Source organism: Electrophorus electricus, chromosome 12 (assembly GCF_041902795.1).
Source record: "Electrophorus electricus isolate QZ-2024a chromosome 12, ASM4190279v1, whole genome shotgun sequence".
NCBI lineage: Eukaryota > Metazoa > Chordata > Actinopteri > Gymnotiformes > Gymnotidae > Electrophorus > Electrophorus electricus.
The window spans coordinates 22,467,501-22,570,000 of record NC_137508.1 but is presented as its reverse complement, the minus strand read 5'-3'; the positions used below and the strand labels follow the sequence as shown (position 1 = coordinate 22,570,000).

Genomic DNA, 102,500 nt, shown 5'->3' with positions numbered 1-102,500 from the left:
GCTCTCTTCAGCTTCTTTACTCCTCAACATGTTGGCTGACATTTTATCATCAGTTGAAATATGGCCCATTTAATCGCTGCTTTGCTGAGGCAAGGAACGCATCCTGTGTGTTTGTCTGTGTGAAGCCGTCCACAGACATTGTATGTTCTGCAGACGCTCTAAAAACAGTCACAATAAGTCCTAAATGTAGATGATATACAGATGAAAGCGGAAGAAAAGCGATATATAGAACCAAAGAGAAAAGTGCAAAGCCCTCTTTTGTGTCTTTTGTTGTCTGACACACGCACATAAACACACACACGCACACACTTAAAGGTCAGACTGCTACACACACATGCTCCTCTGTCTCTTATCCTCTGCTCTGTCTTTAGCCAGTTTACTCCACAATTCTCCTTTATCCTCCCTGTCTCATTCCATACCCCCTCCCCTTGACTTCAGGCTCCTCCCCTTGACTTCAGGCCCCTCCCCCTGACTTCAGGCTCCTCCCCCAGCACGCTACCTCACTGGTGGAGAATTCCTGCTGCATTTAGAGGAACACAAGCGCTTGTTCTAGGCAGAACGTGGATGGCAGGGGCATCTTTCTGCCATGTCTGTTATGCAGGTTTGAAGTGCTCTATTCATTCTATGAAGTCTAACTGCTCCCTTCGGAGTGGGTGCGTGGAGGAGACTCCAGTGATCTTCAGCGGTCTGTCGTCTCTTTTTAGTCCCTCGGTCTCCCTTGTTCTTTCCTTGTCTTCGTCTCCACCTTCTCATCCCTCATCTGCCCCTTCTCCTTGTCGTCCCCTCCCATCCTCCTCTCACGCGGTGCTATTTGTCATCCTCCTGCCACATCTGCCTCCGGACTCTAACGCTCCGATGTCCAGCTATCGATACGGCAGAGCCTGCACCGAGCTCCCTCCTTCACTCCCACCTTCATGCGCTGTCCATCCGCATCATAGCTCCATTTCAGCCCTTTGATCCATGCTTTATAAAACACAGCAATGGGCTTGAGCTGTCTGACTGAGGGGCTCGCCCAGGCAGCCGTCAATAAGGCTAAGCCATGTTGACATGCATGAAGGAAGCTTCTCCTCTGCCTGGTCAATATATGATCAATCATGAAAGGGTCGATCGTCTAAAGGCCAGCTACCATTACGCTACCTGGGAATGACTATTCTAACTGAAAAGGTTTCTAATGCAAACAGTCCACAGTCCTTAACGAGCTCAGGTAATGAGGAACAGACTCATCCAACATCGGCTTGTCTAATATTTCAGTTTTTCCCAATTGCTTGCATGCATTTCTTGAAACAGTAATCCCATTCTCAGCACACAGTAAAATCATTTCTCACGACACTATCACCTGTGCACAAGAACCTTATATACTCCAAACATTAGCTACTTACATCAAAACACACAGTCAGTCATTACAACCTCTACAACACTGTCACCAAACAGAGTGGATTCTTTGATCATTGTGCAGATACACATATCATAAATGTTAAATATATGTATCAGAATTGGACTGACTACATAGTGTTGCTCACCATAACACACAAATATTAAAATATATCTGGCAATAATAATGAAGAATAAGAATTCTTCAGTACACTTGAGGAATGGTGAATACAGAGGTAGGATCTCCACTCACAATCATGGCTGGGTATCAAACCAGTCCCTGACAAGATTAGAGTAGTGAAACCTGACATTGTTCCAAATTAGCACGTGGTTTTGGAAAGTGAGGTCTCCTCTTTCATCCTCAGCTATGACGGCAGACGGTGGTTGGAACATGATGGATGGCACCATTCTCTGAGACATCAGCACACTCTGCTATGTTGCAACGCATTGGTCTGGCACGTCTGCCATGACTCATTGACCTGTGATGTTCCTGCCATGACTTCTGACGTTTGGTCACACTGAATGCTGCCTCATCCACAAACTCAAATGTGTGTGGGATCTCACACACCTCTGTCTCCATCAGTCTCTGCAAAAAAGTTCACATCAAGTAGTGGAGACAGTTCACACCATGTAGTGGAGGATTCTTCTAACATCAACAGTCTACAAAGTACATTCAGACATTGAGAGGAACGATGTTAGTGTAAACCTTTACCTACACATACAAGAGTCTCAGGTCTTTCACTCTTTCATTCAAAAGGAACTCTGTACTGTTGTTTCACTGATATTGTGGTTAAGACGCTCATGGAGGTGATGTTATGTCATCTTGCACTATAGCTCTCTGAATCACTCAAAGTGTAATGGCCTGGTTTTCTCTTAGCATATTGATTATTTCAGTATCCTGTTCTGATGTGAAAACTGGGCTCTAACCACCAGTAGTATCTAAAAAGTGAAGCATGTGTGTACAGTTCAGTTTTAGAGTACAGTTTGTACAGCATGTGAGTACAGTCTGTATAGTGTGAGAATACAGTCTGTACAGTACAGTGTGAGAGTACAATCTGCACTGCCTGTACTATAGTCTGAGAGTACAGTGTACAGTACAGTCTGAGAGTTCATATCATGCTGTGATGATGTTTACATGGATTCACTGTAGTATGTGTGGTACTCACACACCTGTTTTCATTACCGGACATTTGTATTATTGATGTCTCAGAAGACCGACTGACGTGAGCCATCCTTATGCCACGGTTAACACCATTCATCAGCCGTACTCTCTCTCCTGCATGACCAGATACTTGCCTCAGTCTTTAACCTGATCCCTGCTCCATTCTCAGCAACACTGTACACTGGAACCATTTAATGTTTATAAACATTTGTGGCTATATTTTAATACCTGACACCTGTGGGCTGGGGCCTTACTGGTACCTGACTGGAGACGTCAGTCCTAGGACTCTCCTGGAACTTGCTGGCCTTTTTCTCTGCTACAAAAACAATCATTGCTGTATGTAGTATTTAGCATGACAGGATTTATGCAATGAATCACTGTGCCAACAAGCGTGCGAAATGTACACAGCTTAATGACTAGACTGACATTTCACAGTCATTGTATTGCAAAAAGTATTTTCACATGTCAGTTTTGTATGAAAACAATGAAATGATGAGAAATGAGAAATTAAATCATGCGTGAAATGAACTGAAATGAAATATTGCATTAATGTTGGGTTTTGCAGTACAGTTTCTGGAATGGGGTTAAAGTTCTGGGACGTGCATCTAAACAATTGAGGAAAACTGTAATTTACTGTAATTTCTTTGCTCTGTCAATTTTTCTATTTCAGAAACTTTCCAATTATAATGCATTAATGTTGTGGGGGTTTGCAGTACAGTTTTGAGACTGGGGTTACAATTCTGGGACATGCATCTAAACAACTAAGGAAAACTGTCCAATTGACTGTCATTTCCTTGCTTTTTTGAAATTATTTCTATTTCAAAAACTGTCCAATTACTGTAGTTGAATAATATAACATTCAGACATTACTTACTTTGGATTCTGATTTCCTGTATTTCTATCTTTCTGCAAACATGGAATAAAATAAAAAGTTGGGAAGTGCAGGTAAATGTGTGTCATGTAACGATAAATATTAAAAACAAAAATCGATTTTCCCTTGAATCAGATCACCTACAGTAGCTTCATGGGCATCCTTTATAGAGATTTGATTTGTTAGACGGATGAGTTGTCTCAATGTAATGTCTTCATCCTCCGTTCCTGCCTGTTTTGTGAAGGGGTGGGTGGGAGGAGGGGTGCCCACCCCTTCACAATAAGGCGTGGGGGCTGAAACTGGGTCACACACGCATGCAAGCAAAACAGAAACCGCTACAGAACACCATGGCAACCTGACAGCACTGATGGCAATAACAGATGGGAAGAAAATGGAACAGAATCACGAGATAAAAAGACAGTCTCTCTCTTTCTCTCTCTCTCTCTCTTTCTCTCTCTCTCTTTCTCTCTCTCTCGCTCGCTCTTCAATTTATTTCTTTGCCTCTTGCAAGGACAGAGCTGTTCCAGTTACAAGGGCAAACCATGTTTTGTGTGTGTGTGTGTGTGTGTGTGAGAGAGAGAGAGAAAGAGAGAGAAAGAGAGAGAGAGAGAGAGAGAGACATTAGATGTTTCTTGAATATACTATTCCTACTTGTTTGCATTCTCTCTCACACACACACACACACACATACAAATACACTCACAGCTACCAGATAACTAGACATACATTGACTATTACCAAAATTTCAGCCTACTAAATGTATACACAAACGTCACTTTCCCCCTCTCTCTGAAAATGTGCGTACGGAGTTAGGAAAAACAGAATAACAGAAAAAGAGAGAAAGATGAGACAGAAAGAGAAAGATGGAGAAAATAGAAAAAGTAAGAGAAAGGAGGATAGAGCCAAAAAGATAGATAGATAGATAGATAGATAGATAGATAGATAGATAGATAGATAGATAGATAGATAGATAGATAGATAGATAGATAGATAGATAGATAGATCTATGAGAGAGAGAGAGAGAGAGAGAGAGAGAGAGAGAGAGAGAGAGAGAGAGAGAGCGAGAGAGAGAGAGACGTGTATGACGTGACTGTGCGGAATTGATGCTGCAGTTGGCACACTGACCCACTAACAACAGCTATACAATTCCAGACACACTCATCTGCTCTACTCTTCTCACACACACACACACACACGCACACACATACACACACACACACACACACACACACACACACAATTCTCTGGTGCAAGAATACATTTGACCTTAAAAATATATAAAGTGATTCCTTTTCCTGATCCCTAAACACAGAGGGAGAGACTGACACCCAGTAGGAAAAACACCAGGCTCCAGAAAGTCCCTTTACACACAGCAATGACCTTGGACTCAAAAAGAAACTAATATTTTAAATAACTAATCCAAATAGCATTAAGCGGGGACTCCCCAAGACCATGGACATAACAAATAACATTAAACATTGCTCCCAAAGTTAACATAAACTACTGTTTTCAACATAGTGTAGGAAGGTATGATACATTATCATCGTAATTTGAATTGCATGCCCAGTGTTACTTTTAAGGTGTTGTCAAACGTGTGCACATACCAGAGTAGAGCATTTTTATAATCAGTGTGTGACCACTATATTTCAGAATATACACAGTGGCCATGTCTATGTCTGGGGGAAGACGGAGGTGCGGAATGTGGGTGGTGAGACCCTGGGCTGTAGGTCCCAGCAGAGCAGAAGCCATGGCTCTGCAGTGTCTGGGAGCAGGCGTGGGTTCAGCAACCGCACACTGTTCCTGGGAAGGTGGCGCTGGTGGTATATAGCAGTTAAACACCAGGTATGTGGAAGGAGATTTTAAGGTTCTCATTGCTGAGAAGGAGAAAGGAAGTCATAGAGGCCTGTTGTTATATGACCGCAGCTTCTTCAGAAACCCTCAACATAAGAAACGCACTTTTAAATACAAAAAAACCCATTTACTGTTGCTATGCTGAGAAAAGCACTTCACAAGAGTATCATCTGCTATGATCCTGCCAAATAATACGTAAGAATGTTTCAGATGGATTTCACACAAATGACGTCATATCAGAAGTCCTGGCAGCTGCTTGCCCTAACTTTAACCTTTCATCACCTTTTTTTCTAAATCCCTACACATTTGCAGTCATCAAACACCCACTCAGGCAGCTAAGGTACCACAAATTTGCAGTCATGAAACGGAGACACACCTAAGTGCGATTTGTTTTTTTTGTTTTTTTGGTTTGTTCTTCTGCTGCGACCGGAAGGCCTGTGTCTCCTTATTCTGTCTTCTAGCTTCACTCTTCAACAGATCCATTTTTCCCCTCCAGCCCCAGCGTCCCTTCCTCTCGGCCCCTCCCTGGATGGGCCTGCAGCGAGGTTGAGGGGTCAGATAGGGCTGAGGTCCTGCTCCTCCGCTGGCCGCTCAGCACCACAGAGGAGCGGAAACGTAGACCTCCGGGTGGCCCACACATTCCTGGCATACCACAGCTGCCAGTGGCTTGTGGGGCTGCATTTCTGCTGTGGCCTGCAATTAGTGGGGTGATGTGGGGTGGGTTGATGTGGTGTGAGGTGGTGTGGGGTGATGTGGGGTGGGTTGGGGTGATGTGGGGTAAGGTGGGGTGATGTGGGGTAGTGTGGCGTGATGTGAGGTGATGTGGCATGATGTGGAGTGGTGTGGGGTGATGTGGTGTGGAGTGATGTGGGGTGATGTGGGGTAGTGTGGAGTGATGTGGGGTGGTGTGGGGAGATGTGCGGTAGTGTGAAGTGATATGGGGTGATGTGGATTGAGCAGCATTATGGGTGTGTGGGGTTCACTGCTTGCGCTTCACACATCTGCTTGTTAAATGTACAGCCCTTACTGTACACTAAGGCCAACATAAAACACTGAATCGAATCAAATTGAATTGACCTGAATTGAAGTGAACTAAACTGAACTGGGCAAATAATATGAAACCTTGGTGATACTCTTGGAAAATTACAAACAGACAGTGGCATTAAGTCTGATTTTCTTCCTACTGAGACAAATGCCTGCATTAGCCCTACTACTGCAGCGTGCTATGAGCTAAGGCATTTTAAATGGATTTTTCATGAGTTACTGCATACAGTGTTATCTAGTATGGCCACTGATAAACTAAACAGCAGCACCTATTAACAAAAATAACAAAAGGGGGATATACATTGTTTAGCAAAATGAGTCAGGATTCCTGCCTTTTGCAGGATTTATATTAAGTTTCCTAATGCCCTGTGCTCATAATTATCTCAGAATTGTCTCGATTATCCTTGCCTCATCTGGTGATGGTCATAATTTAACACAAACCTTTGACTAAACATTCTAAGTGTGAGCATGTTCTTCCTAAAACATGTTAAACTACCAGCGCAGTTCACTGATGGTGAATAACCACTTCTGGCAGTTTGTAAACAAACAAACAAACAAACAAACATTTCTAAATAAAGTAGTTACACGATACATGAAACTCTATTTTTATATATACTTTACATTTATAAATGTACAGTGACCCTTAGCTGGTTATGCAGCAGTCTGAATGAAGATTTAACAAGCAGGTACAACCACAGGTGAAAGATGTCAGATTGGTGTGGCCAACCGGAGGATTTCACCGGCGTTGTCACTGTGAAAAGGAAACCAGATGACTCAGGCGTACCCGTCAGAAAGCTCTTTTGTAAAAGCTGTGTTTTAAAATGAGAGTGGCAACGCTTTTCGCCTCAGGGATCGTCACTCGTTTGGATCAAAATACAGTGGCAAAGGAAACCCACGGTGTTCAGAGACCCTCTCCACTGTGAAGTCGTCACGCAGCGAACAGGACCGTTTCACGCCGTCATAGGTTAATGAGCGGGTGGAATTTTGGAAATAATTTCTCTATTAATAACCAGGCACGCTGACATTTTGTAGACGCCTCTGTGGTTTTAGCTGTTCACCGACCTTTTATGGCAGTATCAGGTGTTGGTTGAGTCCAACACACTGTTTACCCCTGGCTTATAATGCTTCTCAGTGTTTGGTGCCTGTGTCACGTCTTTATTGCCTCGTACACCCGTCCTCGCAGAACAAGGTGGCTTTAAACCGTGGCCGTGGGGAACCCCTGACTGTGTGACGACAGCGCCGCGGGGTTTTGTGGCGTCACGGGCTGTGGCAGAACTCGCCAGAGACGCGAAGAAATGCGAAATATTTTTAATCACTCCTGATTTAGGCTAAGGCTCGCTGCACCCCCGCGTTAGACATTTCAGGCAAAATACATGAAGAAAGTAGGAAGGAGACAGTTCGGGTGGATAATAGATGCGATTTAAAACTGTTAATGAACTAGGCCGATAATTCTATTATTTTGATAACGCAGATCGTGTGTCGTCAGTCTATTTTTTTTTCTTTCCATTTCTTTTATTAGCCGTACATAGTAACCCAATCATTCTAGTTTTGTAGACTAGAATGATAAAACAGGACTATAAGAGAGCGAAGCGCCAACCCGCTGCTAGAGATTGGGTGGGGGGCGGCGCTACGCCCATGGGTGGAGTCTTGCGTGATATTTGAGGGTTCACAAACGCACACGCCAGTATCTTCGCCAGACTCACATCCTTCGCTCCGCGGGAACGTGTGGATGTGACACTTTGAATTTTTCTCATTTTTTTCCCCAACTCCTAGTGATCAAAGGGGGCCGAATCTGCGACGCCACTGAATTTTTGGTCTGGACTCTTTCGTTTGGGGTTTCAATAAGTTAGGTTTGAGTAGGTATAGTTTTTCCCCTTTTCGCAGATTTAATTTTAAGAAGTAAACAAACGAAGATGGGTGCACAATTGTCCAAGAGTGGAGTTACCGAGGTTGACCCTGCAGCCGCTAAGGCGAACGGCCAGGTGAGGTTTTGCCATCTACGAGTTCTCCCGTTCTCTGTGGTAGTTGGCTAACGTTAGACTCTTGTTGCTCGGTTTGTCCGTGTCGTGCCACCTCACCTCCACGTTTGCTTGGGTGTCTGGGTAGCTTTCTCTTGGTAGCATTTGTAGGCTTACAGATGATTTTGTTTTTCAATCAAAGCTGCTGTCTGTGTTTGTTTGTTTTTGTTTGTTTGTTTAATTATTTACCCCGATTCCTCGAGTCGCGGTTTTTTTTGGGGGGGGTGGTAACGTTGGGGTCAGATTGGTTCTACTAACGAATCGTAATGTAACATGCCAGCGATGGCCACTTACCGCTAACGATAAACTGGTTTTCTTGATTAGAAAACTGGGCAAAAAATTCGAAATGTATTTCTTTTACTTTACTTTAACAAATGTTATGAATTGTCGAGCAAATATTACTTCCCCCCCGTTTCGTAAAGGTTATTGTGTTGTGTGGGCGCTGAAACCAGCAACCCCTCTTGTGGAACAAAAGGGTGCAAAGTATGCAAATGAGGGCTTGCGTGGGGCACATTCTGTTGCGCCGCAGACAAAGCGCGCAGCCAGCCATGGGGGAGGGAGCGGAGTGGCTGCGCTCCTTACGCTTTTTCATCGCTCACGTTTGGCACCAGTCATTTTGGCTCTCATTAACACAGCAACGCGGTCTGACTGCTTAATGATGTGCCCACGGTTTATTTTGGGCGCACGGCAACGGTTTGATTCTGGCGGAGTTTAGACGGCAGGGAATTTAAAGGTAGCCGTGACACTTTTTTTTTTTTTTTTTTCTCCCCTCCTTCTCAGCCAGGGGGGACCGACGTAAACGCGTGAAGTGTAGGTGACTGGTTATTTCACGAACAACTGACGCGTGGACTCTGCTTAACGGTTTACCTTTTGTCAGTCTCGCTAAAATTACCGTTAGTTTAGTGGTATCAAAGTGCGACAGATGAATGGGTTGCGGCGTTTAATTTTTTTTAATGGGCGGTAGGGCGTCTGTTGAAGTCGTTCGCTCTCGGTGGGTTTGGAGGATTGCCGAACATTAAACGACCCGTGTCGTTGTCCTGTTCTTTCTTTGTTTCATCACGTCCGCCACGGATCAACACTGCCCCCTTGTGTTTAGGTCGAGTACTCGCGTAATATACCCTTATTTCCCCATAAGGAAATGGGAGGGGAAATAGCGCCACAGCTGTCCGGAAAATGCCAAATAAATACCCAGAGGCTTGAAAGCTGCTCAGTATCTGACACTTTGACCGGCACTTAATGACGCTACTTCCTTACTTGGTCATTACTTGCTGTCCCCTACCCCTCAGAGGCCATGTCATGATATAGCAGTTTTGCTACATATTAATCTGGGACAATGTCATGTGAGCATAACTGTTTTATAATAATTTATTGAGTATGAAAATTAGATATGATTTAAATACCTGTTATAGCATTTTCCAAACAAATGCAAAAAACATTTTCATGAGGGGAAACGTAGCTGCCCACCGACTATCACCACTGTAGGCCTTCTGAAAAGTTATGAGCGGCCCGAGACTGCTGTCGTCTTTCCTTTAAACAGTCATTTAAAATGCGTCACCCTGCCTAAAATTAACTTGACCACTGATGTATTTGCTTACTAGCATGAATGTCGGTCATGAATATAGCTCATCTAAAGTTCCTTCTCTGACTTCCACCTCAGGAGAATGGCCACGTGAAAACTAACGGTGATGTGTCGACCAAGCCCGAGGGCGAGGCAGCAGCAACAGCCGACGGCAACGGAACTGCCGAGATCACCAAGGAGACGCCGGAGGCTAGCGATGCCATTGAGGCGGCGCCTGCCACGGAGGGAGACCCTGCCAAGGTGGATGGTGAGGCGCCAAAGGAGACCAAGAAGAAGAAGAGGTTCTCCCTGAAGAACTCGTTCAAGTTCAGGGGCTTCTCCCTGAAGAAGACCAAGAAGGGTGGCGAGGACACGGCCGAAGAACCTGCCGCCGCTCCCGAGGAGAATGGCCACGCTTCTAAGGAAACCAAAGAGGAGGAGCCTGTAGCCACGGAGACCAGTGAGGAGCCAGCAGCAGCACCGGCCCCAGAGGTGGCAGAGGAGTCCAAAGTGGAAGAGCCTGCTCCTGCAGCAGAAGCCACACCCACAGAAGAGACGGCCAAACCCGAGGAGACCCCCGTCCCCGCTGAGGCTGCACCTACCGAGACCACCGAATCAACAGCGGCTGCCGAGTGACCACACCTCGCCACCACACCTGGACTGTTTGCTTTCTTTAATTTCTTCCCTCCTTTTTTCTTTTTTTTTTCTTTTTTTTTTTTTTTTTTTTTGAAAGATTGAAATATATGAAAAATATATGAGACTTGTGCCACGTTGTAGAAGTTACAGCAGTACTACAGAGAAGATGAGCTAACAAAATGCGTCACCTCTGGCCAAAACAGCCACTCCTTCTCTGCCTGTTGTCCCTTTCCCCATTTCTTATCCGGCAGACTCTCCCCGGGCTCGGTGGGGGACACGGATCGGCCCAAGCACTGCAGGAAAGATCTGGGTGGTGGGGAAAGTGTTTTCTGAATGGATTGGGAATACAGGAATACTTTCTGGAGGAAGCACCATCTAACACTTAAAAGAAGGAAGCATTCTCTAACACTCCAGTAGCCCTTAAACATTTTTTTGTTTTTGTATTATTTTTTTTTTGTTTGTTTGTTTCCTATATCAGCAGCAGTCATGCAAATCGACAAATCGTCGTTCATAAATTTAATGACGGTTAAAGGACAATGTGAAGCCTCATAAAATAGCTTTCTAGTGTTAAAGATATACATTCCTTTTTTTTAACCCTTGAACACGTGAGCAAGAAGTCAGTGCTGGGCAGAGGTGAGACTCGGTGGGTGGGGTTTAGTCTGGTATTAGGTTTTGACTGGCATTTACCTCAGCCAAAGCCGTGATGGCACTCGCATCCACATTTCCCAGTATGACGTAGCGGAGTACGATACCACTGCTTTTATCAGCTTTTTTTTGTGTGTGCGTGTGTGCGCGAGCGTGTGTGTGGTATGTATGTATGTATATATTTCTTTTTTTTTGCTAACATTTTAAAAATGTCGGTGATTTTATTGTAATATCAAGGGCAAATAAATGTTGGAAGACCTCATTTTGTTTTGGTCTTTTAGATTTTTTTATTTTTTTTTAAATTTTTTTTTTCCCTTACCTCCCCCTCGCCACACATGCACAACCAAAAGTAGGTTTACACTTTAAAAAAAAAAGTTGGTTTTATGGCTTTCAAGATTTCTAAAATATATTTTAAACCGGTATAAGGGTTTTATATTGCCTTCTGCTGCTCAGAAAATGAACTGGCAGCTTCCGTAGTTTAACATCGTTTAAAAAACAGTACGGACGAACAAATAACGTTAGTTGTATCAAAAGAAAGGAAATGAGGGCGCAGTGATGAAGGTTTTATGTATTTCTGTAGGGAACCTAAGACGCTTAATTCACGCACTGATTAGTTAAAATGCGTAATGCATGATTAGGTAAGTCGCTTGACCGATTTGTAACCCTGCAGTAATGACCTTTTTATTAGAGCTCACCCCTCACGAGTTACCATTTTCTCCCGACGCACCTCTTCTGGCTTCATATCCTTCCGTTAATGGTCTAGCACCGGCAGTGCCCACCGTACGATCTGCGTCTTCAGACGTGCTGGGGACGGAATGGCGTAAACGACCGCTTCCACAGCGGACCTCGTTCCGTTTTGCGACGGCAGGATCGTGGCATATCGGGTTTTTAAAAATACGAGACAAACAGACAAATGGCTGTGGGCACAAATGAGGTAAGTCGAAAGACAGCCAACAGCCGTTATGCTTTAGGCAGGGATGAGGGACCATATTTACGAAGGGCTGCAGTAGCTGGAGGCTTTCATTCCAGTCATGCAGAAACACGTGATTCTGTGTTGTGTAATGAATTTTGTCTACACACATCGAGTGTGTAGTTGTATAAGGTGTGCTCCTGTTTGTAATGAAAAGGTCCGGTTATTTCGGTCCTTTGGAAATAACATTCTCTACCCCTGGTCCGTGGATGCTATGTTAAAAGCAGTGATGGTAAATAGCTGTTATGCTTAAGGTTGTTTCTTGTCTCAAATGTTGAATATTTCATTCTCAAAGGCCAGCACCGGGATATTCACAGAAAGGAACAACTGCTTCATAGTTATAATGACTTCTGTTATATTTTAAATGGCTATTACAAGTGTATGCATATGTATGCATTTAGATGTTAACAGTTAGATGGTATATATACATTTATGTGTAAAGCCATAACCACATATAGCCAGCAGGCACAATAAATCAGCCGAGAGAAAAAACGAAGCTGCCAAGGTCGAGACCAGAAAGTTCACAGTGCACGGGGCACTCTCAGGACCCAACAGCTGTACACCAGCTGGAGCATGGGGATAAGTGGCCTACAATGTGTACGGTCCACCATCCAGGGTGAGACACAGTATCCAGGAATGCGTTCCAGAGCCACTGGCTGGATTATATTTCAGATTCGGCACAAGAACTGCACACCTGATTGTAGGCTATCTTTAATGTCTAAGTTCTAAGGCACGTACATATGACTATTCAGCAAATGAATGAGCGAGTAAGAGACATCGATTCAGGAATTTATTTGCATGTTAGCAATACACCACCACCATAAAACTGATTATGTACTTATTAGTAGTTTCTGCCATAATGTTAATGCTAGCAATAAGAAATAATGATTAGTTGTTGTAGGCAATTTAATGTTAATGGTTAGCATTAGTGACGTATATAGCAGCAATGACGTGGAACTCCATGGAATGAAAGTTATGTTGTAAACATCTAACATAACTGGTTTCACCACCTAGAGCATTAAAAGCATTTTGCGTGCTGAAAGAACTGTGTCCGAAATATCCTGTTTCTCTGGAGACCTTTTGTTTATCAATGTATAGGCTAATTTCTATTAACAACACGGTGACGCATGCCATTTTAACGTGACTCTGACGACCGAAAAGAACCTTACCATGTGTTTCTTCCTTACTTTAACGTTAAGTCTATGTAATCCCTGGAGCACGAAAATAGATCACCTTTCTTGCTGTCATATCGGTTCTGAGGTCTACCTATCAAAATGAGAAGTAAGTGGTTAGTCTCGATAGTCCATAGTGGCTATTTTTGAGTTTAGGTATTATGACTTCTTAAGTACAGTCAGTAGAATGAAGATTTTAAGGCCATATATTAGATTATAAAACGTATCTTCAGACCCACAAAAGTGGACCAATTATGAAACACCCCAGATAACACCGGTTCTTTTTTTATTCTTTCATTTTTAGATAAGCGCTGCGCGGCTGCAGCAGGGACAGGTAAGTGTTAAGAGTCTGTTAAAAATTTAACCACATAGTATTTTGACCAAGCAATCTACACTGTTCACTTCAAGCCGTGCAAGTGGGTTGAAGTAGTGGCATTTCAGCATTCTCCACGATCTGCGCTGTGCTTTTTCGGTTTTGTTTTGCAGCTGGCACTCTGGCGTTGGCCCATGGGACCCTGCTCACGCGGGGCTTCACTTCAGCAGGCATTGCCGCAAGTTCCGCGGGTGCCGGTATGATGTCATCAGCCGCCATAGCCAATGGCGGGGGAGTTGCTGCGAGCGGTCTGGTGGCTCTTCTTCAATCAGCAGGTGGGCCACTCTAGCATCCCAGAAAAAACAGTAAACAATCCAACCAGAATTCTGGTTAATCAAACGTTAATTTTGACTTTAAACTCTGACTTGACTTAACTCGGCCCGTCATGCTGAAGAGTTCTAGAACAATGTTGGAATTTCAGTGTTCGAACTGAGTCGACACTGAGCAGATTTAACTGAGGAGATTTCATGGTTAAATTAAAACAGTTCAAACAACAGAATTCAAAATGGATGCAAATGACAATAAAGTGTAAACTTCTTATTCCACGCTCTCAGAAATTGAAATTACAGCAACAGCGTTCATGAAGAAATGACACTTGACGTTCCAGAAAAGATGACTCTCCACCAAAGTGCAAAACTGTATAAAGCCTATTAGCCTACTTATTCAACACACATCAGATTAAACTAATACTTAATCATCTATGTTGCTGGTTGTGATGGTTTGCATTTTTAACATAGCCTGTGTAATCAAAGTATAATTAAATAAGGTTCACAACCAGGAAAATTAATTTTTTATATAAAGCAAAGTAAGAATGGTAAGATTTTTTTACTCGTAACTACTTCATTTCTGCAGTGCTATGCTCACAGTGGTAGTTATTGTTGAGCTTCAATCTGTATCTTGCAGGAAGAAGAATTTCCATAGGTTTCACTTGATGATGATGTCAATGTACATTTCCTAGTTATATTGGTATTGTATATTGGTTCCTTAACATATATGGTATTTCATAATAAAACATTTATATAGATCTGTATGTTCAAAATTGTAAGTGCATGAAACAAAGCATATATGAAAAATGTTACTGTATATATACGGTATATGTAAGACTATGTATAAAGTCATGATCATATAAAGTTATTACAGACTTTGAAAATGAACAGGGAGATCAAAACATATATTTGCCTGTTGTTTACAGTAAGTAAAGAAACAAATTTGGAAAACCTTTTCCTTTCAGTAAAGAGTCTTCACTGACTACTGGGGATAGTAATGGTTTTGAGCAGATTTGTGTTCAGAGCACAGAACAAAACTTCAGACAATTGCAGGAATACTGTGTAAGGTGCATGCAATTGATCAACATAGCACTGCAAAAAGATTATGGTCATGCCCAAGTTATGTTCATCACTCCAACTTATGTACGTTGGTCTTTTAAAGAAAAAAAAGTCGATGCATAAAACATGTCATTGAACCGAGAGCGAATCCACATTCCCATCCACCATCGTGTGTGGCGGTAAAGAATGTTCAAAAGCTCAATTAAGTTAAAAACAATCATCAAAATGTACAAGCGAGGACTAATCACTCCTTGTAATCAATAATATGAGCCACAAGATCAGTGGTCCTCTAGGAAGCATTTTAGAAATGTTTAGCTAGCATTTTGAAGATTGAGTCCAGTCCAGCAAACCTGCTACAGAGCAGGCTAGTTTCCCAGTGTGTATCGCTGCTTCTGACATCCACTTATTCTGAGTGCATTTTTTGGAACTGAAAGCTAGAGTTTTCAGCAAACTTCAAATTAATAGATCTATGTTAATTTATAAATCTGCTTTCTGCAATACCTCTCAGGGCTCTTTTAAAATTCCTCAACCAAGCACGAACCAGGACAATTTCCTTTTTCTGTGAAATTAAAGCTTTTTGCTTTTTGCTTTCTGCTCTAAAGGTGCTGCAGGCTTGTCCACAAGTATAAAGATGACTGTGGCGTTTGCAGGTGGGGTGATGGGTACATGGCTTGCTAGGTTTTGTAGGCCACATAAGTTCCCTCTCCAGTGGCCTGCCTTACCACACAAGTCCACCAAATCCTGATACCGCAAGTTTACCAGTACATGATGTTCTTGAGATCTTAGACAGAAGATGATTGCCAAGAACTTCTGGGCATTCCCTCCAAGCAAAAGTGATGTTTGTGCCTGTAGTGCTTCACAATAATTTGTTTGCATGCCCCTCTATAAATCAATAATCAATAAAATCCTACAACCTCAAAGCTTATTAATTTGTAGTATATTTTGGAGGCATACATTTGTTTGGGTGTCCCATTATTATTATTATTGTTGTTGTTACGTTTCTTAACCTTGTCCTGACCCTTGATAACGCATGCCCTCAGGGACAATGTTTTCTTTTTTTAGCATAACAGAAATGTGACTTTCAGTTTCGTTTCTCTGGAAGAGCACCGCCCTTCACTTATATAAAGAAGTCAGACGAATACTCGAGGAATACCCAACGGGAACAGTACGGAAGATGGGTCTATGTAAGTAACTCACTTATTTTTGTCTAAAACATATTTGGTGTTTTTATGCAGTTGGCTTATGATATTTTGGTGACCTATCAAGCTTATTTATGCTTTCTCTTTACCAGTAACAATAGCAGCAGTCGCAGCCGGAGCAGGTAGGTGTAGCCACACATTAGATTAAAAAACTTAGCAACTGTGGGGAATTTTAAATGTTCATACATTATGAATTTATAGTAGCCTACGGCTTATTTTGAATTGCCGCATTACAAGAAAAATCTACATCAGACACTCCCTATATTAAAAGAAGCTACTGGACGCAGCTAAGTATTTAGTGGTCGATGTCGTCTATGGTGTGTTTATTTAAAACTGCGTGCTTTGGAGAAGTGCTGCAGAGATGTGCTGGCGGCTCGGCTCGCTGATCAAGATTGGGGAATATAACTTTCCACGTTGGTTGTGTGTGCTTTCTTGGGATTAGCTATTTGTAATACACAACACAACTAGAACATTTTGAGCAATTTAATATAAAACATGGATATCAAGCCTACACTAAATTCATTTACTCCGAAATTTGGCTACAACACTTGCTTATTGTTGTTGGGTTTTTTTTTGCCAGTGTTGCTCTTATTCCAATTTAAATATTATATTGATGCATAAAACATAATAAAAATAAATATCTAAAAATGCGGTGCTCAAATTATGTCAGTGAGCGTCAAGCAATGCACAAATAAACTTGTTACCGAATGAACATTCGACGATATCCTAAATCCTTTCCTTCGGTTTTTGGTCTTCCAGCTGGTTCAGTAGCTTTAGCTCCAGTTGTGCTAACGGCAGTAGGATTCACGGCTGGCGGTATAGCGGCAGGATCTTATGCCGCTGCGATGATGTCATCTGCAGCGGTGGCGAATGGCGGAGCGGTAGCGGCCGGTAGTGCGGTGGCAGTACTTCAGTCTGTCGGTAAGATATTTAATCACAAGACCTAAACAGTTAAGTTGACTGTATGCATGTGAGTGTCTGGCGTCTAACATGAGTGACCTTTATTGACTTTTGTATTCCGTGTTTATATATTTCTGGCACTTTGTGATGTTTTGCCAAAAAGAGAGATGATGAAAATAGTGTCTGTAGCTGGGATTGCAAAAAAATATGTGGCTTTGGGCGCAACGGCTATTTGTCAAAGTTTTTTTTTTACTTTGGTTTAATCAGCAGTAGACCTAGTGCGCTGGAGCTGAAAACGCTTCAACCTGAAAACTCCTCAAATTAAAAGGGAGGTGGGATTTATTAGCCTACTTTAACAGCAACATCAGGTAACAATAAACATCGTTAAAGAACCCTTGGAAGCTCCATAGGCTAGTTAATGTTAATTTAGCTTCAGTAAAAGTTACACTTTATTGTGCATTACTGAGTGACTGAGTGGCTGAGAATGTGAGAGTAACCTAGCCTATTGAAAGTGCAGTCGGATTGTTTTGTTTCATGAAAAAACACTGTAACGTCTTTTTTTATAGGCCTATCCATATTTCGGTTAGGTGTCTATTAACCAGTTACATCATTGCAGCTGTGACCTTCGAATGGGCTCATCACCTATAAACCACAGCGCATGAAGACGTTCTGACACATTTTCAGAGCGCTCTCAAAGCATTAACGCCCAATGTGACACATTTTAATGTGATCAGCACAATACACAAGATAGCATTCTGTGGACTGCGCCGGCCTTTCACAAGATTTTTGTTCTTTGTTACTTAGGAGCAGCTGGTTTGGCCGGTACCGGGACTGCCGCAGTGGCAGGTGTAGGAGGTACTGTAGGAGGATTGGTGGCGCTTCTAGTGTAACAACACCTTCCACAGCCAGTTCTGACTCAGCACGGAAATCGCCGTACAATGAAGTCAATGAAGTCTTGTTTATCAACATTTATTGTTACTTTAGTCTAAACTCTGGAATGTAGTTTCTCATTTTTGAGTCAATCTCCTGTTGTCACCTCAAATTAGCCTGTCTTGTGTTATGGTTGCTATGACTTACTCAATAAACAAATTCAATAATAAATAAATAATGTGGAAAAATACACAAGAGTCTGGATGACTGTGAACTGTTTTACAAGAACAATTATCATGACTTAGTATTTCACAGAATAGAACTGAACTGAACTAAACTCAGCAGCATTTTTCAAAAGTGTATCATTTCAGTTCTTGTAAAAGAGGTGGCGCTGCCTTAATCCAATATTGTTACATTTTTGCAGAGCTGTCAGCTACATTATGAAAAGTTCACAGGTATTGGAATAATCATTGGAAAACGTGCAACCACTAGTTAAACTAGCAGTATTAGCATGGTTGCCATGGAATTAATGCATTCAAAACACATATGTTTATTACATACATCGATGAACTCCCAGCTGAATATATGTATTGTGCAGTGGTCCATATATTCCATACTACACATCGGTCTGAATGTGGGTTAAATATATGTTCAGTTTGTATTATGTTTGCATTCTGTGAAATATTCTGTTTATGGTTAATTATATCTCTTTGGAGGTTTTACTATCTTTACATCTTTATGATGCAATAAAAATTGCAGTGTAGTACACAAGGTGTCCCAAGAAATAGGATGTTTTGGACAGAGGAAGAACTGGAAACTACTGACATCCAGACTAAAACATTTTTCACAATGCATGGAGCAATGCATACACCACTGGGAGGAGGGAAAAGGACCTTCAGAGTGTCCAGGGTGAGACACGAAACATCCATAAATACATCTGAGCAGTGGCCCCAAAGATGAGCTGATGAGGGACTGACTCAGTCAGATGGGAGATATTGTCACCAAGGAAGCAGAGGAGATTCCATGGCAGGATAACACCCTCCCATGGAATGTACTACTGACAGATAGCAGAGGTGACTGGCAAGAAAGTCCTACCAATGGCTGGAAAAAAACAAGATGGAAGGGCAGCACAGTCACATGCTACAACTGATCCAGAAAACTTCAGCATATCTGATCTTCATTACTCCATTCCATCCACTTCACTGGCTTCCTGTAGATGCTCGTATGAGGTTTAAAACTCTGATGTTCACCTGCAAGGCCAAAAACAGACCTGCTCCCTCCTATTTGATGTCCAACAGTCAAAGCCCGATCTGTACCTCGAGCCCCTCAAGATTCAAGTGCAGTCACGCTTGTCACAGTATCTTTCAAGATTCATGGAAAACAACCATCAAGACTCTACTCTGTTCGAGCACTCTAGCATCCCAGACAAACAATAAACTATCCAAGAATTCTGGATTATCAAATTAAACTCTGTGTTGACTTAACTCGACCCATCATATTGAAGAGTTCTAGAACAACATTGCAATTTGAGTGTTTAAACTGAATAGACTCTGAGTCAAGTCTTAGTAGACTTAACTGAAGATATTTCATGGTTAAATTAAAACAATTCAAATAACAGGATGCAAAATGGATGCGAATGACAGTAAAGTGTTTCTTATATTATAGTATATAAATATGAGCCACAAGATCGGTGGTCCTCTAGGAAACATTTTAGAAATGTTCAGCCAGTATTTTATGATTAACTCCACTTTATGTCTAGCAAACCTACTATAGAGCAGGTTAGTTTCACAGCATATATTGCTGCTTCTGACATCCACTTATTCTGAGTGCATTTTTTTGGAACTGAAAGCTAGAGTTTTTGCAAACATGTAAACAAAAAAACCAAGAGTATTCTCAGAAGTTTTCAGACATGTATAAAACTTTGAGAGTGTCTGTCTTTCTTTACTGTGGAACTGGAGCTTTGTGGTCTCTTCTCCCAAGGTGCCGCTGGCTTGTCAGCAGGCATGACTGTAGCTGTGGTATCTGTAGGTGGGGTGATGGGAGAAGTGATGGGAGGGGCACTATCTGACCTTCGCGGCGGGCCAGCTAATGCCGCCAGTCCATCACTGTATACTTCCAGCCCAGCAAAGGGCGATACCACCACTGCACCAGTGCTTGAGACTGGATTTTCATCAGAAGAAGAGGATGAAGGGGAGAAACCTTTAAACGACGAACCCCCTTCTAACCCCCTTGGAATAAAAATGCTTTCAATAGAACAATAATTTATTTAAAAGCAATTCATTTTCACTCTTTCTTTTGGCACATTTCCAGAGACACTGTTGATTTTCCCACTGCTGCCGTTTTTATGCTTAATGTAACCCGTCTGTTTTGCCTACTGTATACAATCCTGCTTTGTGTTCAGGTGATGTTCAAATGGGTCTCTGGTCCTGTACTGTGATGTCGTACAAACATATGAAAGCTGTCTAGGCCGGGAGGCCGTAACATGGGGCTTGAGTGTAACAGCGGTAATAATGAATAATGGAATGCAAACCAGACAAACAGGTTGATAGCAAAGGTCAAGTGTATTTACAAGTTTTGGTGTTCAGATACATACAAGAAACTGATGCAATATTGTCCGGAGTGGAGCAGGCCAACAAAACAACAAAAACCAAAACCAACAAACAAAGCCCTAAGCTGAGCCGTCCTAAGCTTTTTTGTTTTGGAACTCTAATTCCAGCACTTATTGTAGGGTATTGTTTGTTATTGCACTTATCCTTGTCTGAGATGGAGCTTATATGTGTTTTGCATCAGCATTGAACCCTGTATTTCAGCAGTGTTGTAGTTCAATGGTATCTTGAACTCAAACCTGCTGTACTGGCTAGAATACATTCTCTGAGTAAAAGACAAAGCACTCTGGAAAAAAATGTGTGCTAAATGCCAAATGTAAATGTAACTTACTATAGCATACAGTATTATACTATTTAGGATGAAAAGTGACATAAATAAAACCAAAATAGTTGTGCAACATAAAAACAAACAAATGATACATATTTATTGGACATAAAAGTAAATAAATATGTCATAAAATAGTCAAATGTAAACATGGCATAGAAATGCATAAATAATAAATGTGTACTTATGTGCAGAAATACCGAAATAAATAAATAATTTCTGCTTGTATTTATTTTTATATTAATTTGTTTATGGATTTCTTCCTCCATGGTATAGAGGATGAAAGGTAACAAATAATCTATTAATAAAATGTATTAATACGACCATAAATAAATTCATTCAAAATTACCACATCAGGATGGTTTCTGATTCTCTTGTTTACAAACAGTGCTGATGGCTCGAGAGGGTTCGAGGCTCTGGATACGAGCGTCTGCTAAATACCGTAAATGTAAAACGTAAAATGTAAATAAACGGTCACCATTAGCTCGATGACCTAAACCTGCCTGCTGCGTCCGTAGGTTTCGTTTCTGAGTTTCTGATTTTGCGTCGAAGCTCCGCCCTTTTTTTGGTAGCATTGCATGATGGACTGGGGTACGTAAGTAGTCTACTTTTTAATACATATATGGGCCTGATCTCGGACAACAATGAGAGGGCCTACCTGGAGGAGATTAAACACCTGGAAAACTGGTGCCAGGAAAATAATCTCCTCCTAAACGTCAGCAAGACAAAGGAGCTCATTGTGGACTGCAGCAAGTAGCAGGAGTGGCACTACCAACCTGTGAGGATCAATGGAACCACGGTGGAGAGAGTAGACAGTTTCAGGTACCCTGGAGTTCACATCTCGCAGGACCTGTCCTGGTCCCGCCACACCAACTCCCTGTCAGGCTCGTCAGTGTCTTTACCACCTCAGACGCCTAAGATACTTCAGAATGCCCTCCAAGGTACTGCGGGACTTCTACACCTGCACTATCGAGAGCATCCTCACGGGGAACATCACAGTCTGGTTTGGGAACAGCACCAAGCAGGACAGACAAGCACTCCAAAGAGCGCATCACTCATACGGAACTTCCTCACCTGCAGACCATCTATTACAAGCGGTGCCAGACCAAGGCCAGGAGGATTGTGAAGGACCCCACCCATCTCAACAATAGGCTCTTCTCTCTGTTGAGGTCAGGGAAGCGCTTTCGCTCCCTGAAGACCAATAGAGAGAGACAGAAGAGGAGCTTCTTCCCACAGGCCATTCAGGCCCTGAATCAGAGAAACTGATTAACTGTGGGGACCACCAGCACCATGTGACTCTAAATCTGTAAATTTGTAAGATGGAATTGTACATTGTGTACATACACACACATCCATATATTCATTGTACATTGTGTATATATACATATATTGTACATACATTGTTAATATATTTTTGTGTATATATATATATATATATATTTCCTTATGCACTCCCTTTTTTTTCCCCTGTTTGGACAGAGCACTCTCAAATCATTTCACTGCAAGTTATACCGTATATGACTATGTACGTGACAAATAAACCAAACTCAAAACTTGAAACTTGAAACTTGAAAATATGTATACAGGTGCATCTCAATAAATTAGAATATCATCGAAAAGTTAATTTATGTCAGTAATTCAATTCAAAAAGTGAAACTTGTATATTACATAGATTCATTACACACAGAGTGATCTATTTCAAGCATTTATTTCATGTATTGTTCATTATTATGGCCTACAGCCAATGATAACCCAAAAGTCAGTTAACTTTTTGATTATATATATTATATATTTATATTTATTTATATTTATTTATTTATTTTGACAATGACAATCGGACTGGGAGCAGGTATGTTTTTTTTTTTTTTTTAAATAATGCTCTATACTTGATCCTTAGTGTTATACGCTTTACACTGCGTTGCATTTTTTAATATAATTTTTGCAGGTTTTTATCTTTGACCTGTTTTGCTTAGTAAGTCCTCTCGAATTGTGTTATATTCTCTGATCGTAGCTCTCATTCGAGTTTTCAGCGCTGACCCTTGTTTCTTGCAGTCTCTCGGTTAAGGGCATAAATAAATTAGCTTAGTATTTGTTTAACTTTTGGACTCAAGGTTATTTGCTCTGGATATGAGCGTCTGCTAAATGATATAAATGTAGTTGTAAATGTAAATAAAGTAAATGTAAGAACGCCCCCAATTTTAGCCTGTGGTTATGTCTACGTTTTTGCATAGAAAGGGGTGGTAACATTAAAAAGCAAGCAAAACTGTACCAGCAGCAAACGATAGCAAGAAATAGCTTTAAACTTGTGGATTTGGTCAATCAACATATTGTGCAAGTGTACCTTGAATAGCTCGAAAATACATCTTGTTCACAGTTCAAATGAATTCCATTTCACAGAAACAGCTGGCAACCACGACAGTGCTACATTTACCTGCTGCTTTTATCCAAAGCAACTTATGAATGAATACAACTTGAGCTATTGAGGGTTAAAGACCTCTGATCAGGGGCCCAACAGGGGTAATTTGGTGGTGGTGGGGATTGAACTGGCAACCTTCTAACTACTACACAAGAACCTTAACCACTGAGCATTGCTGTGACACTTAAACTTGAAACATCTTGACTCAATAATATGATTTTAAGATCCAGCCCAGGGTCTCTGCTGCTGTACAGTTTCAGATTTGTCCTGCTCCAGTTCATCAAGTAATGATCAAGCACTTCATGCTATGCTTAGATTAGGCTAAGGAGCACTGACCTGTCTAACCACCTTTCTTCCAGCCGGTGCCGTGGGTGCTGTGGCTTAGGCTCCAGTTGTGCTAACTGAAGCGGGCTTCACTGCTGCCGGTATAGCGGCAGGATCTTATGCCGCCGGGATGATGTCATCTGCAGCGGTGGCGAATGGCGGAGCGGTGGCGGGCGGTAGTGCGGTGGCAGTACTGCAGTCTGTCGGTAAGACACTGGATCAGAATGTTCCATGTGTGGAACGTTCAGCTGTCACTGGAAGTACTGACTGCAGTGTGTATGCGGGGCTTGGATTTTGATGTTTAAAAGTAAAGTAGTCCAGTATAGGAAGACTTAAATAAAGGCTATCACAAATGCAGCCAGTAACCTGCAATATATGTCTCTCCCATGTGAGTATTTGACTCATGGACAATTTTGTCATCGTTTTGGAGCAGCGGGGATGTCTGCGGGTGCGACGGCTGTAGTGACCTCGGTGGGTGTGGCTGGGGGTGGGGCTGTAAGAGGGGCCTCCTCTTACTTTTACTGACACATTTTGCACACATTAGCGTGAAACCAAATTCCAGATACAATGACACAGTGACTGATGTACAAGATTATATATATATATAAAATGTAAAGAATAATAAAATTTACAATTCTAAAATGCTCCTTGTTTACTTAAGTAAATCACAAGTAAAAAATAAGTTACTGTACGGGTAGCTTGCATGTTTCAAAAAAGGTTGTAGTGTTATTCTAGTTATAATAACAATGAGCTAAATTTATAGTGTCTTTCTGAATAAAATGGTGCTCTAGCTACAAATAACACCATGTCAAACACATGCCTGTGCTAACTGTCTTCAGGAGTTCGCTTTTTTTAAACAGTTCTTTCTTCCTCTTTGCTCGGAGTGAGGAGTGAGGTAAATATTTGCATATACGGGTGTAAATTAAATGAAAGCCCTGACTAAGACCTATTCCATGTCAGTTGTTCATTCACCCAGAACAGTAGATGGCAGTATCATATGTGAATATAACCGGTGCGAACACCCGTTAGCAAGGAACAAGGAAGGGACACAAACACCATGGAAGGAAAACTTGTTTTATCTTTAATAACGTTATTAACAACCCTTTAATTATTTTTAACAGTTATTCTTAGCGATTGATCTCTTTCAATACTCTTAGATCATCTAATAATGGAGTATTTCAAGCGAACCCTGAACACTGACTGTGAGAACATACTTGGTCGTTTTCAAGCCACGGCATCTGTGCGCTTCGAGGTGTTCTCGGCTATCTGGAGAGAAATTAATTTTTCAAGTATATTTTAGTAAGTGGACTCTGTTTCGGCTTGTTTCCCCTGTTTGAAATATCAAATAATTTGATTAAGGGGCCGGTGTTGAGCTTTTTTACGTAGCTCTTGCTAGTTAGGTAAAACGAGTAGTTGACGCCCTACTTGCGTTTACCTTGTTTGAACCACAACTGTTTGTAAACCGTAGAATCCTTCAAATGTTGGCAAACTGAAGCCAAGATATTTAATACCTTTTTAAAAAATTAATTTATTGCAGTGGTCCTATGGAGCCCAACAAGTGCAGAGTCTTCACACGTTTGGTCCTGTCTGTAGCAGCACCTTATCTCCTCCCACCGTATGCCTTCCAGATTCGTGTAGGAGGACTTTACCTTCTCTACGGCCTCTATAGCTCCCAGCTCACAACTCCCAAAGAGAAGGTAATGAGCCTCCGGTCACATGACTACGGAACAGGGCACAAGGCTCAGTTTATGTTCTGCCCATGCTGGTGGTGTCCCAGCTTATGTACACAAACTCAGATAGCTGTTGGGTATTGGCTGCATATAGCTAACAAAACTAGCAAAAAAAGGGAAAGGTTGCTGCTTTCATGTAGTATTCACAGGATCGGTGGTCATTTAAATATTCCAAAATATACGGGGCTGTGTTTGAAGGGGACTCTGCTGTTCGGACAGCCATAGGACGTTTGTCCCACCCGTTTGGGAGTCAGGACAAACAATCGATGCTTGTCTTGATGCGTGATGTTTCAAGACGAGATGTACTTGATGTTTGAAGTACTCGAGGTACGGATCGGGCAAGACCGAGTCAGATTCTACACATGAGTTGAGAATGATAGCTGGTTGTCCAAAGTTTGCCCAGGCTATGACAAGGTTTAGATTGTGATACCAGGTAGATCTGAAAGGAAACTGTGAGGTCATGGTAAGGGCTGGGAGTTCCTGGGATGTACAGAAGTTCCGTTTTACTGGGGTTGAGCTTCAACTGGTGGGCTGTCATCATGACACAATGTCATTCAAGGTATGTCTGGAAACCTGTGTGTCGGAGGGTGGGAAAGAAAAAATTAATTGGGTGTCATCAGCATAGCAGTGGTAGAAGCCATGAGAAGATATCACCAAGAGGACCAATATATAAAAAAAAGAGAAGAAGGCCTAACACTGAGCCCTGGGGGACACCGATGGAGAGTCTTCATGGATTGGATGTGTATCCTGTCCATGTTGCCTGATAGGACCTTCCCTCCAGATAGGAGAGAAAACATTTCTATGCCTAGCTAGTCACACCAAGGTTGGAGAGAATAGAGAGGCAAATGTTGTGGTTTTCCTTCGTCAAAGGCTGCGGAAAGGTCCAGAAGAATCAACAGACGACAGTTTGGTGGCTTTGGCAGCATGAAGTTTCTCTGTCACTGCTATGATGGCTGTTTCTGTTGAATGTGCCGGTTTGTATCCAGACTGATTGGGATCGTGGAGCTGGTTCTGTGTGAGGAAAATAGATAATTTATTGTAAACTGCTTGTTCCAGAACTTTTGAGAAGAAATAAGTGATACTGCTCTGTAATTGGCTATGTACTACCCTGGCGGTTTTGAATGCAGTTGGTGAATGCACTTTGGTGGATTGATTTGTTTGGTGACTGTTGCAACCATGCTACAGCAGGACTGCCCTTTCTCTGGTGTGATCTTCTGCCTGACTCCTATGTAGGTCCGCTTGGCTCTGAAGGACTGGGACGAACTGATGAGGTTCCAGCAGGACGCGGTGGACGCCCAGCACTATGATGTGGTGTTCATACTAAGAAAACTCCTGCATGAAAGAGCCTTCCATTTCACTGCCATGCCAAACCCCGTAGGTTTATTCACCATTTTTAATTTATATTATAAGAGCGCTGTGCGAGTTGTGCATTCAGAGTTCATGCAAAAGTTAATTTAATTAATTTGCATTTAATTTGAATGTTAAAAAGTCAGGTCACAATCTGGAAAGAGACAAGAAATTTAAATGAATGTCTCAGTTATTTGAGCAGTTTGTGAGGATTTCTTCAAGCATACTCTCCTAGTGTCTCTGATCATCTTGGGAACTGGCACTTTTTACCCATAATGCTTTGCCTACCTGTTAAACAAAATAGGTCTGTGTTGTCCTCCATAACTTGCTAGCAACAATATTGCATGGCATATGGCAGGATACTGTGCATGTTGCTGGTTCCATTGCCTGACCTACTTTTCCCATAATGCCACTTGTTTGTTTGTTTGTTTGTTTGTTTTGGGAACAGCTATACTTTAAGGTGAAGAGGAGGCAGGTGGAAAGACAGGGCCAGCAGCTGTGCGAGACCTTTATTGATCGACCGTCCCGTGCACAGGAGCTCATCAGTACAGACATGCTAGAGGTGAGGAGCCATGCCCATCATCACATGGCAACGTCAGTAAATATGGCGTTCTGAGATTTGAGATTGCTGAGCTAATGGCAGCAAAATGAACTCTCTGCTCTTTAACTAAGGACCAAAAAATGGAATATGTTTTAAATTAGCTATATAAAAATATATAAAATATTTAATTATGTCTGTTTTGTACAAAATCGAATAGGACTGCTGTTCATGAAAACACAAAAATGTAATACCTATGCAATTGGTTAATCGGTTAGAATTTAGATGTTAGAATTGTGTGTGTGCACTTGCGCACATGTCTGCTTGCATGCATGCATGTGTGTGTGCATGTGTGTGCACCAGGAGCTGGCTAATGTGCATGAGCACTATGAAAACTTGAAGCGGGTGATATCAGCACAGACGGATCAGCCGATACTCAGCCTGGTCAAACAGAACCTTGTACCCAAACTGCGAGGCGCGGTACTCACCTATTACAACTGGCAGCGGAACCAGACTGTGAGTGGCCACTGAGTGAGACACACACAAACAAACAAACAAACAAACAGCACTGAAAACTGCTTTGTGTTTACATGGGTTTGTGTCCGCACATTACCATGGCTGTGCTCAGAGAGGTACGCTTACTTGTGCGTGTGTGTGTGTGTGTGTGTTTCTGTCTTGTTCTTGTAGGAGTTTGAAGATCAGCATGCTGAGAGTGACAGAGGTGCAGGAGAGGGAACATCAAATCAAGATGAGGTGTGATTTTCTGTACCCCCTCAAGCATAGACATTTTGCATATTGATTACCTTTGCGTATTGATTTCTCCATAACCATTTCCAGCCAGTATAATTCCAGTGCACATTTCGGTGGCTGTGTATTTTATGATGGCGGTGGTATCCTCCCTAACACTGGTGATTGGAAAGCACCTTGAAATGACTATGAAGGTGCATTATGTTATTGGTAAGTCTGAGCATTTTTTCCTCCACAGAGTTCCCGCAGAGCACAGCTCCTGGCATTAATTAAATCCAAGTCTTACGGTCAGGCTGTGGAGGTAATCCAATGTAAACACACTCTTTGACACCAAATAAAGCACTGTGCAAGTTTAATTTTTAAAAATAAGTTCAACGTATAAAACTGTGAATCCTCATGTAGAAATATAGTTTGACCATTTACATACCAAGCACATTCAGTTCAGGCCTGTTTTTGTCTTGATGCTTAGCTTAATAATGTGATGTTTTGCTAACTTAAAAGATTGTATTTGTATGTTAGGCTTCTAAATCCCGTCGCCACAGACAAATAGAGATTGCATCATCAGATACAAAATCAGAACCTGCACCGAATGTTCTGGGCCTTAAGAAGAGATCCTTGAAGAAAGAAAGCCTCAGAAAGCGTACCTCTGGGAGCCTGCACAGCATGAACCAAGGCAAGGCCCGCCCACCTTTTATCTTGTTATAGATACTCATGACCCAGTAAGGCTGACAGACAGCTTTTATGACCAATAGGAAACCTGAACAGGGAGCTGGAAAGCACTACCCGGTTGTGGCGCCTGACAATGGTGGATGACGAGAAGATCAAGGGTAAATAAATTTGGTTTGTTGAGGAGTGGGATTAATTTGTGTGACCATAGTTTATTTATTGTTCTTCTTAATCCTGTTTCTGTTTCTTTGTCCTGTTCAGTAGAGACAAATAAAAGAAGATTCAAATGGAATCAGAAAGACAGCTGATTTGACAAGTTACCTACGAGTTATTGTGTTGACACAAAGGCCAAAATGCCCAGGTGCTGAGAGATACAATAATGCAAACTGATTTTACTCTCTTACAGTCTGCCAATTGACATTTAAGTGCTTAAAGCACAATATTTGACCCCCTGTCTCCAAAAAGTTGTTCTTTTAAACATCTCATCAGAAGAGCATTCACAGTCTAAACAGATCAAGCAGAATTGCTGTTTTGGTTTGGAAATTGTCATGTCCACTGTCAACTGTGAACCTCACTGCAGTGAAATCAGCTCTCCAATGTAGCAAAAAGGAGCCCCATGATGAATTACAACATTATTATAACAGGTGGGGGGGCCAACTCACCCTCCTGGAAGACTGGAATTGTGCTAATGTTATAACAAAATGTTTTGAGTGTTGACTTCTTAATATAATCTTTTATTTATTTATTTTTTTATCTGTTTTACATGTTTTTGACATGTTCTACTAAGATGTTACTTCTTTTATCCAAATGTGAAAAACATTTTGTAATAATAATGTTGATTATTGAGTCTAAATGTTGTTTTCTACATAAACGTGTTCCGAAGTGTCGATTTGATCGTCCCCATGTCCTTATTCTACATTGCCTAAGCCATCTAGTATGCAGTAGACATGTAATGTGTAGTATATTATATAATAGACACATATATGTGAATGAAGTGCTACTTCAGCATACTCAACGTGAGGCTGCTGTGAAATGTACTACAGTGACGTGTGTACACGTGTGGTCTGGAGTCTCTGTCCTGTGGGTGTCGGTGCTGGCGTAGTAGGCCCGTGGAGTCTCGGGGGTCGGCGGTGCACACTTGACTGTGAAATAGACGAGGACCGGATTGGTTTGGTTGGTGCTGTGGTTCGCGTGGGCAGGACGGGCCGGACAGCTGGCTGGGTCCTCGCTCAGGTGAGAGCGAGAGGGACGATACTGCGCGAGAGAGGCCGGGTGCGGGTGCGTCGTTGTTTGGATGCCGCTGTTTCAAAGTGGTGGCTTTTGGTATTTTTTGAGGGGGGTTTTTGAGAGGAGAGAACTGACGGGATTCGCTTCACAGTCCGGATTTGTGAGAGGCCGTCATACGGAATGGGTTCTCATGCCGTTTATTAAATCTAGCCCGCACCAAATTTGACAAATAAACAGCCTCATGGGACGCCTAAGAAAACCTGTAAAGGGGAGAATTGACTGAAACCACTGGATCAAACCGATACGTCTCAGTGATGGCTTCCGACAGTAAGTATCACAAGTCAGCAATTGATTATAAAAGGAATTCAGTATTTGTTGGATGTGTTAGCACCAGCAGTCCTGGCGTGATCTCGTTGTTCTGATTCGGTGTTGTTTTAGGCAGTCTAGGGTCATGCGGTAAAGCAGACAAACGCTGCTGTCGTTGCGCAGTTCGGCTCTATCGTCTGATTTTCATGTCATTCGCAGTAGCGCATATCATTTAAACACATTTGTGTTGCATTGCTGTGTCACCTTTGCTTATAATCGAGATATAATCGCAGACTATTCTCGGCTCGTTACCTTTTTTTTTGAGGCCGGATCTGTAAGATTAAAGATGTGTTTCTACATTAGAAATCTACGTGAGTGTCACATTCTCAAGATACTTTAGTGATTACACTTTGGGCAAAAGGGGTCGCTGGAGACTTTACACCACGCACGTGTTTGAGGATGGGCAGAAAGTGTAGTTGTGGGCAAGAGACCTGCTCATACACATATAAGAGAGAGAGACATGAAGATCGCACAATTGTTTTTGCGGTTGTGAAAATAATTCTTCCAGTCGCTGTTGGTCAGTGGTGTCGCTTGGCATAGGAGGACCCACACATTAGGCAATTAGGTTAACTGCAATGCAGTCTGAGACGTTGTCTTTCTGAGACCTAGTGGCCTCAGCATTCTCGTCTGGCAGTTTTGTTTAACTTGCTTCATCATGTTTCTTTCTTGTAGGCTACTGTTTAAATCTGCAAAAACAAAACAAAACAACAATATACTGTTCAAATGTGATGTATGTAGGCCTAGCAGACATATTAACAGATATAAACAAATTCTGAAAAATTGAGTACACACCCTACTTGGAATAAAACATCCCCCATTAGATGGTGGATTTTGAAACAAAAGAAACAAATTAGGAAAACCTTTTCCTTTCAGTAAAGAGTCTTCACTGACTACTGGGGATAGTAATGGTTTTGAGCAGATTTGTGTTCAGAGCACAGAACAAAACTGCAGAAAATTGCAGGAATACTGTGTAAGGTGCAATTGATCAACATAGCACTGCAAAAAGATTATGGTCATACCCAAGTTATGTTCATCACTCCAACTTATGTATGTTGGTCTTTTAAAAAAAAAGTCGATGCATAAAACGTGTCGTTGAACCGAGAGCTAATCCACATTTCCAATCATCAAAATGTACAAGCGAGGACTAATCACTCCTTCTAATCAATAATATGAGCCACAAGATCAGTGGTCCTCTAGGAAGCATTTTAGAAATGTTTAGCTAGCATTTTTAAGATTGACTCCAGTCCAGCAAACCTGCTACAGAGCAGGCTAGTTTCCCAGTGTGTATCGCTGCTTCTGACATCCACTTATTCTGAGTGCATTTTTTGGAACTGAAAGCTAGAGTTTTCAGCAAACTTCAAATTAATAGATCTACGTTAATTTATAAATCTGCTTTCTGCAATACCTCTCAGGACTCTTTTCAAAATTCCTCAACCAAGCACGAACCAGGACAATTTCCTTTTTCTGTGAAATTAAAGCTTTTTGCTTTTTGCTTTCTGCTCTAAAGGTGCTGCAGGCTTTTCCACAAGTATAAAGATGACTGTGGCGTTTGCAGGTGGGGTGATGGGTACATGGCTTGCTAGGTTTTGTAGGCCACATAAGTTCCCTCTCCAGTGGCCTGCCTTACCACACAAGTCCACCAAATCCTGATACCGCAAGTTTACCAGTACATGATGTTCTTGAGATCTTAGACAGAAGATGATTGCCAAGAACTTCTGGGCATTCCCTCCAAGCAAAAGTGATGTTTGTGCCTGTAGTGCTTCACAATAATTTGTTTGCATGCCCCTCTATAAATCAATAATCAATAAAATCCTACAACCTCAAAGCTTATTAATTTGTAGTATATTTTGGAGGCATACATTTGTTTGGGTGTCCCATTATTATTATTATTGTTGTTGTTACGTTTCTTAACCTTGTCCTGACCCTTGATAACGCATGCCCTCAGGGACAATGTTTTCTTTTTTTAGCATAACAGAAATGTGACTTTCAGTTTCGTTTCTCTGGAAGAGCACCGCCCTTCACTTATATAAAGAAGTCAGACGAATACTCGAGGAATACCCAACGGGAACAGTACGGAAGATGGGTCTATGTAAGTAACTCACTTATTTTTGTCTAAAACATATTTGGTGTTTTTATGTAGTTGGCTTATGATATTTTGGTGACCTATCAAGCTTATTTATGCTTTCTCTTTACCAGTAACAATAGCAGCAGTCGCAGCCGGAGCAGGTAGGTGTAGCCACACATTAGATTAAAAAACTTAGCAACTGTGGGGAATTTTAAATGTTCATACATTATGAATTTATAGTAGCCTACGGCTTATTTTGAATTGCCGCATTACAAGAAAAATCTACATCAGACACTCCCTATATTAAAAGAAGCTACTGGACGCAGCTAAGTATTTAGTGGTCGATGTCGGCTATGGTGTGTTTATTTAAAGCTGCGTGCTTTGGAGAAGTGCTGCAGAGATGTGCTGGCGGCTCGGTTCGCTGATCAAGATTGGGGAGTATAACTTTCCACGTTGGTTGTGTGTGCTTTCTTGGGATTTGTAATACACAACACAACTGGAACATTTTGAGCAATTTAATATAAAACATGGATATCAAGCCTACACTAAATTCATTTACTCCGAAATTTGGCTACAACACTTGCTTATTGTTGTTGTTGTTTTTTTGTTTGTTTTTTTGCCAGTGTTGCTCTTATTCCAATTTAAATATTATATTGATGCATAAAACATAATAAAAATAAATATCTAAAAATGCGGTGCTCAAATTATGTCAGTGAGCGTCAAGGAATGCACAAATAAACTTGTTACCGAATGAACATTCGACGATATCCTAAATCCTTTCCTTCGGTTTTTGGTCTTCCAGTTGGTTCAGTAGCTTTAGCTCCAGTTGTGCTAACGGCAGTAGGATTCACGGCTGGCGGTATAGCGGCAGGATCTTATGCCGCTGCGATGATGTCATCTGCAGCGGTGGCGAATGGCGGAGCGGTAGCGGCCGGTAGTGCGGTGGCAGTACTTCAGTCTGTCGGTAAGATATTTAATCACAAGACCTAAACAGTTAAGTTGACTGTATGCATGTGAGTGTCTGGCGTCTAACATGAGTGACCTTTATTGACTTTTGTATTCCGTGTTTATATATTTCTGGCACTTTGTGATGTTTTGCCAAAAAGAGAGATGATGAAAATAGTGTCTGTAGCTGGGATTGCAAAAAAATATGTGGCTTTGGGCGCAACGGCTATTTGTCAAAGTTTTTTTTTACTTTGGTTTAATCAGCAGTAGACCTAGTGCGCTGGAGCTGAAAACGCTTCAACCTGAAAACTCCTCAAATTAAAAGGGAGGTGGGATTTATTAGCCTACTTTAACAGCAACATCAGGTAACAATAAACATCGTTAAAGAACCCTTGGAAGCTCCATAGGCTAGTTAATGTTAATTTAGCTTCAGTAAAAGTTACACTTTATTGTGCATTACTGAGTGACTGAGTGGCTGAGAATGTGAGAGTAACCTAGCCTATTGAAAGTGCAGTCGGATTGTTTTGTTTCATGAAAAAACACTGTAACGTCTTTTTTTATAGGCCTATCCATATTTCGGTTAGGTGTCTATTAACCAGTTACATCATTGCAGCTGTGACCTTCGAATGGGCTCATCACCTATAAACCACAGCGCATGAAGACGTTCTGACACATTTTCAGAGCGCTCTCAAAGCATTAACGCCCAATGTGACACATTTTAATGTGATCAGCACAATACACAAGATAGCATTCTGTGGACTGCGCCGGCCTTTCACAAGATTTTTGTTCTTTGTTACTTAGGAGCAGCTGGTTTGGCCGGTACCGGGACTGCCGCAGTGGCAGGTGTAGGAGGTACTGTAGGAGGATTGGTGGCGCTTCTAGTGTAACAACACCTTCCACAGCCAGTTCTGACTCAGCACGGAAATCGCCGTACAATGAAGTCAATGAAGTCTTGTTTATCAACATTTATTGTTACTTTAGTCTAAACTCTGGAATGTAGTTTCTCATTTTTGAGTCAATCTCCTGTTGTCACCTCAAATTAGCCTGTCTTGTGTTATGGTTGCTATGACTTACTCAATAAACAAATTCAATAATAAATAAATAATGTGGAAAAATACACAAGAGTCTGGATGACTGTGAACTGTTTTACAAGAACAATTATCATGACTTAGTATTTCACAGAATAGAACTGAACTGAACTAAACTCAGCAGCATTTTTCAAAAGTGTATCATTTCAGTTCTTGTAAAAGGTGGCGCTGCCTTAATCCAATATTGTTACATTTTTGCAGAGCTGTCAGCTACATTATGAAAAGTTCACAGGTATTGGAATAATCATTGGAAAACGTGCAACCACTAGTTAAACTAGCAGCATTAGCATGGTTGCCATGGAATTAATGCATTCAAAACACATATGTTTATTACATACATCGATGAACTCCCAGCTGAATATATGTATTGTGCAGTGGTCCATATATTCCATACTACACATCGGTCTGAATGTGGGTTAAATATATGTTCAGTTTGTATTATGTTTGCATTCTGTGAAATATTCTGTTTATGGTTAATTATATCTCTTTGGAGGTTTTACTATCTTTACATCTTTATGATGCAATAAAAATTGCAGTGTAGTACACAAGGTGTCCCAAGAAATAGGATGTTTTGGACAGAGGAAGAACTGGAAACTACTGACATCCAGACTAAAACATTTTTCACAATGCATGGAGCAATGCATACACCACTGGGAGGAGGGAAAAGGACCTTCAGAGTGTCCAGGGTGAGACACGAAACATCCATAAATACATCTGAGCAGTGGCCCCAAAGATGAGCTGATGAGGGACTGACTCAGTCAGATGGGAGATATTGTCACCAAGGAAGCAGAGGAGATTCCATGGCAGGATAACACCCTCCCATGGAATGTACTACTGACAGATAGCAGAGGTGACTGACAAGACAGTCCTACCAATGGCTGGAAAAAAACAAGATGGAAGGGCAGCACAGTCACATGCTACAACTGATCCAGAAAACTTCAGCATATCTGATCTTCATTACCCCATTCCATCCACTTCACTGGCTTCCTGTAGATGCTCGTATGAGGTTTAAAACTCTGATGTTCACCTGCAAGGCCAAAAACAGACCTGCTCCCTCCTATTTGATGTCCAACAGTCAAAGTCTGTTCTGTACCTCGAGCCCCTCAAGATTCAAGTGCAGTCACGCTTGTCCCAGTATCTTTCAAGATTCATGGAAAACAACCATCAAGACTCTACTCTGTTCGAGCACTCTAGCATCCCAGACAAACAATAAACTATCCAAGAATTCTGGATTATCAAATTAAACTCTGTGTTGACTTAACTCGACCCATCATACTGAAGAGTTCTAGAACAACATTGCAATTTGAGTGTTTAAACTGAATAGACTCTGAGTCAAGTCTTAGTAGACTTAACTGAAGATGGTTCTTCACATGGTTAAATTAAAACAATTCAAATAACAGGATGCAAAATGATGGGAGAAGTGATGGGAGGGGCACTATCTGACCTTCGCGGCGGGCCAGCTAATGCCGCCAGTCCATCACTGTATACTTCCAGCCCAGCAAAGGGCGATACCACCACTGCACCAGTGCTTGAGACTGGATTTTCATCAGAAGAAGAGGATGAAGGGGAGAAAGCTGTCTAGGCCGGGAGGCCGTAACATGGGGCTTGAGTGTAACAGCGGTAATAATGAATAATGGAATGCAAACCAGACAAACAGGTTGATAGCAAAGGTCAAGTGTATTTACAAGTTTTGGCGTTCAGATACATACAAGAAACTGATGCAATATTGTCCGGAGTGGAGCAGGCCAACAAAACAACAAAAACCAAAACCAACAAACAAAGCCCTAAGCTGAACCGTCCTAAGCTTTTTTGGTTTTGGAACTCTAATTCCAGCACTTATTGTAGGGTATTGTTTGTTATTGCACTTATCCTTGTCTGAGATGGAGCTTATATGTGTTTTGCATCAGCATTGAACCCTGTATTTCAGCAGTGTTGTAGTTCAATGGTATCTTGAACTCAAACCTACTGTACTGGCTAGGATACATTCTCTGAGTAAAAGACAAAGCACTCTGGAAAAGAATGTGTGCTAAATGCCAAATGTAAATGTAACTTACTATAGCATACAGTATTATACTATTTAGGATGAAAAGTGACATAAATAAAACCAAAATAGTTGTGCAACATAAAAACAAACGATACATATTTATTGGACATAAAAGTAAATAAATATGTCATAAAATAGTCAAATGTAAACATGGCATAGAAATGCATAAATAATAAATGTGTACTTATGTGCAGAAATACCGAAATAAATAAATAATTTCTGCTTGTATTTATTTTTATATTAATTTGTTTATGGATTTCTTCCTCCATGGTATAGAGGATGAAAGGTAACAAATAATCTATTAATAAAATGTATTAATACGACCATAAATAAATTCATTCAAAATTACCACGTCAGGATGGTTTCTGATTCTCTTGTTTACAAACAGTGCTGATGGCTCGAGAGGGTTCGAGGCTCTGGATACGAGCGTCTGCTAAATACCGTAAATGTAAAACGTAAAATGTAAATAAACGGTCACCATTAGCTCGATGACCTAAACCTGCCTGCTGCGTCCGTAGGTTTCGTTTCTGAGTTTCTGATTTTGCGTCGAAGCTCCGCCCTTTTTTTGGTAGCATTGCATGATGGACTGGGGTACGTAAGTAGTCTACTTTTTAATACATATATGGGCCTGATCTCGGACAACGATGAGAGGGCCTACCTGGAGGAGATTAAACACCTGGAAAACTGGTGCCAGGAAAATAATCTCCTCCTAAACGTCAGCAAGACAAAGGAGCTCATTGTGGACTGCAGCAAGTAGCAGGAGTGGCACTATCAACCTGTGAGGATCAATGGAACCACGGTGGAGAGAGTAGACAGTTTCAGGTACCCTGGAGTTCACATCTCGCAGGACCTGTCCTGGTCCCGCCACACCAACTCCCTGTCAGGCTCGTCAGTGTCTTTACCACCTCAGAAGCCTAAGATACTTCAGAATGCCCTCCAAGGTACTGCGGGACTTCTACACCTGCACTATCGAGAGCATCCTCACGGGGAACATCACAGTCTGGTTTGGGAACAGCACCAAGCAGGACAGACAAGCACTCCAAAGGGTGGTACGTTCAGCAGAGCGCATCACTCATACGGAACTTCCTCACCTGCAGACCATCTATTACAAGCGGTGCCAGACCAAGGCCAGGAGGATTGTGAAGGACCCCACCCATCTCAACAATAGGCTCTTCTCTCTGTTGAGGTCAGGGAAGCGCTTTCGCTCCCTGAAGACCAATAGAGAGAGACAGAAGAGGAGCTTCTTCCCACAGGCCATTCAGGCCCTGAATCAGGGAAACTGATTAACTGTGGGGACCACCAGCACCATGTGACTCTAAATCTGTAAATTTGTAAGATGGAATTGTACATTGTGTACATACACACACATCCATATATTCATTGTACATTGTGTATATATACATATATTGTACATACATTGTTAATATATTTTTGTGTATATATATATATATATATATATATTTCTTTATGCACTCCCTTTTTTTTCCCTCAGTTTAGACAGAGCACTCTCAAATCATTTCACTGCAAGTTATACCGTATATGACTATGTACGTGACAAATAAACCAAACTCAAAACTTGAAAATATGTATACAGGTGCATCTCAATAAATTAGAATATCATCGAAAAGTTAATTTATGTCAGTAATTCAATTCAAAAAGTGAAACTTGTATATTACATAGATTCATTACACACAGAGTGATCTATTTCAAGCATTTATTTCATGTATTGTTCATTATTATGGCCTACAGCCAATGATAACCCAAAAGTCAGTTAACTTTTTGATTATATATATTATATATTTATATTTATTTATATTTATTTATTTATTTTAACAGTGACAATCGGACTGGGAGCAGGTATGTTTGTTTTTTTTTTAATAATGCTCTATACTTGATCCTTAGTGTTATACGCTTTACACTGCGTTGCATTTTTTAATATAATTTTTGCAGGTTTTTATCTTTGACCTGTTTTGCTTAGTAAGTCCTCTCGAATTGTGTTATATTCTCTGATCGTAGCTCTCATTCGAGTTTTCAGCGCTGACCCTTGTTTCTTGCAGTCTCTCGGTTAAGGGCATAAATAAATTAGCTTAGTATTTGTTTAACTTTTGGACTCAAGGTTATTTGCTCTGGATATGAGCGTCTGCTAAATGATATAAATGTAGTTGTAAATGTAAATAAAGTAAATGTAAGAACGCCCCCAATTTTAGCCTGTGGTTATGTCTACGTTTTTGCATAGAAAGGGGTGGTAACATTAAAAAGCAAGCAAAACTGTACCAGCAGCAAACGATAGCAAGAAATAGCTTTAAACTTGTGGATTTGGTCAATCAACATATTGTGCAAGTGTACCTTGAATAGCTCGAAAATACATCTTGTTCACAGTTCAAATGAATTCCATTTCACAGAAACAGCTGGCAACCACGACAGTGCTACATTTACCTGCTGCTTTTATCCAAAGCAACTTATGAATGAATACAACTTGAGCTATTGAGGGTTAAAGATCTCTGATCAGGGGCCCAACAGGGGTAATTTGGTGGTGGTGGGGATTGAACTGGCAACCTTCTAACTACTACACAAGAACCTTAACCACTGAGCATTGCTGTGACACTTAAACTTGAAACATCTTGACTCAATAATATGATTTTAAGATCCAGCCCAGGGTCTCTGCTGCTGTACAGTTTCAGATTTGTCCTGCTCCAGTTCATCAAGTAATGATCAAGCACTTCATGCTATGCTTAGATTAGGCTAAGGAGCACTGACCTGTCTAACCACCTTTCTTCCAGCCGGTGCCGTGGGTGCTGTGGCTTAGGCTCCAGTTGTGCTAACTGAAGCGGGGTTCACTGCTGCCGGTATAGCGGCAGGATCTTATGCCGCCGGGATGATGTCATCTGCAGCGGTGGCGAATGGCGGAGCGGTGGCGGGCGGTAGTGCGGTGGCAGTACTGCAGTCTGTCGGTAAGACACTGGATCAGAATGTTCCATGTGTGGAACGTTCAGCTGTCACTGGAAGTACTGACTGCAGTGTGTATGCGGGGCTTGGATTTTGATGTTTAAAAGTAAAGTAGTCCAGTATAGGAAGACTTAAATAAAGGCTATCACAAATGCAGCCAGTAACCTGCAATATATGTCTCTCCCATGTGAGTATTTGACTCATGGACAATTTTGTCATCGTTTTGGAGCAGCGGGGATGTCTGCGGGTGCGACGGCTGTAGTGACCTCGGTGGGTGTGGCTGGGGGTGGGGCTGTAAGAGGGGCCTCCTCTTACTTTTACTGACACATTTTGCACACATTAGCGTGAAACCAAATTCCAGATACAATGACACAGTGACTGATGTACAAGATTATATATATATATAAAATGTAAAGAATAATAAAATTTACAATTCTAAAATGCTCCTTGTTTACTTAAGTAAATCACAAGTAAAAAATAAGTTACTGTACGGGTAGCTTGCATGTTTCAAAAAAGGTTGTAGTGTTATTCTAGTTATAATAACAATGAGCTAAATTTATAGTGTCTTTCTGAATAAAATGGTGCTCTAGCTACAAATAACACCATGTCAAACACATGCCTGTGCTAACTGTCTTCAGGAGTTCGCTTTTTTTAAACAGTTCTTTCTTCCTCTTTGCTCGGAGTGAGGAGTGAGGTAAATATTTGCATATACGGGTGTAAATTAAATGAAAGCCCTGACTAAGACCTATTCCATGTCAGTTGTTCATTCACCCAGAACAGTAGATGGCAGTATCATATGTGAATATAACCGGTGCGAACACCCGTTAGCAAGGAACAAGGAAGGGACACAAACACCATGGAAGGAAAACTTGTTTTATCTTTAATAACGTTATTAACAACCCTTTAATTATTTTTAACAGTTATTCTTAGCGATTGATCTCTTTCAATACTCTTAGATCATCTAATAATGGAGTATTTCAAGCGAACCCTGAACACTGACTGTGAGAACATACTTGGTCGTTTTCAAGCCACGGCATCTGTGCGCTTCGAGGTGTTCTCGGCTATCTGGAGAGAAATTAATTTTTCAAGTATATTTTAGTAAGTGGACTCTGTTTCGGCTTGTTTCCCCTGTGTGAAATATCAAATAATTTGATTAAGGGGCCGGTGTTGAGCTTTTTTACGTAGCTCTTGCTAGTTAGGTAAAACGAGTAGTTGACGCCCTACTTGCGTTTACCTTGTTTGAACCACAACTGTTTGTAAACCGTAGAATCCTTCAAATGTTGGCAAACTGAAGCCAAGATATTTAATACCTTTTTAAAAAATTAATTTATTGCAGTGGTCCTATGGAGCCCAACAAGTGCAGAGTCTTCACACGTTTGGTCCTGTCTGTAGCAGCACCTTATCTCCTCCCACCGTATGCCTTCCAGATTCGTGTAGGAGGACTTTACCTTCTCTACGGCCTCTATAGCTCCCAGCTCACAACTCCCAAAGAGAAGGTAATGAGCCTCCGGTCACATGACTACGGAACAGGGCACAAGGCTCAGTTTATGTTCTGCCCATGCTGGTGGTGTCCCAGCTTATGTACACAAACTCAGATAGCTGTTGGGTATTGGCTGCATATAGCTAACAAAACTAGCAAAAAAAGGGAAAGGTTGCTGCTTTCATGTAGTATTCACAGGATCGGTGGTCATTTAAATATTCCAAAATATACGGGGCTGTGTTTGAAGGGGACTCTGCTGTTCGGACAGCCATAGGACGTTTGTCCCACCCGTTTGGGAGTCAGGACAAACAATCGATGCTTGTCTTGATGCGTGATGTTTCAAGACGAGATGTACTTGATGTTTGAAGTACTCGAGGTACGGATCGGGCAAGACCGAGTCAGATTCTACACATGAGTTGAGAATGATAGCTGGTTGTCCAAAGTTTGCCCAGGCTATGACAAGGTTTAGATTGTGATACCAGGTAGATCTGAAAGGAAACTGTGAGGTCATGGTAAGGGCTGGGAGTTCCTGGGATGTACAGAAGTTCCGTTTTACTGGGGTTGAGCTTCAACTGGTGGGCTGTCATCATGACACAATGTCATTCAAGGTATGTCTGGAAACCTGTGTGTCGGAGGGTGGGAAAGAAAAAATTAATTGGGTGTCATCAGCATAGCAGTGGTAGAAGCCATGAGAAGATATCACCAAGAGGACCAATATATAAAAAAAAGAGAAGAAGGCCTAACACTGAGCCCTGGGGGACACCGATGGAGAGTCTTCATGGATTGGATGTGTATCCTGTCCATGTTGCCTGATAGGACCTTCCCTCCAGATAGGAGAGAAAACATTTCTATGCCTAGCTAGTCACACCAAGGTTGGAGAGAATAGAGAGGCAAATGTTGTGGTTTTCCTTCGTCAAAGGCTGCGGAAAGGTCCAGAAGAATCAACAGACGACAGTTTGGTGGCTTTGGCAGCATGAAGTTTCTCTGTCACTGCTATGATGGCTGTTTCTGTTGAATGTGCCGGTTTGTATCCAGACTGATTGGGATCGTGGAGCTGGTTCTGTGTGAGGAAAATAGATAATTTATTGTAAACTGCTTGTTCCAGAACTTTTGAGAAGAAATAAGTGATACTGCTCTGTAATTGGCTATGTACTACCCTGGCGGTTTTGAATGCAGTTGGTGAATGCACTTTGGTGGATTGATTTGTTTGGTGACTGTTGCAACCATGCTACAGCAGGACTGCCCTTTCTCTGGTGTGATCTTCTGCCTGACTCCTATGTAGGTCCGCTTGGCTCTGAAGGACTGGGACGAACTGATGAGGTTCCAGCAGGACGCGGTGGACGCCCAGCACTATGATGTGGTGTTCATACTAAGAAAACTCCTGCATGAAAGAGCCTTCCATTTCACTGCCATGCCAAACCCCGTAGGTTTATTCACCATTTTTAATTTATATTATAAGAGCGCTGTGCGAGTTGTGCATTCAGAGTTCATGCAAAAGTTAATTTAATTAATTTGCATTTAATTTGAATGTTAAAAAGTCAGGTCACAATCTGGAAAGAGACAAGAAATTTAAATGAATGTCTCAGTTATTTGAGCAGTTTGTGAGGATTTCTTCAAGCATACTCTCCTAGTGTCTCTGATCATCTTGGGAACTGGCACTTTTTACCCATAATGCTTTGCCTACCTGTTAAACAAAATAGGTCTGTGTTGTCCTCCATAACTTGCTAGCAACAATATTGCATGGCATATGGCAGGATACTGTGCATGTTGCTGGTTCCATTGCCTGACCTACTTTTCCCATAATGCCACTTGTTTGTTTGTTTGTTTGTTTGTTTTGGGAACAGCTATACTTTAAGGTGAAGAGGAGGCAGGTGGAAAGACAGGGCCAGCAGCTGTGCGAGACCTTTATTGATCGACCGTCCCGTGCACAGGAGCTCATCAGTACAGACATGCTAGAGGTGAGGAGCCATGCCCATCATCACATGGCAACGTCAGTAAATATGGCGTTCTGAGATTTGAGATTGCTGAGCTAATGGCAGCAAAATGAACTCTCTGCTCTTTAACTAAGGACCAAAAAATGGAATATGTTTTAAATTAGCTATATAAAAATATATAAAATATTTAATTATGTCTGTTTTGTACAAAATCGAATAGGACTGCTGTTCATGAAAACACAAAAATGTAATACCTATGCAATTGGTTAATCGGTTAGAATTTAGATGTTAGAATTGTGTGTGTGCACTTGCGCACATGTCTGCTTGCATGCATGCATGTGTGTGTGCATGTGTGTGCACCAGGAGCTGGCTAATGTGCATGAGCACTATGAAAACTTGAAGCGGGTGATATCAGCACAGACGGATCAGCCGATACTCAGCCTGGTCAAACAGAACCTTGTACCCAAACTGCGAGGCGCGGTACTCACCTATTACAACTGGCAGCGGAACCAGACTGTGAGTGGCCACTGAGTGAGACACACACAAACAAACAAACAAACAGCACTGAAAACTGCTTTGTGTTTACATGGGTTTGTGTCCGCACATTACCATGGCTGTGCTCAGAGAGGTACGCTTACTTGTGCGTGTGTGTGTGTGTGTGTGTGTGTGTGTGTGTGTGTTTCTGTCTTGTTCTTGTAGGAGTTTGAAGATCAGCATGCTGAGAGTGACAGAGGTGCAGGAGAGGGAACATCAAATCAAGATGAGGTGTGATTTTCTGTACCCCCTCAAGCATAGACATTTTGCATATTGATTACCTTTGCGTATTGATTTCTCCATAACCATTTCCAGCCAGTATAATTCCAGTGCACATTTCGGTGGCTGTGTATTTTATGATGGCGGTGGTATCCTCCCTAACACTGGTGATTGGAAAGCACCTTGAAATGACTATGAAGGTGCATTATGTTATTGGTAAGTCTGAGCATTTTTTCCTCCACAGAGTTCCCGCAGAGCACAGCTCCTGGCATTAATTAAATCCAAGTCTTACGGTCAGGCTGTGGAGGTAATCCAATGTAAACACACTCTTTGACACCAAATAAAGCACTGTGCAAGTTTAATTTTTAAAAATAAGTTCAACGTATAAAACTGTGAATCCTCATGTAGAAATATAGTTTGACCATTTACATACCAAGCACATTCAGTTCAGGCCTGTTTTTGTCTTGATGCTTAGCTTAATAATGTGATGTTTTGCTAACTTAAAAGATTGTATTTGTATGTTAGGCTTCTAAATCCCGTCGCCACAGACAAATAGAGATTGCATCATCAGATACAAAATCAGAACCTGCACCGAATGTTCTGGGCCTTAAGAAGAGATCCTTGAAGAAAGAAAGCCTCAGAAAGCGTACCTCTGGGAGCCTGCACAGCATGAACCAAGGCAAGGCCCGCCCACCTTTTATCTTGTTATAGATACTCATGACCCAGTAAGGCTGACAGACAGCTTTTATGACCAATAGGAAACCTGAACAGGGAGCTGGAAAGCACTACCCGGTTGTGGCGCCTGACAATGGTGGATGACGAGAAGATCAAGGGTAAATAAATTTGGTTTGTTGAGGAGTGGGATTAATTTGTGTGACCATAGTTTATTTATTGTTCTTCTTAATCCTGTTTCTGTTTCTTTGTCCTGTTCAGTAGAGACAAATAAAAGAAGATTCAAATGGAATCAGAAAGACAGCTGATTTGACAAGTTACCTACGAGTTATTGTGTTGACACAAAGGCCAAAATGCCCAGGTGCTGAGAGATACAATAATGCAAACTGATTTTACTCTCTTACAGTCTGCCAATTGACATTTAAGTGCTTAAAGCACAATATTTGACCCCCTGTCTCCAAAAAGTTGTTCTTTTAAACATCTCATCAGAAGAGCATTCACAGTCTAAACAGATCAAGCAGAATTGCTGTTTTGGTTTGGAAATTGTCATGTCCACTGTCAACTGTGAACCTCACTGCAGTGAAATCAGCTCTCCAATGTAGCAAAAAGGAGCCCCATGATGAATTACAACATTATTATAACAGGTGGGGGGGCCAACTCACCCTCCTGGAAGACTGGAATTGTGCTAATGTTATAACAAAATGTTTTGAGTGTTGACTTCTTAATATAATCTTTTATTTATTTATTTTTTTATCTGTTTTACATGTTTTTGACATGTTCTACTAAGATGTTACTTCTTTTATCCAAATGTGAAAAACATTTTGTAATAATAATGTTGATTATTGAGTCTAAATGTTGTTTTCTACATAAACGTGTTCCGAAGTGTCGATTTGATCGTCCCCATGTCCTTATTCTACATTGCCTAAGCCATCTAGTATGCAGTAGACATGTAATGTGTAGTATATTATATAATAGACACATATATGTGAATGAAGTGCTACTTCAGCATACTCAACGTGAGGCTGCTGTGAAATGTACTACAGTGACGTGTGTACACGTGTGGTCTGGAGTCTCTGTCCTGTGGGTGTCGGTGCTGGCGTAGTAGGCCCGTGGAGTCTCGGGGGTCGGCGGTGCACACTTGACTGTGAAATAGACGAGGACCGGATTGGTTTGGTTGGTGCTGTGGTTCGCGTGGGCAGGACGGGCCGGACAGCTGGCTGGGTCCTCGCTCAGGTGAGAGCGAGAGGGACGATACTGTGCGAGAGAGGCCGGGTGCGGGTGCGTCGTTGTTTGGATGCCGCTGTTTCAAAGTGGTGGCTTTTGGTATTTTTTGAGGGGGGTTTTTGAGAGGAGAGAATTGACGGGATTCGCTTCACAGTCCGGATTTGTGAGAGGCCGTCATACGGAATGGGTTCTCATGCCGTTTATTAAATCTAGCCCGCACCAAATTTGACAAATAAACAGCCTCATGGGACGCCTAAGAAAACCTGTAAAGGGGAGAATTGACTGAAACCACTGGATCAAACCGATACGTCTCAGTGATGGCTTCCGACAGTAAGTATCACAAGTCAGCAATTGATTATAAAAGGAATTCAGTATTTGTTGGATGTGTTAGCACCAGCAGTCCTGGCGTGATCTCGTTGTTCTGATTCGGTGTTGTTTTAGGCAGTCTAGGGTCATGCGGTAAAGCAGACAAACGCTGCTGTCGTTGCGCAGTTCGGCTCTATCGTCTGATTTTCATGTCATTCGCAGTAGCGCATATCATTTAAACACATTTGTGTTGCATTGCTGTGTCACCTTTGCTTATAATCGAGATATAATCGCAGACTATTCTCGGCTCGTTACCTTTTTTTTTGAGGCCGGATCTGTAAGATTAAAGATGTGTTTCTACATTAGAAATCTACGTGAGTGTCGGTGTGAATGTGTGTGTGTCACATTCTCAAGATACTTTAGTGATTACACTTTGGGCAAAAGGGGTCGCTGGAGACTTTACACCACAGCCCCCCCCCCTCCCCCCGCTCTCTCTCTCTCTCTCTCTCTCTCTCTCTCTCTCTCTCTCTCTCTCTCTCTCTCTCTCTCTCTCTCTCTCTCTCTCTCGTGTATACTGCACAAGACTCTACCATAATACCGTAGGGTTTTATCAACATTTTCTCAATAACGATATGTCAGCACTAGTTTAAAATGTAATTTTATGAATGCAGGGGAGAGTGGAACATATTTCAACATTTGTCTTTTTTTAATCGAAAATGCCATAATTTTTGTATGATCAGTCGCTCAGTTGTCATGCGAAGACCTCGAACTTCAGAGAAGACTGCGGCGCTTATCAAATACAGACTTTTTTTTAACCGCTTTTCCGAAGTAGTTTAGTGAAGAATTTCGGGCGTCTCTGCGGGCTGGATTTGGCCCTCTATGGGGGCTATTTAATAGGGCAAAACTGATGTAGACCCCGCTGTCAGTAGCACTGCACGCCGCAGACGCTTTGCTTTGCCCTGTTAAAATACAAAGCGAACGCACGTGTTTGAGGATGGGCAGAAAGTGTAGTGGGCAAGAGACCTGCTCATACACATATAAGAGAGAGAGACAAGAAGATCGCACAATTGTTTTTGCGGTTGTGAAAATAATTCTTCCAGTCGCTGTTGGTCAGTGGTGTCGCTTGGCATAGGAGGACCCACACATTAGGCAATTAGGTTAACTGCAATGCAGTCTGAGACGTTGTCTTTCTGAGACCTAGTGGCCGCAGCATTCTCGTCTGGCAGTTTTGTTTAACTTGCTTCATCATGTTTCTTTCTTGTAGGCTACTGTTTAAATCTGCAAAAACAAAACAAAACAAAACAAAAAATACTGTTCAAATGTGATGTATGTAGGCCTAGCAGACATATTAACAGATATAAACAAATTCTGAAAAATTGAGTGCACACCCTACTTGGAATAAGCCATCCCCCATCAGATGGTGGGTTTTGTGCATGTGCAGGCAGTTTTGGATCTTTTAGAGTCTCAGTTTTAGTTTCACAGTGATGTGTGGACTTAATACACTTCCCACAGAATGGAGCTAGGTGTCAGCTGGCTGTCATTTATGTAGGACTCTCTCAGAGCTGCTGATAGTGTTTTGTTTTTGTTCTGTGCATTTGACACAGCCCAAACTCACACCCTCTTATAGGTCACAGGCTGCCACAATACAGATCCCCGCAAGCCAGGATCACTCACCTAGGTACAATCACCCAGGAATGCTTAATACCTGGTCCGGTCACACCAGGGACCAAAAACATGGATGCCTGGGGTCCCTGCAGACACAAACCGACACAAAAGACGAATGGCTCACTATATATTATAAACATTTTCCACAGGTTGACTTGAGGAATTGCCTGGCTAAACAAGACCATATTGATTTGGTTAATTGTTTGTTTTTATTTTGCTATTATGAGATCATTTGTTAATGTACTCGTATGAATGCGAGAATAAACATTTAACTTGGTCCTTTCTCATGCAATCCTGGTTTGGCTTCTTATTCTAGACTTTGTCCTCTTCGGTCTTTCATTCTGCAGCAGTGCCCTGCAGTTGTCCGATGTTACTGCCATGACCCTGTCTACCCATCCATCCCAGGTCTGTGAAAATGGGTCTTGCCTCACTTACCGTTCATGCATTGCCATGGATGCGTCGCGAGCACGTTACCGTGCTGCGGCCATGCAACGTGTACCACGCGCTCTGCGATGCCTTCTGAGCTGTCGTCTTCTCATTTACCTTCTCTCACTCTTCCAGCCTCTGGATGTTGGTTGATGAAAATAGTAGAAGTGCAGCCTGATTACTGCCTAATGGGAAAAACCCACTCTGCACTGGAGTGCTGAGAAACACTGACCCACTCCAACCCACACTGATGAAAGGAAGTGGGCTATCATACAGGAAGCATGTTAGTGAGGGTGTTCGCATGCCTCCTTCATCCCCTTTCCTGACTCACCATAGTTTCTAATAACCTCTCTGTCACTAAGACCAGCATGCGGTTTCATGGGTTTTGGCGAAGCAGATGTCGGGACTTGAGAATCCCTAGCTCAAACATGCCCTCGGAACCTGGTTTAGCAGTGAAGTGGACCAACCGTGCTGGACTCTCTGTGACCCCTGCCTGTGTAGAATCTGGGTTGGAAAAGCATTTGACTCAAGGGCTTCTGCCAGTTCCTTGAACAGGAAGTCCTGGTAGTAGGGATGAAGAGTGTACAAGGGTCTAGGGAGGCGTGTATGAGTGTCTAGGAAGAGTGTAAGAGGGTCTTGGGAGGAATGTACGAAGGTCTAGGGAGGGGTGCACGAGGGTCTAGGGTGCTTTGGCTTTGGTCGCATCGTTCATCGCTCATCTGTTTGGGTCTTGGAGCAGGAAACCCAGGAAGGGTGTAGTTTCTCGACAAGCACAAACAGGACGGTTCTTGTGAAGAGTGCTGACTCATTCTGTTCATGAATAAGGTCTCAGGAAAGAGCTTATAAAAACAGCAAGAACCTTCCCTGACTTACAGGTCATCCTTAAATCAGAAGACAGTAGGGTATACTGTAAGCTTTGTTGGAGAGTTCAACGTACACTTGCTCTTAAGGTCTGAACACCACAGGACAGCACGCAGCACGCAGACATCAAGACTCGCGATCATCAGGTCAGAGCACTTTGTTTCACTTGGTATCGGCTTTTCGTCCACCGGCACGTGGGTTATGGAAGCGGGAGTGGGAAAAAACCGTCCCTGGCAGCCTGGTCATCAGAAGGAGCCTGTCTTGTCTCAGCCAGGCACGGCGTGTAAGCCAGCCTTCTCAGATTTTTACCCCAGATATGCCTGACCTCACCCCTGGGGATCTACTGACCTGGAAAGTTGAGTTTCAGTCCTAATACAACACACCTGGTCATGATTGTTCAACGTCTTCACCTAAATATTAGATCCAGGAGTGTTGGACCTGGGGTGAAACTTAACTCTGAGGGGTGGTAGATCTTCAGATTTCAGCACCTCTGACTTACAACCAATCTTTACATAATTATATGTCCTCACATGTTATGTTTACACCCTGCAACTTGTTCTTGTTCATATTTTGCAAGTAGGGATTATGTAATTTGTCACAGCACTGATGTTTGTTCCGATATCAGCTTGTACTAGCACCCAGCCAGCTATTCTACAATCACGTGGCCCGGTTTTTATTGTCTGGTGTTGTCTCTGTTGCACCATGTTCAGTTCAAACCTTTCCGATCGCTTACAGAACACCAGTCAAGTCGTCACAAGGTTTCCACTGGGTCTGTCGGCCCCGCTGCTTAGAAGCAGAGTGCTGAGGCAGCGATGTGTCACTAGGGGGAGCCGTTTCCCTAATCTCGTCCATCTCCTTCCACTTGAGACATAGACTGTGAGACTGACCTTTTTTAATACACGGATGAAAACATATATCAGCCCTTCTGCACTGTTTCCAAGGAAACTGACTACTTCATGTGGCTTTGCAGAGGTGTGTGTGTGTGTGTGTGTGTGTGTGTGTGTGTGTGTGTGTGTACACATTGCATGCATGATGTAAATGAATGCGATTGCATGTGCAGTGAAAGGGTAACGCGTACAGAGCTATTTAATGCAAGTGTGGGTGAGAATGCATTGTACGGCAGAATGCAGTCTTTGAAGTCCTTCACACCTAGCATCGACATCAAAGATAGAATGGATGCCTCACCTGCACAACCCCTCAAACACACATGTGCACATCCCTGCTGCTTACTTCACTGGTGTTAGTCAAACTGAACAAACAAGGCAGTATGAACGCCCCTGCCATTCCATCTTCATCTGTACCTATAACTGAGCCATGACAAACACACCCGGGGCTGTGCGTGTATGTCTCATTGTGGTTATTTTCTACATGAATGTTTTTACAGACCAGTTTTAAAGGAGCCATTTTTTCCACTATGTGGGCGACAAACACAGCAGGAGGTTAAACAGATCAATCAGTGTGTTTACAGTATGTGTGTACATGAGTATGTCCATGTGCCTGTGTGAGGCATGAGCAAAATGCTGTGATGAAAGTATGTTTTCATTCTACAGAGCAGTACCCTGTGGGTGTGTGTGTGTGTGTGTGTGTGTGTGTGTGTGTGTGTGTGTGTGTGGACTATGCCTCTCATGAGATTTGTCTGAATTGTGTGATTTTCTTCTAAACTGGAGGACAGGTGCGTGGGATGTTTTGCGCCAGTTTGTAGATTCTCATTTGGACCTTATTATCCCCTCCCACACACACACACACACACACACACACACACACACACACACACACACACACACACACACACACACACACACACACAGTGCTCCAGTCCTTGTGCATTTGTCAGAAACTGGTACCTTTTCCCTTCTCTTTAAAAGTGCACCATTTTAATGGTGTGTGTGTGTGTGTGTGTGTGTGTGTGTGTGTGTGTGCGTGCGTGTGCTTGTGTATATGTCCTCCCCCACAATGTCCCTGGCAGTAGCAAAAACCTGTATGCAAACAGTCTTTGAGTCACACTCATGCCAGTCTCAATGAGGAGATCAGAGCCTACCTACACACACACACATACACACAACCCAACAATGTGTGTGTGTAAAGAGCTGGGTGTGTGGATGTAGCTGTGGGTGAAGAAGACTGCCGGTTTAAGAGCCCTTCAGCGAGTGCTTGAGTAAGGCTGTATTAACCCAGCTCTCTGCATCTCATTCATCTCTAATTCAACTCTGCATTAACACACACTCTCAATTGCCTCTCTTCTTTTTACACATCAGCTCAGTGTCCATTTTTTAAATCTTCACGTTTTAACGCAGGGTTTATTTTTCAGTGTAAATGAATACATTTACAACCGAGTCTTGGTTTGTTTCATTTGAGTGGCATGTTTCACAGCAGGGGTTCACGATAGCACTTCCACGGTTGCTCTGGCTGAACCAAGCTAGTCAAGGATGAAAAATATCACCCAGAATAGTAACCTCAAAATGGGAGGAAGATTGTAAAACCCAGGTCCTGAAGAAGAGCAGATTGAGGCAGAAGAGTCTGGAAGGACTACAGGACAGTCCAGTTACAAGATACTACCAGACCGCCACTAGACACTCCCACTACAAGACTCCCCCACTACAAAACACTCCCACTACAAGATTCCCCCACTACAAGACTCCTCCACTGCCAGACACTCTCACTATGAGACTCCCCACTACAAGACACTCCTACTACAAAACTCCCCCACTACAAGACACTCCTACTACAAAACTCCCCCTCTACAAGACTCCCCCACTACAAAACACTCCCACTACAAGATTCCCCCACTACAAGACTCCTCCACTGCCAGACACTCTCACTACAAAACTCCCCCACTACAAGACACTCCTACTGCAAAACTCCCCCACTACAAGACACTCCTACTGCAAAACTCCCCCACTACAAGACACTCCTCCTACAAAACTCCCCCTCTACAAGACTCCCCCACTACAAAACACTCCTACTGCAAAACACCCCCACTACAAGATACTCCCTATACAAGGCTCCCACTCACGTATTCTGAATAGAACTAAACTTTCTAATGATTCATTCCCTTATGCAGATAGACACTTAAGGCAATTTACCACTGTGACTAGCTCCAGTCCCACTGACCCAGGGCCTTCATCTTGTACTTGTATTATGTTACACCTTTCTTTCTTTTTATTTCAACACTTAATTGTTGTCAACAACAGCAACAACAACAATAATGATGATAATAGTAGTTATTAATTCATATATATATATATATATATATATATATATATATATATATATATATATATATATTTGATTATTGATTACACTAATCAAAAGTCATTCAGTCAGATACACCTGACTAAATGTATATTTTTAATAGTAATAAAGGCATTTTAATCTAATGGATTATTCTTAAAAAAAAATTTAAGATAAATATAAATAGTGGAAGTTGATAGCCTATATATTAAATTATTCCAAAAACAACATATACAGTTTATAATTAAAAATAATAATAATGATGAAGTTTTAAGAAGTTTTAAATTTTATCTTAATTGCCCCCTCAGCAAATTCAGAAATGTAGTCCCTCACCTAACAAGTGCTCATCATACATGAGAATGTCTCCGAGACATGACAGGTGGCTTCCCCATAAAAGTGGGTAAGAGAACAGCAAGCAATGGGTGACTTTGAAGAACTCTGGGAATCCTACGTCTAAGATAAACCATTTTCTTTAACATATTTATGACATTATTTTGATTCCTTCACTGTTTTTTTGTTAAAATGTAGAAAACATTTTTAAAAATACATTAGACCAGGTGTGTCCAAATGTATGTCTGTACATATTTGGTCTTGGGATTAATCACACATATTGCACCAATGTCTAAGTAAGATGTATTACACATTACAATGAATTTTACTGTATATCTGAATAGGTTTGGTGCAACAATGTTTGAAGCTGCTTCATTTACTGAAGCCTTGCTCATTGTGTGTGTGTTTGTGCGCACGTGTGCGCACACGTGTGTGTGTGTGTGTGTGTGTGTGTGTGTGTGTGTGTGTGTGCATGGCAGTGTGGTCTGATCCGTGTGTCTCTGTGTGTCCTCTCTCCCCTTCAGTCACCCCAGAGGCCATCGGCTTCCTATCAGCTGTGGGGGTCTTCGTCGTGCTTCTGGCCATCCTCTTCCTCTTCATCAATAAGAAGCTGTGCTTCGCCCGCGTCGGAGGGCTGCCCTGCTTCGAGCAGGCCGGCCGCCGCAAGCGCAAGGACAGAGCTGGCATACACCAGGGCCTGGGTGAGTGCCCGCCTTAAAACGCGTCTTAAAACACACCCTCCTGATGTGCCCCCAAATAAGGTCCATTCACTGGACCTTTTAAGGTGAACTGACTTCTAAATAATCGAAATAATAATAAACACCCTTCAGGCCAGAGGGACGCAGAGCACGAATCTTTTTGCAATCCACTGTCCATTAGAGGATATGCGCTGATGTCACTTTTCCACCGGAATGCATCCTCTCAATTGGATTGAGTGGCAAGACATTCTGTGTTTTTTAGTCTTTGGGCCCTCCGTGGCTGTATTTATTCTGAAACATGGCCTCGACCAGATCATTAGGAGAAACAGCAAAACCGGGAATGAAACAAGAGGTTATCTATTTAAATGGAAGGCAGTTGGACTTGACAGAGATGCATCCACATGACCAAAGAACAAGTGATTTGTGGAGATGTGGCCAGGAACTGGGTTTCCTGACATTTATAAGTACCTAATTTCAAAGCTTGAATCCTGGACATATGGTCATACTTCAGGCTGGGTTTTGTTGGTGAAATTAAAATGGTGAGGACGGCAGAGAATATTCTGGTTGCACGTGGACAGGCTTGTACAAATATTTGTATTTTATGATATTTGGACTGGAACTGTTAGCTAGCTAGGTCTACGTGTTTCATATCCAACACTGCCACACAGTAACATTAGCGTTATATATCTGTGTTCATGTTATGTCACACCAACACACACAAACACACGCACATGCATGCATGAGCACACACAGTGTGGAAACCTGAAACTTGCGTAGCGCGACACACGCAAAGTAAACTCGGTGTAGAGTCGGCGGGACATGCCCTGCTCTGGCATTTCCAGCTCGCGCGCCTCCCTTAGCAAACAGCAGGTGGCTGACCCGCCCATCACACAGACAGTGCTCCTGAACTACGCCTGCGAGGGAATTACCCGTCCTCCTGCGGACAGTGCCAGAAAGGTGGCTGCGTCACGGCTCGCCGTCTGTTAACGGAAGCAGAGAGGACAGGAGGGCGCGACCCCAGCGTGCGTTAGGGCCCCCCACGTAGCCTCTGCCATGGCTGACCCCTCGGCAGGAGCCACGCCGTTCTCTGCATGGCTCGCTCACTTCTCAGACGCCATCAGAGACTCATTCCTCGGGAGCAGGCCCGCTCCGCCGGACATCGCCGGGGCCGTGGCGGAGAGTGGCGCCCACGCAGACGCGGCGTCCGCGGAGTCCGAGGAGAGGCTTCGGGCCCTCCGGGCCCAGCTGGCCTCACGGGACCTGGACGGAGGTTGCGAGGCCGGCCCCTCGGGTGAGCGCCTCGCACCCATCACAGAGGAGACAGAGGAGCTGGAGAGGAGATCGGAGTGTGCTGCCTCGAGTTGCTCTGCTACGGGTGAGAGCTGAGTCAGCGGCTAGTTAGGCCCTGAGTCCCCAGCAGGTTGCACTTTGGGTTTGTTCTGTTCTAAAGTATAGGCATTTGAGAGTACATTTTTGGTTCATGCGTGTAGTGCTGTCAATGTAACGACTTTAGTGTTATCTATTGGTTTTGCCTATTCTGGAGATTTAAGATTTAATGAGTTTATGTATATAAGTAATCATTTTCAGGAAGAACACCTAGGCCAAGGCACGCAGTGTACAAATGCGCACACACACACACACACACACACACACACACGTATTTACATTGAGGCGTTTGGCAGCCACATTTATCCAGATCAAATTTTAAAACACGCAAACAGTGGGAAGCAAACCAGTAAAACGTCGACTGCCAGTCCGGAAGCATTTATGGCCTGTAACGTGAGACTTATCTTGTGCTAGCTAAGTGCAGTGCATGTGGAACTAAGGGCAGCAAAGCGTTTCAAAGTGCAATTAGTTCAATAAGAGCAGCAACCGAAACTCATTTGATCTGAATGCTAACATTTTGTGACAGATGATATGTGTCATGCAGTCGGGCTTGGTGTCTGTGCGTGTGTGTGTGTGTGTGTGTGTGTGTGTGTGTGTGTGTGCGTGTGTGTGTGTGTGTGTGTATGTGAACGAGTGTTAGTGCACTCATCTGCATGTGAGGAGGGATGTGGGGGAGGCTGTTGGCACGCTCATCTGGGTGTGTGTGTGGGGGTGTGTGTGTGTGTGTGTGTGTGTGTGTGTGTGTGTGTGTGTGTGTGTATGTGAACGAGTGTTAGTGCACTCATCTGCATGTGAGGAGGGATGTGGGGGAGGCTGTTGGCACGCTCATCTGGGTGTGTGTGTGGGGGTGTGTGTGTGTGTGTGGGTGTGTGTGTGCGTGTGTGTGTGTGTGTGTGTGTATGTGAACGAGTGTTAGTGCACTCATCTGCATGTGAGGAGGGATGTGGGGGAGGCTGTTGGCACGCTCATCTGGGTGTGTGTGTGGGGGTGTGTGTGTGGGTGTGTGTGTGTGTGGGTGGGTGTTGGCGCACTCATCTGCATGTGTGTTTGTGCGTGCATGTGTGTCTAGTTATAATGAGTAAACTGATATGCAGGGAGAACAACACCCACCCTCACAAAATAAACAGTCGATTCAGTACCCACACACACACTGACACACAACAGCAAACACACAGGTGACTTCACTAAACGGTACACATTCACCACCAAACTAATCAAGGAACGTCCTTTATTTGTACACACACACATACACACACGTGCGCGCACACACGCGACACATGCACACACATCTTTGATATGTGAACCTAAGTTGTGTGTGCATGTGTTCATGGCGTACACGCGCATAACAGCAACTGCACACAAAACTCCGGGGATCTTGTGCATTAAGATCACCTGTAGTAGGGCATTTCTGCTTTGGTGAAAGTGGATCCAGTAAGTTGATTTTGTAAGTGTGAATCTTTAAAGGAACTGTATCCAACAGCATTATAGCTAGTGGTGAATTGATTAAAAGCCTTTTTGTAAGGCTGCTCAGTGGATGACATGGGATTGCACGGCATCAAGCCGTATAATCCAGGTTCTTCAAATCCACTTTGATGACGGTGGCGGCGCTTTTACCCATCAGTCAACAGCCTGACTGGCATGCAGTGAGGTTGCCGTGGCAACGGAACATTTGCGTGGTTAAGGAAGAAAAAAGAGAGACACAAGGACATGGGAGAAAACACTTGAGCCCGAAGACCAGGTAGCCATGACGACCACAGCCACTCAACGCAAAGTCACGTTGGGTTTATTGGATTTGTGTGGCTTATTATGTGTGATATGCATGTGCGGGTGTGGAGGTGTGACCTCAGGAAATGTAATTACAAGATTGCATATTTCAAGCGTTTTATTTTTGTTTATTATTTTCTCCCTATTTCCTCCCTCTAATTTTTGTGTTTATCATTTATTTTGAGCAGTCACCTAGTATGTATCTAACGGGTTTCCTATTTCTCCCACTGACCTTCCCCTCTGACGTTCCCTGTGTGCGTCGGTGTGTGCAGTGAACAGTTACGGCGATGACGACGAGGTCTCCAGCTCCTCGGACAGCGAGGACGAGATCGTGAAGCGCTTTGAGATCTCTGTTTCTCGTTCGCAAAGCTTTCGCTCGGGAGCCACAGAGGTCAGCGGACAAAGCGCCCCAGGACGGCATCATAAGTTTGAGAGACTTATCTCAGATCAGGAGGAGGGAAGCACTGAGCCTTCTGACTGCGAAGGTAGACAAACAAACACACAGAGAGACACAAAAGTGCACACACACATATATATATATAAAGTTACAAACGTACAACTTGTTCAAACTTACACATAAAGTATAATAATAGGTAAAGCCAAGGCAGAGAGGTGTCAGACTGCTGATGTGAAGTGTGAGAACGCACTTGCGCCCCTCAGTTTGTAATGTCTGGAGAAATGGATATCTGTGCATATGCCGACTCCCATCCTGCCTCAAATGCAGGCTTATTCTAACAAAGGACACCATAAAGGTTCATTTGGCAACTACATATTCAACAAACACAGCCCATTTTGCTGGTGTAGAAAGAAATCACTTAATCAGAATGTCTGATAACTGCCTGCCATGCTGTTGTGTAAGATACTGATTAAAGCGTGTAGTGTGAGAGGCTTCCCTAAGCTTGTATACGGACCATTTGGTGTGGCACACTGCTCCCGCCTGACTCGGGTCTAGAAGCGGAGACACCCCCCAACCACGTGGGGCTTGCAAACACATGCGAAAGTTGAGTCTGATATGCAGTTCTATCAAACAGTGTTAACCTGGACTTCCTGAGGATGTCAGCCCACGCCTGTTGCTGGGGGTAAGGAGACAGCAGGCGGGGGGGTCGTCTGCGTAAACTGCCATGTGAGCTTTCCCAAATATCAACACTTGTCCACCTCAGAGCCTTTGGAAGGAATGGAGGGAGACACACACGCTTTGGAGGGATCTCGTATATTTATAGCACCGTTTTCATTTCAAATTAGGGAGTCCTCCACAAAATCCTTTACGCTGGACCTGCCCATGTCTCTGCACCAAGGCGACAGATCGATGATGTGAGCATCTCTTAGCTAGCTATCCATAAGCTGTGCTTAACAAGGAGAACAGCGCAAAAAGAGAATGAATCTCAAATTTTCATGCATTTAATCTATAATAAATGTGATGGAATATTTTTCTGTTTTTCCAACATGCATAAAATTCTGAAACTTGGTAAATGGATTCACTTGTCTCAGAGAGGTACAGAGTTCCTTGTGTTTTAGGGAGATCCCAGAGAGCTGCTCAGATGCAGCCTGTTCTGTAGTGCTCTGGTGCACCTCTGCCACAGGTCCCTACATAGCACTTTACCCCAGTCTCCTGCCTTAGATACAACGGCACTTATCCCAAAGTGTAGCCTTTCCAGCTGTATGTGTTTAAACAAAGAGATTACAGCCATGGTAATTGCTGAATTACTGCTGCTGAAACACACCGCCACTTACTTGTAGGGATCCTCAGTAGTACATGTACCAGCTATAGCTCAGAGCCTATGGGACCAACTGATGGTGTGACAGATGGCTTTATCCTGACCAATAGGTGGGCTAGTGCAGGCTAGCAATGCTATATACATAATTACCTACTTTCTCTCTCTCTCGCGCGCGTGTGTGTGTGTGTGTGTGTGTGTGTGTGTGTGTATATATATATATATATGGTGAGTAAATGCAGTGTACTGTAGTAAGAGATGTAAAGATATTCAAAGTTGTATTAAAGTACACAGAGTTTCCAGAGAAACAGAACATTTTGGACAGAGGTCCTTCATCAGCTGTGCAAGCAAAGTGCTTCTGAATTGGTAGGAGGAAATATTGAAGTACACACGGTATCCAGAGAAACACAACAGTCACAATGCAGCGGGCAGCCAGCTCTCACACACACACACACACACACACACACACACACACACACACACACCTGCCACAGTCCCAACCACGTACTTATTGATCATTACACACACCTGTTCCCTATTGCGGCCTCTTTTGTCCTCCTCACTATTTAAACCCCACAGCTACCTGCCGTACTGCTGCTGAGCACCTGCCTCTTACTGCAATAGAAGTATTTGTTTAATAGCTCTGAGTCGAGCTTCTTATAGAGAATAAATACAGTCCAGAACTTCACTTGCCTCTCACTCCCTCTGTGCCACCAACGTCACAAGGACGTTTCGGACAGACGTCCTTCATCAGCTGTGCAAGCAAAGTGCTTCTGAATTATATATATATATATATATATATATATATATATATATATATATCTGTGTGTGTGTGGGTTATAGTGTACAAGGTTTCCTAAGAAACAGCATGTTTTTCTTTGGAAACCTTGTGTACTACTCTGCATTATATATACATATTCCAGAGCAGGAACCAGTCAATATTGCAACAGCAGATGTCCAAGAGCAGGTTATAGGCATGAAGAACTGGGCAGCCCCTGGCCTGATCCATCACCATTGGCTAAAGAGACAGTTCTGTAGGGCCGAATAAAAGAGCAAACAAGCCAGCTGCTAACTACCGGCCTCCATCTGTGCTGGCTAACACAAAGCATGAGAGTATTGGTCACAAAGGACCTCAACAAGGGTCAGTCACCATCCAACTACAGACCAATGCCCTGCATGCCCACAACCCCCTGTCAGGAACACTGGCCACGAAACTTAATGAGCATATGTGCAGGTACAGGAGCACTGCTCAGAGGTGGATTGGTAACAACACCAGAAACTCAAAGCACCACCTATGGACAGATAGAGCCGTCAACCAGGATTCCAGGACCAGACAAACCAACCTAAGTGTTTCCTGGATCGAATAATAACAAAACATAGGTCTCCATGCCACGCACCTGGATACTCGAATGCCTTGCCCTGTAACATCTCGCTTTTCTATGGGATAGGACCAGACGGGCTAGCCTCTCTCTCCACACTCATCGCTGAGCATTGGGCACTCATGCTTCTGTTTCCAGTTCATCTCTTGTCCTTTCTAGGACCACTGTTGATAGGTTCTAACCACTGCATGATGGCGACACCCTACAAGACCTGCAGATGTGGAGATGCTCTGACGGACTCATCTAGATGTACATCTTGGCTCTTATTAAAGTTGTTCCCACCCTCGTCCATGTTTTCCTTTTTCCACCACATCTTTAATAACTGCTTAATATATCTCATCCTCCCTTGACAGATCAAATTGTTATTATTAACAATGCTATTAACTATTAACTTCACCTGTCAGTGGTTTAAGTGTTGTGGCCTCCTCATGGGAGTTGTATTACTTGTAGGTAATGTAATCAGCTTTACACTGGAGAAACCAAGAGAAGGTTGCTGATCAGTTTGTTGAACACCTTCAGACATTTTAGTAATGGACCCTGCATTTATGACATATCTGTTAGCATTGCCAGTTGTTGCTATGGCAGCGATGAAATTAGGAAACTCAAAGAACAAGAGCTGATCTATAATGTTGGAACTTTAGAACCCCTTAAAATGTTATAATTTAAACATCTACTGTTTCATATATAAACTGGCTCCTCCTACTGCTAATTCAGAAGCACTTTGCTTGCACAGCTGATGAAGGACCTCTGTCTGAAACGTTCTGTTTCTCTGGAAACTCTGTGTACTTTACTACAATTTTGAATATCTCTCTCTCTCTCTCTCTCTCTCTCTCTCTCTCTCTCTCTATATATATATATATATATATATATATATATATATATATATATATATATATATATATATATATATATATATACTAAAAACATTTGCCAGAATTTTGGTCATCACTGCCAAGTTTAATTTCCATGGTGACGCACCTCTTTGGTTGTCATGGTAACGGAGCCACTCCATAAAATGGAATATTTTGTGTTTTCAAAGAGCTTCCATTCATAGAAAATGCATCCCTCACAGGGTCATTCAGGACATTTATTCTCATGCCAACTATAGGTTTATATATATATAGATTTACATAACATCTGCACATAGTCATTCACATATGAAATTCATGTTTGAGAAGGGTTACCATAGCATGTTACTACTGCATAGCATGTTACTACTGCATAGCATGTTATGTCCAATATGTAATTTGTACAATATTATACTATGGATCTTTGCTGCTGATGATATGTATATATTAACTATGTCCAGGAAATTTCATATGTAATATAAATAACATGATCACTCATCTGTCGAGTCCAAGGTGCTGGCGGTACCACGGTCATGGGCTCACTTCCCAGGGAATTATGCAAGTCACTTTTTAATAAATATAATGCAAACACTCTTTGCAGTCTAATCAGGGAATCTGTTGAGATCCAGTCATATGTTATGCTGACAGAACTGTGAGTTGCTTATTTTCTCAGCTTTCCAATTCTCTTTGCTAGAAGACATTCTGCAGTAAGTTCTAATTTATTTGCACAGGCAAGTGTTTTTCCTACTGTGTAGGCCTCAATACTTAATTGATGATTTGGATCAGATGTGTTGAACCTAGGGAGTTAGTAAATCCCAAGTACTTCACTTGCTCTACTTAGACAGGGACTATGTAGCGAAATACTTACGCTAGAGAGGGGATCACGGGGACTATCTAGAGAAAACCAAGGGAGCTGTGAAGCAGAATGCACTTGCATGTTACCCATCATGCACTTCTTTCACCTCCATTCCCTGCAGACGCTGACCATGTGAGCGTGCAGAGTTTCCAGGACCCTCTGTCTCACCAGGGTCACGACAAGGCTGGACGGCGGGATCCCCTCTCTCAGACGCTCGTCTGTGAGGACTGCACTCCCGCTGACCCTCTGTCTGCGGGTGCGGACACGGCCTCCGTGGGCTCGCGAGGCTTGGGGGACAGGCCAGGGGCCCTCCCCAGGGAGGAGAGGCGACGGCTGGGGAGTGCAGGCCGCAGGACTCCCCGTCCGAGTCCAGAACTGGACGCAGCAGTGGACAATCACAGCTATGACAACAACGAAGCAACTGATAGCTCCTCCACCTGGAGCCCCGAGGTACTGGAATGTGTGAGCGCGCATGCGCATGTGCATACATGTGTGTGTCTCTGGGGGTGGGGGTGGGTGTGTGTGTGTATGTGTGTGTGGGTGGGTGCATGTGTGTGTGTGTATGGGTGGGTGGGTGTCCAGACAAATCTGTATCTCTATGTATCAGTTCATCTATTTTCTGATTGTGTTATTTTTTTAAAGAATCCACAAAATATGTATGGTTCCTTCCTCCCTGTTTAAAATCTCTATGTTTTCTAAATGAATGGCTCTACCCCATATCTTGGCTGGCCCATAGTGCAAACTGTCACACCAAAGAACAGCTGAAGCTGTATGAATATTCATGAGTTGTCATGTATCAAGTGTGCTGACTGCTGGGGTGCTGGTGTGTTTCTGTTGACAGTAGCGATCTGTGTTAGTGTGTGTGTGTGAGTCAGGGTGGGAGCCTGGGTGGGGAGGTATGATATAGTAGGTGTGTGTGTGTGTGTGTGTGTGTGTGTGTGTGTAAAAACATTTATTTCAATGTTACCTTTTCCATCTACCCAAAGCCAAAATGGGCAAATTGTTTGCGCGTATTTGAAAATCAGCAGGAGCGTGCAGGCAGTAGGAGTTCTCTCTCCCGCCCCCCAAGTGCATCACTCAATCTCCGCCCCCCAATCTCCAAATGCGGCGACCTTGTCGTTGTCCTCGACTACCGACCTGACACTTTCAAGCTCCTGGTCACCGTGGTGACAGCCCAGGGCATCCCTGACAAGGGCCGAAGTGGCATGGACTCCTGGCAAGTGCATGTGGCCCTGTTGCCAGGGAAACGGCAGCGCTACAAGACTGCTGTGCAGAGGGGCGTGGCACCGCGGTTCGGTGAGACATTCCGCTTCTCGCGACTCGAACCAGGTGACCTGACCTCGTTGGCGCTGCGGTTCCGGCTGTATGCTCAGGGGAAAATGAACAGGGAGAGGATGATGGGAGAGGCCATCTACAGACTCAACAAACTCAACACTGACACAACACCGACCGAGGCCATACTAGTGCTGGAACCACGCAGTGACATGAAGGTAGACGTGTGTGTGAGAGTGTGTGTGTGTGTGTGTGTGTGTTTCTGTTTCCTCTGTCTCACTCCCTCCTGCACCTCCTGTCTCTGGCTCGGGCTCTGTGTGTAGGCTCTGGACTCCCACACGTCCTCACCTGCTCAGAGTGCCTCCACACAGTCCCTGACCCACGGTGGGGTTCCTGAGCTGCTGCTGGGACTGGCCTACAATGCCACCACCGGCCGCCTCTCCGTGGAGCTCATCAAAGGGAGTCACTTCCGCAACCTAGCATTCAACCGGCCTCCAGGTACACAGACAACCACACACACACACACACACACACAAAAACATACACACAGGCACACACACACACACACACACACACAGAGACCACACACACACACACACAAAAACATACACACAGGCACACACACACACACACACACACACACACAGAGACCACACACACACACACACACACACACAGCTGTGCACACACACACCCGAACACAGACAACCACACAGACTCTCACATACACACCCCCACACACACACACACACACACAAAAACATACACACAGGCACACACACACACACACAGAGACCACACACACACACACACACACAAAAACATACACACAGGCACACACACACACACACACACACACACACACACACACACACACACACAGAGACCACACACACACACACACACACACAGCTGTGCACACACACACCCGAACACAGACAACCACACAGACTCTCACATACACACCCCCCCACACACACACACACACAAAAACATACACACAGGCACACACACACACACACACAGAGACCACACACACACACACACACAGCTGTGCACACACACACCCGAACACAGACAACCACACAGACTCTCACATACACACCCTCACACACACATACATACACCTTCACGTGGAAACACAGTGGATGCAGAATAGTGATATTTCACATTTTCCTGCCAGAGTTACCCTCCCATTGAAACCCATTCCCTGTCATAAGGACTGGACAATATGCATGAGTACACGCTTTAATAACACTCCCTGTTTATGTGGCAAACAGTAATATCTGTGTGATATTGATCCAGTTAATAGCTACTAATGTGAATGTCTTCCACATGAGAAAATGAAGCCTTTTTTTGAAAGAGCATCATCAACTATATTTACACATGCACACACACACACACACACACACACACACACACACACCCCAAATACAAATATAACTGGTTAAAGGTTTTAAAAGCAGCTGCAAATTATTTATATTTGTGGATTTTATTTGGAATTGGACTGTCACATCTCAGCCTGATCTCACTTCAGACTGCAGATATTAGGACACTTAATCGATCACAGAGCCTCAGATTCTCCATCTGAGAGCTTTTTTCACTTTGTACTCTTATTGAAAATCAATGACTTACCCCTGAGGTAATGACTGCATACACACACATTGGACTGAGTACATGCACACACACACACACAAACACACACACATGGACAGACGCACAATCAGTACAAATAGAATGATAAAACAGTTAAGGGACCACACACACTAATCTCCTGTACCCAGAAAGTAAACTTGCTAACTGTAATTTCCCTTTGTGTGAGAGTGCACTATTGCATTATGACTCATTCACACACTAAAGACCTCTTACACATGCAAACACTTACATTTATCTGATGCTTTTTATCCAAACCAACTTATTATGACTGTATACAACTGGAGCAATTGAAGGTTAGGGGTCTTGCTCAGGGGCCCAACAGTGGCAACTTGGCAGTGGTGGGGCTTGAACCGGCAACATTCTGATTACATGTCCAGCACCTTAACCAATGAGCTACCAGCTGAATCTTCCCGTGCCTTATAGACACCTACGGCAAGCTGTCGCTGCTCAACTCCATGGGCCAGGAGATCTCGCGGTGCAAGACATCACTGCGGCGGGGCCAGCCCAACCCGGTCTTCAAGGAGACCTTCGTCTTCCAGGTGGCCCTCTTCCAGCTGTGCGACGTCACTCTCCTGGTGTCAGTGTACAGCCGCCGTGGAATGAAGCGCAAAGAGATGGTGGGATGGCTGGCGCTTGGCCAGAACAGCAGCGGCGAGGAGGAGGCGCTGCACTGGCGGGACATGCGGGAGGGCGGCAACCAGCAGGTCTGCAGATGGCACACACTCCTGGAGGCATAGGGTGGACAGGGGCAGGGCAGGGATGAGTGGGTGTGTACAAGGGGGTGGGGATATGGGTAAGGGTGAGAAACGAGGGGAAGCAGAGAGGGCGTAAGAAATGGACGGATTGCTGACAGCGGACACGGATGAGCGGGAAACATCAGGAAATGCCAGATGTTCCTGGCAGTCTACAGAGAACCTGTGGTGGGGAGGGGAGGAGAAGAGCTAATGGTTAGAGGTTCGCCATTTAAGAGGCAGTAGTGCTTCTTCTCTCAAGCCTGAAACGGTTTCCCAAGTTACATGTCTGCATGGCTGAAGTTATGTTAAAGTGGCTTCGACTTTGGCAGCGTCTGTCTAGCACGCTGGTAAGATGCCCTCTGTAAGAGCGTGCCTGACTTTGCAGTTGAATTGTGGATTGTGGGTGTTAGGTAAGATCATAGTTCTTGAAATCTGCCTGGAGTCTCTAGTACTCCCAGGGGGAATTTGCTTCGACATGCATGTTTGCCCCCTGCAAAAGTTTCTTTCTGTAAGGCATCTGTGGTGTAATTTGCACTTTAAATGATCAGAATTACATGCCTACATACTGCAGAAAGGCTTGTGGTATATTGAAACACAGTGATATGACATACATAAAGGTTGACCTATATTATTTTGACCAAAATTCTTTACAGTTGTTAAATCATATGAACGCTGAGATTAATTAAATTGTCCTCAGAACTCTCATCTGGAACATCTGTGATTAGTTGTAAATCTTGCAGCTCACAATAATAAAAAAAAGTGTTTTGTTAGCTGACTTGCTCGCAAATTGCAGTCTTGTGTGATTTCAGAATTGCAAAGGCCAGTATTGCGATAATGACTGACAACCAATATATTGCACAGCCCTAGCTTAGATGTCAGCAGACTTGGCTTTCATGATGACTGTTTTGCAACAATACTATCATGCTTGCTAGGCACGGTAATAGTTCACAGTTGCATGCTTACCACCTGGGGCAAAATGAGGTGAATTCAATGTAATGCTTGCTACATAGTCCCTCATATGCCTGCAGTGTTTATCCTGGCAAGTTTATCAATGACCACTAGAGAGCAGTAGCGAGAAGCCACAAACTTATAGCTACCACGTAAGCTACCTAATTCTTAACAAACTCAACTTTTTCTTCAGCTGAAGCTCACTGTGAAAGTAAGGCACTGAGGAAGATCTTATTTTGCCTTGAAGCTTCTTATGTCAACTGTATGAAATATTTCATTTACGTTAAAGAAACAGCACTGCCGCACTGTATTCACAGTCTTGCTTCATATTATGATTATTCAGTTGTACCTTATAAGAACTGTTCCTTGGAAAGGTCATAAGGGATAATTCACACAAAGCGCTCCTGTTTAAATCTCATATCACACTCATTAGCTGTGTCCAAATTCACACCCTACTTACTGTTTAGTGTTCTATTTAGAGTGTCAGCCATTTTGTGGTGTTGTCCAAATTCTCAGTGGATAATTCAGATTCTCTTTATAGTTCACTATATTGTTACCCATAGTGCATTGTAAATGTAGTGAACAATCGATGTACACTGCTTAAGGGAAAAGGTACCACAGCGCATAGTGGTTTCCTATGGCAGATGTTAGCGCTGTAAGGACTGTGTAATGGACAGAATAAACAAAGCTCGTGTTCAAGAAATAAGCATTACAGTATTTCACTCAGTAGTTTTTACTGATAAAATGTGAAGTTGGACAGAGCTGTAGAGCTAGGTATTACTAAAGTCACAACATCACACTGCTAAACTGCTGTACTTTAATGTGTCGTGATTGTACCGCTAGTCTACTTATTGTTGATGTTCTAGGTAGTTTATGTGATGAAATGTCACAGTGATATATTTCTTGTGCACAATAACATTGTTAAAATTCTGTCTGTTTTCTCCCTTATGGGTACCCTATGTAATGTTCTATATAGAGCGGTCTATGCGCTGATTGGTGAATTTGTAAACGACCAGCCCATTTCGGACAAAACTTCAGATTTGTGACTGCTTGCTTCCAAATAACCCCGTAAAATGCATAAATGCTGCATAAACTTGCAAAGCACCACTGTTGCGATCTGAAGCTTCCACGCCTCTCCACCGGCGATGTGCATTCGTTAGATTTGGAGTACTTTTTGACCATGAGACCCGTAGGACATCACCTTGCAGAACCATCATGAGAACACAGCGTCGACTTTAGTAGCGACAAAATTTGAGACTTCTGTTGCTTTCTTTTCTGTTCTGGACTGAGCACTATCTACAAGGGGATCCAGGAGCGTAGGTGGTGGTCAGGGACAGTGGCCCAGCCTCGACCAGATGCAGATCCACTGTATTGGGCAGCCTGCTGTGGTTCCTGCCCTGACCCATGAGCCTTGTCTGGGGCTTCAACATCTTGAGCACACAGAGGAATGATTTTCTCCAGCGCTCTTAATTCTGGTGTTTAACCATATCAAAGACTCTGAAAAAATTAGACCAATGTATCCACGAGAATTATACAAAAAGAAGAATGATTAGGCAAAAATGAGAAAACAATTTCACATGTGCTACAGCTTTCTGTAAGATGTAATACTCAATGTAATACTCTAGTAATGGATTGTAAAAGTTGTAATGCACATTATATATATTGTGATTGCTTTTACAAACATGCAGACCTCCAACTGCCCTTAAATGGACGAGTTCTTATTGTATCCCTTATCTTGTCTCCAGGAAATGACATCACAACAGAACACTGGCTCACTCATTTAACCAGAGGGCTCTCTGCCATGACACTCACCATGGCAACCAATCACTTATCATCACTGGTTCAAGAGTGATTGTCGCCTAGTGATTGCATGAATGGGACCTTAATTACCAACCTGTGATTAAATGGCTAGTTCCTCATTTTTTGCACCTCAAGCATAGAAGCACTTCAAAAACTATTTGTTATTCTTGTGCTTTTAAGAGCAACTAATACAGGTGGAAACTAACAGAGCCTGTTAAAATGGTTGTATGACATGACCACATTCGATCAAACACAGTTTCAGTTGTGACCCAAAGCAATTTCTTCTTCATTTTGAAGATAGCGACTGTTAGATGCCTTGCTTCCTTTGATATTCTTTAATATCTTTAGACAAAATGGAAGTATTATTGACTGTCAAATAATTTTCAGTGACTGACTGTAAGTTTAACATGGAATTTATAATGTGAAGCCATCTTAATACATTTAAGTCCCTTTTAAATGACTAATTTGTGATCGTTAGTTTATTGTCTATCTCTTCCCAGTCAATTTTGAGTGATTTTTTTTCCCCTAATCCTTTGTACATGACTTTGTAACCATGTTACCATCAACCCTTTATAACTTAACATTTTGGGAGATAACATGGCATGTACATCATTTGTAGATCATAGCAGCCTACACAAACTCAAGTTTCATTATATTGTGTTGACAGCTGTTACGCATCGCAAACACACCATTAATGTTTCCCCATTTTACCTCATTCTCATGACATCATACAGCACATTATGTGCCACAGTACTGTTCATGCCTGGAACTTTGTACATATTGTATCATAAACACATGATCTCAGTGTCCACATGTCATCAACAAGACAACCTACATGACATGCATACAAAGTGCCTGTTCAATACTATGAATCAGGTTATATGAATGGGGTCAAATTCATTATATAATGTGTTAGGCTAGCATGAAATGTGGAAAATCCCAGAATTTTCTGATTGCATGGATCTCAGCACTTTACACTTGACAGTGCTTGTTATGCATGGAAATGTGTGCTGTATAGTGTTTTGTTCTTTTTTTGTAGATAAAAATATATATATATTTTTTTCTCTTTCAGTAAACTTGTGTCTTGCACTTCCAAATGAGATAACCAATTGATTTTACTCAGTGGTGGCTGTTAGTTGTCAAGGATGCGAGAATGGCATTTCAAAATTTTATTTTCCCAGTTCGCAGTGTGTGTGTGTGTGTGTGTGTGTGTGTGTGTGTGTGTTTGCGCGCGCGCTTCTGTGCGCGCGTGTGTGAGTGTGTGCGTGTGTGCGTGCGTGTGCGCGTGTATATGCGTGTGCTTCTGCGTGAATGTGTATGCTTCGGCTATGTGTCTTATTGCTCCATGCTACAAAATAATTAAGATTAGTGTAGAATTAGGTTTATGGTGAAGGCTAGATGAGCAACTGACCAACGAAATAAATAACAAAGTAGCCCCAGTAAGGTAGCCGTTAATAATCGTGTAGTAAAAAGGAAGCGTGAACGAGTGTGAGCAAAGGCGATGTGCAGGGGGCGGGTATAGGAAACCTAGCAGCGCACAAGGAGGATGCGAGAAGAATGGACCCTGATGTAGCGTCATCATTACCTAGTGACTCTCCTAGCAACAGAAAACATCTGTTTCGGCGAGGACCAATCAGGATGCGGCGAGGTGTCCGTTACTGCTCGCCGCTCAAACGAGGATATTGTAAGACTCTAGAGTGCGCTGTACTCCGAAGGGATTATCAGAACGGCGATACAACATCGGAGGCGAGAAACTTTTTCGAGGCGCTTAAAGCCGTGACATTTGATGCAGGCTGTGTTCGCACCTTTGCAGAAATGATGAAATAGACAAGCGAGATCTCACAGGCTTGCAGTACGGATGAGCACCCGAACCGCGTGAGGAGACTGCCGATCAGCTGCTTTGAAGGAGGCTGTTCAGATCACTATAACGGGGTAGGTCAAGTGCAGCCTGTGATGGAGGCATTATACCGAGGCTGGGAGCTTCACTTTTCTACTGCCACTGCGTGACGAAACTCCGAACGTCTATATTTGAATTCGTGCGCGTTTTGAAATTCAAATTCGAAATTCGAATGCCGTTGGTAAATAATTCCGTTAAGATATATGCCTGGCTGACGGATGTGGCTGAGGATTATCTAGTTGACATTTAGGCTTTATGTTTTAATAGTTTTCCATCTGTTTGTAGGCGAGTCTTCTTTCAAAGCGTCTTCGTTGCCTAATGATTGGTAAGTGTGAAGCGGTTAGACTACTTTTAAGCCATTACAACAAAAAAAAAAACACTGTAATTTACAGGTGATGTGAACCGGTCGGAACTTTAGTTCTAACTAAAATATTGGTTTTATCACCTGTTAGTGTACCAGAATTGCGTTAAGCCTATTGCTGACAAGTACCGTTAGGTTAGTAAGCCAACGTTCATGATGCTGTCTTTCCGATAGTTAAACTCCAGAAGCTGAAACTGTGTAAATTACAGACTTAACCTGATCAAACACTTATAACCGAAGACCTCTCTCTTTCTCTCTCACCATAGCATTCGGAAGGCATGTGTGTTAGAGTAGGGAGAAATGTTCAGGTGAACAGAGCACTTGTTATAAAGGTGTGCGTGCTCGCTCATGTGCGACGTCCCTCAGGTAAATAAGACGCCCACACAAACGTACATTGCCCTCATTGTTCTCGTTGTCACGTGACATATCGAACCGTAATCGTGCATAATGGCTGTGATGTTTGTGGAGTGAGCCTTTGCTATCATTAACTCTGGTTTCCCCAGTATGTATTACCAGCCAGTCTACCCAAATCCATGTCTGCCAAAGTTGTGCAGATCAAGGTGACTTGGGGTATGGATTTGAACTGGCTAGTGAGTCTAAAATCAGGATGATGCGGTCACTTGCTTTCGCAGGATCTTCACATTAAGTGTGCCCTTATCGATCAACAACGTCGAAAGTCGCCTACTTTAAGAGAAAGTATGCGGAAGAAGAGGATGTCCAGGGAGGCCTACATGGATATTTACAAAAAGTGAGAGCTCCTACATTTGTGATCCCTCCACCCCCAGCAGTCACACTGGCTGTTCCTTATTTGCTGTGCCCCAACCCGAATCAAAGATTTATATCACTTTCTCTCTTCATTACATCACTCATTATTCCTCCTTCTGTGCAACCACTTCTTTTGAATGTTTGTCTCTTTCTGTGTATCTTTCTCTGCCTCACTCATTTTCTGTAACATTGTCTCTCCTTGAGTCTCTCTCTGCCATCTCTCTCTCCCTCTCTTTACCCTCTCTTTCTCTGCCCTCTTTTCCCATCTCTCTTTTCCCCATCTCTCTCTCTCTCTCTCTCTCTCTCTCTCTCTCTCTCTCTCTCTCTCTCTCTCTCTCTCCTGGCAGCACCTGATTCTGCGTGAGGAGCGGAGCTGCATCCTGCGCCTGTCACTGCAGAAGCTGCGTTTCCTGGACGACCCCGAGGCCTACCTGCGCCGCTCCGTTCTCATTAACAACCTTCTCCGCAAGATCCACTCTGACGGGGCGCAGCGAGGGGGAGAGGGGGAGGAGGAGGAAGAGGAGGCGCTGCAGGGGAACCTGCCCTCGCAGAGACTCTTTTACTCGGGTGGGAAGAGGCTGAAGGTGGTGGTTGCCGAATGTTGCTCTCCGAGCTTCAGCCTCCAAGACCTCCAGCAGTGCAGGCTGCTCCCATACCCCTCTTCCCCGGGCTCGTGCACCTGCAGCCTGGCCACTTGCCCCGCCCCGCCCCCTGAGCGCGGACCTCCAATACTGCTCTACCAGCTGAATGACCACTGATGACCCCAACTGGTTTGCAGCATGGAATTTACCACCGTTGACCAGCAAGCCAATGCCAGAGCCAAGATGGAGCCCTGTGACAGACAAGGCCCTGGGATTTTTTCCTGTGTGCATCTGTGTGCTTGCATAGCATCAAAAACACACTTGGAAGCTGGGATTGTTGCTGTTTAAGTCCTGTTTGGGAATTCACCATGAGTGAATATCAGGGTCTGCTTTTTCATTATTATTATTTTATTTTTATTTTTTTTACAGAGAAAAGGACTACATCGCTCATGCCTAACTGCCTCTCTGATTAGCTTACATTTTATTTTGCTCTTTTCTTTGTCTTAAGTGAGCTATTACATATTTAAGCATTTTTCAGGGATTATAAGAAAAAAAACAGCAAGTACTTTACATACATAAGAAGGTGAATACCTTGTGTTTATGTATGTAAAGTAAAAATTGTCAGATGTTTGGTTGCTTCACGAAAATGGAAGGATAGTTTGCTTTGTGAGCCACAAATGAAAAACAAAGCATCAAAAAATATTGAATATGTAATTTTGCTATTGCATATAAAGTGAGGGTTGTGTGATTTGTATGTCTTTGAGGATAACCCACACATTACATTTATACAAAAACAGGTTTCAACATTCTAAATTAATACGTTTCTGCCCTCTAGTGCTGAAATCCTGTATTGTCAGCAAAATACGACTAAATGCAAGACACCGCCAGAGGACAGATTTTTCAGTTTGATTCTGGTTTTTAGATTTAATTAATACTGGAATCAGTATATCTGGATATTTTGGCCAATGTTTCAAGGAATGCCAGATTTCTATTTGATGATGTTTGGAAAACTTTGAAAAGTAGGCCTAGTCACCAAACACATCAAGCCCTCGCTAACTCCAACACTTTCTGTCTGTACCTACGTCCTCTGTCTATTCACAGACAGCTTTATCACCCTCTTGGCACAGTAATTGTTTGATCTGGCTTAACACTACTAACACAATCGCTCATAGTAGGGTTTTTTTTCCTACAGAGTTCTGTTATCTTCTGTTCCATTTAATGACTACACAGTGCAGACTAATTACAAAACAAGGCAAACATCCCTTTTACCTCACTTGCTGACTTCTCTCACAAAGCAATGGTACAGACATAACCTATATTTTAATATTCAATGAAATGTCAGAAATTTGCCTTTTATTCAGCTCTTTTTGTATCAATGTACATGTGTATGGAGTTGTTTGTTTTATTTTGGTTTCAATATCTGAATGTGTAAAACAGATGATTGAATCAAAAGTGCTACCTTTTGGACTTATGGATATAAACACAAATATGTGGTTTATTTTAAATGTTTTCTCTATTTTTAATAAATGTTCTACAAAAATGTTAACCATATTTTGCCAAAACATTTAAAAGTAGTAGCAGAGATCTGTCTATTTTTCAGGTATTGTAATCAAATTAAAAAAAATCAAATTAATGTTTTTGTATTTTTATCTGTCTGTAAACACATTGTGTATACTTTTACCTTTTACCCGTATTTACTTTTCAACGTTATATGCGCGTTCCCTAGACTGGAGCACAGGCGGGTACTCGCAGGACGTCAACCGTACGTGCTCGTCCCCGTTGTTGATTTGCATAGATCTGTCAGTAACTAGGTACTTGTAGCTACATGAGATAGCGGTTTTGCTATCTGCACGAGTTGCGTCGTCTGTTGATGTTTTATTTAGTTTTCTTTTAATTCGAGAAATAGCGATTTCTACAGGAAAGGGCAGCGGGTTCTCGGTGTTTTATCATTTCATATAAAACTAAAACATAGTAATACACCGTGCCTGGTTTCCTAATATGGAATAAGCGAGTTATCTCAAGTGGATTAGCATAACCAGCTAGCTGTCCAAGCTAACGCTAGATAAAGAAACCAGTCAGCAAACTGTGATACTGTTCAGTTTATAATGGAAAGCGCAGGATTCACCAAGCTGCTGTATTATTTACAAGACCCACACCACGTAGCCCGTTTTCAGAAGATCTGTGGTGTGCGGGCGACGTTCACGAGCAAGCCAGCCGGCGTCACGAGCGAAGCGGAGAGGGCTCCATTCAACAAACGGACTTGCAGCGGCGACGAGAACCGAGCTGCGAACTCGGCTGGCGACGGGCAGAAAACTGACAGAGTCCCACAGCGAAGAGTGTGCAGAACAGATACGGTGAAACGGGATGAGTTTCGGAACGGTGTGGTTAACGGGACGGCCTCGTCTTTGGCTGCGGGCGAGACTGTGAATGGTCAACATGGTGCGAACGACCGCCACTTCACCGGAGGCAATGAACGGCTGTCAGAAAATCGGTTTAACGGTTCTGGAAACGACACGATGTCACGATGCGTTCAAGGCAGTGCGGTTAAACCTCTGCGAAAGAACTCTCTCACTGGAGACGCGGGGCACGAGTTCCTGATCGAGAGCAAGTTCCTTTACTTCCTTTTCACGTTCGGGACCGAGCTGGGTAACGAACTTTTCTACATCTGCTTCTTCCCCTTCTTAATCTGGAACGTGGACCCGTTCGTTGCGCGGCGCCTGATCGTCGTCTGGGTCTGGGTGATGTACCTCGGGCAGTGTACCAAAGATATCATTCGCTGGCCACGACCCGCCTCGCCTCCCGTGGTGAAGGTGGAGATGTTCTACAACTCCGAATACAGCATGCCTTCCACTCATGCAATGTCCGGTACCGCCATCCCGTTATCTCTATTCCTGCTGACATACGGCCGTTGGGAGGTAAGTGACTTGGAACAGGAACCGTGTGATCGAGATAAAGCCCTGCGGTTAATGTCACACCATGTTAGAATGTACTGTGGTGACCAATCTGTTTTTGGTGGGTTTTTTTAGATTGTGAGATGCAAAATCATATGAAATAACTTTATTATACTAAGTCCTAATGATGTCAGAGTATCATTATTATTACTTTATTTGACAATACTATATTCAGTCATAATTATAATTATTTCACTGACTATATTGAGACTTAGTATCTCAATATTATGCCAGATTAGACTTGTAAATTTGTATTCCACACAGAATAATATTATTATTAATATGATTACAGTTCTGTTTGACACTGGAAGGAAAGTTGGAGAATATGTTTTATAGGTTTTGATTTCTTTCACAGAGTTCTCTCAGTTTCTGTTTGACAAACTTGACTGTGATGACAATTAATGCAGTTCTCCTTAAGATGAAAGATGACCCAGAAAAATACCTGATGACCTAGGCCATGAAACACTCTAAATTATACCTTTTGCTTACAGCACTGTCCATCCCGTAAATGTACACAGAGCCCAGACGGACATGGCACTTATCTCCTCCACACCGTTATTTGTCCCAGTGGGCACTTTCTCATAAATAGAGACAGTGAAATAAAATGCACGGTGATCTCTCATGTGTGGGAGTCATGATGCTTGGCACGTCATTTCCTGTGCAGTGGATGGAGCAAGGTCATTCATGTTTCTATCCCACTGCAGACTCCAGAGAAGGAACAATGCTCCCATTAAATTTCAGTCACTGAGGTGTCTTGAAGAATCCGCACGCATTGCCGTTAATCAAGATGCATCGGTCCTGTTGACAGACCGCGTGATTGTGACGATCGCGTGCATGACAGCTTATGAGGGCACTATAGCATGCTTAGAGTTTCATAGGAAACATCCATATATCCATTTATCCATCCATTCATGGATCTGTCTGTCTGTCTGTCTATCTGTTTGTTTGTGTATTTTATTTATTCGCCCTCATGCTGAGGTGTGTTGCTGTAAAACTAAGTGATGAAGTAGTTTCTGATGTCCCAGACGCTGCCTGCTCCCCAATGAACCAAACTCTATAGTGGCCTTCTCAGTAACATTTACACAGTAAATATGCAGTTACAGACCATCAACAGAGCAAAACATGTGTTGTTTAGGTCATTGACCATTATCCAGGCCAGCTGTATTAAACACTACAGGCTACAGTTTTCCTTTAGGAGGTAATTCTTCACCACATCACATATGGGTGCATTTAAGACTCATGTGCAAGTAATGAAGTTATGAGAACGTATGAGAGCTAGTGGTTTGGTGAAATTTGAAAAGCTGAAATCTGTAAAGCTGTGACTTTTCTTTCTTTTTTTTCCTCGAGCAACTTATCTCCACAGAGTTAAGAGCCACTGCTGTTTGTGGTAAACTATGTCACTGGAATGTACTGTCTCTGTTCTCGTGTTGTTCTCTCTCTCTCACGCTCTCAAATTAATTTGTTCATACCTCTATTTTTTTTATTTACCTGCCAAAATGAAACACAGCAACATGCAGCCTGAACAGCAGGCAGTCACTACTTCTTGAGAATGTTCAGGATTTAAGATTCCTTATTGTCATTCATCAGCACATAAGTGTTCAGAAGAATGAGAAGGGGCCTACTCTGACTGATTAGTACTGTGTAAGCATATAAACCAGAGATCTGTGCACAAGCTTTTGCCACTTCTTTCTTGTAACCATTTGGTTGTGCTGTCTTGCTCCAATAAAGTAAGAATTTAGTGTGGGAAACTACAGACATTGAGAGAGAGAGCGAGAGCGAGAGAGAGAGAGAGAGAGAGAGAGAGAGAGAGAGAGAGAGAGAGAGTGCGTGCTCTCTCACAGTTTATCTTGGGTGCAATTGTGTTCTCAAGTTTTTCTTCTCAGTCACATGCATGTGGGCCTTTCCTTAGACTCAAAAGAGCCATAAACCAGATTAAGGAAGTGACGTTTAAAGAAGCTCTTTAGTGGTGTGCCATTGTTGTGGGTAATACAGGTTTACAAGTAATTAAGCCTGCATGATCAGCTCTTCCTGTTTGGTTATTGTGTGTGTAAAACCCTGCCACCATTGTCATATAGGTTAGGTTTATGGAAGTCTATTAAGTATTGTAATCATAACATTTATCACTAAGAAGTTATATCTGTAACTTGTTTGAGGTTTTGTTTTAGCATACATTTATGTAATCATCTAACACACATACATGCACATACACTTACAGATTCTGCAATTTCTCAGGACAAAGTCCCCCCACACACACACACACACACACTTCTCTGTAATCTGTGGCGGATGTTTTACCATATGAGGTTAGCTGTGGCTGGGAAGAGGGCCCCTGCTCAGTGCACAGAGTGACGGATCTGAGAAACGGAGAGCTTTGCCTTTGATAGCCCGGTTCTGTTACCCCCCCCCCCCCCCCCGCAGAAGCCTCAAGCATGTGCCCTGGGCTTCTTGTCATGTGGTGTAACTGCAGAAGGTGCGGTCAGGATGACGCAACCATTTTTTGAACCATGGAGAGGTTTTTTTTTTTTCTTTTTTTTTTTCTTTTTTTTTTTCACTTTCGTACTTTTCCTTTTCCAGAACGGAATAGACCAGAAAGAAAGTACAGTTCTTAGATCTTATAAAGTCCAGTATTGTCAAATGTTGGCAAAAATATTTTCTCCAGAATTTGCTCATAGTGAGCAATGCTGAATCATCACGAGGAGGGGTTCTTTTTTTCTTATCCAAGTGTCACTTTTTTCAGAAATGAGTTTTGTCATTTCTTTTTTTTATATATACAATCTATAAAGTATTCAATAGCTATATATATATATATATATATATATATATATATATATATATATATATATATATATATATATATATATATATAATATATAAATAAAATTACACACACACGAAAACAGCCACTGATTTTGAGTCGCTTTTCTGTTGACCAGGTAGCGTGGCTTTTCCTTGGCCCAGAGCCAAATTTAAAAAACCATTTCAGTCAAAAATATGAGATTTGTGTAAAATAGACCAGTACTGAAGCAGAATTACTGAATTACTGGAGGTGGGGTTTATACTCTAGCCCCAGTATAGATTATAAACACAGCACAACCAGCAATGAAAACTGAGAATAAGAGGGCATATCTGTCTACTGTGCAGGCTTGAAATGTATATGTGCGGTGGTCCATAAATGCTTTTACAGCCACGAGTTGACTTGAGAAGTGACTATGTCATGTCATATAGCAATGGGCTTCTTATCTCACCCTTATCTAATGGGCTTCTTATCTAACCCTGGAAAAAAACATGGTCAGCACCTGGTTTGTTCAGAGTGCTCAACAGATGTCCAGCAGATGGGGCCTACAGCATGGGGCTTTGTTGAGAACATGCTCAAAAGCATGTAATCATAGACGCATGAGGTGGTGACCGGGTGAAACAACCCCCCCCCCTCCGCAAAATCAAAGATTTGACAACCACTTCCCTTGCTTTTATCCAAGGGTTGTGAAGTTTTGCTAAAACAGAAGGTAGAGGAACAAGTTTAGACCTTATTAGAGAATTCTTTTTTAATAGCTTAATCAAATCCGTTGCAGTTTAGTTACTGGAAAAAAATGAAAATGCAGTAATGTCTGTTGACATTCAACTCCAGTTGCAGCAGAGTACAGGAGTCCTTTGTGATTTTCATATCATCTAGTTTTTTGACACAGTTGAAGGATAAGGCTTTCAGTGGATCTTAATATGTAAACTCAGCATGTAATGAAAACACTAGACTAGACTCTAGCATGTAGTGTGTGCTGTCCATTTTTGTAATAACAGTTCTTGTATTATTGCAAATAATTTAGTTCATTTATCCATAGATGAAGGTGTTACACGCACACGGTTGCAATTTGAGTCGAGAATCATTGGAGCCGATAGCATATTTGTCTCATATTCACACACACAGAATTAACCCATGGCATCTCTCCATTGTATGTATTTGTGTGCAATACTGTAGCATCTGTCAAGAATCTAAAACAATCTGAGAATCTCATCTGCTCATGTGTGTGTGTGTGTGTGTAAAGATCTCTTGGCCCCCTGCTGGCCACAAGCGGTTGGCTGAAAAAAGGACTAAACACAGGAATTCTTTCACTGGTCGACATCAGAGATATAGTAAAACGCTATCTAGCTAATCGGAACTCTTGAATGCAACCATGAAATACCAGCCTGTATGCCAGCGGTGCCCATAAAAGAAAAAATAAAAAAGCAAAAGAAACCAGGCTGGTTCAGTTCTGACTGCAGTAAGAAGATACATAAAGATTGTATTTTACTGTAAAAGTTAAAAATGTCTTCGATTCGAGCCCCCAGACATAACTTTGCTCAGGGCCTTGGAAATGCCAAATCCACTTCCCTGTGTGTGCATGCATGCACTAATGTCTACATATTAAAATGACACGTCAGCACACTGGGGTAGAATGTCTTCAGCATAATGAGCTCTTAATGAGAGCTGAGGTTGAATTGCGTCTGTGTGTTTCTTTGTCTACAGTATCCGCTGCTGCTCGGCCTCCTTCTTGCTCTCGGCTGGTGTGTGCTGGTGTGTGTGAGCCGTATTTACATGGGCATGCATTCTGTTCTGGTAAGATGTAAAACAATCTCACACACACACACACCTAACACCCCGGCCCCAACATACACTTTATTCTTTTTGTTTGTTTGTTTGTTTATGGAGTTTTCAAATTCATTTTTCTAATTCATTCATTTCAGTTAAAATGAACTGATACAGAACTTGGTCACATTTCTCTGATTCATCTTATGTGAGAGTCAAACTGTGTGAGGCGGTCAGCTCTGCATGGTTTGAGTTTACATATCAGAAATACAAGAGATGTGTAATGAAGGGCCAGATGTTTCACTGGTTGTGTTTTTCTTCCTTTCTTCCTTTTTTTTTTTTTTTGCCTGTGTTGCTCTGCATTTGTGTGTTTGTGTGTACTAAAGAGAGAATTACAAAAAGTGCCCTAGTGTTAATTCACTGGACCAGATAATTATCCCCATTTGTAAAGTGGGTGTGTGGTCTGTATGTGGGGAGCTCAGATCGAGTCTGTTTACCACTCCCTATGCTTTTGATGGGAGCAAATGAGGCTAGTGTCCCCTGGCTGCTGGACCACTCACGGTCTCGCCCTTCCCACTGTAAAAGTGGGTGACACGATTTGGGGTTGCCAGGTACAGCCCATAAACTCCCCACAAACCACTCTTGTCTCTGATGAGGAAAGGAAATCCTCACAAGCTGAGAACACAAACTGACAAAGGTTTGATTTTTGAAAATGAAGGCTTATAATGCCAAATGTTTTTATTTGTTGTTTATTTGTGTTTACACTGCACATCTGGTAGTTGAGGTAGCCACAGTTTGTCACTGAATGTGTAAGATTGTTTTTAATAACACATATCATATTCAGAATAATATTTCAGTATGTAGGGCGTCTTGAGTATGCAGGACAAGCGTTACTGTAACACGACATTAATCATTTGTGTTGGGGGGGGGGGGGGGGCGCATCTCTTCCTTGGATTTAATCTAATGTGCTTGATCTGTGTGTGTGTGTGCGGGACAGGGCGAGTGTGTTTGGCCTGCTTCTGCTCACTGTCTGAGGCACTCAACGGTAATGACATCCCTGCAATGACCTCATGTGTCTGGTTGCCATGATGAGTTGCATGGCAGTCTCCTTTGAGACCGTTTCCATGGTTAAGCCCATATTGTGTGTCAGGGCTAAAGTTGATTAAGTGACCTGAAGCAAGAAGGCGGCTATTCTGATAACGAGAGCCATCAGGTTCCGTTTTCCTGCCCTCTTTGTTCATTTCTTTGGAAATACTGTAGAGCTGCATTTTGATTTGTAAACAAAGCATATGGTATTTAAAACCTGCACATACTCTTCCACAAAACCCACCCACATGCTACATTCAATTAGTCTTGAGTTGCTCAATAACGCAAGCATCTATGCCCATGGGGTTATTTTACAGGATTACATTACTGGCACAGTCTAGCACCCTTTAGCAACCTTACCCTATCATAATTGTGTTTGGCGTCCTCTTTTTGTGGTGATCAGGTTATGTGACGTGACGTGGTTTCATGTGAAATGAGTTCTTTTCTGTGCTATTCCATAATGTGTAAAAGGTTATACTGTGGTTATATAGTTATGTCTATTTCATGAAACTAGGCCAAGTCTCTCTCACACAGACAGACACACACACAAAATACAAACTCCAGTATTGTTCACATGAAGTTTACAAGATAATCAAAACCTTGTAACTTTATCAAAATCTAATTTCCAAGATTTCCAAAATCCAAAAGGTTGAGTAGAATACACTGAATATGCTTACCAAAGGCCTTCTCAGAGCAGCAACACTGGTAGTGTTAGATGAATTCTACTACATGTACATTTACCTGTACATTTAGCCTGCTTATATTAAAAACCTGAGTTATTGTTATTTTAAGTGGTTTTATTAAATATCAACATTTTGCATAGAAGAGGTGTGTAGGACTACAGACATATGGGTGAAGAATTTAGACCAAATCTCCTGGTTCATAGCTACTGATGGATTGATAATGTTTATTATTGCATGCAGCAATGTTTTGTTCTTGTGACAATTGAAAACTACGCATTACGCGATTGTTGTGTGGCAGTGCTTAAATCAAGTAGCCCCTCCCATCTCTATCATTTATACCAAGATTTCTTATCCAGTTTGAACCAGCCATATATATTATAGATGTCCTGTGGTATAATTGCACTACCTCTCTAAATCCCACCCAAATAGGACTCTAGATCTGAGTGTCTTTGTTCATGTTTAAATTCAACATCTCAATATTTTTTTAAGAAATAGCTAAGGGTTCTGAAAATGCAATTTTACGTTTTAGGTAAATACAGTTGGGGGATTCTGAGGTTCAAAGGTGGTTTAGCTTTATTCATAAGTAATTTTGCCCTCATTTATTAATCATTAACCTCCCATCATTAGGGTCATTATGACATTTGGCGTACTTTGTTCTGTAACAATTCTGTAATAAATGTCATTACCCTGTTGTCATTATTGAATGAACTCAACCACCTTTTCTATCCTGTCATGGGTTCCAAGTGCTTAAGAACCATGTTATAGTTTTTAAACAGCCAATGAATACAGTATTGAACATGTTTGAACTGCCAATGAAAACATGTTTGACGAACCAACGAACACAGCTTTGAATGCAGTTTTGCACAGGCAATGGATACAGCCCTATCTGCAGATTTGAAGAGCTGGCTGGTTAATTGAAGTACAGTCTCTGTGTTCCTTGCGCTTACAGCTTCAATGCAGTGGAACATGACAGACATGTGAATGGTTGTTGCTACTATTTCTACTATATTGATCTTTTTAAAAATACATGTTTGCTTTTGCACCTATAGTAAACATTCAGCACAGATCTTTTCTGTGCTGAAAAAGAAATACATCTTAAACGTAGTTTTATTCAAGTCAACCAGCAATTTTAAGCAGCAAGTCGCAGTTGTGATATTAACGTCTTCATTCACCCTCACAGGACGTCATTGTGGGTTTCCTCTACAGCCTGCTGATCTTGGCTGCTTTCGCTCCCACCCTGGATGTGATCGACACATTCAACCTGTCATGCCGTTACGCTCCAGTCTTGATCGTTTCATTGCATGCCGCCATGGGCCTCTTCTCCTTCACCCTGGACACGTGGAGTACCTCGCGGGGCGACACCGCTCAGATCCTGGGCACCGGCGCTGGCATAGCTGTGGCATCGCACCTCAACTACCAGCTAGCGCTGATCCCTGACCCCCCTGCCTCCGCGTTGCCCTTGAGCCCGCCAGCCCCCACCCTGGGCCTGGCAGGCCTGTGTCTGCTAAGGTTTGCCCTTGGTGTGCTAGCACTCCTGGCGACCAGGGCCGTGATGAAGGCCATCACGGTCCCCCTTGTGTGCTGGACTTTCAGTATTCCGAGCGGAGATGTCCGAAAGGCCAGGCAGCACATGCAGGTGGAGCTGCCGTACCGGTATATTGTGTACTGGACTTTAGGATTCAGTGCGTTTTTCCTTGTACCCCTCCTCTTTGGTTACATTGGCTTGTCCTGATTGGCTGTAGGGAATACCTGTAAAGCATGGTGTCCAATCAGAGTTCCAGCTGCCAGATTATTTGACGAAGCTGATGCCAAAGTTTTAATACTTCAGCTCATCATGGAGCAAAACAAACACAAAAAACATAAATAACATGTACCCTCACATTTTCTTCCAGAGGTAGCTTAGTGTAAAACACACAACCCAATAGTGGTTTATTCATATCAAGACCTCTTGACCCAAACCAGTGTGTAGCACATTTGCAGCTATTCATTATATCTGGAGAATATTTATCCCAAATTATTTATAGAGGCTTTTCAACACTAGATGTCTATTCTAAATCAGGTTTTGGTCAGCCAGGTTTTACCTTCAACATTTGTCTTTTGAGGACTCTTATTTTGGCATAAAAATTAGATGTCTGAATTTTCACAGACAGGGCACCATTTTATTTTGAAATTTTGGATGTCGTGAAAGGGCACATATTTTGTATAACTGTGGTGGTACCCTGGGATTGTAACTTCCCTTCAGGTTGTCAACAGCACCCTGGATGCTTAAAGACTTTTTAAAACAAGCAATCCCATTTTTGGGATAATTATGACATGAGGACTTTTGGACAGCAAAAAGATTCCTATCTAGGAGATGTAGATGTGTCTTTTTTTTCTTTTGTTTTGTTGACTGAAATACTTGTGCAGATGATTAAAGGTCTATGATTGACTGAATGACTGACTGATATTAAAACATACCAAATTAATTGTGAGACCTCATAGGATCTCACATTTCACAATCTGGCTCATATGTCCCAGATGACAAGGGTATGCGCTTTAACATTGTCAGGCATTTAAAAAAAATGCTGAAAACCATTTTTCTGAATATGTGGCTCAGTTCTACATAGGGGACCATTGCATTCTCTTTGTTTAAAGCTAGAACATTTGACTTTTGGACACTAGTCCTTGGGCTGTTGCATTTTTAGCCTAGTACACTGTAGCCTGATTCTCACCCAGATTAACACTGAACTTTCAGGATTGGTGTCCTGGATGCAAATCAAGCGTTGTTGCTCACCTACATTATGCTATCAATGTTGATTCTCATACAAATTTTAGTAAATCCATGATTTGTAAGAGGAAAGGTGAGGGAATTAAAAACTGGACTACTGAAAAGAAGGAGGAAGGAATAGATAGATAGGCTACTGAAAAGCTGAAGGAATGTTCAGGGCTAGTCAGCAGGACCCTCTGACTGTTGTTCATACCTTTATAGTTGTTTTAACAAGTCAGGTAAAAAAAATTTAAAAAAACAAGCAAAAAAAACTTTTGTAGTTTTTCAAAAACACTTTGTTGTTTTGTTGTCTGTGGACAATCAGTTCTAACCACTATGGTATGTGTCAAGTGGATGTCTGATATGTTTTTGTGTTTTTTTTTTCCTGATGCGTTTGTTTAAGTTTGAAGACTTGTAGTCTAAGGCTTTCAGTGGTAATATGGAAGACATTTAAATTCCATATTCAGCACATAGTTACAAGTTGGCACGTTGCTAAATTATATTGGAAAAGTGTTGTTGTTTTTTTTTGTTTTGTTTTTTGTTTTTAATAGACTTTGTGGCCTACTGGCTAAATGTCGAAGTCTTTTCTTTCAAATTAATGTTTAGAAAGTGTTTGTGGTACTATTTAAAAAATGCACTATTCCCAGAATGCACTGTTCCTATATTTGCCACAGTTGCGCATGAACACTGCCAGGGTTTCACTTCCTTATTCCTGTGGCATTGTTTGTCTCATTTGTTTGCTCGCTCGTTCACGCACGCACGTGCACCCACCTTCCAGTCTCCTGGGGTTTCACCTTTGTAAACAGGATGTACCACTGCCATTGTGTCGGTGATGATAAAAATAGAATATTGTGCTGATAAACAAGAACTTCCCCCTGGCTATATGAACAGGTATTACATTGTTTGTTTGTTTGTTTGTTTGCTTGCTTGCTTGTTTGCAGGGGTTAGTAACAGTAAGAGGAGGTAAATCACTGTAGTTTGTTTTGCGAGAGCTCAATATTCTAATGTATTTGGACATTGCAGGGCTGAAGTCCAAGAAGAGGACTTTAAACTTGGACCAAAATAAAAAAGCAACAATATTGATATTGGGTATTGGGAGAGTTGATGTGCAGAGTTGTCATTAATTTACTAGGTGTACATTTATTTTTTCATGTCTGCTGTGAAATTGCCAGCGCTTAAATATCAAATCCTATTAAATATTAAAACCTATAAGAGCACAAAGGCCATTAGTGTAGTTCTACCAAGCGTATACATATTTCTTTGGCTAACAGAATTTTTATTTGGAATCCCAAATTAAACATGTATAGCACTCTCATTCCTTGGTTTTCTCCACTAGACTACAATTTAAATCGATCGTTGTCTGTTAGTTCCTATCGTCGCCTCCAGTCTTTTCCCATATTGCTCTGCGGCATCACCATTCAGGTCTCTCTCCCTCACCGTTCTGGCTGACACATGTGTGATCGGCAGCTTCGGGGGAGAGAAAGGAACTCTTAAGGATTCTTCCCTCACAGGCCTGGCCCAGCTGTGTCCATGGTAACCCTCAATTGCAGCCCAACCAATCATGCGGCTGTCTGGAGCACCAGTGCAGTGCAAGCCACACCCCTCAAGGCTTGATTTCGCTTCTTGACCAGGTTCGTGACACCAGTCCCAGTCTGCCTGTGTCAGAACCTGAATAAGGCAATGAGTTATTAGTCAGGGATTGACGCTTAATCTGGGCTTTTAGCAACCCTCTTGTTTTAAATGCTGTTAATTGTGATTCTGCTGTGCCTTGTAACCTTTACTGTATAATTCTGGATAAAACATTATAAAACTTATTATTTCTTAACCCATTCAGTAATAATTTTGAATTGAATAGATAAATACTGTTGACACAATCCATAACTAGTAGATATTTTGAGTCTTTTGTGTCTGTCTGAACTGAGAGCAATAATAATTGCTTGTTTGTTTTCCTGTTATCTTAAACCATAGGCCAGATTTCCTGAGGAAGATTATTTGATGTATGCAGAATAAAAAGTATGGGTCAAATAGACCCATAATGGTAGTAGGGTTTCATTGCTGGGTGACCGTCAGGGCTTGAAAAGAGTTTATCACTCATTAAGTTTCCATCTCGTATATATTTGGAAACTGACTCATTCACTTGCTTGGTTAGTGAAAAATGTAATAGAATATGTTTATAGTAACATTTTGCTAACTGTTATTTGTATTTTTATCATTTTTTAAACACTGCCAAATGTGTCTTGAACTGAGTCTGGTAGTTTGGGTATGAAGGAGGGATAAAATGTTGAAAATTGCCTTCCTTTTTGGTGTCACTGTTTATCTGTGTGAACCTGTTTTTCCATTTACTGTTAAGCCTCAAAGTTTCCAACAGCTTTAAGTAATATTGGTAATTATTTCTCTGTTGAGTACAAAAAGGTAATTAATGTGTGGTTACCACTTACCAAATGACAGTCATGAAACGTTAACCCTAGTTTTGTCAAGCAACGTCAGCTGTAGAAGAGGCTAAATAGCGCCCCCTAGTGCACATTCTGCACCTGCAGAACAGCACTATTCTAGTTGTAGTGATACAGGGCAAAATGACCTTTAACACAGTGTTAAAGATACGTGGGTCCAAATGCTTGATTTTTTTAAATTTTTTTTTTATCTGTTATCTGATGAACATTTTTATGTTTTACTATACTGTAATGTTTGCATAATTTACTCAGAAGCAAATTGTCTATTTTTGAAATTGCAAAATTACAATAAAAGTATTGCCATCTTATCAACTGTCTTTTTGAGTGTACTTTGAAAATAAATTAGAACAGTATTACTACATGGCACTCACTTGTATGAACCCAGGTTGAAGTATTTATCATAAAACCTGTCAAATGCCCTCTACAAGTATCACAACAGTGGTTATTTTCTCTGAAAACACAAGAAGTAAAAGTAAATAATATCAGCTTTTATTCACATCTGTATGCTTTTTACACCCATAAAACACTCTAAAAGAATCAATGCATTCTACTTTGGTGAACATAAAACACTCTTATTACTGTACACTTGTTGACCAGGATCAAGCAGAAGAGAAAAGTTAAAAGAAATACTCTATTCTCATCGTAATGCCATTCTATAGACTACCCCCTTCAAGCCCATGGCAAACCATAAAACGGTATTCTCTTTCAAAAATCTTAGACTGAAGGGTATGTGATGTCTGGTAGCCCGGTGTCATGATCCTATATCTTTTGTCATCAACCCCGCTGTATAAACAAGAATCAGTAATAACTCCTATATATAGTACACAGTAAATATGAGCTTAAAAAAAAAGCTACCGTTAAGTAGTTCTTTTCAGAAACCTTTCCGAATAGTATTAACATTCATGGTCTAGAAAAGGTGGAAAATAGAACAAACTCCTTGCGTCGAAATGCCAGTACGAACTTTGTTCGTTTGGATTTTATCCAAATGGACTTCTGTCCTACTTCCAAAACTCTTGCACAAGGGTTCACGAGGGTTCAATTAGTAGTACCTTGTAATCACAACCGTGTGAAAAGAGCTGCATTTTAAAACCTTACGAAAGAAAGATTCCGGAACTATTCTTGGCAGGACAAAATTTTCCGTGTTCTACGACGAGCATTTTATGATGTTGCGCACGGAGTGAAACGGCGTGAGGAGTTGGATAGACGAGTCGGAAGGAGAGCTTTGAACGCAGGTACTTACGGGTTTTTTTTAGGACGTCGGTTTAGGAGTTTGTAGCTACCCGATTGTTTTATGCGCTTTTCGCGGAAAACACCATTAATTAAGTAGATGCCATCTTAAATGCTAGCTGTCTAGTTTGCTCACGTAGCCTAGTAGCTAGGTTAGCGTTATCTGTTAAAGGTCGTAAAGACATACCTGGCACTGTCTCTGATAGACAGCAAAATGCTTTTGTAATAATATTGTCTTTATAAACATCAGAATTTGGCAAGCTGCAGCTATCATGTCCTGCTTTCAGCTACAGTGACTCACTCTGCTGTGTTTACAAAATAAATTAATGAATAAATAAATATGTTTAAAACGTTCGTTCTCTCTCTCTCTCTCTCTCTCTCTCTCTCTCTCTCTCTCTCTCTCTCTCTCTCTCTCTCTCTCGTTACGGTACTTGTAATTGGAAGATTGCTGGTTCAAGCCCCACCACTGCCAACTTGCCCCTGCGCAAGGCCCTTTTGCTCAGCCCCCAATTGCTGAAGTTGTACTCAGTCATAATTGGAAGTTCCTTTGGATAAAAGCGTCAGGTAAATGTGAGAGAGAGGAACAAAGAGATTTGAGTTGTAGTGAAGTACAGAGCTTCCAGAGAAACAGGATGTTTCAGAAAGAGGTCCATGTGCAGCCACTCACCTGGAATCTTCATTATATATCTATATATACACAAAAACAACTGAATACTAATTGACTGATTTGTTATAATTGAACAAGTGAATTTTCTAACACTAAGCTTCCCCTGTTCTATTTCTTCATGTGTGCATCATCAGATATCCAGTGTAAATCCCACTGATTCCCTTTAGTACTCAGTTTGACCTGGGAAGAAGAATGTGATTCACCTTTCCTTTATTAGAATTCTCGTCCAGTCATGGGTTCCGTTGAGGACGTCTTCAGGGACCTCTCCGTCGCCAGACGTCTGCAGCCGGCTGACCCCTCGTATGTCTTGGACCTAGCGCTGCCGTCCACTTGTGGCAGTACTTCTGCCCCAGGCTCCGAGCTGCTAGCCGTGTGCTGTTCCAGTCACTCAGTACGCCTACACAGCAGAGAGACCCTCCGCGTCTGCGGAGAGTATGAGGGCCACGAGGGGACCGTGTTTGGGGTGCGTTTCTCGCCGTCCTCCCCTCACCTGTTGTTCACGGGCTCTGCCGACGGGACGCTGCGCTCCTGGGACGTCCGTCAGCCTGGTTCTGCTGCCGCTCGGGTGTTCCAGAGTGATCTGGAACATTCCTACTGCTCCTTCGACGTGAGCTGCAACGGTGGCGTGCTGTGTGCAGGCACGGAGCAGGTGGACGAGGACAGCTTCTTGGTGTTCTGGGACGTGCGCATGGCTGGCACCACCCACGAGGCCGGAGGCGAGCGTGAACGCATGCTGGGTGTGTACTCCGAGTCGCACAGTGATGACATCACGGCAGTGTGTTTCCACCCAGCACGGGCAGACAGGGTGGCAACCGGGGCCACCGATGGTCTGGTGAATGTGTTCGATCTGAGTTTGGGAATGGAGGATGATGCCCTCGTCACTACCTGTAACTGCGACTCCTCCACTAGTGCCCTCTGCTGGTCAGGTAGGTGATTCACATGCAACCTATCTGTATAAAGCCAGTTTTTAGTTGTATTGGTGAGCAAGATTTATGGCTCGATTTTTAACGTTTTCATGTGCTCAGCCCACTTCGGAATTCACACCGAGGAACAAAAGTGGAGAGACAGGATCAAAGTGAAAAGCATCAGACCCAACTACTCGCGTTTATTCAACAGATTCGCTATAAGAGCTACAACGTGATCACTGTATAAATTGCACTGCACAAAAAACAATTGACTTTCTTCCTCTGATTAACAGGTAAAAATCTTGACCAACTTTTGTGTCTGAGTCATGATGAAGGCCTCCATCTGTGGGACCTGGCGCGGCTAGACAGTGATGAGCCCTTTACCCTGCTTAGCTCACCTGATGCAAGAACCCTCGTCTCTCTTCCTGAAGGGACATCGCTGGACTACTTTGTCGGAGGAGCATGGCTAAAAGAGGCGGGTCATCTCCTCCTACTGGGTGGAGCCAATACTGGAGACCTCCACCTCCTGGACTGCAGGGGGAGTGGCTTGAGGCTGATAAAGTCGCTGAAAGGAGGACATTCTGCAATTGTAAGGTGCTTCCAGTGGGACGCCATTGGTGGAGCTTTGTTGACGGGCGGGGAGGACGGCAAACTCTTGCAGTGGAAGGCAGGAGCAGAGGAGATCAGCGTAGGGAAGAGAGACACACTTAAAAGTGTCTCATCCATGCATCTTAAAATAAAAGCACACAGAAAGCTTGCCAACAAAAAAGACAAACAACAGACTACAACAGTGATATCAACAGTGTGATATCACCAATACAATCATGTAGACAAGTTACCATTTTTATTTGTACCTCTTTTCTCCAAAAAGCTCAAAATGTTTACAGTTTTATGGATTTTTTTTTTTATAAACAGTAAAATATTTTCACAAGCTGTACACATATGTGCAAGGAACTGCTATATTTGACCTCTGCCTACCACCATGAGCATGCTTTATGAGCTATGTTTTGTCTCTTAACAAGCTGGTGTTATGTAAAGGAAACTTCTCGCCCTCAGCATGGTCAGAATATACGAGAACCAGGCTGTCCTACAGCACAGAAGTGGCTTCTCGCTTTTCTATGAAGAGAACAGTCTGTGTGCCTGTTCGCCAGGGCACAAGACCGCCTTGCTTCCTCTGACACATCCCTTACGAACAAAAAGGCACCTGCAGATGAGGACAGCAACGTCAAGCTGGAGACTGTTCAGGGTCCAAGGCTGCCCGCCTAATTAGAGGTAAGGGAGGTACTGCACTTGGGCCGCTGGCATGGAAGAGCGTGGAGGGGGAGATGGATCTGTGACGAAAGTTGGAGGGATTCGGCCACTTGTGCACGATACAGACTTGGCATTGCGAGCATACTGAAATATGCTTTGCAATATATCAAACACTTGGGTGGACCTTTGATTGCATGATTAAAAGTTGGACTGCATTACTTTAACCAGTTATTTGTGTTGCACTGCATTAATGCTTCATCAGAATACGAATTTGTTTACTCTTCGGTGGTAACTGGTCACGTCGACCAAAAGATGTTTGAGTTCAGTGCAGATTTAAAATCTACTGGTTTAAATATCGGAAAGATTCGTGAAGCAGCAGGAGACGTGCTGCTTCCTTACTGTTTGTTTAGGAAGAAATTTATGTCATGTGAGTTGGTTAGAAGGCCAGATCAGCACATTTTGGCAGCACCACTGTTGTGTCCGTCACACCATAAAGGGGCTTTCCATGTGGACCATTAGCTCAGGCTGCTGGTTCTGCTCATGTGACAGCCGTCATGGATATAAGAGGACCCAGTGTAAGTGTGTGTGTGTGTGTGTGGGTTTGTTTTTTTGTTTTTTTTTGTTGCAGCCTGTGCAACCCAGTAACAAAGAGCCGACCTCTCAAAGCACAGCCAGGCGCCCGCTAGCGTGAGCTAGCACGATGCAAAACAATCCGTAAACACTACTGTTTTGATTCACAATGGTAGATAATAATTAGATTTTGAAAAAAGATCTCTTCCCCTCATAAAAAGAGCTTGTCGGCTAATAGTCCAGAGCTTCAGGAGCTGAAGACAAAAGAGCAGCCCCACCCACCAGCCAGAGTTGTGCATCCTTGCTGAAGACTAACCCATTAAGCAACTGTTATGCAAGAACTGATGGCTTCTTTTGTAGATGTATCTGCCCACCTCCAACTGAGTTGCACTGACAACAGTCAGGAACCATGTTGGCTGTTCAACATCTAATCTCTTCCTCGCAACTGGGGTTGTTGATCCATATAATGTGCCCATTTGGGAGTTCAACATCATTTTGAGATAGAAGAGTAGTACCAGAGAGATAGTGTGGAGGTACTGGGGCACAGTTTAGGGGTATGACACTGAGAACAGCCTGGTGAGTGGCCCTCCAAGCAGTCTGCCACCCATGGTCATGAGGGTAAGATAATTATGACCATGAAGGACTTTGGATGTGAAGCGAGCAGTTTAAACTAAATGTGAGGAGATATCAGTAACTAGTGTAGCTGATAAAGGACAGGATTAGTACCGATCACCTGGAGTATGTGAGAATTTTAGCAGCTGAGTTTTGAAGGTTTTGAAGTTTATTCAGCGTTTCAACTGCCTTGAGTGTTGCGACAATCAACACGAGAGCCAATAAAGGTATGAACTAGAGTTTCTGCATTTTTCATGTTGAGAAACGGGCAAAAACTCAATTTTACGAAGGCGAAAAAAAGGCAGATTTAGTCAGAGATGTAAGGTTCAAGAGAAAGAGTGGCATCGAGAATAACACCAAGATTCTTGACAACCTGCATGGGCTTGACAGCTCAACCATCAATGAAAAACTTGACAGTCTGGATATGTGGGATTAGGGGGCCCTTATAAGAAGTACTTGTTTTTTTTTGTGTGTGTTGAACTTAGGTTTGCATCCAACCAGAGCTTTAACATAGACGTGCACTTGTTTGGGGAAAATGAGGTGCAACTTACCGTTGGGAACTGATTAGATTAATACTTGATACTATAAAACTGAATTTCATCTATTTGTGGTGACACTGATTTCATTATGATGTTTGATATCCAATATGATGTCTCATGTCTGTCTTAGACTGTAGCATTTCTGATTTCATTATGTCTGATAGCCAACCCAGTCAACTCGGAAGGTCCTCCCCACCTGTTTACATTAATCAGCAATTTCTTTAGGCTTTTATCTTCTTCACAGAAAAACCTCTCAAACATTTTTTTTTTTTTTTTTACTTAAAGTGAGTAGTCTAGAATAACACTGAAGGAAAAGTGAAACACCCCGGTTTTTTGTCATTAAGCAGAGCTGAGGTTACTGACGTCAAACTTAAAAGTGTAAATTAATGTAAAACTCATTCATCTTTCTAATTTGCAACCAAATATCTGGTTTCTGGAATTTATATTGGACAATAGAGCGTTATTGTGATGTACAGCGCCGGATGAGGTTTACCACAGGTGGGTCTAACCTAAATCCATATTAGAAGCATTTAGTCTACCCTCGGCGTCTCTTGCCTGCCAATTGACAGCTACTATCCAATATACACGCCAACCTATTTTCACTCTGCCTTCGTTTGCTGATTGACGTCAACATTGTCCAATTACAGCACCAAGAGTCTTCAAATTCACCAATCACCAGCGACAGAAGACCCAGACCAACCAATCAGCAGCGAGAGCAGGCCCAGACCAAGCAGCCCACTCGAGCTCGTCTGTGTTATGTGTGCCATGGACTCAGCCCAGTAATGTTGACAATAGGGTGAAGGGAGAGTGCCCTAAATTAAACGAAAATAACCAGAAAACACGGGGTTTCATCACTAATCAGGAAATGTGTTTATTCTAGCTACATCTTTTTATGCATCCATGTTTCAACATTGATGTTATACCGAGGATTATTTCACTAGAAGGCATTAACTAGGTTAGCTGGTTGTGGGATTGGTAGTTTAAGGCCAAGATTGCGTTTTCATTTGGTTGTGCCGCTGTTTCCAAAGGCCGCTTAAACGGCATTTTTGTGTTAACAAAAGTGTTGATAAAGGATCACTTCTCATCACCGTCTTCGTTCCAAGAAACACAGTGGATTAAGGTAAAGTTTCATTCCGTTTTCGTTTACTTTCTGCAGCCTTCGCTAGCTGTACCAAAGATAGCTAGCTAGGTTAGCTATCTTAGTGTCTGAATTTTCACTGAATTACAGACCACGCTAGTTTTTGGTTTATTTATGACCGCTCTTGTTTTGAGGTTAGTCGGTAAGTGAAAGTTTGTTCATCAAATTCAACCACCAAGTTAATTGCTGGTTAACCAGTTACACTTAGCGTTAGTCCAGCGTTAAATCCAGCGTTAGCCAGCTAGCTAGCACATCCAGTCAGAGATGCCCAACTATAGGAACGTATAGTTGGTTTGAACTGGTCAATGTAGTAATATCCCACTTGAACCCAACTAATTTGTTAATCTTATATCCCTAGTCGCAATCTACGGATTACGTATTGATATGGCCATGGTTTCTTTTTTCAGTTTTGGATGCTAATATTGGACGTAGGCCTCCGGATAGGACCAGCTCCTAAGATTGGTGTGGAGGTACTAGGTTAGGATTGGGATTACAGTGTACCGGGTACCTTAAATTACGAGTTTGGGCAAAACTCTCACTTTTATAAGTGTCAGGTTAAATTGCTATTGGCAAGTTTACGGTTAAATTATGCGGATTTGTAAAAGTACTGTAGGTTAATTTACTAATTACGCCTGTTTGGCAAGCTAGCTAAGAAATTGCAGGCTATCTTTCCTTGCTCCTTTGCATTGGCTTAATGACAACTAGAAACTATTGCAGACTGCAGCTAAAAGCCCCTTAAGTGAAATTATTTATTTCTTGCCAATATTTCTGTCTTGAGTATTCTTGCATTTCTTTATTATATATATATATATATATATATATATATATATATATATATATATATATATATAATTATATGTGTATATATAATGTATATGTATGTATGTAAGATGAGTAATAGCAAATTAATATACTTTATGCTTTGTAAAAGGTTTTTGTCCTAGCTCTGTTTATACCATGGTTATGGTATACAGCCACTTTTCACATGTACCTATTCTGCTCTGTACTCAGGCAAGTTGGCAGAGGCTTCAGTTCAATTGTGGTTCCCTTGTTTGTTCAAGCAGTCTGTTTGGTAGCTCCCTTACTCCAGAATTGTTTTGTAAGTCCTTTTTTAAAAGTTTATTAGAGTTTTAGAATGTTCGCAGATGGGTTTGCTACTTGCCTGCTCCAAAATGCCTGACTACAATTTTAATAGGGTGGTAGTTGTCTGGACAGTGGATAGTGTTACTGTACAGTGCTGTGATGTTCGTAAACAGTCAGGTTCCTTATGCGCCTCATAATGGCCCATTGTCCTTGCATCAGCATATGTCCAGCCTGTTAGAAACGGTTCTTCAGTGCAGTTCAGCGTGCTGCTTTTAGATAGATGATATAGGACTTCATATTGCTTATATGAGTAAGGGATTATTTCCTTTCTGTTAATGGCATGTTTTACCTTATGGACTCTTTTGGATTAATCACATGGGTAATTATTTAATAATGACTTAATATTGAAACCTGGGAAGACACAATAAATGTGTAATCTGAAGAGGAAGAACAGGCCGGAGCATAAACGCACGCATATGCACAAACGCATACTCACTCACAAGTGAACAGGCGTCAATTAACACCTTTGTGAAAGGATAGTCACCTTAGGCGTAGCAAAGTGGGACTTTTTTGCTTTATCTAAAAACATTTTTATCACCAGTAAATAAACCTCCTCTCAGTTGAATGTGTTGATCATTAGGGGCTGGATGTTGGACATAGCCCTGTGTTTGAATGTGTACATGAGCAAGGTTTGGCATCATACTGAAGCTGAACGAAGGAGGCAAAGCTCCACGCTTTGTGAGCCTCGTGCACTTGCTTATCTTGCATGGCACGTGTTTAGAATTTGTATTTTTAGTAGTGCTGTAAAATGCATCTTGGGTGCCGTGAACTGGCTAAGTAAACCAAACATGTTATGCATGTGTGCAAGTTTGTGGCTCTGCCCATAGACTCTAAGCAGGTGGTCAGAGCCATTGGCATGACTTGCAAGTGGTACAGTGTCTCCGGTTTTTGTAGAGCCATCACTGCCTGTCAGCTCTCCGTTTGGGGTGTCAATCAGTTGTTTCTAGCCAATCACAACCATTCAAGGCGTGGTCAGAAAAGCAACAGCGGATCTAGGCAGGTTCTTATGTACCCCATAGAGTTGGTGCACAAGTCAAGTACTCTTTGTTTGGAAATCGGCAACCTTAAACAAAGGCGACAGATCTCTTAATGATATCAGTGTATTCAGTTCCAGGGAAAGCCCAGCTAACTGGACATCCCTGTGGAACCCGAGACCTAATTGCTACGGCGGAGGGTGACGGTTGGCTGTTTGGGCTTAGTGTTCACGTCATGTGATGAACGTATGCGCTGATCATGCGGTTGCTGGCACGCATCCACAGCGAAATTAAGGTATGGCTTTCCCTAAGTGGCATATTGGGGGGGGGGTTAGAGCAGCGTGACATGAGATGACACTGTCTGAACCTGTCATAATAAAAGTCCTTTCTGCAGTTGTGCACACTCATGGCAGCCTCTCTTCTGGAAATGGCAGTCCAATCTTATTTGTGTTACCGTGGTCACTGTGTTCTACTCGCTGCGTATTAAATTAACTGGAAACTGATTGATGTAATGTTTGTGCCACTGTTTTAAATAGTTAATTCTACACTAAATGTTTCCTCCATCCTTGGCAGCTGAACAAGACGGACTGTGGGGCTAGCAAACTAGTGTTCTCACCTCAGCGTTGTGATAGTTTGTTATTCAAAACCTTGTCCATATTCAAAGACAATACAAAAGCAGGTCATGCAGAGGCCACGAATCACGTGTGCATGTACCTGTTGAGGCCGTTGATGTGGATAAACCTTAAAAAGTGTGTGCAAGAATAGTGTAAAGATGCAGCTCTCACAGACCACTCCTCTAGTCATAATACATTTTGTTGTTTTTAAAAAAAAATTTCTTTGTAAGGGCTATAGTATGAGAGAATCCATTCTTTTTCCCTTTAGATTTGCAGATCTGTTACTTGCTTGTCCAGATTAAGTGTATCCAGGGTTAATGATGGAAGTATTCTGCATTGTATTCTCATTTCACTCTGCAATGGTACCTTGTTGGCTTGTGGGACTTGAGTGTCCTCAGCAGTGACTACTTGTATTCAGGTATAAAAACTGACAAGTTGAAACATGCCATTTAATTCACTTCTGTGTTCATGTGTGAACTGCCATATCTAATATGAACTCAATTACCATCAAGCAATAGAACTGGCGAGCTGATAGTTATGTGTGCATTCGGGCAGGCTTGGCGCAGCCCTGGATCGACATGTCATATGCAAACATATCAAGATTTAACCATCAGCTCTGCTAATACAGGGTCCACTTGGTGCTTGGAACTTTGCCAAACTTTGCCATGCAAGGGTGGAGTTTTTACGACCTGCATTTCACACGCGTGCAGCAGCAAGATCTCGAGATGTATAAGGACCCGCAGCTCCTGAGACCGAAGTGTTCACGCGTGTCTTGGGCTGCGCTGATCTCCGTGAGGCCCGTGCGGCTCTGTCGTGTCGTCGATGGCTGTGTTGGCACGCCGGCTCTCCTCTCTCATGAGGACCGTTTGAGAAGGCGGCCCCTTCACCCGGCATGCAGTCTGCATGCACGGGGTAGGTGCAGAGTGGCCTTCGCTCGGGTGAATCGCGCCTCCCTCTGCTTCCCATGGCTCACGCCTGCCACTGGTTATGGGTGACTAGATCGCAACTTTTGCATCTTTTAAATGGTAATGTTAAATAAGTTGAACTAGTAATACATTTGTATTACTGTGTGTGATATATAAAAACTTGACTTTAACCTATATAGTGTAAATTCATATGACCCTCTAAACATTAGATTTATGGGTTTTGCTTTCTTTCATAGTTTGTTGTTGTTGGCAGTATTTTATTTCCAGAGCATTTTATCATGTGTTCTAATGTCAAGTGAGTGCAAGTGTTGCGCGCGCACACAAAGTAAGTGATTTGTCACATCCGTTGATTTAAAGTTTTTTTTTCAGCAGGCAAATAAAATAACATGCTTGAGGCTCCGATTATTAGCTTAGTAACCGTTTATCGCAATCATAATGTTTATCCCTCAGGTTATGTGGTACCTGTTTTATCCAGAAGAAAATGTCTGTAAACCAGTCGCAGAAATGAGCGACATTAAAGAATATCTGTCAGACGTGCGAACTGCCTAGTGTGAGAAAAGACATGCCCATCGCTCGCTCTTACGCAAGAGGCTGGCTTGCGTCATCATGTGCACGTGAAAGGATTAAAAGGGAGGCCAAGGGAGGAGAGCGAGCGCGAATGGCCGCACGACAGGAAGTCAACAGGTTTTAACAGGAAACCAGCTAAAGCAAGAAAGGCATTCTTCAGGCATACGCAAAACGGGGAGGGAAAAAAAGCGCAGACTGATGGCAGAGGGTGGAGTTTTCACAGGCAGGAGATGGAGGACCTGAATCAGCTTAGTTCAGTTTGAACCTACCTTAGTCTTGTGATAGTGGGGTTTTGTTGTTTGTTTATTTGTTTTTTTTAAAAAAACATCTTGTATAAAAGTCTCCTCATTGACAGCTGTGAGATCTGCAGTGATGGTCTTGATTTAGCCTATTTTATAACAAGTTAATTTAAATGCCACTAATCATTTTATAGTCAGCAGGAATAAAAGGATTTTCCCCAGCCGTCTCATTATTTAAAGAACCTTTATTGATTACGTGGCTGTAATGAGTGGTAGTCCCAGGTTATTTAGCTAGATGGCGCCTTTGAGCAATGGTGGAGGTTCAGGACGGCCTGTTCTGTCACTCAAATGTCACCGAAGCTTAATCCTCATCTCAGAGGTCACCAGTTGATCACAGACCAGCCATCCAACATGAAAGTGCTCAGCAGGTTTGTTCCTGTTGGACCTTGAGGTGTTGCATGCATGCAGTGGCAACTGAAACGGTTGCATTTACCTTCCATGTCAGTGGTTCACTGTCTTGTCCAGCTCTGAATGCTAGTGTGACCCCAAAACAAAAAAGTTGTCAAACCGGCAGGTTTGTACAGGCTCACTCTGTAAGTGAAATGTTCACTCTTGTGTCAACAGCTTTGGTGAGGTCAGCTCTGCACCTTTTCACTTTGTTGGAAGGAGACTCTTGATTGATTTATTAGAACATAATTGATTGCAGAACCAGTTTAGATGGGAAAATGGTGCCTGATGTATAAAGGGTTTGACGTGGCCTGAAGCCAAACATTTTAAATGTACTATTACTTTCATGTAAATTCAGTATAATTACCAATTAAGTAGCATAAGCTGTTAACTTGCTGGGCCTGTAGTGACCCAAAATTTCTTATTTTTGTTTAAGATTAAGGAATGTATTTTGAAAAGTAAAATTAATAAACACGGATACATTAAAAATGTACTTTATAAAAATAAATATAAAAATGGCCTTTAAGTTTGCAGTTAAAATATCTCTCTGAAATTTTCCTAAAGGCTCTTTGATCAACACAGAAGTAACTAGTTTGATAAAGACTCGATTACTATGCAGGTTATATAATTAGTCTGCTAAGCGTGCTTACCTAGTGTGGTTAGACTGCCAGACTGCTATAGGTCTTTGTTTTAGGGCTGTGTTAGCTGGTCTTGGAGAAGTGCTGTGTCCTTAGTCGGTCGTAATTAAACTCTGTGTGTGTGTGTGTGTGTGTGTGTGTGTGTTTTCAGGGCTATGTCCTCAGCAGCTACCACGCCTCCGGCAGTTGACAGAGTGGACGGGTTCTCCCGAAAATCTGTCAGGAAGGCCAAACAGAAACGCTCACAGAGTTCCTCCCAGTTCCGCTCACAGGGCAAACCTATTGAGCTCACCCCGCTCCCTCTCCTGAAAGGTAACGCACGCACACACCACTCTCAGGCTTCCATCCCAGCCACATGACACCTGGCACCGCATCTTCTCGAGCTGCTGTCCATGCTACGACACCATGCACGTGGACGTCCACAATTGGCTGCTGTCGCTGTGATTGACAGGGGACAGATTAATGCCGTCCCTCCCACCCGAAGAGCAGCACCAGTGCCCTTGGATTCCAAACCACGAATAGCTCTTTGCTGCCACCCTTTTTGCTGCATTTCAGCATGAAAAGAGTGTTTTCATGCTCCTTATGATGTGGAGAGCGTCACCCTCTGGCACGACATGCTCACTGCAGGCTACCTTAGCTCTAGTTCCAGGTGACCTTTGATAACGAACCAGTAGGCCCATTTAATGGGGTTGTTCACCAAAAGATTTGAATGTTTTTGCTCTTGGTTATAAGAGGTGGTTTACAGTTCCATACCATACTTCACAGAAAAAAAAACAAAGTATTGTGTGTCTTGAGATGTGATAATCTAGCTCGCATAGCCCAAGGCACTGAAAGTTCAGGGTTATAAAGTGGGTGTTGCCACATCTTCAGGTAGAAAATCTTTGGGGAAAATTAAACTTGGTGATTTGTCATAAGATTGTCAAATCTACTTCAGAGATTAAATGAGTTTGTGGTCATCCTTTACCCTGTCCTCTCTCGTCACGCACCCTGTACCCTCATCTCCTCAACTCCAAATTCACTTTATAAGACGTCCAGTCTGGTTCTGCTCACAGCCCAAATTCATCTGAATATGTTGTTTCCTGTCACTGGACTACACCAGTCCTGGTCTGAGCTCAGCAGGCTCTGTTTCATATTACTGTGTGTCATGAGATTTGAAAAAGTCAGAGACTTATCACAGGGAAGCATTCTTCCTTAGAAAAATAAGATCCATTGTCGGTGTGTGTGTGTTTTTTTTTTCTTTTTTTTTTAAAAAAAAGGTCCCCCTAGACAAACACCTACTTATACCTACTAACCCCACGTGTGCGCGCGCACACACACACAAACACACACACACACATGCGCGCACACAACGCTTTCTTTTCCTCGACCGCCAACCCTAACTGAAAAGCGATGCCTTCCACGTCGGAACCTCATCACCGCTCTGTGCCTCCCACGTTTTACCCATCACCCGCTTTCCTTCAGGCGCTCAGGGTTATAGGTAGGGGCGACTGCCTTACGCTGCTCATCACAGCTGGTCTTTCAGTTAAAGGTCACAGAAAGATGTGTGAGTGTGCGTGTACACGCACGCGTTTGACGGAAGTTGAGACGGGGATCGTTACTGAGAGATCTATGTTCGAATCGATTCCTGCCTTGAGAAATGCTTTTGTGTTGTGTTGTTCAGAATTATTCTGCAGTAGCTCTGCGCGTGTGTTGCCAATGCCAGCGAAAGCGCCGGCCTGTCTCCAAGTAATAGAAATTCCTTGCTGCGGGAGATGGGTTTCATGCTGCTTTGTTGCTAGGTGACAGTTATTGTTGGTGGGCTGGCAGGTAGTGGCCAGTAGGGGTAGCACTATGTATACATGGTGTGGCAGTCTCACCATGTATACCTCTGAGACGTGCATGCGACCCGCTTGTTGTGTGATCACGTTGTTGTTACACCTCAGGTACTCGCTCACCCGCTCTCTCCTCGCGGAGGGGTGTGCGAGAGCTGTGGTTTTGCCAGTCGCATCGGGGGTAAGCGTTTCGACGGGCGGGCAGAAAATAGAAACGAATAAGGAAAGCAGCGGGTAGGGTGCGGGGTCGGGGGGCGGTTCCTCTCGCCCGGCCTATCACTGTCTTCACCCATGCTTTCTGTGGGCTCAGCACTGCCTCCGACTATCCCCTACTCATCCACCCCTCCCCCTTCCTGGTAACCCGATCCAGACCTCCGTCCCGTACCGGAGCCGTTGCCCTCTCCTGCGTCCACATGCCAGGGCGCACGCCGGGTGTTTTCAGCCTTCCTGCGCTCTAGCGGCAGACGGCTGGCCTCACCCTGCAGCGGAGCGAGAGGACGAGGTAGACGCGGCGAGAGGAAGGTCTCGGTGGGAGAGTGGCTGAGGTGAGGGGTGAGCGGGTGACTGGGGGGGGATGAGTAGGGGGTGGGGCTGTCATCATCTGCTGCCTGTTTACCTTCCTGTACCCCATTCTGGACTAGGAGCTCACGGCTGGACAGCGCACCCCAGCCTTTGAACGTGTGAGGCCAGCACTGTCCTGGCATTAGTTTGAGAGGTTAGGGTTTTACTTCAGAGCAGTCACTTGGAAAAAAAAAAGTGATTTGAAAGCTAGTTTTGTGTCATTAGCTAATCATTTCAAATCTCTGTCTGTCTGTCTGTCTGTCTGTCTGTCTGTCTGTCTGTCTCTCTCTCAAAGCATGGCCTCCGAGCATCCAGGCTGCTTCTCATGCTCATCAGCAGCCTGCTGAATGCTGGACTAACAAGCCTTTTGTGTCTTTCCCAAGCGTACCCCCCCCCCCCCCATTTTCACGGTAGATGTGCTTAGTGACCTGCCTTTCCTGAGCGTACCTCGTCGAGGAGGTTTACCGTGTGCTTAAGGAGACTTTAGCTTGGTTCAGCCGAGGCAGATGCGTTGGATCCACTAAGGGTTCAGCGGACCTCGTGATCTGCAGATGAGCTGCTAGTTCCTTTCCATTGTGGACGAAGGAAGCAGTGAGACGCTGTTCCAGCACGCTACCGTTGTTGTGGAAGCGCAAGGACCTGGACGCAAGGGCTTGAGGTGGTTTGGGGGGGGGGTTGAGTTTCTCTGTGGTTGGGTTTGAGTTGGATCTGTGGTTGAGTCCTGTCGCCTTGCGTTTTGGCTTGGGCTCCTCTGTGTCATGTGGTGGTTCCAGCAAGGAATAACTTGGAAAACCAATTTTTACTGTACTGACTGTACATGAATATACATGAATAGGTATCCAAGGCAAGGACGACAAGCTGATGCAGCCAAAAGGCTGTTCTTTGTACTTTACGGAGATAAAGTTCCATCACAGTGCTACTGCAGCGGTGCAATGGATAATGCGTCTGACTGCGGATCAGAAGGCTCCTTGCCCTTGATGGACAGTCGTAGCTCAGTGGTTAAGTGCATCCTTTTCAGGTTCTCAGAGCGTGCGTGCCGTACTTCCGCGGCGAGCTTATTTGTGCATTTCTCAAAACGCCCTTATCCACCGCCTTCGCTAAAACGCTCAGAAGACCTTGTTTCTATACCGGCATGCAGTTTAAGGCTCAAATTCACTTCTTTTGACGTCACTTTAAAGGCAAACAAAAATTCGTCCAAGTAAATATTTGTAGAGAATGTTTTTATTATCCAAGCTGTCAGTAATGTCAATAGGTTTCAGCTCTACGAGATGAGGGCGGGTCTTACAGAAGGCACATGGACTTGTAGGCTGTTTTAACGCATGTTATTGCTGTTGGGTGGGTGTGTACGTGTGCATGTGTTGGCGTGTGCGAGTACGCTTGCAGTACGTTGCCTTCTCACACCCCACCTGTCGGAACATTTCTCTCTGTCACCCACTCTTACGCGCTCCCACCCTGCTCTTGTGTCACTCTCAGGACATGTTCGCGCACTTGCGTTCCTCCAATTTCTGTCATCTGCCCCATAAATTCACTCTCACACACTTAACTCTGTCACTGTGTCTTTCTCGTGCACCAAACGCATTCTCCCGCAGTAAACCAAATTCACTCCTACTCCAGTTACAGACTTGGGGGTTTCCCTGTGTGTGTGTGTGTGTGTGTGTGTGTGTGGGGGGGGGGGGGGTAGGTACATGCTGTTACTCTGCTTCTTAGAGATCTGTTTGCCATGAACTCGGTAGCGTTCTGTTTAGGAAGCAACTAAACGCACTGGAATGGACCTCAGCTGCACCGAAATGATTGGCTGTAGGACTCTTATCTGGAACGGCTCACTAAAGCACATGGCGCCCTCCCCAGCCTGTGAACGTGTCTGTCAACTCTGAGATTAAGCGCAAGTGACAGTGTGACCTTTTGCCACTGATGCTAACGATGAGGATGATGAAGACTAGACACTGATGGGGTTCGGCCCTTGCAGTTCGGTGACGTTTAACCCCACCCACCAGCAGAGCCTGGGTGCATGACACCACATCGTCACGGACAGCACGCAGTCATTTCCATTGGCACGCGAATTCTTCAATAAGACATTTGTGAACACGGGCAGAGTTTGGTAAATTGGAGGCGGAGCTTTCGCCAACCCTAGCCAGTCCCAACCAAGGGGCATGCCGCCTTCTCTTTCTGCTGTGAAGAAGGAAAATTCTAACTCTGTGATGGTAATGTAATATAATCTGAGTTGGCATGACTGGGATATTGTGACAGTGTAAACTTGTGTAGGTCTGATTGGATCTTTAATTTGCACAAATCTAGCTCTGACCAGCACTGTTG

At 42.8% G+C, this 102,500-nt stretch overlaps 9 protein-coding genes and 2 long non-coding RNA genes across 23 annotated transcripts in view; 9 read left to right on the top strand and 2 right to left on the bottom strand.

Annotated features, from left to right (window-relative positions):
- Nucleotides 1-7,965: 7,965 nt before the first annotated feature.
- On the top strand, nt 7,966-11,418 carry marcksl1a (MARCKS-like 1a). The gene is made up of 2 exons (XM_027007072.3): nt 7,966-8,281; nt 9,975-11,418. The coding sequence occupies exons 1-2, from the start codon at nt 8,213-8,215 to the stop codon at nt 10,509-10,511; spliced, it is 606 nt and encodes a 201-aa protein (XP_026862873.2). The 5' UTR covers nt 7,966-8,212; the 3' UTR covers nt 10,512-11,418.
- A 1,967-nt stretch (nt 11,419-13,385) lies between these two features.
- On the top strand, nt 13,386-18,220 carry LOC145660293 (uncharacterized). 2 transcript variants are annotated; one of them, XM_081724751.1, is made up of 8 exons: nt 13,386-13,407; nt 13,603-13,632; nt 13,785-13,946; nt 15,599-15,646; nt 16,082-16,180; nt 16,288-16,317; nt 16,955-17,116; nt 17,900-18,220. In XM_081724751.1, exons 1-8 carry the CDS (start codon nt 13,401-13,403, stop codon nt 17,983-17,985), a joined length of 624 nt encoding a protein of 207 aa, XP_081580877.1. In that variant the 5' UTR covers nt 13,386-13,400; the 3' UTR covers nt 17,986-18,220. The 2 variants fall into 2 exon arrangements, with proteins under 2 accessions (XP_081580877.1, XP_081580878.1); XM_081724752.1 differs by lacking the exon at nt 15,599-15,646.
- On the bottom strand, nt 13,568-17,039 carry LOC145660294 (uncharacterized). Its single transcript, XR_014126541.1, has 2 exons — nt 16,900-17,039; nt 13,568-13,956 (listed from the first exon to the last, which is right to left on the bottom strand). It is a non-coding gene; the product is annotated as an uncharacterized LOC145660294 (long non-coding RNA).
- A 6,436-nt stretch (nt 18,221-24,656) lies between the features above and the next one.
- Nucleotides 24,657-29,553, top strand: LOC118242200 (snRNA-activating protein complex subunit 1-like). Its single transcript, XM_035531344.2, has 10 exons — nt 24,657-24,935; nt 25,174-25,333; nt 26,600-26,740; nt 27,162-27,275; nt 27,615-27,767; nt 27,939-28,004; nt 28,237-28,299; nt 28,518-28,671; nt 28,751-28,825; nt 28,926-29,553. The coding sequence occupies exons 1-10, from the start codon at nt 24,805-24,807 to the stop codon at nt 28,970-28,972; spliced, it is 1,104 nt and encodes a 367-aa protein (XP_035387237.1). The 5' UTR covers nt 24,657-24,804; the 3' UTR covers nt 28,973-29,553.
- Nucleotides 29,554-29,949: 396 nt separating this feature from the next.
- On the top strand, nt 29,950-34,389 carry LOC118242201 (uncharacterized). 2 transcript variants are annotated; one of them, XM_035531351.2, is made up of 5 exons: nt 29,950-30,218; nt 32,248-32,346; nt 32,454-32,483; nt 33,125-33,286; nt 34,069-34,389. In XM_035531351.2, the coding sequence occupies exons 1-5, from the start codon at nt 30,206-30,208 to the stop codon at nt 34,152-34,154; spliced, it is 390 nt and encodes a 129-aa protein (XP_035387244.1). In that variant the 5' UTR covers nt 29,950-30,205; the 3' UTR covers nt 34,155-34,389. The 2 variants fall into 2 exon arrangements, with proteins under 2 accessions (XP_035387244.1, XP_035387245.1); XM_035531352.2 differs by having other exon boundaries at nt 30,017-30,218; nt 32,265-32,346.
- Nucleotides 34,390-40,164: 5,775 nt separating this feature from the next.
- Nucleotides 40,165-45,073, top strand: snapc1b (small nuclear RNA activating complex, polypeptide 1b). The gene is made up of 10 exons (XM_035531264.2): nt 40,165-40,443; nt 40,682-40,841; nt 42,108-42,248; nt 42,670-42,783; nt 43,123-43,275; nt 43,459-43,524; nt 43,757-43,819; nt 44,038-44,191; nt 44,271-44,345; nt 44,446-45,073. Exons 1-10 carry the CDS (start codon nt 40,313-40,315, stop codon nt 44,490-44,492), a joined length of 1,104 nt encoding a protein of 367 aa, XP_035387157.1. The 5' UTR covers nt 40,165-40,312; the 3' UTR covers nt 44,493-45,073.
- A 159-nt stretch (nt 45,074-45,232) lies between these two features.
- Nucleotides 45,233-67,187, top strand: syt16 (synaptotagmin XVI). Of its 4 annotated transcripts, none has more exons than XM_027007067.3 (7): nt 45,233-45,738; nt 52,707-52,928; nt 56,348-56,560; nt 60,992-61,320; nt 61,857-62,360; nt 62,466-62,640; nt 64,222-67,187. In XM_027007067.3, exons 1-7 carry the CDS (start codon nt 45,726-45,728, stop codon nt 64,533-64,535), a joined length of 1,770 nt encoding a protein of 589 aa, XP_026862868.2. In that variant the 5' UTR covers nt 45,233-45,725; the 3' UTR covers nt 64,536-67,187. The 4 variants fall into 4 exon arrangements, with proteins under 4 accessions (XP_026862868.2, XP_026862869.2, XP_035387667.1 ...); XM_027007068.3 differs by having other exon boundaries at nt 45,234-45,738; nt 52,752-52,928; XM_035531774.2 differs by having other exon boundaries at nt 45,234-45,738; nt 61,899-62,360.
- Nucleotides 46,272-48,019, bottom strand: LOC113575523 (uncharacterized). The gene is made up of 3 exons (XR_004776692.2): nt 47,815-48,019; nt 47,389-47,465; nt 46,272-46,992 (listed from the first exon to the last, which is right to left on the bottom strand). It is a non-coding gene; the product is annotated as an uncharacterized LOC113575523 (long non-coding RNA).
- Nucleotides 67,188-68,828: 1,641 nt separating the features above from the next.
- Nucleotides 68,829-85,666, top strand: LOC113575521 (sphingosine-1-phosphate phosphatase 1). 3 transcript variants are annotated; one of them, XM_081724861.1, is made up of 7 exons: nt 68,829-69,212; nt 69,463-69,502; nt 69,805-69,904; nt 70,171-70,286; nt 70,651-73,799; nt 78,334-78,423; nt 81,343-85,666. In XM_081724861.1, the coding sequence occupies exons 5-7, from the start codon at nt 72,990-72,992 to the stop codon at nt 81,892-81,894; spliced, it is 1,452 nt and encodes a 483-aa protein (XP_081580987.1). In that variant the 5' UTR covers nt 68,829-69,212; nt 69,463-69,502; nt 69,805-69,904; nt 70,171-70,286; nt 70,651-72,989; the 3' UTR covers nt 81,895-85,666. The 3 variants fall into 3 exon arrangements, with proteins under 3 accessions (XP_081580987.1, XP_081580988.1, XP_081580989.1); XM_081724862.1 differs by lacking the exon at nt 69,805-69,904; XM_081724863.1 differs by lacking the exons at nt 69,463-69,502; nt 69,805-69,904.
- An 846-nt stretch (nt 85,667-86,512) lies between these two features.
- wdr89 (WD repeat domain 89) lies at nt 86,513-89,632 on the top strand. Of its 4 annotated transcripts, none has more exons than XM_027007035.3 (4): nt 86,513-86,590; nt 87,030-87,149; nt 87,470-88,178; nt 88,451-89,632. In XM_027007035.3, the coding sequence occupies exons 3-4, from the start codon at nt 87,485-87,487 to the stop codon at nt 88,963-88,965; spliced, it is 1,209 nt and encodes a 402-aa protein (XP_026862836.2). In that variant the 5' UTR covers nt 86,513-86,590; nt 87,030-87,149; nt 87,470-87,484; the 3' UTR covers nt 88,966-89,632. The 4 variants fall into 4 exon arrangements, with proteins under 4 accessions (XP_026862836.2, XP_026862835.2, XP_026862838.2 ...); XM_027007034.3 differs by having other exon boundaries at nt 87,387-88,178; XM_027007037.3 differs by lacking the exon at nt 87,030-87,149 and having other exon boundaries at nt 86,517-86,590.
- A 2,260-nt stretch (nt 89,633-91,892) lies between these two features.
- Nucleotides 91,893-102,500, top strand: part of ppp2r5eb (protein phosphatase 2, regulatory subunit B', epsilon isoform b) — a 16,738-nt gene continuing 6,130 nt past the window's right edge. Inside the window, exons 1-2 of one of the 3 annotated variants that reach the window (XM_035531678.2) lie at nt 91,893-92,249; nt 97,967-98,127. In XM_035531678.2, coding sequence (XP_035387571.1) covers nt 97,971-98,127 — 157 coding nt within the window. In that variant the 5' untranslated portion in view covers nt 91,893-92,249; nt 97,967-97,970. Of the gene's footprint in view, nt 92,250-97,966; nt 98,128-99,865; nt 100,172-101,870; nt 102,389-102,500 lie in introns of those variants that run through there. The other 2 variants (XM_035531679.2, XM_081724698.1) reach the window with 2 other exon arrangements.

What these genes read in the sequence shown, in the direction of transcription:
- marcksl1a (XM_027007072.3), top strand. Translation starts at nt 8,213, where the DNA reads ATGGGTGCACAATTGTCCAAGAGTGGAGTTACCGAGGTTGACCCTGCA. An exon ending in CCGCTAAGGCGAACGGCCAG is followed by an intron (nt 8,282 to 9,974) that starts GTGAGGTTTTGC and finishes CTTCCACCTCAG; the next exon opens with GAGAATGGCCACGTGAAAAC.
- LOC145660293 (XM_081724751.1), top strand. An exon ending in GGCTCTTCTTCAATCAGCAG is followed by an intron (nt 13,947 to 15,598) that starts GTGGGCCACTCT and finishes TCTGCTCTAAAG; the next exon opens with GTGCTGCAGGCTTGTCCACA. An exon ending in AGCAGTCGCAGCCGGAGCAG is followed by an intron (nt 16,318 to 16,954) that starts GTAGGTGTAGCC and finishes TTGGTCTTCCAG; the next exon opens with CTGGTTCAGTAGCTTTAGCT.
- LOC118242200 (XM_035531344.2), top strand. Translation starts at nt 24,805, where the DNA reads ATGGAGTATTTCAAGCGAACCCTGAACACTGACTGTGAGAACATACTT. An exon ending in TCAGTACAGACATGCTAGAG is followed by an intron (nt 27,276 to 27,614) that starts GTGAGGAGCCAT and finishes TGTGTGCACCAG; the next exon opens with GAGCTGGCTAATGTGCATGA. An exon ending in GAACATCAAATCAAGATGAG is followed by an intron (nt 28,005 to 28,236) that starts GTGTGATTTTCT and finishes TTTCCTCCACAG; the next exon opens with AGTTCCCGCAGAGCACAGCT.
- LOC118242201 (XM_035531351.2), top strand. An exon ending in AGCAGTCGCAGCCGGAGCAG is followed by an intron (nt 32,484 to 33,124) that starts GTAGGTGTAGCC and finishes TTGGTCTTCCAG; the next exon opens with TTGGTTCAGTAGCTTTAGCT. An exon ending in GGCAGTACTTCAGTCTGTCG is followed by an intron (nt 33,287 to 34,068) that starts GTAAGATATTTA and finishes TTTGTTACTTAG; the next exon opens with GAGCAGCTGGTTTGGCCGGT.
- snapc1b (XM_035531264.2), top strand. Translation starts at nt 40,313, where the DNA reads ATGGAGTATTTCAAGCGAACCCTGAACACTGACTGTGAGAACATACTT. An exon ending in TCAGTACAGACATGCTAGAG is followed by an intron (nt 42,784 to 43,122) that starts GTGAGGAGCCAT and finishes TGTGTGCACCAG; the next exon opens with GAGCTGGCTAATGTGCATGA. An exon ending in GGATGACGAGAAGATCAAGG is followed by an intron (nt 44,346 to 44,445) that starts GTAAATAAATTT and finishes TGTCCTGTTCAG; the next exon opens with TAGAGACAAATAAAAGAAGA.
- syt16 (XM_027007067.3), top strand. An exon ending in TGAGCCTTCTGACTGCGAAG is followed by an intron (nt 56,561 to 60,991) that starts GTAGACAAACAA and finishes CATTCCCTGCAG; the next exon opens with ACGCTGACCATGTGAGCGTG. An exon ending in AACCACGCAGTGACATGAAG is followed by an intron (nt 62,361 to 62,465) that starts GTAGACGTGTGT and finishes CTCTGTGTGTAG; the next exon opens with GCTCTGGACTCCCACACGTC.
- LOC113575521 (XM_081724863.1), top strand. Translation starts at nt 72,990, where the DNA reads ATGGAAAGCGCAGGATTCACCAAGCTGCTGTATTATTTACAAGACCCA. An exon ending in TGACATACGGCCGTTGGGAG is followed by an intron (nt 73,800 to 78,333) that starts GTAAGTGACTTG and finishes CTTTGTCTACAG; the next exon opens with TATCCGCTGCTGCTCGGCCT. An exon ending in TGGGCATGCATTCTGTTCTG is followed by an intron (nt 78,424 to 81,342) that starts GTAAGATGTAAA and finishes TCACCCTCACAG; the next exon opens with GACGTCATTGTGGGTTTCCT.
- wdr89 (XM_027007035.3), top strand. Translation starts at nt 87,485, where the DNA reads ATGGGTTCCGTTGAGGACGTCTTCAGGGACCTCTCCGTCGCCAGACGT. An exon ending in TAGTGCCCTCTGCTGGTCAG is followed by an intron (nt 88,179 to 88,450) that starts GTAGGTGATTCA and finishes TCTGATTAACAG; the next exon opens with GTAAAAATCTTGACCAACTT.